Genomic DNA, 115,969 nt, shown 5'->3' on the forward strand with positions numbered 1-115,969 from the left:
TACGTGTTACCCCACACTTCTACATAGTAAATAAAGTAAGGCAGTATAAGTGAACAGTACAACATTCTCATTGTGTTACAATCTAAAACATGCTTAGCTTTGTTCAAAATAAAAATTTTCTTAGACACCTTTTTTTTAACATATGATATATGGGATTTCCATGTCAGTTTTTCATCCACTATAACTCCCAACAATCTAAACTCAGGTACTTTCTCAATGTTAACTCCATCAATAGATAAGACTTCATCCTTTCTTATATTAGCAAAAATCATGAACTTAGTTTTTTTTTAATTTAACGATAACTTATTTTCATCAAACCAAGATTTTAGTTTAACCATTTCATTTTCAATATTTTCAGATAACGTTTTTAAATTATCTCCTGAACAAAAGAAATTTGTGTCATCTGCAAATAAAACAAATAATTTACAAACAAACAATAATTTTGAAACTTCACAAATATCATTAATATATAAAATAAAAAGTTTCGGCCCCAATACCGAACCTTGTGGAACCCCACATTTTATTTTCATATAGTTTGATGTTTTACCAGCAAATTGCACATATTGTTGTCTGTTGTTTAAATAACTAGTTAACCAGTTTAGAGCAACCCCTCTCACACCATATGTATTTAACTTAGAGATTAAAATTGAATGATCTATTGTGTCACAAGTCAAAACCAAAAACAAACCCAAATGCACGACTCAGAGAACAGAGTTCACAAAAAATAGTTTCTTTACTGAAACAGTAAACAGTTTACAAGGAAAAATATCCAGGCAGGCAAACCAAGTAAGAGGGATCAGGCTGAGGCAGAGTCGGGAAACAGGCAGGGTCGATAACAGGATCAAAACAGATAATCAGGCAGGATACAAAACGCTGGAAGGTATAGGTACGAGACACTATGACAATCTGGCAGAGGGTGAGTGGGGAAGCACAAGTTAAATAGTGTAGGCAGTGATTAGGGAATGAAGAGCAGGTGAGGTGAGACTACAGGTGCAGGGACTTGTCTAGATGAGGTAGGAGTGGTTAGGAGGTGGAACTGGAGAGGAGGCGGGGTGAGTGAACTATGGGTGAGGGGAGCTGAGAGATGAGGATGACCGGGTCTGAAATGACAGGAGAATTAGTAAACAGAATATTGCAGGCAAACAGAATGAGTCTATCAATTGCTGTTGTGATTTCTTCTATTATTTTCATTATTGCTAGACCTGTAGACCGGTTTGTCCAAAAATCATATTGACTCTCACTCAATAAATTATTGTTTTCCATAAAACTATCAAATTTTTGAACAAACAATTTTTGTAGTACTTTAGAAAATTGTGATAGCATTGATACTGGTCTATAATTGTCAAAACTGTGTTTATCTCCTGCTTTAAAAAGTGGAATGACTCTAGCTATTTTCATCCTATCCGGAAAAACACCTGTTCTAAATGAAAGATTACAAACATAACTTAATGGTTTAATTATACAATCAATAGTCTTTTTTACTATGTTCATGTCAATTCCATCACTATCAGTTGATGTCCTGTTTTTTGTTTTAGCTACCACAGATAGTATTTCACTTTCACTCACCTCTCCTAGAAAGATTGACTGCAGCACCCTATTTTCCCCTTTCCAACTACTTCCTGTTTGTCCGTTTTTTTTTGTAATGTCATTTGCCAAGCTAGGCCCAATGTTTACAAAAAAAGAATTAAATTAATTAGCCACATCATTCATGTTTTTAATCACCTTATTGTCATTTAAAATGACTGGGTAGATCTGTTGATCTAATTTTGTTCCCTATTACATTATTTTGAATGTTCCATGTACCCTTAATGTTATTTTTATTTACATGTAAAATCTTATTATAATATTGCTTTTTGGCTTTTCTCAATATGTTTGGTTAACTTATTTTTGTACAATTTTTCCAGCAGTCTCTGTTCTAGATTTTATAAAGTCACTATACAGTTTGTTTTTCTTTTTACATGCATTTTGTAAACCTTTTGTTATCCAGGGTTTTTTATTATATCTACGTTTATGCTTACGTAAAACTGTTGGACACTGTTTATCATAGAGAGCCAAATAACAATTTAATAATGAATCATAAGCAGTATTTACCTCATCTGTATAAACCCCTCTCCAGTCTTGTTTTAAGAGGTCATTTCTGAAGGTATTAATTGCTTCATCAGTCCTTACCCTTATATATCTGTGACAATCTTCTGCTTTCTTTCTCTGTAATTGATAATTAAATGTTGCAAATACAGGTAAATGGTCACTTACAGTATATCATTTATTATTATTAGCCCACTAGTTATACTGTTATCCAAGACATTTGTGAATATATTGTCAATCAATGTTGCACTAGTTGTGGTTACTCTACTGGGCTTTGTAATTAGTGGGTACAGCCCTCTACTATATAATGCATCCAAAAAATCTGAATACTTTAAAGTGTGGCTTACAATTTATTCAACAGAGATGTTCAGTACATAAAATGGTGTTCATAATTACACAATGTCTGAGTAAATTCTGTGATTAGGCCGATAGATTTCACCGTCCTTCTCTGCCCATCATCTCTGAAAGAGCTTTTTTTTGGATCAGCCAATCGCAGCTTCTGAAAGAATGTGTCATACCTAGCAACGGGGTAATCAACCACGCCTCCTCACTAAGATAAAAGTTTCTTTCCCTTCCTTGCTCAGAGTTGCTCTGAGAGTGTTCCTAAATCACTCCCAGGCTAGGACTACTTGCTAGACGTTTTTAAGCAAAGTTAGGATCTCTCTGAGAGTATTCTGAGAATGTTTGTGAATATGGGCCCTGGAGTTTAACACCTTGCTACTTGGAGCATCCGGTATCCCTCTTTTTCTATACGGACGATTTATTGTCTCTGTTGCCACAAAAGGTAAAGTGGTATGCACATATTAATAAAACTATAATCTACTTATTCTGCAAAAATAGCATTCTGAATAGCACATTTGCAAAACTTACAATAGAGGGTGATATGAGACATGCATTGCTTGTGTAGGCTGCTATCACAAGTTAACCTGGGCGTATCGCCACAATTTGAACGCTTTAAACTCGGCATACATTTATACTTGAGACTCAGTGTGCTACGTATATTCTGTATGAAAGTGTTAACACATTAAAACTGCCATGGCACAAATATAAAAAGGCAACATGAACGATGTGACAGTTTATTGTAGCATTGAACAGGTATCGACACAGTCACTTACATCAGACATCGTTTTAAACGGATTTGCAGTTTGGAGTTTCCTGAGACTGTGCAGCAAGATAACCTAGAAACTGAATTCAAGAGTTTTTGACAGTTACTTGTGTTTTTTTTTTTTTTTTTTAGTATTATTTTTTTTGGCTTTTTGCCTGTATTCATAGGACAGCTGAAGAGAGACAGGAAATGTGGGGAGCAGAGAGTGGGGGATGACATGCACCAAATGGATCGGCAGACCGGGAGTCGAACCTGCGATCAATGCGACGAGGACTGTAGCCTCTATACATGGGGCGCCTGCTCTACCAACCGAGCCAAACCAGCGCCCCCTTGTGGATATCTTTTTGTCATCTCTGCACATCAGTGCTCTGGCATCATAAAAACAAGCTCTGAGATCGCCTTTGCAACCACAGCCGCACACAGCGGAACATCACAGGTTAATTCAAACTTCAGTTGACCAGTTAATGTGTTCTTTTACACCACAGATGACTCATGCTTTAGATGTATTGAGTTTGAGTTATTGTGACGCGTTCATCGATTTGACTATCCTCTCTACTTACTCGATGTTTCCGTGGCATTACGTTATTTTAAGAAAACAGAAGCAGAGACGACACGTTTGTAACGATTAGCGGTGGCGAGTGTACAGTCCACTATTGTCATGTAATGTTGTCAACAGAAAAATGAATGTTCCAGCAAAATGTGTCTAACAATTTCTCAAAAGACACCGATTAATTAGTGAAATACAGCAGCGAAGAAGTAGAGTCCTTTATTTCCTTGTTTGTGTACAGTACAACGGACTAATAAGCCACGCCGACACACATCTTCCACAGTTTCTTCCCACGCCGCTTCTCTCTCTGCAGCCGTGTTACTTTATTTGTCTTAAAACATGCTCTTATTCGCTGAATGTCCGCGCGAGGATTTCAAGCTCCACTGGTGTGACGCAGGAGGACCTCTTTTTGTGCACCGTTGCCATGGTGAATCGTGGTATCGGGGCTCCATTAATACTGGCTTTTTATAGTCAGCGTGCACGCACTTAACTCCGGCTGAACCTACTCAGAGTCGATTGAACTAACTCAGATCAGCTGTTCTGAAACCAAAAAGCCAGCGACTTTCAGCTCAGGGTAAATCAAACCACAGTCGGGAGTAAGAAGGTTTGTTGAGCCACCTGTCTGAAACGGACCCCCGGTCTTAAATCTTCATCTGACTTTTGATTTAATCTACATTGAAGGTGGAAGTATTTCCATATCCACACCCAGGCTTCGTCCCCATGATAACTGTCCATCCCCCCTACTTTAAGTACCTCCCATACATTACACTGGGGACTGTTGTGTCTGCCTTTGCCACCCTCTCAGCTTTGGACAACCTCTACCTCAAACTATGAATCAGATGCCCAGGAGAGAAAGGTGAGATGCTTCAGGAATAGTGATGGTTATATAGTGAGGAAACATTCATTAGGCCTTTACAGTACTTGTTCCACTTTTTTTCACCCAGATCATTTTTTCTTTTCCTCTAGAACAGGTTGACGTGTCTCTGCATTACTCAAAAAGAGACACCTGAACCTTTAGGGCTTTTGGAAACTCAACTGTGATTCATTAATACATGGTAACTGTGAGGCACTTTCACTTTGTGTGGATTTTGGCGACCCCTGTGGACAAAGCAGTATGTGTAACCTCTTTGTTAATACTGTCCTGTACCTGCATATTAGCATTCTCTAATGAAATATCTCATTCTACCTCCTTTTAACTGTCTAACTGTGTTTACTAATTTACTATATAAAGACAGTCTAACTTCTTCCTTATGGTCTTGTTTGCCTTTAAACCATATAGAAGTATCAGTTTTCATAAAAAATGTTGTCTGTTTCATACCCAGTAAAAACAAACTCTTCTTTGTTTTATCTCTTTGGTTCTAAATTCGAGGAATTCAAGAAGGATTAACAAACAGTGACAATAAAAACACAGGAGTTATGCCGACACTTCAGCTTTACACTGCAGTTTGATACAAAAGCCCTGAAGGTAGGTGTTGACTTTCCAGTTGAGGATCAAGTTATTATTCAAATAGACAGGTAATTATCCTCAGTTGTGTTTGTGCATAAAGACCAAACCTGTTGTGACAGATCCCTTCTAGCTCCCTCTGAAATGTCCCACTGCCTAAAAAGCCCAAGGCTGAAAGAACCTGTGTAGTAGTCCTGGTTATAAACTCTGCCATGGCTCTGCACTGCTGTCTCCAAATTATTGCACAGCTCTATTAAGAGCTCTTGGTAGCCCAGAGGTACGTATGTACGTTCTCTCCTCAGGGCACATTCAGTAACATCTTACAGCAGCAGTAAATATTCCATTATTAGAATCCTAGGGTTCAGAAATAGGCCTGTAAGAGGTTTTAATCACTGGCATTACAATTAATATAATTGATGTGAATAAGACTGTAGTGTCGTGTTTAATTACTTAAATTTTTTTACTTGCCTTTTTTTTTTTCACGTTTTGATTGATAAAAATGTTGTGATTTTAATCCTATAATATTAAAAAAACTGGAATTTCTGAAATAACTCAAATGAGTGTAGGTGTGCCCTCCACTGTTCTAACCTGTAAACAAATCTCAAATAGGAAAACATGGGTGAATGTCAGAATGGGATGTAAGAAAACAGATGTCATTTTAATAAGAGTTGTCAGGATCAGGAAGTATAACCACAAACACAGTTTTAATTTGGCACAGGGCGGTGGCTGGAGACATCTTTACATAACTACAGCTTATTGTGTAAAGAAAAGGCAACCAATCGTTCAGGTATTTGACTGTGCAAGTCACAGTTTCTGGAAGATAGAACAAAAGTCCTAGAGGAGGCTGACGATGAAGGATTACACTCACAGCATCGCTTTTCTGGGTCAGTGGGGACGTTTCCAGCAGGTCATCTTCTTCCTGCTCTGTATCAGCATTGTGCCAAATGGATTTGGTGCCTTTACGCTCGTCTTCCTAATGGACGTGCCAGACCACCACTGCCTTGTTCCTGAGGGCAACCTGACTGAAGAGTGGCGTGAAGCCATCATACCAATGAAGGTAAGACTTCGAGAGCTCCTCTAAAGTTTTTTTTATTCTTTTGCACAGAAATTATGCAGCCAGTTGAAAAAGGAATTACATTATTACTATTATTATGTAGAATAATGACATGTTTTATTAGAATAGTATATCCTACTTATTACACTTGTATTTAAAGTAATATTAGCATCTGCTTCCTTAAGTGGTTGTACAAAGTGCTATCAGTAATATTTAGATTCAAGCTTGCATTTTGTCTAGAAAATGTTCCTGCTAACACATCATGCAATCATACAGAATATAATAATAACTTTATTTGTATAGCACGTCATGCAAAGATGCAGCCCAAAGTGCTTCACAAAACAAGATCAGAATCACATCAACAATTAAAAACAGTAATATTAATACATGAGAAAAACACGTATGATTATGAATATGATTGGCTCAGTACAGTTTTAATTTTAAAGCCACATAAGTCTATGTTAAGTCCTGATCGCAATTACTCGCATATATCAATGATTTCTGCGAGAAGCACAAAACACTTCCACACTTTAATTGTACTCTCTTCTTCACCTTTTTAAGTTATAATTCGCAATCTACTTTCATTCACAATCTAATCCCCCAACACACCTGCACCTCTTCTCTCTGCACAGATCCCCCCTCCTTCTGTCTGTCTCCCTGTCTGCGTTTTTGACTGTCTTAATCAGCAGTCTGTTTAAGTCACAAAAATATTTTCTCTCACAATTCAAAACAGCACGTGAGCCGCGTGTGCACGAGGGACGTGATTTATGACTTAGCGATCAAAACGGTCGATCGTTCGTTACCGAATGACATCTGCACCTTTTAAGCTCTATAAACAGCGATCAATATATTTACAGTAGGGACATACGGAGATACACAGTATGATTGTTCACATTGCGTAACAGAACTGCATGATTGTGTCATCGGATGCTGTCTTTTTTTGCCGTGAGAACACTGTGTGAGGAGTAAACTGGTCGCGCTGTTGTTTATTTGGTTGCCACGACTTCACGTGTGATTGATGTCCTGTGAGTCCTGTCACTGTTTCAGTGCTCTCCCTCAACGATGAGAGCGGGCGAGCGACTGTTCATTCTGAGCGGACATCTCCGTCGTTTAATTGAAACTTCGGGACAAGTTATAGAAATCTGAATGGAAATACTGACTTCTTATCACACTGCTGATCGCTGACTTGTAATCACACTGCGAGCAAACAGCCGTGTTTAAAATCAACTCTTCCAACAGCAGCCAACTGAGTGACACAACAAGATTATAGTTGTGTGATGGGAAGTAGTTATCTAGCGAAATAATGGAATTTAGTTAAGTGCAACAAAGATGAAGAAAGTCATTGTGACTCTGCTTTGTGTAGCTTTATGTTCTCCCGCACGTAATACAAGGATAAAGTCCCTAAAGAAATGTCATTAATACAACTAATGCAGTTTGTGTCCTTGTTACTGTAAGATGGTGAATGGGAAACAGGAGCGGATCAGTTGCAGCAGATACAAGTTGGATGTAGTCAGAAATCTCTCTGCTCAGGGATTCTTTCCTGGCAGGGATGTCAACCTCACTGAGCTGGAGCAGGAGCGCTGTGTGGACGGGTGGAGCTACAGCAAAGACATCTACCAGTCTACCATAGTGTCTGAGGTGAGTGTGCAAGCTTACTGTCTTATTCTCTTCATATTCCCTCAATCTCCCTCCTCATCCTTCAAATTTTGCTTTATGTTTCTCTTATTGTCTCTGCATGTGCACCCCTCAGCCCCTTCCTGCCTGTGTTTGTTTTTTCTTTTCCAATCTGCACTGTTTATTTAACGTTTAGCTTTTTCTCTGCAGCTTTTGGACGCTTCTCAAACTTAAAGCAGTACTAAATGAAATGTCAAGGGAGTGGCCGATTTCCTAGAATCCAACAAGACAAAAACTGTGCCAGAGCATCAGGCACACATACTGTCTGTCATCAAAGCTCATAAATGCTAACACAACCAGTGAGTCATTTAATTAAATTGACATTTAATTAAGTTGTTGCATTTTGTATAGTAGGTCATCAAGCCTGCTACTCCAACCTCGGCTGCCAGGTGTTCTTGTCTCTGCATTTGATCATTCGTTCTGATTTCTATCGTGTGATTTGTATTTGCACGGCCTTAAAGATGGAAAGCTTTTGAATATAACCTATTTTAGGAGTCTTACATACACTATGTAAGACAACACAGAATAAGTCCAACAGATTTTTGGGTAACAAAATGATCACTATGATATTACTATCTTGAAGCAAGATGGATATTCTATCTTTCTATCTAAATTTCTCATGACTTTGTTTCATTGTTTTCTGTTTGAATCCAACACATAATATAGTGTGTGTGTGTGTGTGTGTGTGTGTGTGTTCTCCTCTTCTTTACATTGTGCCATCTTCTCATTGGCCTAAAAGATACACATCCTGAAACTCAACTTGCCAAGTTTTCTTCTGATATTTTATTGGTGGTGCTTGGATTGACTTTAGTCAGGTCATTTTAACAAGGCCCAATACCATTTCTGAAATATTGTGTTAAACAGGTTTTGCTAAGTTTCCGTCTCTTCATACTGGACATTGTAAGATCCCCTCCTAAGGTGATTCCCAAAACTGTTTTCCTTGCTGTGCTGCAGTGGTGCTATGAGGAACTGAAACTTTGGAAGAAAGCATTTCGTGTGGTCAAACTCACACTGCTGAAGCCCCATATGTGTTTTATCCTAAACTTTAGTACGCCTTTTTACGCAGTAACAGGACTGTGGATTTTTTTTTACCGTTACTTAAAATGGAAGCACATTATGAATGGATAATATGAAGAGAGTCTGCATGAGCAGACATTTAAGGACACAGTTGTACATTATAGTTTAGCAAGTCAGTAAATAATTTAATTTGGTCAGAAAGGAAATTACTTCACTGTTGGCAGGTGTAATATTTCAAAAACCTGTTTTGGCTACTCTGGGATTCTCATTAATTAACTAACTCTTTGCCGAGATTTGCACGTTTGGTTTGTAAGTAAAAGTTTGCATATGCCACAGACACTTAATGTAATCTTATTGGGTTGTGAGGTTTGCAAGTAAGAAAGATTAATCCGTTACATTGTTAGTGTCTGTCAGTTGCTGGGATTGTTCACAATATAATTAACAAAAGAATATATAAATATATATTGCCAGCATCATCCATGACAAATAAACAGACAAACCAACTAAGTTCAACATGAATAAAAAGGATTTTTAAATGTTGTATAGAACAGCAGCAGAGAACCCATAACAATCTATTAAAACATAATCAGAACATGAACATGAGTATCCTCCCGTCAAAGTATATAATTGTTTAAGTGTTTTTGTGTTGATATTCTAGTTTGACCTTGTGTGCAGCGAGCAGTGGAAGCAGCCGATCATCTCCGCCATTTTCTACTTGGGAGTTTTTTCTGGATCCTTCTTCGCAGGACAGCTCTCAGACAGGTAGTGAAAACAGTATCTCCATGTGATGTACAGCAGTATATAAAATGTATGCCGCCATTTTTTAAGACTGGTGTTACTTTAATACACGGTGTAAAGTACAACAGTAGTTATTGGCACAACACCACTGAAAAAGAGCTACATTTATCCTTCATAATAAAATGAAACATAAAGATACTTGAACTCTTGAACTCGCTTGAGGCAAAGACTCACTCCCCACCCTTAGGGGGCAATCCACCGGTTTCCGGCAGAGAACCAGACTTGGAGGTGCTGACTCTCATCCCAACCGTGTCACACTCGGCTGCAAACCGCCCCAATGCCTGCTGGAGGTCCCAGCCTGATGAAGCCAACAGGACAACATCATCTGCAAAAAGCAGGGATGAAATCCTGAGGTCCCCAAACTGGAAACCCTCCTCCCCCCGGCTGCGCCTTGAGATCCTGTCCATGAAAATCACAAACAGCATCGGTGACAAGGGACAGCCCTGGCGGAGGCCAACACGCACTTGGAACGTGTTTGACTTTGTGCCGAGGATGCGGACACAGCTCTCACTTTGGTTATACAGCGACCGGATGGCTCGTATCAACGGCCCCGGTACCCCATACTCCCGCAGTACCCCCCACAGGACCACCTGAGGGACACGATCATAAGCCGTCTCCAAGTCCACAAAGCACATGTAGACTGGATGAGCAAACTCCCATGCCCCCCTAAGCAGCCCTGCCAGGGTAAAGAGCTGGTCCACTGTTCCACGGCCAGGTTGGAATCCGCATTGTTCCTCCTGTATCCGAGGTTCGACAATCGGCCGGAGCCTCCTTTCAAGCACCCTGGAATAAACTTTACCCAGGAGGCTGAATCGTGTTATACCCCGACAGTTGGGACACACCCTCCGGTCCCGCTTTTTAAAAATGGGAACCACCACACCGGTCTGCCATTCCACAGTTACTGTCCCAGACCTCCACGCGACATTGAAGAGGCGTGCCAGCCACGACAGCCCAACAATGTCCAGAGCCTTTAGCATCTCAGGGCGAATCTCATCTACACCTGGCGCCTTGCCACTGAGGAGCTTCTTGATTACCTCAGCAACCTCTGTCACGGATATAGATAAGGCTTCCCCTGGAACTTCAGACTCTGCCTCCTCATCAGAGGACATTTTGGCTGGGTTCAGAAGCTCCTCAAAGTGTTCTTTCCACCGCTCGACAATATCCTCAGTCTGGGTCAGCAGTTCTCCACCCCTGCTAAAAACAGCTTGAGCCAATCCCTGCTTCCCCTTCCTGAGTCGTCTAATGGTTTGCCAGAAGTTCTTTGAGGCCAACCGAAAGTCCCTCTCCATAGCCTCCCCGAACTCCTCCCACACCCGGGTTTTTGCTTCCGCAACCACAGAAGCTGCAGCCCTTCTGGCCACTCGGTACCCGTCTGCTGCCTCTGGAGACCCCTGGGCTAACCAAGTCTGAAAGGCCTCCTTCTTCAGCCTGACGGCTTCCCTCACCGTCCGTGTCCACCAACGGGTTCTCAGGTTGCCGGCACAACAGGCACCGACAGCCTTCTGGCCACAACTCCTTGTAGCCGCTTCCACAATGGAGGCTTTGAATACGGCCCATTCGGATTCCATGTCCCCAACCTCCCCCAGGATGCAAGAGAAATTCTTCCGGAGGTGGGAGTTGAAGACTGCGTGGACAGGGGCCTCCACCAGACGTTCCCAGTTCACCCTCACTACACGTTTAGGTTTACCAGGCCTGTCCCGCAGCCTCCCCCGCCATCTGATCCAACTCACCACCAAGTGATGATCAGTTGACAGCTCTGCTCCTCTCTTCAACCAAGTGTCCAAAACATGCGGCCGCAGATCGGATGAAACGACCACAAAGTCGATCAGTGATCTACAGCCTAGGGTGCTCTGGTACCAGGTACACTTATGAGCAACCCTATGTTCGAACATGGTGTTTGTTATGGCCAATCCATGACGAGCACAGAAGTCCAATAACAAGACACCACTCGAGTTCAGATCGGGCAGGCCGTTCCTCCCCATCACCCCCCTCCAGGTTTCTCCATCATTGCCCACATGAGCGTTAAAGTCCCCCAGTAGAACTATGGAGTCCCCAGATGGGATCCCTTCCAGGATCCCACCTAGTGACTCCAAGAAGGCCGCGTACTCCGAACTGCTGTTCGGTGCATAGGCACAAACAACAGTCAGAGCCTTCCTCTCTGCAACTTGCAGTCGCAGAGAGGCGACCCTCTCGTTCACCAGGGAAAACTCCAACACAGCGGCGCTCAGCCGGGGTCTTGTGAGGTTCCCCACACCCGCCCGACGCCTCTCACCCTGGGAAACTATGGAAAAGGCGAGAGTCCAGCCCCTCTCCAGGATATTGGTTCCAGAGCCAGAGCTGTGCATGGAGGTGAGCCCAACTATCTCTAGTTGGTACCGCTCCTTCCCCACCAGAGAGGTGACATTCCACGTGCCAGCAACCAGTCTATTCTGCCGGGGATCAGCACGCCAAGGCCCCCGCCTTTGCTTGCTGCCCGGTTTGCATTGCACCCAAACCCCTATGCCTATCCTTGCAGGTGGTGGGCCCGCAAGGCTCACAATGTGTTGTATTTTGTATTTTGGTCATAATTAATTTTTTCTACGTGTTTCTTTCACCTTTTATCTGTAGATTTGGGAGGAAACCTGTTCTTTTTGCGACCATGACGGTTCAGACGGCCTTTACCTTTGCTCAGATCTTCTCTGTCTCCTGGCTTACGTTCACCATCCTCCTCTTCTTCAACGGTTTGGGACAGATGTCCAACTTTGTAGGTGCTTTAGTGCTGGGTACGTATGACCATTCCTTTCTATAAATAAAGCTTAAACAAATTCAAAGTTGTAAGATTTTCAATAAAAGCAGATACAGATTTTTTGCTACCTTTTACTTCACAACATGTCATTCTTTTTGCATTTCTTTATCTCTGCGTGCAGGGGCTGAGACCTTGACCGGCAATGTGCGAGTCCTTTACTCATCTCTGGGCACGTGTTTAGGCTTTGCCATTGGCTACATGATGCTGCCTTTGTTTGCTTACTTTTTAAGGGACTGGAAGTCTCTCCTGGTGGCTTTGTCTGTGTCTAGCCTGGTCTACCTCCCCTTCTGGTGGTAAGAGGCACTCACTACAAGAAAGCTTACTGTAAATTGACAAATGTGATGGAGGATGTTGTATTTATATATTTTTCCCAATAATACTGTATATACTGAATGGATGTGCTGTAAATGGTATACTGACTTGAAGTCTTTATCAAAACTTAGTGTCAGTGAAGTTAAACATGAGTTGGAGCAAGGCAAAGCTAACACTGTTTTACGAGGCTGTTGTTTAACTAGGAATCGCCCTGAAATCTCCCATTTATCAGACATTTTAAGTAATTATTATATGATTTTGAAAAAGTACACATTGTAATCATTATTGACTACATTTTCCCAAGAGAAATAACTTAAGACTCATCAGATTGAAACTCTCTCTGTCTTCCTCTCTGTTGTGTAATGAGGCAGGTTCATCCCAGAGTCTCCACGGTGGCTCCTCACTCAGGGAAGAGTGGAGGAGGCAGAGGCCATAGTGAGAAAGGCTGCTAAGTGGAACAAAGTTCAGGCTCCAAGAGTCATCTTTCAAGACTGTGATGTAAGTTGATTTTAACTTTAATCTTGCAGGTCTAAAACAATGACTCCACAAAATGAAGCCAAAATATCCTCCGAGCAACTGCTGCAATTTTGCACATTTGGAGCCAGTGTCTGCGCAGTAGGGATCGGCTGGTGGAGCTGTGGTATTGACATACCGCACCTTCTGCTAACCAAGACATATTAAACAAACAACATTTAACTTACTGACAAAGCAGCAAAGATCCCTCATCTCGTGTTGAGGCTGACTAGTGTAAGTGTTAGTTAGGAGCTGTATCAGGATTGGAATCAGAGCTGTCAATCATGACTTTACACCCCCCTTTTTATAGCATCAAATATCTAATTAAAACTAAACTTGTCAGAAAAATGAACACTTGGACATAAATCAGTATAATAAGAACTAACTATAATAACAGAGACCATGTTTTTGAAAAATGTATTTGACGTGTATTTTGATTTTATAGTTTAACCCATGTCACATGTGATAACATGTAGGAGGCGGGCTTTATGACCTATACTGCAGCCAGTCAGCGGGCGGTGTTACAGATGTTTTGTCTTCACTTTTGTGGAGCTGTCATGTCCTCATGTTGAAAATATAATGAAATTAAAGGATGATATTTTTTGTACCTTTCAGGTTGATGAGACAGAAACACAACCTAAAGAACATCACTCTGTCTTGGACCTGGTGAGGAACAGCCAACTCAGATTCATGACATTCATTCTCTGCCTGGTTTTGTAAGTAAACAGTTTGAGGATTTCCCATAAACTCATACTGACGTTTAAATGAACAAAACACAATAAAGAGAAGATTCAAATTTTACATAATGTAAAACTTGGATCAGGGCTTATCTCCCAGGGGAGGCTGTAAAACATGTACATCTCTCATTATCATTCTATGCATACCAAGTTGGTCAAAAACTTGTTGCTATACTCAAGTCAAGTAACTCATTTGCACACTTAAAACACTATGCAACAATCCCTAAGGACTCACCAGAGATATAACTTGTTCAGGATGTAAATCTTTAGGCAGTATATGACCTTATGTTTCACATTTCAACACTTGTGCATAGGATGGCTCCTCCTTTTTAACCAGTCTTATGCAGAGCTCTTCCAGGAATATAATGGCAAATAAAAGAGAGGATTGGCACATTTAGACACAGTAAAATTCATTGATAAGACTTTCTATGTGAAGAATACCTCTAGAATAAATAAGGGTCTGCTAAGCACACATTCATGGCCAAATGTATTAATGAATGCACATTTTTGTCCTTATACCAAAACTTTTTGTTCTTTTTTTAAGAGCAAAGCCGCTATTCAAGAGGTGACAAAGTATGTGTCATATGCTAATTATATGCAAATATCTTTTCAAACATCTGTGCTGTATGTCTGCATCTTCTTCTCGTCCAGGTTTACTATGATTTTTGGATACTATAGCCTATCCCTCAACACAGCCCACCTCCATGTCGACCCCTTCATCAGTTGTTTCCTCTCTGCAGCAATGGAGGTTCCAGCGTCCGTTTCCAGCTGGCTTGCTCTGGTTTACCTCCCAAGACGAGTGGCAGTCATCAGCACTTTGCTTTTTGAAGCAGTGCCACTTTACCTCATTCAACTAGTGCCTCAAAGTAAGCACCGAAAAAATGCTCAGAAAAACGTGTTCATCTGCATTTATTATTCAGAAAAGCTTCTTTGGTTAATGAGAATCAGAAATACTTTATTTATCCCCGGGCACATGTTTTGCAGCAACCTAAATATTAAGTGTTACAGGAGGAGGAAGTGGCTACATTAAAAAGACGTGTGACCTTTGTGTTATTTTTTGTGTTTGAGTTCGGTAGGAGGCTCTGTCAGTATCTGACATTTTGCCCACGTATTAAGTCGTTTTTACTGTTAAAGTTTTTAGCCTCGTTTTACCTATCTAAAACATTTTTACCGGACCAAAGCTTTCAGCAATCGCACACTTTGTTGTGAAGTTACTGGCCATACTTGCAACACGGAAGCTCTTCCGGCCCTGTGAAACGCTGGTATGTGCTGTCAGCTGCCAAGTCACTACATCCCTTTTCTTTTATTTTAAGTGATAAGTGCTTTTATGGAGTTTACCCTCTACTGCGGATTTTACAACTTTTATTGCTCTTACGGACTGCCGAGGATTGAGGATTTTATTATTTTTTACTAGCCTACATTACGGACTATGACTGCGATGGCTGCTGGTGGATCTGAGTGTGTTTCTTGCTGCCTTACCATTTCAAAGTTGAAGAAAAGCATTGCTTCAGTGAAGGCCGAGCTCAGAGAGAAAGACAAGCTCATCTTGGGGTTTTCCACTGTTGCCATGACGCAGGCGAAAAACCTTGCAGTCCTGAGCTCGTCTGGAGTTGGCTACTGGAATACGACCAGCCTTTCCCACTGCCCCACACCAACTCCAGAACTGTTGTTTGATCACACTGTCCCTTGGTCCGGCTCCACGATTACTGGTGTTCCAGAGCCCGAGGCTGCTTCAGTCCTGCAGGGGGATCCGTGGCTTCATCTGGGAGCGAAGCCCAAAGCAAAGGCTTCTACTCGCTGCCAGGTACCTGTGGAGACACAGGCATGTGTCTGCGGAGCTGGTGAGCCTGCTGTACCTACTCCTGTCACAAACCAGCCTTCTTCCCCCCGGCCACTGTTTTCACCCTTGTTATGACCCAGGCTCAGGGGACGCAACATAGAGGAGTCAGAGGCTTTAAATCCATCACAATAATCTTTATTGTACAAAAAAACTATCTTTAAACAAAGGAAAAGGTGGCTGGAGCCATTGTCTGGTCCTGGCTGCTGGTTGAGAGAGCGAGAGGGAGGAGCTTGCTCAGGCCTTTATAGACAGCTCTCAGGTGCAGGTGATCAGACGTTGATTGTATGGAGGCCAGGCAGTGCCACACAGCAACACACAGAAGTATGGTGGTCAGGGAGTGCCTCAGACAAATGAAAAAAGTGTTAGTTCGATACATAACACCTCCTCCCATAAATGGGTTGCTCTAATGCAGCCTATAAGCAAAACAAAAATTTTTAACAAAAAAACAAGTTTTTATGATCACTTACGACCTTGAGAAGGCATCTGCGATCACATTGTCCTTCACCCGAATATGTTGGATATGCAGGTTGAATCCTTGCAGGAACAGACTCCAGCGCATCAGATGATGGTTCGAATTTTTCATCCTGCTTAGGGAGACCAGGGGGTTGTGGTCTGTGTAGACCACCGGGGGTCGGCTGGACGACACATACACATCAAAGTGGCTAAGAGCCAAAATAAGAGCAAAAGCTTCTTTCTCAATAGTTGAGTAACATTTCTAATGAACATTAAACTTTTTTGAGAAGTAGCCCAATGGATGCTCAACACCAGATTCGTCATCTTGAAAAAGGGCAGCCCCAACACCAACATCACTGGCATCAACAGCCAACTTAAATGGCTGGTCAAAGTTGGGGGCAGCAAGAACGGGGGCGCTAGCTAGCAGGGCTTTCAAATTCTCAAATGCCAGCTGGCAAACATCTGTCCAAACAAACTGGACCTTGGGACTAAGAAGGTTAGTCAGAGGGGCAGCAACTGTGGCAAAGTTTCTACAGAAGCTCCGATAGTAACCTGCCATACCAAGGAAACGCTTCAACTCACGACGAGTACAGGGCACACCAAAACTCACAATAGCATCAACTTTAGCATTGATAGGGCAGACCTTTCCACAACCAACAACTTTACCAAGATAAGTCACTGTGGCCTGTCCAAATTCACATTTGGCAAGGTTCAGAGTCAAATTAGCTTCAACCAGCTTATCAAACACGTACTCAAGCTGAGCATGTTCAGACCACACAGAACTGTAAATGACAACATCGTCAAGGTAAGCCTCACAGTTTGCAACACCTCTTAACACTGTATTTACCAGACGCTGAAAGGTGGCTGGTGCATTTCGCATTCCAAACGCCATAACAGTGTACTGACAAAAATCATCTGGGGTCACAAAAGCAGATATTTCACGTGCCCTCTCAGTGAGGGGGACTTGCCAGTAACCCTTAAGTAGGTCTAACTTGGTAACAAAAGATGCTGATCCCACTCTGTCAATACAGTCCTCTAAACGAGGCAGTGGAAAACAGTCAGGCTTGGTTACTGAGTTGACCTTACGAAAATCAGTGCAAAACCTAGGTGTCTGATCAGATTTGTTAACAAGCAGGCAAGGAGAGCTCCAAGAGCTGGCACTGGGTTCAGCAATGCCATGTTTTTTTATTACCTCAATGATGTCAGATTGTTTTGAAGAATCTAGATAGGAAAGATGGGAATCTAAATTGGCCAAGATTTTAGAATTTGGCAGCCTACCCTGAGACTTCTCTTGGTTGACAATGGCAACAGCAGCATCATCATCATCATCATCATCATCATCATCATCACAAGTTGGCAGACTCAAAACAGCTACAGGTTTGACCTGGGAGGAAACATTCTTACTCCTCTCAAAGTAGGGCTTCAAAAGGTTAACATGACATAAGCGAGTTTTACGCTTCCTGTCTGGAGTCTTGACCAAGTAGTCCAGCTCTCTCACCTGACGCTCTACCACATATGGTCCTCTATATTTAGCTTGCAAAGCAGACCCTGGAAGTGGCAAAAAGACAAGCACTTTGTCACCTGGAGAAAACACCCGGTGTTTAGCCTTCTTATCATACCATCCCTTCATTCTGGTTTGGGCCTCTCCCAAGTTTTGCTTCGCTATTTCACAAGCCTTGCTAAGCTTAGACCTAAAGTTACATACAAAATCTAAGAGGTTGGTAGAAGAGGGCCGGCTGTCTATCCATTTTTCTTTCAAAAGTTTCAAAGGGCCAAGTTCTGCTGGGCTGAAACCAAGGGATTCTTGAGTCACTTCCCTAGCTGCAAAGAGGAGTAAGGGAGTTCCATCATCCCAGTCTCTCTCAAACTCCTTACAGTAGGACCGCAACATAGTCTTAAGGGTCTGATGAAATCTTTCCAAAGAAAAATGGATAGACAACCAGCCCTCTTCTACCAAGCGGGGGCCCCCTCTGTTGGAAGAGAAACCATCTCGTCGCTGCAGCAGTCCTCGGTCACGACCAGCCAGCCACAGTCAGTGAGTGTGTCCCGTACTTCGGATGCTGAGCCTGCTGTACCTACTCCTGTTACAAACCAGCCTTCTTCCCCCCGGGCACTGTTTTCACCCTCAACCCTGATAATCAGCGATTCTATAACAAGGAATGTGCGCTTCTTTAATGCAATCACACACTGCCTTCAAGGAGCCACCGTTACTGACGTTCTAAAAAAGCTCCAGGGTTTACTTCCAACACTCCCGTCCATCAGTCTGAATTGACCAAAACAGACTTTGAAAAGCAGACTCCTTGGCCTCCACACCTGGCTTCAGTCTGCCTGCAAGGCTGCCGTTGTGGGTTTTAACCTGTTCTGGAACAGATGGTCCTATTTTAAAAGAGACGGGCTGCACCCAAACAAGCTGGGCTCACGAATGTTAGCCGCTAATCCATCCACACACACACCCCGGAATTGTCACGGCCCTCTGCTTCTCCGGGGTCATCTCAGGTCATCTCAGGTTTCAGCTGCTAGCCCCCCCTACCGCCCTCCTCTGTCATTGTCACCGCCATGGGTTCACTATCCCATTGAGACTGTCATTACAAGCAGTGCCGCGCGCCGCGTGAGGCTTTCAGCCGTGTGCGGCAATTCAGTCCCGCGACACCTGCGCCCTCTGGCTCGGACCTCTGCTGCTAAATGCAGAGGGTCTGTGCCCCTCAGGATGGTTTTGATAAGTGCTCGCTCCATTGCTAACAAGTCCTTCATCTTGAACAATTTTTTCAATAACAAAGGCTTGGACTTTATGTTTCTGACCGAAACGTGGCAGAGGCCTATGGATTTCGCCCCCCTTATTGAACTATGTCCACCAGATTGCAATTTCATCAGCACCCCCAGGTCCTCAGGCCGTGGAGGGGTCTTTCTGTTGTTTTTAGGAACTGCTTTCCAAGTCGAATGGTGAACACTGGGGCTTATTCCTCTTTTGTTTTATTTCTGAATTATGTGAATTTTTATCCTCTATCATTGAGTTTGACAAAGTTATCATGGTTGGGGATTTTAATATTCATGTCGACGATTCTTCTTGCAGCTTTGTCACTGATTTTATCATCGCTACAGAGTCTTTTAATTTTATCCATGTGTCCAACCACACACGTTAGGGGTCATACCTTGGACCTTTTTCTTTTACCCTTGGTTTAAATATTGACTATTTGCTTGGAGGAGTTGCATATATCTGACCACGTTTGTATCTTGTTGTGCCTACTAAACATGTCAGTCACTCTCGCACCCTAAATCACCGCTCAGCTGAGAAATTTTCTGCAACTTTTAATACAAGTGCTGTTTTGTCTTCTCAAACTGATGTTAGTTGTCTTTTAAACTCTTTTAATACACATTGCTCCACCATTTAAGACAAAGTAGCTGCGAGGAAAACAAGACTTGTCTCCTCTGTAAACTCATCCCCCTGGCTGAATGACAGTATTGTCAGTAGTGTCGTTGTTTTCGGCGAAAATGTCGGAGGGTGGAGCGAATGTGGAAATCCACCAAACTCAATGTCCACCGTCTCTATTTCAAAGACCTTTTACCTGAGTATAACAACATGGTTAAGGATGCAAGAACATCTTACTTTGCTAACTTAATTGCAAACAGTAAACACAACCCAAAAGTCCTGTTTGACACTGTCAGCAACATTGTCACTCCAGCACCCCCTCATGCGCCGGTCTCCTCAAATAAGGACTGCAATAAATTCCTGTCCTTCTTTGTGGATGCTTGCTTTACAGAGATGTAAAGCAAGCATCACCCCTTCCTCAACTCCACTTTTGGCCTATCCATCTCAGGCATCAATTCTAGTTTTTCTCGTCTCCATTCAAGACTTAACTGACTTACTGGGCAGTATGAAACCTCCCTCTAGTCCAGTGGATATCATACCAACTTCACTACTCAAAGATGTGCTTACATCAATAGGCCATTGCCTAGTCTCCATTATAAATAGCTCACTGCAATCTGGTTGTGTCCTACCTTATTTTAAATCTGCAGTTGTACAATCTCTAACCTTGACCCATGTGTCCTTAAAAACTATAGGCCAATCTCCAAGCTACCTTTTATCTCAAAGATTTTAGAGAAAGTTGTTGCTAAAGCTCAATACTGTCCTAACTGCACACAATATCTTTGACAAATTCCAGTCAGGTATCTGTCAGAAACACTCCACGGAAACAGCTCTTCTCAGAGTCTCCAATGATATTATGATGTCCTCTGATGCAAGTGAATGCTCAGTCTTGGTACTCCTTTATCTTAGCTCGGCATTTGACACTGTAGATCACAGCATTTCGATTGACAGACTCAAGCGGTGGGTGGGTGTCTCTGGGAGCGCCCTGGACTGGTTCTCCTCCTATCTTTCAGATGGGTGTTTTTCTGTGACACTTGGTCCATACATGTCTGAGACTGCTACTCTGTCCTGTGGTGTACCTCAGGGCTCTGTCTTGGGTCCCATTTTATTTTCCTTATATATGCTCCCACTAGGCAATGTTATCAGCAGATTTCAAGGAATCTCATATCATTTTTATGCTGATGACATTCAGTTGTATGTATCCTTTAAGCCTGGTGACACTGAAAAACTCTGTTTTGCTCAGCTGTCTGTTTTCCATAAAGGACTGGATGAACGACAACTACCTTCAGATAAATACGAATAAGACGGAGGTCCTTATCATTGCCTCTCATAGCATTGCTTCCAAGGTTGCAACATGTATTGGATCCCTTTCTTCTGCTGTAAAATCCAATCAGTCATCTTTGATCAGGCAATGCTCTTTGAACAACACATTAGGTCATGAACCCGTTCATGTTTCTTCCATGTAAGAAACATTGCCAAACTAAAGTCTGTTGTGTCACAAACCGAGTTAGAGATGCTTATTCATGCTTTTGTTTCTTCCCGGCTCAACTATTGGTATTCCCTTTTCACCTGCCTCAGTAAGTTTTCCCTCGACCGTCTACAAATAGTCCAGAACACTGCAGCAAGGCTGCTGACCAGGTCCAGCAGGTCAAGTCACAAGTTATTTTCATTACATTGGCTTCCAGTTCAATTCAGAATTAATTTTAAGGTCCTTGTTTTCATTTATAAAGCTCTGCATGATCAGGCACCTTTGCACATCTCAGACCTACTCCATCCCTACATCCCCTGCAGATCCCTCAGGCACATTTGTAGTTTTTCTCTGTTCAGTTCTATTCATGGTTATTACTATTATTGTAATGTATTGTTGTTGTTGTGTTGTTTTGTGAAGATCTTTGTGACTCTGCTCTGTGAAAGGTGCTATACCAAATAAATGTATTATTATTATTATAAACTTATTATTATTATTATTTTATTCTTAAGGTCTTCCAAATCTGGCTCTTTCACTGGAGATGTTTGCTAAATATTCCATCGCCACTGGTTCCTACCTGATGTTTGCCTACATTTCGGAGCTTTACCCGACAGTGCTCAGGAACACAGGGACAGGGATATGCACCATGATTTCAAGATTGGGGAGCTGCTTTGCACCATTGTTGTTACACCTGAGTGAGTAACCTGGGTTTAAATAATAATAATAACTATTAATCTGAAATTTAGCTTATTAAGCAGCTCCAATGATAGACTAACTGACCCACACGTTCAGTCTGGGCTGTTAAATCTTAAAATACACACACATAAAGGACCCATACTTTTCTCCCATCTAACATCCCCTTGTCCTTTTTTAGGTATTTACTTCAAGTACCTTCCTTATATCATATTGGCGACTATGGCTGCTGTGTCTGCCTTTGCTGCTCTTTTCCTTCCAGAGAGTTTTGGAAAACCTCTTCCTGAAACTATTCAACAGATGCCTAAAATAGAAAGGTAGGCTGCTTAAGAAACGCACCTTTTTACTAAACTTCTCCTGTGCCAAACTGGTTTTTGTTTACTAAGTTATAACACATAGATATATCGGCTCTGGCTCAGTTGTAGAGTTAGTCATCTCTCAATCAGAAGGTAGGGGGTTCGATCCCTGACTGCTACAGTCACATGTCGAAGTGTCCTTGGGCAAGACACTGAACCCCAAATTGCTCCCAGTGGCCTAGCCATCGGGTATGAATGGGCAAAGATCTGATTGGAGATTGGCACTTAGTGAATGAGTGGGTGAATGTGACATGTAGTGTAAAAGCAGCTTTGAGTGGTTGGAAGACAAAGTACAGACCATTTACCATATAAGAATAGATATTTTATAAGTCTGGTGTATCTGTGGAGTGATAGTTATTATATATTTTGAATATATTTCTGAATTTCTATAAATTCTACATCCAAAAGTCATTGGATTGTCCACATTCTTACCATTCAGACCTCGACTGGGGATTCTTGTCACAATTTGTCATTTATAAGCTATTAGCTTTGTATTTAAACTGCTTAGACATACACTGTGCAATCACACATGTAAAGGAAAAGTAAAGTCCAATATTCACACTAGAAAAATTCATGATTAAAGACAAGAAATGGAATGTGGTCAAGGTTAAGTGTGTCCTACTAGTGACATATCTGTAAATGACAAAGAGTGAAGCTGAGAAATTTGAGAAGGTAAAAAAAATCAAGACAAAATTTTACAATTCTGTCAAAAAACTAAGAAATTTGAATTTGGAACATTTAAACCGACTGTGAGGAACTTGCACCTCCTGCAGAGTTGTCGGTAACTAGTTTGTTAGCCCCTAAAAGGACACAGGATGAGATATTTATTTAGGGAAACTACACTTGCATGTAGAGTTTAATCCCAGACCTTTCTTTGTGTAATAGCTGTTTCCTCCTACCCAAACATGTCAATAACATGATTTAAGTGGATTCAGTAATGAGACAACTGCCCTTGTAGTGAATACAGCTGCTTGTTATTAAGATGATAAAGTTTATATCAGCCAAGAAATATGTATGCATTCCATATTTATTTAGCCATATATCCTATCAGGAACAATGCAAACTAATGTTTTGTTTGTCCTTTGCTCCTGTAACAGACCGAAGTGTCCGTGCATCACTGAAAAAGCTCCAAGACTCCTGGACGATTAATGAAAACTAACGAAATAACGAAAACTATAACCAGTAACTGTCATGGCATGGCAGGCTGAAGAGGGAAAATACAAATACTTACAATGATTTAGGATGTTTTGAGTTTTTATTTCACAATACTTTTACTGGCCCTTCTGGGTCTCGCCCCTGACAAGTATTCCATATTACAAAACAACTAAAATGAACACTAAAACTAATAAAAACTAAACTAAAACTAAGCATTTTCAAAAAATAAAAACTAAACTAACAAACCAGCATTGAAAACTAATTAAAACTAAACTGAAACTGAAAACAAAAAGTCAAAACGAAATAAAAAATTAAACAAAGAAAAATTCAAAACTATAACCTTGGTACAGCCCCACCACCAATTTGCTGATTAAAAATGTTAACTTTAGCAACTCAAAGCAGACAATGATTTATCATCAATCATTTATACTCTTCACTCTTAAATGACTCAATGTTTTATAGCCTCTTCTAACATGTCAACAGTCAAAAAGCAACTTTAGGTTTATATTAAGAGCTTTAAGGATCACTGTATGAGGTTACTGTCATTACAAAGCAAAAAGGACATTTTAATCATCTGCACTGGTTCATCACAATTCTATTTTTAATTAATGTATTTTGTCCCACATCTAAACACAGGTCACTTCTGGATTTTAAGTTTTTAATTCTTCCTACAGTCAGAAGATTTAAGAATAAAGGTGAATTATTCTAAGACTAAAGCAATAACTCAAGTCATAACCAGTTAAAAACAAATGTAACAACCAAAGTGCTAAAAGAGAGTAATAAAATTATAGAAACGAGTGTGTTAGTCCCCATATAGACAGGCATTTGTGTTAGTATAGTTGTTTCAGTTGCTTCAGGAACTACAGTCATCACAGCTGAACAAACTACCCAGTCATTGTACGTAAACCACCTGTCGCTCTGGAAAACGATCATAGTACAATATGTTGTTTTCAGTGTGTCTGAGGTTTATCCCCACACAGATTAAGGTCATTTTGGTTCTTCAGGCAAAAATATCACAGGTTATTCTCATCTTCATTTATTTTGGCCTCAGCACCTGATCACGTCAATAAGAATGAAATTGGTAGAAGTGAAACATCAAATTATGTTTTGTTTCTCTCCAACAGCATAAAGTGGCCATTCATCACAAGAAAACAACACTCACAACCTCGGGTGCTTTTTGAAAGTAAACTCTGAATGTCTAAAACTTTACACACTTACTTACACACAAATTAGTTATTACTAATTATATATCATGTATTCCCTTTTTTAAAAAAGCACATTTTATAAGGCTAGAAATAGGAATGCATATACTTGAACATTTGACCATTTTTGAGAAAATTAAATTATGCTTGAATTTTGTGCATGCATAAACACTCTTAAAATATGTCAGCACATTAAATGGGAAGCCAAAGGTTCAGGTGTAATATGATACTGGCTCTCTCCCAGAAAATGCAACACTTTGTTTACATTTGAACTGTTCACAGTACTGACGCAGAGAGAACAAGTCCAAGATATTTAAGGCACTGTTACATTGCTTGAATAAATGTTAAGTTCTTGGTCAGATCATTTCACAAATCTAGTGACAGCATGGAATGACACGATTTCTGTCCTGTTAATTGTCTCAAACAGGATATCAGGGTTTCATGTGACAACCAGAGACTTTATCTCAGCCGAGTTTTCCTTTTCCTCCACGCGTGTGATTGTATGAGGTTTCTTCTGACAACATCTAGACAAAAAAAAACACAGTTAAAAGTCACAGAAGAAGAACTGTGCTCTCCAGTATGAGGGGCCGTTAGGGACATTATTCAGAATTACCATGCATACACAGAACTGAAACACTCTCACATAAACAATTGAAACATTATATGCTCACATACACAACCGAAATGCTCTCACACATACTACTGAAATGCTCTCACACACACTACTGAAATGCTCTCACACACACTACTGAAATGCTCTTGCACATACAACTGAAATGCTCTCACACGTACACATACAAGTGAAAAGCTCTCATACAGTATACTGAAAAGCGTTCACACACACTACTGAAATGCTCTCACACATACTACTGAAATGCTTTCATACATTATACTGAAATGCTTTCATATAGTATAGTGAAATTTCAGTAGTATGTGTGAGAGCACTTCAGTTTTGTATGTGAGCGAATAATGTTTCAGTTGTTTATGTGAGAGTGTTTCAGTTGTGTGTATTCATTACAGCAGCTTAAGGGAATCTTTACACACGTGCCAAATTGCCACGGGCAAATAGTTACCTCCTGTCTACTGTCTGCACGCAAATAACCAAATTGTTTGACAAGAAAAAATTGGCCTTTGACCGAGAAGTTACAAAGTTACAATTAACTGCAAAGGTGCATCTCAAAAAATCGTGGAAAAGTTAAATTTATTTTGGTAATTCAAGTCAAAAAGTGAAACTCATATATTATATAGATTTATTACACACAAGCCTTTATTTCTTTTAATATTGATGATTATGGCTTAGAGCTAATGAAAACCCCAAATTCACTTTTTGAATTGAATTACTGAAATGAATTAACTTTTTGACATGCACCTGTACATAAATGTTTTGATCTGTTCTGAAAGAAACAGTTCATAGTTTTATGAAATAGGTTTTTGCTTCCTGGTTTCAAGTTAGGTGAGAAGCTACATTCCGCTCTTATTTCTGTATGTAAAGTAACAGTATGTCACTATTCAACCTTAAATAACAGTTTTACAATCATTTTTATGGTAAACTGACCTGTAATAGAGAAACTGCACGTCTTTGAGAAGTAAAGCACGGGTTTTTGGCAGAAAGCCCTGAAGGCAAACACCTGTAACCAGTCTTAGCTCTGTTTTGAGTATTGATTTCGTGCTAGCGGTGTAAGAAGATTGACAGATCAAGAGGTTGGACAAGAGTAAACCTTGGACTGGCTTTTTCTCTTTGGCAAGAGAGTTAATTGCACAGTAGCTTTAGAGGGTGCCAAACTGCAAAAAATGAAAATACAATTCTTGCTTAAAGTTGCAACAGAAAGTAAGACCAGCACAAAGAATTGAGAAGGTAACCTGGCTTTTTCAGAAGTGTAAAAAATCTGTCTGCAAGCACCTCTTAAAATCACTAATTAATTGGGGACATAAAGTTTGTTAAATCCTCAAAAAATAAAGTTGATTATTTCAGGAGATGGGGAAAACAAATGCTGACCTCTTCCCCGTCCTATCAACAACCTGACTCTAGGCATTATGCAGCTGTTTTTTGGATGCTGGAGGACAAGGACACGATCACTGTGAACTCCTCCCAACTCTGCTTCACCTCAGGAAGATTCCTGCTCAAGCCCTGCACTGGCCAAAAACTCCTGCCAGAGACCATCACCGAGCTCCCTCTGCTGAGTGCCCTCTCCCGCATCTCGGAGGTAAACTTATTTTCATCCTCAAACAATCATGCTTACAAATATTAATACTGACTTTTATAGATATTTCTTGTGTATACATACACAATGGAAAAGCACAAGTTAAATGAGCTGCAGCCCAACTCTTGAAAAAATAAAAATTTAACCTGAAATATACAATGTGCCAGGTGACGGAAAACCTGTCTTTTTTTTAAGGGAAATTGTAGATGACACTCTGATTGGTACATTCTTACGTTTGATTCTGTCATGAGTTTCTAGTTTAGTTCCGGTTTTCTTGTATTTTGGTGTTCAGTTATTATTTCTTGTTTAACCATGTCACTTTGTCTACCTGTCTTGAGCTCTCATTGTTTAATTTTGTGTTTAATATATTGTGTTCTTGTCTTGATTTAGTCTTGTTTAGTTATGTAATTCATTTGTGTTTTATTGTCTAGAGATTTTCTGCATGAGTTCTATCACAGTCCTGAGTTTGGTTTTTAGTGTTTCCTGTTTTATTTTGTAGTTCTTGCCCTATGTATGTTTTGTCTTGTTTTACTTCCTGCCTTTGTGTGTTTTCCCGCCTGTTGGATCATGTGCCCTGCCCTTATTGTTTTCACCTGCTCCCTTGATTGTCTCACCTGTGTCTGATTAGCCTCACCTCCTAAGTTTATTTAGTCTTTGTGCTCCCTTGTCTCGTGGCCTGTTCTTTGTCATCCATCGTGCGTGAGTCTATGTCGTCTATCCTGTGTCGTCCTTCTCTGGAGTTAGTCTATGTCCCTGGATATTCTTTGTGCTTCCCCTGACCCCTCGTGTCTCTTGGATTACCTGTTCCTGGTTTTGTTGTAAGTTTTTTGCTCTGCCTTTTGATTTTCCTTTTTGTCTTTTGTTGGATTTTAGATTTTGTTTTTGCATTTTTGCCTTTTGTTTATTAAATCCATTATTTCAGTCTGCATCTGGGTCCTCACCTTTTTCTTTAACTCGTACCCGTGACAGATTCTTGTTGCCCAAAACACATCTATGAGTAATTAAGAGACTTGATACAACCTCTTGCTCTTTACTTTGCGTCCATAGATCATTTAAATGCAGCCCTATAACACTAAATAGAAAAGCTAACTATTAAACCCAGATCTTCTTTACTGACACTTAGCTAAAATCAACATGAAATAGTACAAAAATTAAACTGACCCATTCTACAATAATGCTGCTCTCTAGGAAACTCCCCGACAGGGAGGTGCAATCTTACCCAGGGAAGCGTTGCATTTGAGTGATGGTGTCAGGCAGAGGCTTTCCACAGGTGTCCGGCAGCAGGAGACTCAGCAACCCAACCAGAACCGTAAGACTTCCCATGAGGATGTAAGGCAGTGAAACAGAATAGCTTCCTATGGCAAGACATCAAAGGAGAGAGCAGTGAAAAACCAGCCTGGATACAAAGGTACAGTGGAGCAGTTAGAGAATGGTCCGACGTGGTTGCATTAGTAAGTAACCACTAAATGTTACAATGTTACAATTTCATTTTGTTGCTTTTGTCCAAAGCAACGTACACCTGAGAGTTAATACAACACAAGCAACAATCAAGACAGGAGGGAACAAAGTCAATAAGTGCCAACAAACAGCTTCAAGTGCGATCGGACACTGGTGGTTATAATAATCATCATCATCATCAGCAACATCAATAAGGTCAGTATAGTCATCATCATCGTCATGAAAATCCTAGTCAGCATAAACTACATCCTCAATGTCATCATCATCAGTAGCATCAATATCATCAAGTGCAGAGCAGTGGAGTGACATGTGCCCTTTTGGGTTGATTGTAGACCAGTGACGCTGCTGCATTCTGGATCATCTGCAGAGGTTTGAATGTGCATGCAGGAAGGCCTGCCAGTAGGGAGTTGCAGTAGTCAATGGGTGATATCACGAGAGCCTGTCCCAGCAGTTGTGTTGCATGCTCTGAAAGGCAGGGTCTGATCTTCCTGATGTTGTACAGGGCAAGCGACATGACCGAGCAATCGAGGCCACATGAACCTTAAAGGTTAGCCGGTTGTCAATGATGACGCCCAGACTGAGTGGGTACGATTTCAGTTTGTCCAAGCTGGATATTGATCTGTGGTTGCATAGAGGGACTGGCTGGGACGACAAGGAGCTCAGTCTTGGATAGGTTGAGCTAAAGTCGGCTTTTTTTCATCCACTTAGAGATGTCGGCAAGGCATCACGAGATACGTGCCAAGACTGTAGTGTCGTCTGGTGGGAATGACAGGAAGAGCTGGGTATCGTCTGCATAGCAATGGTATGAGAAACCGTGGGAGCGGATGATTGCACCAAGTGAGGTGGTATATGGAAAAGAGAAGGGAACCGAGCACTGACCCTTGAGGCAAACCTGTGGATAAGCCGTGGGGTTTGGACACTTCTCCTTTACAAGATACACTAAAAGATCTCCCTGAGAGGTAGGACATGAACCAGTTGAGGGCAGATCCTGAGATACCAAGCTCAGACAGAGTGAAGAGCAGGATTTGGTGGTTCACTGTGTCAAAGGCAGCTGAAAGATCTAGCATCTACCAACAGATTGTTCTTGAATAGGAAGTCAGAGACTTGATTAAGAACTGTGCGCTGAAGTATTTTTGACAGGAAGGGTAGAATTAAAACTGGTCTGTAGTTTTCAACCTGGTTTGGGTTGAGGGTGGGTTTTTTGAGCAGTGGGTTGACCTGAGCTTGCTTGATTACATGGGGAACATACCTGTTGACACTAAGGAGTTGAAAATGTGCGTGACTGCAGGATTAAGTGTGGGGCAAATGGTCTGTAGGAGGTTTGACTCTATTGGGTCCAGTGTACAGGTAGTGGGCCGAGAGTCTTGCAGAAGCCTGGAGACTTCGTTCTCAGTCAAGGGGGAGAATGAGGTGAGTGAGGTGCTATTAGCTGGTGGCTGCAGGCTGAGTTGGTCAGGCTTAGAGAACTGACTTCTGATGGTAGAAACTTATTTGTAAAGAATGTGGCAAGCATGTCCAGTTCCTCAACAAAGTTGTCCAGATGGTCCCCTGGTGGGCGGTATATGACAATAACATTTATTTTGATAGAGTTGTTGCTTAGTGGGGTGAGCTTACTGAATTTCCAGTTTTTGGAAATGAGGATACTTGTACCGCCTCCACGTCCAAATGAGCGGGGTGTGTGTGAGAACACTGTGTCTACAGAGAGTGCAGTTGGTGCGGCAGTGTTTTCTGGACGGATCCGGGTTTCAGTCTGGGCTAGTACCTGAATATCTGACAGTTTTATAAGTGCTTGGATATATTCTCTTTTATTTACAGCAGACTGACAGTTCCAAAGGCCAGTGAGTAGAAGAGACTTTGGGGTTGCATTGTCTGTGAAAGACTATTTTTTTTCTATACCCATGAATGACTTTGAACTTTTCAGCACATGTTGCCTTAGGTAGGTTTTTATCCCTGTGGAGAATTATATGGGGATGGCGCACTCTGGACCACTTGAGAATTTCTTTTGTACTTAAAGTTGCATTTTCGAAGATCTCAGTTTCGTTATCTTTGGTGGCACCAATGGTGATAAACGGTAATTGCCGGAACACACTTCCCAGATATCCAGACAGTGTTGCATGTGTGACGTCCACAGTTGGTTCTGATTTTCCCCGTTGACAGTTGCTTTCCGTTTTAGACTGTTTGCCTTTCTGAGCGTCAAATTTTTTTCTTTTTCTTTGGATTTTCACTTGTTATTGAAGTTGTATCTGTAGTCATCGATCTTTTCTTTGTTTGTTCAGCCATAGTAGATTACTGTTTACTCGCAACACCTGCAGAGACCGGAAAAGCAGCCGCTTAACTCCGCCTGCCCTCTCTGGCAGACCAACCACTGCTGGGTGATGGAAACGCGTCACTCACTGGGCGCCCCTTGTGATTTTTTCCGTAGCAGACACCCAGTCCGTAATTCTGCACATGCAAAGGTTTTCATCATTGGGCCATAGGCTCAATCACCATTGTGTTACCTCATTTGGTGATAGATAGTGACTTAACAGACATGCATTTAAATGAATGTCTTATATCTACTACTTATATATACTTATCCCCCAGTGTTTCACAGACAGGTCAATAAGATAAATGACAGCACATGATGAACTAACTTTACATCAGGCAGAGGGAAAGAGCATCCTTACTTAAATAAATGAAGTATGGGGCAATGATGCTGCCTACTCTGGAGGCCATGGAGCAGGTGCCCAAAGCTGTATTCCTCAGAACGGTCGGGTAGACTTCTGCTGTGTATGCGTACACAACGGCAAACGCCGTAGTCACTGCAAACTTCCCCATCATCTCCAGTGCTATGGCAAGAACAATCAGATCTAGAGGGGAAAAAGCATTAAATTGTGTTTTTGACCGCCGGGGTCAGCCCTACACATGGGTCTGTATGTGACTGTTGGAGCCATTTTTTATTGATTAGAATTAATTTGTGTGATCAAATGGTCTGGGATGTTTGAGATATTATTCATGATGATTTTGTTTTTTGCATCACCATTAATTGCTGCCCCTTTAATATGCACCTAGGCCGCAGTAAGAAGCCGCCTACCTCTATGTCCATATACAGAAGAGAGAAAGGAAGAGGAGGTAATGGCAGGTGAATGGTTAGACTGGCAGACGGAAAAGTCTTTTGAGCGCGAGCTCTTTTGTTATCTTTTGACTGAAGAAAGTTTGAGTAATCGTTATGTTTGAGCGCTGCAAGTCTGATAATAAATAAACATGATTTTGATGCCACATACCAAACTTTAGATTGTTTGAAACATCAGAGTGAGTCAGAAACCGCAGCTGCCCGACAATGAACAGTGGCTATATTTTTGTTTAAAAGTCACTACAGTGACTGACTGACTGAGTGAGTGATGGTACTTTCAGAGCCGTAGAGAGAGAGAGTTGCGACATCGCAATGGTGGATCATGGAGCATATTGGACCTCCATTGACGCGACTCTCTGTCTATACGGCTCTGGATACATTGTTTGGGAAGTAGGCGGGGCTGGTTATCCGCTGTCCTCACCAACGTCTGCAGCGTGCACCTGCTTTCAAACACGTTGTCATCGGCCTCATAAGGACAGTCCTTGTAACACATTGCCCATAAAAGCGCACATTGACCTGATGTGGTCAGCCACATACTAGGTTTTGACCTAGTCTTGTTAAATTTGATTTTATTTGGTGGATTAAAATTAGAAAATGAATGTCATACTTGCTGGTAATAGTTGTATGAGGAGCAGGAACACTCCTCCCATGAAAAGTGTTGCGGAAAGACTCAGTCGCCTTGAACACCAACGAAACATTACCCACGACAAAGTGTAGGCAGGGATCTCTACCACGGCCGACAGGAAACAGTTCATGAAGGCGTTACCGTGAAGGTTCGCCGTGTTCAGGGACAGAGCCAAGTAGCTGATGGACACTGTGTTCCTGTGGGGACAATAGTCAAGCATTATAAACTGTAAGATGTTAACAATTCTGTGTAGTTGTATGTCATGACATTATAGTGTATTATAGAGTAATAGACAGGGGTTTTCACACAAGACTGTACAAGTGAATTGGATATAGCCATTGTGACATCACTGGTTTGTTAACTATTTTGAGGCTTTGAGTCTGACATTTTTGCTGTTCTATCTTGTTTTAAGGAGCCAAAAGTGACCACATTGGATGAGAGGGTGGAGCTAGGGAGAGTACCTATTGCTACACCTCTATCCTGATGGAGTTATTTTCATGGTATGACTTATTAAAACAAGGTAGCCTCAACCTAAACATACCCTGCCTTTTCGTCTATTTTTACTCTAAATGTGACTGTAATTTACAAATGAACATCATCCTTTTGTGAAGAAGACTTGGGACGAGTGCTGGAGACCATAAACTCATTAGGACTTCTATACAATCTGACTTTATTCGCACTCAGTAGAGGTGCCCTGTGCTGGTCATTACAAAGAATGCAGGCTGGTCGCATTGACTACACTTTTAAGACCTAGAAGTTAAAGGACCAATTTCCCCTGGAAAAAAGCCACTGTGAAGTCAAAGCTGGTGTTCTCTGTAATCGATAGATAGAAGCAATAATATTTGAAATTGGCGCCGTAGCTACAAACAGCTCTAAAAAATCTTCAGGTCTGCAGTCTACATTTCAAACCTGATGATTTTGAACGAGACACGACATCGGAGGCGGGCGTCCTAGATTGAGGAAGTGTAGTTTAGCAAGTGCCCTGGCCTCCGCCAGATGAGGAGTTTTACGTAGTCTGGTGGAGGTTTTCCAGGGCCCACAAGAGAAACGGATAGCGTCCTCAAAATGCACAGAGCGAGATTGCAGTTTTTCTACCATAACGGCGTTAGCTCCCCATAATAGCATGATAGGACTGCGGTTGAAAATCGGCTAACTGGCCCTTTAAAGCTCTTTTCAATTCTACAGTCAATGCTTTCACACCTTAAAATAGTTAAATGGCATCGATCCAAAACATGTTATCTGTATTTAATCATTTAGCTTTAAAGCTATAGCTTTCATTCATTTTCATGACATAGTTTCTGGGAGAATCGGGCAGTCCAATATGGTTTGATTTCTTTCACTGACGGATTTGAGAGGGATTAAACATCGATTGTGCTTGGATTCTAGCTATGACTGGAAGTGTTGCAGCAATGGTTGCCCTCACTGATGAATGAATACACAGCTGTAAAATTACTAAAATCACAACCCTTTGACAGATGGGTCGAGGCAGCATGTTCATAAGCTTAAATATTGCATATTTTTCTTCTTACAATAAAATAACAGCAATAGATTGTCCTTGATTATAAAGCAGAAACAGGTAGTAAAAATTGAGTTTTTACCCTTCAGCTGAGTCATTTTTTCTACAGCTGAAAAAGCTTTTTTCCAGAAAAAATACAATCATACTGTGCAGTTACATAAAACCTGTTTTTGATCTTCCTTGCAGGCCTCACAGCACCTGACAGGTCATTATTTGTCGTTAGAGAAACGGGTTGGCATGTGGTCGAAGGTGATGGAGGAACAGTCTGATACTGTGTGTGCTAATGTACCGTACGTGTAACAGCGTGTGCACTGTATACGTCTGTATGTGTGCTTAGGTGTGCAGGGTCGCTGTACTGAATGCGGAGGTCAGGTTGGGACAGTGGGGACTCACCAGGCCAGCCACAGCGTGACAGTGATCCAGCGGATGTTCCGAGAGCGGAACAGGTCACAGATGTTGTGGGCCCTCCTCTGCTCAGATTGTAGTTCTATCTGTGGGGTGGAAAGAGCACGAGGAACAACAAACACTTAACAAGTGGAGCCATCAGTCTGGAAATAATTTGATTATTGAAAAGCTTGTGAATGTACGGCCACTTGCTGGGTGAACACATGCATGTGCACGTGTTCACACGTATAGGGTCAAAACGCCCGGATCAGGTTTAGTGGAGGCAAAAGTTCAGTGTGCATTGTGATACTGAAGGGGCACAAACGGAGTGAAAAATACATTCATTAGGATTACAGCTAGACAGACATCAGCTTAAGTTTACTAGCTTTAAGGTCACGACACTGCAAAACATCCTACCTTTTGTAAGTATCAAATCAAAGTGATTCATGTGTAGGTTGTTGGTTTTGAAATAATTGTTGACCGATCATCAATATTGGATTTTTCTCTTAAATATTATATCGGTATCAGCCTCAAAAATTTAGCTTTAGTCTTTATTTTGCAATCCAAGAGTCACACCTGTAGAGACATGTCCCACATCTTTAATGCAGGTTCTGCCCACCAGATTCAGTCGAACTTAAAGGAAAAACTTCTGGATTTTTTACCATTTTCATTTCCATGAGCACATTTCAATCACAACTTTGTTTTCCTTGTCATAAAAAAATATTTGATTTGACTGCAGGTTTTTCCCTCAAATGTATGTTTGTGTACAGAGTGGAAATCTTTGCTCTCAGACCTTATCTGTTTGCTTGCAAAACTAAAAAGTAACCTCATCATCAGGATGTATTTTGGAAGATCCATTTTTTTCTTTTTCCCTCCTCCTGTATATATTTTGTTTTAGTGATTTGTCAGTGATGATACTATTAGCAGTGCTACCACACCACCATTGTAAGCTGTTATATATTAGAAATTATTTCTATATAACAATTTTTTTTTTTAAATGCCTCAAAAACAAAGAGGTGTGGGACCCTTTACTAAAGTATTTTTATGGTAAGGACTAACGTGTGTCCGATGTAAACCATTCTGCTGCGTATAGCCGCCCTTCATTTTATACACAGTCTTTTATTATTAATATTGTTTTATGCCTCTTTACTCCTAGTATAAGTACGGACATGGCTCTTGATATCAGGGACTTAAGATTAGCTTGTGTGTGTTCTGTCCTGTTTTTCTTTTCTCTTGGGGTGGGGAGATTATCCTCACCATTCAAAGTGATGTTAACAAATAACCCTTTCTTTGCTTGTTTCCGAGGAGAAAAGTACAAGACTGTGCAATTCTTGTCACTCGAAAAGAGGTCAAAGGTCATGTGTCAGAGAGGACAGCTGAATGACAGATAAAATGCAAAGAGGAATGATTTTTTTAAAACAGTAATTTTAAAACCAACAGCTTATTAAATTAAGAGCAGTTCCTCCATCATTTATATTTTCTTCATAAAAAGTACAGCTCTTTATTTTGAGCAGTAACTTCCTCTAAAAACTTAAATATGTCCAAAGCAGAATTTCGTATTTTTTTCTTGGAAACTTCAGTTCCTAAATATTCAATGCTGAATAGCTCCTTACAATCATAAAAGAAAAAGATTTATCCAACATATTGATACTATAAGATGCCATTAAGATACCGTAAGTGTGCACTCGTGTGCAGGATAGTTAATGATTACATCACACTGAGCCGTGAACCGTAAAAGGGGCTTCTCTGGTTAGTAAACATGCCAGGAGAACGCTCTACAAGAAGACCTGTGTCAGTCAGAAAACATATGGACTGGTTTATGACTGAGGTATAAGGGTTATAGGGTCACAGAGGTTCATTGATTGGAAGTCCCACTACATTTAGGTCTGTTCTTTAAATGGATGATAGAATCATGTCATATTTTATTTTCTCTTTCTGTGACTTCATAAAACTCATTGTATGTAAACATTTTCCATATTTAAAGCTTTTCCTGTGCATGTATACTGACAGGTAATGGGTTTGGGTTGGCTGTCAGCTGCTGACTGATTTCTGTTAATCTATGAAGTTTTCAAAGGAAAGGAAAGCTGTACGAGCTGGAGAGCCACAAATCGTTGTCCAGAAGGTTTTCACAAAAGGCAAGTAGCTTTCAAGCTGATGTCACATTTACAAGAAACATTTGCTTGAAGAAAATATGTTAAAAGAAAAGTCCTCTCACCTGCGGAGGACTAAAGATGACTGACGGTGCTGCGACTTTATTCTTCTTTGCAGCATTTCTTATTATAGCTTCAGCCTCACTTACTCTTCCCTGAGACAGCAGCCACCGAGGAGACTCTGGGATGAACCTGCGTCGTCACACAGAGAGGACAGAGAGTGAGACAGAGAACAACACCGTCCAGCAAAGGTATTATTAAGGCTTTGTCTTTTCCTTATTTTGATTCCCTCAGGTGCCTCCAGAAAAGTAAAACTATTGTTTAAGGCTCTAAAATAGTGCAAAACAATCTATCCGGATAGGTGTTTCTGTGGGAATGATGCAGATATATTTATTTTGTCCAATTTTTTTAATGTCACTAAGACTTTTGAGAAGAATCACGAGACAAAAGAAAGTCAAGATCAACACAAAGATTCTAGATAATAACAAATAAAAGCCATTTTACCAGGCACTGTATATACCTTAGGATTTCTGGAGGGGGTCACATTATGAAATTCTATGACATCATAGATAGCCAAATATGTAATATCAACTATGTAAAAAAACACACAGACGAACATAGACACACCTACCACCACAGAGGAAAAGAGATGACAGCAGGCAGGGTGAGACAGAGCATAAGCATCCTCCAGTCTCTTATTAAGAAGGCCAACAGGGGCAGCAGCATGGCGCCCAGATTAAAGAAAAGGCTCACACCTGCCGTCGAGAAGATTGTCCGAACACGTGGGCCTAATATCTCTGTTCCTGAGCACAAGAAAGAGATGGGGGGGGATTCTAAGCAAAATGAAAAAAACTACAAGGTCTTGTATTCACCATGATTACACAGTGCCCATGTTCCTCACATCACACTGGGTTTGAAGCTCTATACTGTTATAATGCCATATTGCAGTGTTACAGGTTTAAAGTGGTACAAACGTAAAGAAGCTGACAGTTATTATTCCATGCCTTCCTGATTCAGCAAGAACTGGAAAAACAATGGATAGTGAAAATCTGGAGGGACATGGGGCTTTATTTCAAATTAAAACAACATACTTTTTAACTCATGATCTACTGTTAGATAACAGCTAACATTGGCATTCAGCCACTTCCAACAGTTAACGTTAGCTTTTGGCTAATCTCTATTTACAGAATCCACATATCAGCAGGCTGCGGCGTATACAATAAAAACAGTCCGTGAGGAGGGCAAAAGCAGGCGGAACGTAATCCGCCATAGTGACATCCCGGCTCCCATCAGCGTCATCTGACGACGATTTAGCTTCTTATTAATCTCTATAAACAGACATCTGTGGTAAGTTCAGCTAACAATCTGCTCCAGATCTAAAATTCAACTTGAGATGAATTCCCTTTACGCTGTGTTACAAAAGCCATTCAGTGTTCAGATTTCCCCACTTCCTCGAATGCATCAGATCGATCCGACCTCCGTTCAACAAACAAGCATTTAACAAAATTTCTTCTCCTCTTGATGACCTGACAAAGCTTAAATTTTAACTTCTTATAAATCTGCATCATGATGTTGAAATTTCAGCAAAGGTAAGACCCATTAATAACAAGTGAATCACAAGAAAACGGTTTCTCTTTCTGTAACAATACAGCGTTCGGAAAAGGAAATCTTGACAGGAAGTCGTTTATCGCTTACTGCCCGGCACGTTCACTGGTGATCCCAGAGGCTAAATCGTCTCAGGCTATAGCCGATGGGATCCGAGATTGGATAACAGCTAACACTGCCACTCAACCACTTCCAAAGGTTAACGTTAGCTTTTGGCTAACAGAAGCTAATGGCTAATCAAATATGTTGTTTTAACTTGAAATATTCATTATGCATTGTCTTTAAGATGCTGAAAAACATGTTACCCATTTAAGCTTCCTACCCTCACTGTGACGTCAGAGGAAAATGGCCACTGACTTAATACATCTGAGAATCAATGAGTAAAGGAGAACAAAAGTACCTAGCACAAATGCAGAAACATAATTGGAGATTGCTCCCAATCCAGTAATGTAATGGATGACGCAGAACATCACCCAGGTTTGTGAGAAGAACTGGACGAACATGGCCAATGTCTGGAGAGCTATGGCAAGAAATAACACTATTTTTCTCCCATACCTGAAATGATACAAAACACAGGTAAATGCATGCTGAATAGATAGGAAGGTAAACCAACCTTTACCTTAGATTTACTGGACAGTCTTACTTGTCTAATGACTAATGAATAATTTTTCACCAAGAGAGCTCTGATAAACCATGCCCACCACCAAACATCAGTTAGTGACCAGCTGTTTAAGAAAGCTCAAACATGTAGCAGCTAAAGAGCCAGATATATTTATACTGAGTAAGTGTAAACATAACCAGAGCTAAAAGGAGACAAATATTGGACACACATTCATCAATTTTCCACAGACATCATGCTAAGGAGTGGGATGCACCAATGCTACTATACTATAAGTTATATGAACCAAAGAAATTTGACAAATTGTTATTCTACAACTTCATAGCAACTGAAAAGATAATAGATAAAGAAAATCCAGAGGGACATTGGGACATTTTTCTAGGTATACAAGATATTGTTACATGGGGATATAGTCTGAACCCAAATGCAGAACACTGACACTGGAAGTTGCTGCATAATAATTTATTGAAAATAATACTCAGTGTGAAAAGGAGGTAGCTGAGAGCCAGAGGACGGAGCAGAGCAGGGCAGGGAGTGAGCAGGGAGCCAGGCAGAGTGAATCCAGAATCCAGAGGGGGGTTGTTGATCCAGAGTGTAACCCAGAAGACACAGGAACGGGACAGGGGCAAGAGTCGGGTGAGGACAGTGTGGAGTCTACAATCTGACAGCAGGGTGCAGGAGAAGCCCAGTATTTGAAGGGGTGCTGATTGTAGATGACGAGCAGCTGCCACCCAACTCCTACACACCAGATCCCACTCCTGTTATCAAGCACACACACAGAGGCCCAGTCCCAAACCAGCCCCTACCCACTCCCCCCTCCATTTGGATTCTCGTGGAGGTTCGCCATATTAAGGGCCGTCCCAAACCACTCAGCGCCGAGTGTAAGTGGACTGTTTAGCCCTTAAATAGCAAGTCTGCACAGGTGCAGGCTTATAACCGCCCTAGCAGGAAGTACGCGTGTAAGAGGAGAACGGAGGAAACAACGAAAAATGTGAACGTTTTTCTACTTTGTCAAATATTTTAGATCTAGCACTCGCACCTTTGTTTTTATCATGCGACCTTACATAATCACAGAATGTGTGGTGTCAGAAAGATACAAATACAAAAGATAAAACAAAAAAGAGGAGAATATAATTTTGTCTCTAAGGTTGCTTGATTTGACCCACCAATGCCTGTATGCATGCATAGCCTACATAAAAATAAATCAAAATTGGTCATATTTACCAAATATCCAATTCTCATGGTTTTAGATGTTACGTGTTTACAGGGACAGCTATCCTCACCTCGCGCAAAAGGTGGAACAGCATAATAGCCGTGCAAACAGGGCGTCTGTCCGTTTGCATGGTGATGGCTGCTTCCTTTTTCCGGAAGAGTGTGGATGGCGTCCCATAATCAGGCTATCCATTTATACCCTCCCCATTCATTAGAAATGCCCTCCACAGCTGTTAGTTTAACTTGATTTGGAGTGACACTTGATAGTGACGTGGTAGTGAGAAGGGGCTGATTTGGGATATGGCCAGAGAGAGAGAGAGAGAGAGAGAGAGAGAGAGAGAGAGAGAGAAAAAGAAAAAGACAGTCCTGCAGAGCATGAAGCAGAGGTCGTGACACATATTTGTTATGACACATATATATATGTCATAGTTGTTATTTAAATGTCTTGCTTCCTGGAACACAGCAGTCCAACATTAAGACCGCATTCAAGCTTCCCACCCTGAGCGTCTCATCATGTCTGTCTGAAGGTGTAAACAGGTGGATGTTTTCAGGGACATGCCATGTTGCCTATTTAATATATTGATTTATTTAGTACCAAGTTTTTTTAAGCATTGTTAACATGACATTTTTTGTGTTTACAAATTCCTGCATTGTTTTAAGAAGCTTAAAATGGAAGTTTGAAGACATTGCATTGTACTTCTATAGCACAGACTCAGAGTATCAAAATCAATGCAGCAGAACTAGTGGTGTCTTGTGACTCATGTGACATCACACAACCTTGTGTCATATATCCAGGAGTATGTTGCAAGTAAACAGACAGATAGTCCCGGTAATCCGGGAACATTTTATAACACTTTACACAATGAATAATAATATATTGTAAGACAATTAAATAATTCAAAGATCTATTTGTTTATAGTGCCAGTCCAAATAGGAATAGGATGATATCTGTTAAAGGTGAAAGTAGGTGATTGTTTAATGAGACATTAGCCATATTAGCTATAGATTTAATATAAGGTTACACTATGTTTAGTATTTCTGTGTCAGAGCTTTTTCTTTTTAGATCTTCTGCTCTAAAGGAGACAGAAATCAAATATTAAGCATTTACATATATTTTTTTATGATTTTTGCCGAAGCTTAAAAAGAGCAATTTGAAGACTTAGCATTAAACTTCTATCACATAGACTCAAGAGCATAAAACTCAATGCAGCAGAACCAGTGGTGTCTTAGTGGTGTCTCACTAAAAGCTTTTTTTTTTAACTGTGTCATATATCCAGGATCCTCTCAAGACCTGTAAACAGACAGTTCCTGAGAGGTACGCTTCCAACAACATGGCATGACAACAAACACAAAGGTGTAGTCCCGGTAATCTGAGAACGTTTTATAATGCGTTACACAATGAATAACAATATATTGGAGGACAATTAAATAATTCAAAGGTCAATATGTTTATAGCGCATGACACTTAATGCCACGTTGAGATTGAGGAAGAGGACATTGTGACATACTTTTTTAGGCACACATTAGCCAACCTACCAACACTGTGACTTGTGTTTTGGCAGTCAACTAAAGTAGTACCCTACGGAGACACACAGTATGTACATTTTGAAAAATACTAAATCGCATCATTTGTCCACAACCTGTCAGAGAGCTGTCCTGAAACAAGTGATCCAGTGAGAACTCCACAGAAGTAGATGGAAGTAGTCAGTGGGTACTTCCAGCTGTCATCACACACCAGGTCCCACTGGAAAAACACAGTCACTTGCAGTAATGTTAGGCTATACTTAAAGTACACAAAGAGTCTTCCTTCTATTGACACTGCCTTACCTTGCCTGACGACAAACGGTGAAACTCATGTATTATTTTATAATCATAAGTTGTATTAGTTGTAAGTTTTAGATGAAGCATTGTGAATCGACAGTGACTTAAAGGAATTATTTTTGAGGGATCTAAAAACACGTCAACAGCTGGTATTTTGTCTGCCAAGAAATGAGGGGGGACAGATTAACCGATAAAGCTTTTAAATATCAATAACAATTATATTTTCAGTTCCTGCAACCAAGCCTTAAGCTTGGCAACCTCAATAAACATTTACCTAATGACGACAAATTATTTGAAATACCTTTGCTGACACTTACAGTGAGTGATATCTGCAAATATCCAACTTTATATGCCTATATCTTAGAATTATTTGTCTGAATCTTCTTGAGTCTAAATAAAGATGAGATTTAGTTTTTGTAGTTAAAGGTTATCAGAGAGCAATAAAAGTTACCCACCTCAGTCAAATTATACCTCAACTAGCCTATGTTAAATAATCACATTTTACTATGAATCCCGTTATTTCTGTAACACCAGCATTCTTAATTCATTGGCCCTCATCATTAAAGCACCTGCAGCCTCCTCTAAACGTAATAACAGCGCAGTAAAACACACCTCAGTTACAATAGTGGACGTATACACGCTCTTGTCGTACTCCCATCCGTCCATGCAGCCTTCTGTCGACACATTAGCCAGGTTAACATCAGCGCCAGGTAGCAAGCCTCTGTCCGAGAAATTCGCCACATCTTCGAGTTTGTATCTGGCGCACTTGCTGGGCTCGAGCGCGCCGCTCTGGCTGTCCACCTCGAGCGGGATGCTGCTGTTCCTCCACGCGGCGGTGAGATTCACGTGCACTGGGATGAGGCAGCGGTGCGGTGGCGTTTTCCCGACGAAGACGATGGACAGAGCGGGGAAGCCGTTGGGGATCATGGTCAGACAGACGAGGAAGAACACCTCCTGCTGGAAACGTCCCCATTCCCCGAGGAAACCTGTTGCAGCTTCATAGTCATTCATATTGTGTGAGGTTTGCAGGACGCAGGAAGTTGGTCAGAGTTAAAGGCAGCCACGAGTGAGCGACTTTAGAGTACGTGTGTGTCAGCCACAAAACAATCAGACCCACCCTTTTTTTCTTTTGGGCTGCTGTTACCTTAGTTAACTGATTGTTTAAGGCATATACGAGAATAGGGTCCTAAAAAGATTTATTAACTATTAGGATTTCTTTTACACATTTACATGACAATAAAATACCACAAATTAAGAAACACATGTGCATGTAGCCAATATATTGATAGTAAACCAAGGCCAACTTTTAGTTTTTCAGTTTCAAAATAAAATTTGACCCCTGTTGGCGAAGGATGTAAGTCCTTAAGTCTTAAGTAAGTCTTAATTTTCCTCGCTGAGATTCGCTATCTGTTTTAGACTGTTTGTCTTCATCTGAGTATCTAATTCGTTTTCTTTGGCTTTTCACTTATTTTTGAAGTTTTAAGTGTCTGTTGTTGATCTTTTCTTTATTTGTCCAACTATAGATTACTGCTTGCTTGCAACACTTGCAAAGACTGTAAGTGTGTTTGTTGCGTTAGCTCCGCCTACCCTCTTTGGCAGACCAACCACTGCTGGCTGATGGAAAACACCTCACTAACTGGGCGCCGCTTGGGATTTTTTTCTGCGAATGGGCTGTGTCCGAAACCGCATACTAATGTACTGCCTACTACATACTCAAACAGTCTGTACTGCATACTGCCTACTAACCTGACTATTAGGATGCCGGTGGCATCATACTCAGAGCCGTCTTCTCCGTATCACGTGACTTAATCGTTTACGCATGTCCGGTCTTATCTCCGGTCCATCTCCGCCATAGTAGAAGCTGAATAGCCGCAATGCATTTTGGGGCGGTTGAGTACAACCATTGAGCTCCCGTCTCGTACTCAAATATCCGGGCCGATCTAGTATACATCCGGGCATTTCTCACATACACAAAATTGCATACTAGGAGATGGGAACGCATGACATACTCAATTTTACATCACAGTTTGCATGATTAGTAGGATAGTATGCGGTTTTGGACACACCGACTGACTGTATATATAGACGGACACACGACAGCTCCCTAAAAGTGAAGCCAAAACATTTCGAGCGCCCCCTGCTGACTGGCTGCAGTATAGGTCATAAAGCCCACCTCCTCCATGTTAACAGGTGGGACATGAGTCAAACTATAAAACTTTGTTTTTAATTAGTTATTTGATGCTGTCGAAATGATGATTGACAGCTCTGTTGACAAATTTGGCTCCTGCAGCCGATTCGTTCCGGATTAGCAGAGTGGAGGATGATCGGCGAGAGGAAGCGTAACTAAAACAATCACTACAGTCATTGAAATTTTCATACCTGTGAACGTTAACCTCAGACCAACACAAAGAAGCTGTTTTGATGTTAAACACGTCGGCGAACGGGATCCCTGCAGTTTTTTCGGTGAGTTAACTGGGCGATTTGGTAAGCGGAAGTGGCTACGGCGGCGGCGCCCGCCGATCTCTACTGCACAGACTCTGGCTCCACATGATGTTACCATTGCAAGATGGCAGCGCTTATCACAAGGGCTATTTTGGCATCACTTTTGTACAATGGGAGCAGATGGAGATGCGTCGTCCATGTATATATAGAGTCATTGGTTGCAACAGACACCCAGTCTGTAATTCTGCCATTGGCAAAGGCTTTCATCAGTGGGCCATAAGCTCAATCACCATTGTGTTACCTGATTTGGCGATAGATAGAGACTTAACATTTATTTAAATGAAAATCTTCAATATTATAACAAGCAAACATTAGCTTGTTTGCTCTCGCAGACGATTTGCCAGTTAGGCAACGTAGCAAAATACCATCAAGTGGATAACATCAGCTAACTCACGCAGACTCCTGGGGCTGATCTGGCTGGTAAATGAGTAATCTGCCACTTGGTTACGAAGCACAATGCCAGTGTTAGAGCTAGTTGGCTAACCTTAGCATGCTTGCTAACGTTATGACAACCAAAATATCATCTGAGTCGGTTAGTGCTCATTGGATATTAGACACCAAAGCTTTGTGCTATTTCGCCTGATGGTCTAAAACCAGGCTTCACGTGGCCTGTCTAATTCAGAGCTAAATCGTGGCTATACATAAACCATTGTCAAAGAAATGAAACTAAAAACCTTGTAATCACCGTTGACTTTGCTTACATGATTGCATATCATGCATCTTGCAAGCTGTGCGAGCAATAACTAACTAAAATCAGGGCTATATCGAGCACAGACGTTTAAAGTATGTCTTTTGCTTGCTGGGGTACATTTGAGGTTTAGAAAAAATGTACCTCTCAGTTGCGCGTGTGTGTGAGTGTGTGTCGGTTTCTGGAGCGCACATGATGGAGAACTTGGTGTGGGTCTCTGGCTGTTTTTGTTCCGTGCGTGGCTTTAGCAGGAATATCCCTGAGGTGAAGCAGGCATATGGGTAAGAGTATACGCATTGCGCCTCTCTTTACTAAACAATAAAATAATGTTTATACCCTGCGGGACGGGAGAAGACACAAAATGAATGGAACGCTATTGTGCAGGCGGGAATGGTCAAAATCTTTGCGGGAGAAAGATTAAGAAAACAGGGCTCTATTACAAACCATTTGGAGCACTGGTTCTATCACTGTGGTGGTTCACAATAAATAATATTGTCCCACATCTAAACACAGGTCAATTCTGGATTTTAAGTTTTAAATACTTCCTACAGTCAGAAGATTTGAGATTTGAGGTGAATTATTTTAAAACTAAAGCAGTAACTCAAGTCATAACCCTTAAAACAAATGTAACAACCATAATGCTAACTGAGAGTAATGCAATTAGATATTTGAGTGTGTTTACTTTGTGCTTCAGTCTCCATAGAGGCATTTGTGTTAGTATAGTTGTTTCAGTTGCTTCAGGAACTACAGTCACCACAGCTGAACAAACTACCCAGTCATTGTACGTAAACCACCTGTCGCTCTGGAAAACGATCACAGTACAATATGTTGTTTTCAGTGTGCCTGAGGTTTATCCCCACACAGATTAAAGTCATTTTGGTTCTTCAGGCAAAAATATCACAGATTATTCTCATCTTCATTTATTTTGAGTGTTTGTCAATGGTGGCCTCAGCACCTGATCACGTCAATAAGAATGAAATTGGTAGCAGTGAAAAAATATTACAAACATTGCAGCTCTTTTTATTTTTCTTCTTTTAGACACTGTACCAAATTATGTTTTGTTTCTCTCCAACAGCATAAGGTTGCCGTTCATCACAAGAAAACAACACTCACAACCTCGGGTGCTTTTTGAAACTCTGAATGTCTAAAACTTTACACACTTACATGAATTAGTTATAACTAATTATATATCATGTATTCCCTTTTTTTAAAAAGCACATTTTATAAGGCTAGAAATACTTGAACATTTGACCATTTTTGAGTAAATTCAATTATGTTTGAATTTTGTGCATGCATAACCTCTAAAATATTTAAGCACATTAAATGGGAAGCCAAAGGTTCAGGTGTAATATGATACTGGCTCTCTCCCAGAAAATGCAACTCTTTGTTTACATTTGAACTGTTCACAGTACTGACGCAGAGAGAACAAGTCCAATTTTGTAAAGATATTTAAGGCACTGTTATATTGCTTGAATAAATGTTAAGTTCTTGATCAGATCATTTCACAAATCTAGTGACAGCATGGAAAGATACGATTTCTGTCCTTTTAATTGTCTCAAACAGGATATCAGGGTTTCATGTGACAACCAGAGACTTTATCTCAGCCGAGTTTTCCTTTTCCTCCACGTGTGTGATTGAATGAGGTTTCTTCTGACAACATCTAGACAAAAAAAAACACAGTTAAAAGTCACAGAAGAAGAACAGTGCTCTCCAGTATGAGGGGCCGTTAGGGACATTATTCAGAATTAGAAACTGCACGTCTTTGAGAAGTAAAGCATGGGTTTTTGGCTGAAAGCCGTGAAGGCAAACAGAAGAAGAACAGTGTTCTCTAGGTCTGAAACTTGCCTGAACTAAGCGTGCAGCTAAAGCACCACCTGCTGGGCCTAGAAGAGTGTGTTAGATGCTCCTACCTCTTATATTAATAAACCCATGCTCATCCTTTGCCAACACCTTGTGCATAGTTGCTTAAACTAGAATTACAGCAGCTTTGGGGAATCTTTACACATGTGCCAAATTGCCACGGGCAAATAGTTATCTCCTGTTTACGTCTATTGTCTGCACGCAAATAACCAAAATTGACCTTTGACCGAGAAGTTACAAAGTTACAATTAACTGAACAAAGGCGTGTGTATGGTTGAGCCTACATAAATGTCTTGATCTGTTCTGAAAGGAACAGTTCATAGTTTTAGGAAATATGTTTTTGCTTCCTGGTTTCAAGTTAGGTGAGAAGATTGATACCACTCTTGTAAAGCAACAGTATATCACTATTTAACCTTAAATGTCAGTCCAACAATCACTTTGATGATAAACTGACCTGTAAAAAATTTTAATAGTAAAAAAAAAAGTCTACAAGCACCTCTTAAAGAGGGGGTATTATGCTGTTTCACATTTTAAGACGTATATATAATGTTACATCGTTGCATATCCAGACTAAACGTGGATGAAGTCTCAAATCTGTAGGTGAAAGTATGTCTGAGTAATCCCCAGGCTTCTCAGCTCAGTCTGCAGGCTGCTGTGAACGGCAGGTTTCAGACAGTTTTTTCTACACGCTGCACTTTGTGACGTCACAAAGTGCAGCCTCAGCAGGCTTCAGAGAGCTGGCCAATCAGAAGAAAGTGGGCTTGTAGGGGCTTAAAGTTTCTTAGAGTCGTTTCAGGCAGAGGCTGTATGAGTTTTTTTAAAAACTGTAATTCATGCTAAGCCACTCCACAGGTATCTCAAAGTGAAATATGAAGCTTGAAATTAGCACAATAACCCCCCAATAACAATAATCACTAATTAATGGGGAAGTTCAGGTTTGTTAAATCCTCAAATAAATACAGTTGGAAGTTAAATATCTGCATTTTCAGTCATATGGGGTTGTTGATAGGGCGGGGAAGAGGTCAGCATTTGTTTCCCTCATCTCCTGGAAGAATTATACCCCTCTCGGCATTATGTTTTTGGGATGCTGGAAGACGAGGACACGCTCACTGCAAACGCCGCTTCACCTCAGGAAGATTCCTGCTCATGCCCTGCACTGGCCAAAAACTCCTGCCAGAGACCATCACCAAGATCTTGCTGCTGAGCGCCCTCTCGCGCATCTCGAAGGTACATTTATTAATTTTAGTTTTAATTTATTATTTAAGTATTAAGACTGTCATGAATATGACTTTAATCTGAGCATCACAATATTTGTTCTGTGTGATCTGTGTGTATACAGGCACAATGGAAAAGCAGAAGTTAAATGAGCACACCTGTTCTTTTTAGGGAAATGGTATATGAAACGTATTGGTCCAGTACAAAAATTTAAACTGACTTATTCAAATGTACAATAATGCTGCTCTCTAGAAAACTCCCTGTCAGGGAGGTGCAGTCTTACCCGGGGAAGGGTTGCATGTGAGTGATGGTGTCAGGCAGAGGCATTCCACAGGTCTCCGGCAGCAGGAGACTCAGCAACCCAACCAGAGCCGTAAGACTTCCCATGAGGATGTAAGGCAGTGAAACAGAATAGCTTCCTGTGGAAAGACATCAAAGGAGAGGGCAGTGAAAAACCAGCCTGGATACAAAGGTACTGTGGAGCACTTAGAGAATGGTCCGACGTGGTTGCATCAGTAATTTAAATCCAATCCACTAAATCCTTAAAGAAACATATAAATTCTGACTGAAAGCTGCTGGACTTTCAGCCGGCTGGTCTATCCCCTCTGAGTGCTAATCAAGCTAGCCTTTTATGTTTTGCTGGTGAGTTTTGTTCTTGTTGTTTGGGCTAATAAGAAGCACCCGCTTGTTAGCCTCTTGTTTCTAACAGCTTTAGTCCGGAGACCAATGGCTTTTCTGAACACTGTATCATATTATTCTATTCTTGGCCTATTTACTGAGGTTAACCAGGCCTTTTTATTTGGCAATCCAATAATTACTAATAGCCCCTCTCAACCAAAGAAACTGTAGTACAATGGAACAAGGGAAACTTAAAGATAGAATCTCAAAGATTTTCACTAAAATAAATATCTGTTAAGTCACTATCTATTGCGAATGAGGTAACACAATGGTGATGAGTCTATGGCCAACTGATGAAAGCCTTTGCATTTGTAGTATATAGTATTTTTATGGACTGGGTGTCGCAAACGGCGCCCAGTTAGTGACATGTTTTCCATCACCCAGCAGTGGTTGGTCTGCCAGAGAGGGTAGGCGGAGCTAAGCGGCTGCAAGTGTTGCAAGTGAACAGTAATCTTCTATGGCAAACAAAGAAAAGATGGATGACTACAGATACAACTTCAAAAATAAGTGACAATCCAAAGAAAAAGAAACAAACTCGACGCTCAGATGAAGCAAACAGTCTAAAAAGGAAAGCGACCGTCAGTGAGGAAAATCAAGAGTTACAACCGGAGCCAACCGTGGACGTCTGGATAGTGTGTGCTCCCACAATTACCGTTTATTGCCAGAGGGTGATCTTTGAGATTAGACCTTTAACTAGAAAAGTCTCTTTTCAGAATCAGAATCAGAAATACTTTATTAATCCCTCGGGGGGATTTTGGGAATTTACGTGTACACGCGTTACAGTTGCTCTGACGCAGAGAAAGCATAGAGAGAGATAAATTGCATAAAATACAAGTAAGAAAAATGTCAATATTTGCATTATGTATACAATAAATAAGAGATAAAGGTTAAATGCTCAGTAGTGGCTCTATGGTGACTTAAATATGAATGCCAGAATTAAATATAATTTCCAGCGTAAAGTTAAATGCAAAAATAAAGTTAAATGCATATTATTATATTAATCCTCCTACATCTGATGAACCATGAAGACTGGGTCAGTTTCTGGAAAATAAAATCTATAAGAAATCCATTAATTGCCAACCAGATTTATATTTAATTCTGTATCATAGTTAAACCCTCAACTCATTCAGATGTCCTACAATTATAATATCAAACAAGTGTTTTTGTCCCTGTGGAGATGGAGCACTCTGGACCACTTCAGAGTTTCTTTTGTACTCAAGAGAAACCTCCAAAAACACAAGAATTATGAGTGCTACGACTTCCACTCATAACAAATATGTTTGTGCGAGTGGCTTTTGCATGAGGCCCATTGAGGATAAATCCAGGAAAATGTTAAGACCAGAAAGGAAGATTCAGACAGAGAAAAGGAAATGCAAGTGTACATAAAGTGAAAATAAATATAACAGAGCTGATAATGCAGCGAGTGAGGAGAAGAAGCTTACACTTATCCCCCAGTGTTTCACAGACAGGTCAATAAGATAAATGACAGCACATGATGAACTAACTGTACATCAGGCAGAGGGAAAGAGCATCCTTACTTAAATAAATGAAGTATGGGGCAATGATGCTGCCTACTCTGGAGGCCATGGAGCAGGTGCCCAAAGCTGTATTCCTCAGAACGGTCGGGTAGAGTTCTGCTGTGTATGCGTACACAACGGCAAACGCCGTAGTCACTGCAAACTTCCCCATCATCTCCAGTGCTATGGCAAGAACAACCAGATCTAGAGGGAATAAAGCATTGAATTGTCAGTGGCTGTATGTGAGTTTTTAAATTAGATTTTACTTGGTGGACTGAAATGAGAAAATTAATGTCATACTTGCTGGTACGAGCTGTATGAGGAGCAGGAACACTCCTCCCGAGAAGAGGGTTGAGGAAAGACTCAGTCGCCTTGAACACCAACGAAACATTACCCACGACAAAGTGTAGGCGGGGATCTCTACCAGGGCCGACAGGAAGCAGTTGAAGTAGGCGTTACCGTGAAGGTTCGCCGTGTTCAGGGACAGAGCGAAGTAGCCGATGGTCACTGTGTTCCTGAGGGGACAACAGTCAAGCATTATAAACTGTAAGATGTTAACGATCCTGTGTAGTTGTATGTCATGACATTATAGTGTATTCAGAAATAAATGAATGCATATGTGTTAGCAAAATTGCTGTGAATCAATCATTGTATAGGAAAAGACGGGGAAGACTGTATAAGAGAATTGGATATAGCCATTGTGACATCACTCATTGGTTTGTAAACTACCATTTTGAGTCTGAAATTTTTACTGTTGCTATTTTGTTTTAAAGGAGCCCAAAATGACCATATTTGGATGAGAGGGTGGAGCCATTTCTACACCTCAATCCTGATGGAGAGGTCTTTGTGGCATGACTTGAAAAAAGGTAGCCTCAACCTAAACATACCCTGCTTTATCGTCTATTTTACTCTGATTGAGACCCCAACTTACAAATGATCATCCTGTTGTGAAGAAGACTTGTGGTGGAGACCATAAACTTGTTAGGAAATGTTTACTGGGGTGATAAGTGAATAGAGAAATATGGTAATTTTGACTGACTTCTACAATCTGACTTTGTTTTGCATCATCGAGTTACCCCCAGCTGGTCATTAGAAAGAATGCAGGTTGTCCACATTGGCTTTACCTTTTAGACCTGGAAGTTTTAATCTCGAAGATTTCAGTTTAGTTCTTTGGCGGCACCTATGGTGATAAACGGTAATTGCGGGAGCACTCTTCCCAGGTATCTAGACCTTCATCTGAGCATCAAATTTGTTTCTTTTTCTTTGGATTTTCACTTATTTTTGAAGTTGTATCTGTAGTCATCCATCTTTTCTTTGTTTGTTCAGCCATAGTAGATTATTGTTTACACTTGCAGAGACGGGAAAAGCAGTCACTTAGCTCCGCCTACCCTCTCTGGCAGACCAATCACTGCTGGCTGATGGAAAACGCGTCACTAACTGGGCGCCGCTTGGGATTTTGTCCGCGAAAGTCACCACAGACACCCAGTCTGTAACACTACAAATGCGTAGGCTTTCATCAGTGGGCCATCGGCTCTATCACCATTGTGTTACCTCATTCAGCAATAGATAGTGACTTAACAGACATTTATTTAAATGAAAATCTTCAAGATTATTACTTTAAGCAATTTATTTGCTTGCAAAGTTTCGGTTCTTGACCTTTGTCAGGCAGACAGTTTGTGAACAGGGGTTGGCCAGCTTAAGTAGGGAGTGGCTGTTTATTTGCAGCCAATCAGCATGTATGGACACAATAGTTAAAATAATTAACATATCACCAACATCAGCCTCCTGACTAAGTAAAAATAACATGAGCAAACATAATGTTAAAGAAACAATCCACAATAAGTGCTTAATGCACTAGATACTGATGCACAGGACATTTTCTTTAAGAGGGTGACTAATGATTAATTAAAGAACTATACCTTTATACAAACATGCAGCCACTCCCTACTTAACTTTTTGCCTGATGAAGGTCGAGCACTGAAACATTGCAAGCAAATAAATGTTTTTTTCTGCAAGTTGGACAGTGTGCAGGAGTTTACTTCCATTTTGACAGATTATTTCCTCTCCTACGACCCGTTCTATGAAACAGTTGTGCAAAGTTTTTCTCCATTATTTATTCTCATGACAGTTTCTGGTAGAATCGGGCAGCTTTTGCTATTTGCAAAACTGAATGTGAAGAGGTTCAACATTAAACATAAAATCCCATCCAATATGGTTGGATTTCTTTAACTGATGGGTTAAAGTGATTTTTTTCCACAGCTGAAGGACTTACACAGCCAGGAAGTTTGCCCAGAAAAAACACAGGCAAACTGTGCAGTTACATAAAACCTGATTTTGATCTTCCTTGCTTCACAGCACCTGACAGGTCATTATTTGTCGTTAGAGAAACGGGTTGGCATGTGGTCGAAGGTGATGGAGGAACAGTCTGATACTGTGTGTGCTAATGTACCGTACGTGTAACAGCGTGTGCACTGTATACGTCTGCATGTGTGCTTAGGTGTGCAGGGTCGCTGTACTGAATGTTGAGGTCAGGTTGGGACAGCGGGGACTCACCAGACCAGCCACAGCGTGACAGAAAGCCAGCGGATGTTCCGAGAGCGGAACAGGTCACAGATGTTGTGGGCCCTCCTCTGCTCAGATTGTAGTTCTATCTGTGGGGTGGAAAGAGCACGAGGAACAACAAACACTGAACAAGTGGAGCCATCAGTCTGGAAATAATTTGATTATTGAAAAGCTTGTGAATGTACGGCCACTTGCTGGGTGAACACATGCATGTGCACGTGTTCACACGTATAGGGTCAAAACGCCCGGATCAGGATTAGTGGAGGCAAAAGTTCAGTGTGCATTGTGATACTGAAGGGGCACAAACGGAGTGAAAAATACATTCATTAGGATTACAGCTAGACAGGCATCAGCTGTTCATTGCAGATAAAGAGATGTCTGCCACACAGCACTGAGTACTCTGGTTAATTCCTCTACTGTAAAACATCCAACCTTTTGTAAGTGTCAAAATCAAAGGGATTCTCTCAAAACTCTCAAATATTGGTATCTGAATCAGCCTCAAAAATCTAGTGTCATAAAGAGGTCTTTATTTTGCGATCAAACAGAATAGGTTTAAGAGCAAACCTTTCACACGGCAAACAAAAAATGTTTTCCTGCAAGTAAAAGAAACTTGTGATATGAAGGCATTTATGCAAGTAAAACATTTAGTTCACAAATCCAATTTGTAATTTTAATCCAAAGTCTGCAGGACCTACGCCTCTAGGTGTCAGTCTCTAGCAGACACCTTGGCAACATACACTATTGGTATACAAGAAAGGGAATTTTAAAGTCAATGGAAAAAGATAATGTGAAGAGGACGAGAGGACGTGTCACACCTACAGAGACATGTCCCACATCTTTATTGCAGGTTCTGCCCACCAGATTCAGTCGAACTTAAAGCAAAACTTTTGGATTTCTTACCATTTTCATTTGCATGAGTACATTTTCAATCACAACTTTGTTCTCCTTGCCATAAAAAATGATTCGAATGCAGGTTTTTCCCTCAAATGTATGTTTGTGTACAGAGTGGAAAGCTTTGCTGTCAGACCTTATTTTTTGCTTGCAAAACTAAAAAGTTACCTTCTGCTGCGTACATCCGGCCTTCATTTTATACACTGTCTTTTATTATTATTATTAGCTTTTTTTTTTTTAATGCTTCTTTACTCCTAGTTTACGTATAGACGTGGCTCCTGATATCAGGGACTTAAAGTGTGCTGTTTTTGATTTGTGTGTGTTCTGTCCTGTTTTTCTTTTCTTTTGGGGTGGGGAGTAGGGATAGATCGATTATCGGCCGGGCGGCCGGGCGGCCGGGCGAATATCGGTGCCGATATGCGGCATTTTGACGCATATCGGCATCGGGCTTTTTTTGAATTTTTTTGAATTTTTTTTTATCCGACAGCCGATGAGAGATCAATTTAAAACTGGGTTATTTTGGCTCTGATGCATATGCTTAAAGGCATTTAAACAAAGTTAAGTGTTGGAGTTTGTATTATTCAAAATTTTGACGCCAATATTTTCACTGCAAATGAATATCGGCTTCAAATATCGGTATCAGCCCTGAAAAAAACCATATCGGTCTATCTCTAGTGGGGAGATTCTTGGTTGTGTTGTTTGTGTAGTCTGTATTTTTCTATATGCGAAAAACAATGAATATATTTTTTTTTTAAAAAGGTGGTTTGTTGACTGAATTGTGTGGCATTAATTTACAGCTGAGTAATGATTCATTCATCATTCAAAGTGATGTTAACGAATAACCCTTTTGACCCTTGAGGGGGCTGTTGGTTGTTTCCGAGGAGAAAAGTGTCAGACTTTTTATCTTTTGAAAAGAGGTCAAAGGTCATGTGTCAGAGAGGACAGCTGAATGACAGATATACACAGTCTTTTATTATTAATATTGTTTTATGCCTCTTTACTCCTAGTATAAGTACGGACGTGGCTCTTGATATCAGGGACTTAAGATTAGCTTGTGTGTGTTCTGTCCTGTTTTTCTTTTCTCTTGGGGTGGGGAGATTATCCTCATCATTCAAAGTGATGTTAACAAATAACCCTTTCGACCCTTAAGGGGGCTGTTGGTTGTTTCCCAGGAGAAAAGTACAAGACTTTTTATCTTTCGAAAAGAGGTCAAAGGTCATGTGTCAGAGAGGACAGCTGAATGACAGATAAAATGCAAAGAGGATATTAAATTAAGAGCAGTTCCTCCATCATTTATATTTTCTTCATAAAAAGTACAGCTCTTTATTTTGAGCAGTAACTTACTCAAAAACCTGAATATGTCCAAAGCAGATTTTCATATTTTTTTTCTGGGAAACTTCAGTTCCTAGATATTCAATGCTGAATAGCTCCTTACAACCATAAAAGAAAAAGATTTATCCAACATATTGATACTACCATTAAGATACCGTAAGTGTGCACTCGTGTGCAGGATAGTTAATGATTACATCACACTGAGCCGTGAACCGTAAAAGGGGCTTCTCTGGTTAGTAAACATGCCAGGAGAACGCTCTACAAGAAGACCTTTGTCAGTCAGAAAACATATGGACTGGTTTATGACTGAGGTATAAGGGTTATAGGGTCACAGAGGTTCATTGATTGGAAGTCCCACTACATTTAGGTCTGTTCTTTAAATGGATGATAGAATCATGTCATATTTTATTTTCTCTTTCTGTGACTTCATAAAACTCATTGTATGTGAACAGTTTTCCATATTTAAAGCTTTTCCTGTGCATGTATACTGACAGGTAATGGGTTTGGGTTGGCTGTCAGCTGCTGACTGATTTCTGTTCATCTATGAAGTTTTCAAAGGAAAGGAAAGCTGTACGAGCTGGAGAGCCACAAATCGTCGTCCAGAAGGTTTTAACAAAAGGCAAGTAGCTTTCAAGCTGATGTCACATTTACAAGAAACATTTGGCTTGAAGAAAATATGTTAAAAGAAAAGTCCTCTCACCTGCGGAGGACTAAAGATGACTGACGGTGCCGCGACTTTATTCCTCTTTGCAGCATTTCTTATTACGGCTTCAGCCTCACTTACTCTTCCCTGAGACAGCAGCCACCGAGGAGACTCTGGGATGAACCTGTGTCGTCACACAACAGAGAGGACAGAGAGTGAGACAGAGAACAACACTGTCCAGCAAAGGTATTATTAAGGCTTTGTCTTTTCCTTATTTTGATTCCCTCAGGTGCCTCCAGAAAAGTAAAACTATTGTTTAAGGCTCTAAAATAGTGCAAAACAATCTATCCTATGTCACTAAGGAAAATGGATAAGAAATACCTGACAAGAGATAGCAAAGATCAGCACACAAAGGTTCTCGATAATTACAAATTTTACAAACATTTTTACCAGGCACTCGATTTGCCTAAGAATTCCTGGGGGGAAAAGTGTTGCATTTAACTACGTAAAAACAACCACACAGACGAACACACACCCACCTACCACCAGAGAGGAATACAGAAGAAGCCAGGCAGGACGAGAGAGAGCAGAAGCATCCTCCAGTCTCTGATTAAGAAGGCCAACAGGGGCAGCAGCATGTAGCCAAAACAAAAGAAAAGGCTCACACCTGCCGTCGAGAAGATTGTCCGAACACGTGGGCCTAATATCTCTGTTCCTGAGCAAAAGAAAGGGGGGGTGGGTTTAAAGCAAAATGAAAGAACTACTATTTGTATTCATGATCACACAGTGCACATTTTCCTCACATCACACTGGGTTTGAAACTCAAATACTGCTAATTAGTCAAGTTTAAAATGCTATAAACGTAAAGAATCAATCATATAATTCCATGCCTTCCTGATTCATCAACAACTGGAAAAACAATGGATAGTGAAAATCTGGAGGGACATGGGGCTTTATTTTAAATAAAACAATATACTTTTTAACTCATGAGCTACTGTTAGATAACAGCTAACATTGGCATTCAGCCACTTCAAGGAGTTTTAATGCTAACGCTAGCCTTTGACAAACAGAGGCTAATGGCTAATCAATTATGTTGTTTACCTCACTGTGATGTCAGAGAAAAAGGGCCACTGTGTGAATATGGAGGATGATCGTGAACGATTTAGAGACTTAATACGTCTGAGAATCAATGAGTAAAGGAGAACAAAAGTACCTAGCACAAATGCAGAAACATAATTGGAGATTGCTCCCAATCCAACAATGAAATGGATGGCGCAGAACATCACCCAGGTTTGTGAGAAGACCTGGAGGAATGTGGCCATTGTCTGGAGAGCTATGGTAACAAATAACACTATTTTTCTCCCATACCTGAAATGATACAAAACACAGGTAAATGACCAAGTAAGCATGCTGAATAGATGGGAAGCAACTTTACCTTACATTTACTGTCCAGTCTCACGTTCAATGCTCTTAATTTAGTGTTTAAAAATTAAGCTAGCTCTGATAAACCCACTACATGCCCAACACAAAGCGCTGGTAAAGAAAGTTAAAACATCTAGCAGCTAAAGAGCCAGATATATTGATGAGGAGTAAGCATAAACATAACCAGAACTGAAAGGAGACAAATATTGGACACACATTCATCAGTCGTCCACAGACATCATGCTAAGGGTGGGATGCACAAATGCTTTTATAATGCTGCTATTTTCCAGTTTGCAAGTTAAATGAACCTAAGAAAATTGTTTGACAAATTGTTATTTTATAACTTCACAGCAACTGAAAAGATTATGAATAAAGAGGGACATCGGGCCATTTTTCTAGGTAAACAACATATGTGTTAACCCAATAGCTACTGTTGGACAACAGAAAAAATTAGCCTGCAGTAAATTCCTTGCTAAAATTTCCGTTAGCTAGCTAGCTTTAATTTTGTGTCATTTAACACTATCATAAGGTAATGTGAGCTAGGAATTGATTTAATGCTAACGACAAAATACAGCCAGCCTACCATTTGTAAACAATCTATTCCTAGCCAACTGTACCATCGTGTTTTACTATTAAAGAGGGATGTTAGCTAGGAATGGCTAATGCTAGCCTTGGTCCAATGGTGGCTAATCAGTGATCAATTTGTTGTACCTTTTAAATGTGACCAAATATCCCTCCATATTTTCACTATCCATTGTCTCATTGACTGCTGATTAATCTGGTGGCAGTGAAATGAAAGCAATTTGTCAGATTCCGGCATTTAAATGTCTTGCTACTTGGAGCAGAGCAGTTCGACATTATGACAGCATTTGAGCTTCCCACCCGGAGCATCTTCGCCGAGGAAAATATCCAAATAGGAATAGGATGATATCTGTTAAAGGTGAAAGTAGGTGATTGTTTAATGGGACATTAGCCATATTAGCTATAAATTTAACATAAGGTAACACTTTAGCATTTCTGCATCAGAACTTTTTCTTTTTAGATCTTCTGCTCTAAAGGAGACAGAAATCAAATATTAAGCATTTACATATATTTTTTTATGATTTTTGCCGAAGCTTAAAAAGAACAATTTGAAGACTTAGCATTAAACTTCTATCGCATAGACTCAAGAGTATCAAACTCAATGCAGCAGAACCAGTGGTGTCTTAGTGATGTCTCACTAAAAGCATTTTTTTTTAACTGTGTCATATATCCAGGATCCTCTCAAGACCTGTAAACAGACAGTTCTTGAGAGGTACGCTTCCAACAACATGGCATGACAACAAACACAAAGGTGTAGTCCCGGTAATCTGAGAACGTTTTATAATGCGTTACACAATGAATAACAATATATTGGAGGACAATTAAATAATTCAAAGGTCAATATGTTTATAGCGCATGACACTTAATGCCACGTTGAGATTGAGGAAGAGGACATTGTGACATTCTTTTTTAGGCACACATTAGCCAACCTACCAACACTGTGACTTGTGTTTTGGCCGTCAACTAAAGTAGTACCCTACGTAGACACACAGTATGTACATTTTGAAAAATACTAAATCGCATCATTTGTCCACAACCTGTCAGAGAGCTGTCCTGAAACAAGTGATCCAGTGAGAACTCCACAGAAGTAGATGGAAGAAGTCAGCGGGTACTTCCACCTGTCATCACACACCAGGTCCCACTGGAAAAACACAGTCACTTGCAGTAATGTTAGGCTATACATCAAGTACACAAAAGTCTTCCCTTGACACTGCCTTCTAATATATGTTGATTTAATTCTGTGGTATCGTTTAAGACCTAATTCACTGCTGTTGTGTAATTAAAGCGTCTTCTTTGTAATCTCCACAATAACATTTGCCAGGTTGCAACCAATTATTAACCTTTGGTTGCTTTCAGTGAAAACTACTTTTGTATGAATTCATAAAAAAGGGACAACAAACGGTGAAACTCATGTATTATTTTATAATCATAAGTTCTATTAGTTATAAGTTTTAGATGAAGCATTGTGAATCGACAGTGACTTAAAGGAATTATTTTTGAGGGATCTAAAAACACGTCAACAGCTGGTATTTTGTCTGCCAAGAAATGAGGGGGGACAGATTAACCGATAAAGCTTTTAAATATCTTTTTCTTTCACATTTTAATTCATAGGTTGACATAAAACTACACATATTGATCACTCAAAATACAAGATGAGTAAAAGGGCAATCATATTTTCAGTTCCTGCAACCAAGCATCAAGCTTGGCAACCTCACCAAACATTTACCTTATGGTAACACATTATTTGAAACACCTTTGCTGACACTTGCAAAGCTTACAGTGAGTGATATCTACAAATATCCAACTTTATATGCCTATATCGTAGAATTATATGTCTGAATCTTCTTGAGTCTAAATAAAGATGAGATGTAGTTTTTGTAGTTAAAGGTTATCAGAGAGCAATAAAAGTTACCCACCTCAGTCAAATTATACCTCAACTAGCCTATGTTAAATAATCTCATTTTACTATGAATCCCATTATTTCTGTAACACCAGCATTCTTAATTCATTGGCCCTCATCATTAAAGCACCTGCAGCCTCCTCTAAACGTAATAACAGCGCAGTAAAACACACCTCAGTTATAATAGTAGAAGTATACACGCTCTTGTCGTACTCCCATCCGTCCATGCAGCCTTCTGTCGACACATTAGCCAGGTTAACATCAACGCCAGGTAGCAAGCCTCTGTCCGAGAAATTCGCCACATCTTCGAGTTTGTATCTGGCGCACTTGCTGGGCACGAGCGCGCCGCTCTGGCTGTCCACCTCGAGCGGGATGCTGCTGTTCCTCCACGCGGCGGTGAGATTCACGTGCGCCGGAATGAGGCAGCGGTGCGGTGGCGTGTCCGCGAGGAAGACGACGGACAGAGCGGGGAAGCCGTTGGGAATGATGCTCAGACAGAGGAGGAAGAACACCTCCTGCTGGAAACGTCCCCATTCCCCGAGAAAACCTGTTGCGGCTTCATAGTCATTCATGTTGTGTGAGGTTTGCAGGACGCACGTGGCGCAGGAAGTTGGTCAGAGTTAAAGGCAGCCACGAGTGAGCGACTTTAGAGTACGCATTTTGAATGCAGAGGTTTTGTGTCAGCCACAAAACAATCTCACCCACCCACCGGCCACCCGCTGTTTTCTTTTGGGGCTGCTGTTGTCTTAGTTAACCGAGGTAACCTTAGTTCACAACTCGAGATACAAACACTTAATATAAGAGAATAGGGTCCCAAAATGATTTTTCCCCACATTTATATTAAAATAAAATACCTCACTGTAATAAAATAATAATTAATTATTAATTATTAATTAATACAATTAATGTTTTTCTTCATCAGTAACACAGTAAAACAGGCTTAGAGCTTCAATTTTGCACATGTTAAACACATTTGCATGTAGCCAATAGTTGTCAAATACAGTTGTCAAGGTAAACCAAGGCCAACCTTTTGTTGTTCAGTTTCAAAATAAAACGTCAGTTGTCGCCTTTAGAACTTATTATCATGATTATTTGAAGTTTTCCTGGATATAGTAAGAGCAAAAAAGTTGTGTTATCAGAAATGTATGTATCCCTCTGTGACAGCAAAGTGTAATAGGCTATAGCTTAATCTGCTCATGATTCATACCATTATCAGTTTCTTCACAGAAATACAAAGTTAAGTAAGTTAAGTAACACTTCATCATTAGTGTAAAGCAGTGTGGAAACAGAATTGTGGCTCAAATTCTTTGTTTGTCCAAACTGTAAATAATGGTGTAATTCTCTATTTATTTATTGTTGTACTTGTAGTGTTGTTTCAGAGCAGGACATTATGTGATTCAGAGTGTATTCCCCATTTATTCCTCTATCAGCGAGGTGCTAATCAAGGCTGTGAAGTTTCCCCTCCTGGAGGAGCCACTGTGGTTCCTTGAAGCCTTTGTTTAACCACCAATTGTAAAACAGTGCCATTAACCTGAACCGTCTGTGAGTTGGGTCTCCCACTGAGACACAGAATGGTGTCTCAGTGGGAGTTTTGTGGCCCCTGTTAATTTCAGTTAATTACCATAGCCCTTTTGTTTCGCCATTTGTTTCTTGTCGCCACTGCACACTGAGGAAAACCCTAAGTAATATTTTTCTATTTCTATATATCTATTGTACATTGAACATCCACTGTAGCATGTAGCAGAAACATTTCAGCTTCCAATGTTTCTCCCTTTTAACCCTCTGATCCAAATGATAACAACGTAAAGATCGGTTTACCGGTCAGTAAAACAATGTTCAACCAATGAGTGGCCTCCTCATGTAGATATGTTGTCAAAATGGAGCTGGAGTTTTGTTATCCAAACAGCTGTATCAAAGTGGAAGCATCAAAAGTCTAATTACTTGGGAAAGTCCATGACTGCATGTCAGGGGGAGAGAGTGAGACAGACATGGTCTCTCCCCCCCTACACTATCAGAAACTCGTGATTTTCAGCATTTCCTCGTTTGTAACTTCCCTCACAAGACTCATGCACTCTGTACCCGTTTATCTCCGCATTGATAACTGACAAAAATGATCTTTGGTCCAAGGTCAGACTAGAAACACTGTTTCTTCCTTTGTTACAACTCCATAAAGGTCTCCCATCTCCATTCCCAGAACATAGCTGAATTCCTTGTTGGGCTGTCCAGTTCATCTCTAACTCAACAGAAAAGGGCTTAACCCTGTTCTTCCTAATTTCCTTAACACACGACACAGTAAATTACACATTAAGGGGATTTTCCAACCGTTTGGGAGAATACTCAGATGCACTTTTTCACGCACAGTAGATTAGAAAGTGGACACCACTCTGAGGTCTGTGAGGCAAATCAGGTTGATGCCACAGTCAACAGTCGGTTAGCTTAGCTTAGCATGATGACTGGACACAAAAGGGGAAACAGGTTGCCCACAGCTCAGTCAAACAGTAACATATTGCACATACCAGCATCTCTAAAGCTCACTCATTAACACAACCCTAGTGTTTATCCTTAAACCAAACCAAAGGTTTAAAGCATCAACTCACTGTTTATGTATGAACTATTTCTTGGCTTTGAGCAGTTGGCCAGGCAAGCCTCCAAGAAGCTACTGCTCCCGACAAAAACGTGGTTTCTGTCAGACGAGCTAATCCCTGTTTTTAAATCTGTGAACTAAGCTTCACTGACCAACTGCTGCCGGCGGCATCGTATTTAATATACTGATATGTTATCAATCCTTTAAGACAACCTGATAATGTATTTTAGTAATTTTACTCAATTTTTCCACCGTCAGTCCAACATCCATAAAGGAATGTTGCTCTATAGAACTTTAACCGTAGTGAGTTTCTCAACATTAGGCCGTTGTGATCTCAAAATTAAAGATCAGTAATTTTCAAGAAAATTGCTTCATAGTTGTTTCTGTTAATTAGCTTCATATAGCATCACACTGTCAAATAGACTGTCATCAGACTGTATAATAGTTTTCAATAACTAATACATTCAAAGATCTTCTAATTCAAACACTTTGTCTTAGAGCAAATCTGCAAGATGGTTTGGATTAGGCTGCACGGTGGTGCAGTGGTTACTACTGCCATCTCACTGCTAGAAGGTTCCTAGTTCAAACCCCAGTTTGCATGGAGTGAGACTTTCCGTGAGGAGTTTGCATGTTTTCCCCGCGCATGCATGGGTTCCCTCTGGGTACTCCGGCTTCCTCCCACAGTCCAAAGACATATTAAGTTAATTTGTAATTGCCCGTAGGTGTGACTGTGAGCGTGAAAGGTTGTCTGTCTCTGTGTGTCAGCCCTGTGATTGACTGGGGATCAGTCCAGGGTGTACCAGACCTCTCACCAAATAACTGCTGGGATAGGATAAGCTATTCGGATTAATTATTTCTTAAGTCTCATATGTAACAGTCTTTTCAGTTTATCTCTTTAGTTGCAGTTTAATTTGATTTCATAGTGAAGAAGATAAAGTGTGCCTACAAAGAGGTTAATGACTCTTTTCTTCATCAATATCTCAAATTAAAATAAAAATGGCTTTACACGTTGAATTCACTGTAAAAGACAAAAAAAATAAAACAGTCTTAGGTACCAAACTCCTCCCACATCAAACAGAAAACAACAACCCTCCTGTGCCATGTGCTGATGGCTTTTATGTCCTCTTCTTACATGTCACATGCAGGGAAGTCACTCTGACACTCACATTGTTTGAAGCCGTTAAAAACTGCGTAAACCCGGCTCTTTTTACTGTCAGGCTGCTGATGGAGGTTTTTTTTACATGCAGTGAAAGCTAAATGTTAATGATTATACAGGCTGAGGGATGGACTGTCTCCTACATTATTTACAGAGGAAATTAAACAGGCAGTTGAGGGGAAACACACCGTCAGAGATATTACATAATGAAAATAAGGTTATATGTATACTTACTGTAAGTGTTACATAAACAGATACAGATAAAAATAGTACTCTAATACACCACCTGAGCATATAAAATATGTGTACAGAGCCTGTAAAATCAGTGTATTGGGACTGATTGATTATGAGAATCAAGTGTGTAATCCTGGTTTTTTTTCCCGGACATTACCTGCACAATTTGTAAAATGCATCTTATATGTCGTGTACAGGTTCAAATATTCTTCCTGCAATAAATTAGCATGAAGGTTTGATAAATATGTATTGACCTGCAGAGGTAGCAAATGTTTTTAATCATGAAGAAGAACAGACACTTGTTTAAAAAGACTGGTAGGCTATAAGACGAAGTACTGATTCAACTTCTTTACTGAAGTAAAAGTGAAAACGGCTCTCAAATGTACTAAACCTCACATTATATTTGGGAAACTGTTCAACTTAAATCATTCCAACGTCAAATAAATTAATAAAAAAAAATTATGAACATTAACTTTGCTCCAATGTGTACATCCGTTGGACGGGGAATGTCTTGCTTCTCTAAATCTGTTCAGCAACGTTGGCATCGTTGGCTACTTCATTCTCATCCATGTTGCTACCAGTTCTCTTTGTCACCTCTTCTCTTCTGTTAAGTTTACTTCTCTTGTATCTTTTGTCTTGATAAATCTTTTACGTCCTTTTTCGACTTGTAACGTTAGTTGTGTGTGTGATGTATACTCACCGGCCACTTCATTAGGTACACCTGTACAATCTAATACGGCTCAATACAACAGCTCTGCCGTGGATTCTGCTTTTATGAAGTTTAGTTTTTGTTGACTTTTATTGTGTTGATGATGTCGGAAGTGTGTAAATTCAATGATGTTTGTTACTGAGGCCATAGTTAAAGGTGGTGTTGCACTAAACTAAATTATATTGAGATGTGTTTCTAATTTTTTGTCCTCCCTGTTCACATACATGAGGGGGCCAGAGTATTAGAAACACCTCTAAGTATGCAGCCCCACCACCAATTATGACCTTGATGCTGAAATATCATTGAATTAACACCTCTATGACAGCTTAGAAAAAAGCCTGTACATTACAGGAAACATGAAAGCAAATCTTATGGCTGAGCCGCTGTATTGGATTACATTAGATTTTTCATGTGTAACTAATGTAATGGCCGGTGAGTGTATAGCGATGAATACACTAGAAGGCTCTTTCTATGCGTTGTTGTCGCTAGAGATAGACCGATATGGTTTTTTCAAGGCCGATACCGATACCGATACCGATTATTAGTAGTCAAGGAGGCCGATAACCGATATTTGGAGCCAATATTCATTTGCGGTAAAAGTGAAAATATTGGCGTCAAAATTTTGAATAATACAAACTCCAACACTTAACTTTGTTTAAATGCCTTTAAGCATATGTTTATTAAACAAACAAACAAAAAGCGCAGGGAGTTCCCAGGGTCAGCAGCATCTCTTATAAAGTTCACTGAAAATTTGAATAAATAAATAAATAACTTCCTGAAGTTTTATTAAGTAAATAAAACAAAGTCAAATAAAATTTGCAAAGAAATGAACTTTTTCTCCTCTCCGCCGTGTGTGTGAGCACTCTGCACTCTTATCGGCCGTCGGATAAAAAAAAAAAAAAAAAAAAAAAGGCCAATGCCGATATGCGTAAAAAATAAAGTACAGGCTCCTAAGAACTCGAGTGCTATTGAGCAAGATGCATGCTTATTTTGTGCAAGGAGAAATCCAACCTTTGCTTGGTTTAGAGGCAAACTGCTATTAGGTTTTCACCTGATTATCATAACATGGTTAGAATAAATGATTTAAGCTTATTATCCACTTAGAAGCAACCAGCTTTTATATAAAGTAACTCACTTACTCCGATATTAAATCTCCAGCAGCATGTGAGCCTCCTCAAACGGAGTTTCATGTGAAAGCAGTTAGCTGTTGTCCTCAGTGATGAAGGCCACAGAGGACTGTGGGCTGATCTTGTCATGTATTGTGTGGGGGAACAAAACACCACAGCCATGCAAATGCAGAATTCACATTTGCATCCTTTTGCTCAGATGAAACGTTCACGATTATCTCCATGAGATGTCGTTCATGTGAGTGCTGACAGTTTTTTGTGTCAGTGTTTGGCCTGAGTAGGGGCGTCTGCATTGAGCTGTAGACCAAAACCTATTCAAGAAATATGCATCAGTACATACACTAATCTTAGACTGAAAAAATTTAATCAAACAAATGTGACTCTAAAACGAATGTTTCTTTTTTGTTATTAGGCCTTTTTAGCAGTTATCTGAAAGATAATAATTATAACTTTATTTTTACAGCACCTTTTATACAGCACAATGTTACAGGCTAGAATGTGCTTTGAATATAAACACCAAAACAGGATATTAAAGCTCCTGTGAGGAGTTTTTCACTGGTTATGAAACAGACTGAAATTAATTCTGATACCTTAATATGAGCTACAAAAGCAAACCAGACCATCAGCGACAAGATTGATTATTTCTGTATAGTTATTTTAAATGCCTGAAAGTGCTGGTGGGGGGGTAGGTGTCAGAGGAAGAGATTAACTGCACGCTGCCTTTATTTACATTTTCCAGAGCAAAAATTTAAAATGAGTGATACATCTGACAGTTAAAGAAAGCAGGGTGAGATTCTTTATTAATACCACCACTTAAAGGGCCAAGTCATCAATTTTCAACCTCAGTCCTATCAAGCTATTATGGGGAGCTAATGCCATTATGGTAGGAAAAAATGCGATTTGGTTTGTGCCTTTGGAGGACACTATTCCCTTCTCCAATGGGCCCTGGAAAACCTCCGCCAGATGCCGCGTTTTACGTAGTCTGGCGGAGGTTTTCCAGTGCCCATTGGAGAAGCCAGGGAACTTGCTGAAGTACACTTGCTCAATCTAGGACGCCCGCCTCCAATGTCATGTCTCGTTCAAAATAGTCAGGTTCGAAATGTAGACTGCAGACCCGAAGATTTTTTAGACAATCCACCGAAATATTCTCGTCGTATTTCGGATTCTGTACTGCTCTGAGCCACTGCCTGCAGTGAAAACTGTAGTATTTCACTCCATCGTCTCTCGCTGGGCCGTTCCTTTCAGGCGGAGGGGAGCAATGCATGCTGGGTGTTGTAGGAATGTAGAATGGGTGAACCCATGAGCTGTTTGTACAACTTTCTCCACAGCTATGGCGCCAATTTCCAATATCATTACTCCTATTGATTACAGAGAACACCAGCTTTGACTAACAGTGGCTTTCTCCTTTAAGTGTGAACAGGACAAAATCAGCAAAGAGATGAGAGGTACGGCTTTGTCCACAGGGGTCGCCAAAATCAACACAAACCGAAAGTTCCTCACAGGACAGATGGATGATGAAAGATGAGGATGACAAGAGAGGCAAATTAAAATTAAAAAACATTTTAGAAATAAAAAAAAAAAAAGAAAATATTTATGAATATTGCTGCAAATAGTAAAGAAAATGTAAAGTAATAAAAGTAAAACGAGGGGTTAGTAGATTTACATTTAACATTTACACACAGTAGCTTAAGTTCCTGCTAATTTCTAATAAAGGCATGCTTGTCTCTGCAGTGTGGCTTTAAATAGTCCATTGGGAGTCTTAATGCCTCTTAGAAACATTTCGAGTACAGGCGCGTGCAGTTCTTTGGGGTATTTAAAAGAGAGGAATGTTGTTTAGAGAAAGTACCACACTGACCACAGCCGTGCGGGGGCTGGGAGGTCAGATTGGCCACTCTGAAGCTTTTGATCATGTTTTTCTCTGTGCAAACGAAATCAAATCAGAGAGTGAGAGTGTTTCATTCACTCATCTCAGATAAATAGTCACAAAGTAAGAGATGCTGCATGTGGTGGCCTTACTGTAAGTCTCTCTGGGAGGAGTTACCCCCCTAAACAGAGCTTTAATCGAACTGGAAAGTGAAGTTTTTCAATTGTAACTGCGTCCCACAGAGGGACCAGCTCACTCTGCCCCACAGAGAGCTCAACCCTTCCCCTCTGGTACTTTAAGACTTTAAGAGGGATCTCAAACTCTGAAGAATTTCACAGGATTTTTTCTCCCTCTTGAACAGGGAGGTATATTTTATAGAGAATGGGAGACTATGATGAAGACACTGCATTCCTCGGGCAGACCGGTCCTTACTTCTGGACCACATTCTTCCTCTTAAACACGGTTTTTGTCTCCACCGGGTTTAATGGACTCTACATTGTGTTTGTGGGGGCCGCTCCGAAACACCACTGTCTCATTCCGGACGTTAACTTGACAGAGGAGTGGAGGGATGCCATCATTCCTTTTACGATAGTGGACGGTGAGGAGGTTCAGAGCCAGTGCAGCAGATACAAGCTGGATGTGGTGAGAAATCTGTCCGCTGAAGGATTTGTTCCTGGGAGTGATGTGAACCTCACGAACCTGGAGCAGGAGGGATGTTTGAATGGATGGGAGTACAGCAAAGAGATCTACCAGTCCAACATAGTCACTGAGGTTAATATGAATGTGCATGTTTTTTCTGGTAGTTTTGGACAACTGCATTTGTTTGTTTGTTCGTTTATAATCTGTGTTTAATCTTTTAACAGTGGGACCTTGTGTGTGACAACCAGTGGAAAGTTCCCTTTGCATCCTCGACACTCTTTGTGGGATACCTGCTCGGGTCCCTGATCTCAGGCCAGCTTTCTGACAGGTATTTCATCCTTATTTTTCCCCCCTTAATCCCCCTTAAGTCATGTCGAGTCTCAATCCAACATAGACCTTAAATATTTAGTGTAGTGAGACTGTTATTGCCCTTTACTACATGCTGTAGGAGTGGTAGATTATCTAAGGGGTTTCTAATATTTGGAAAATGTTACTCAAAGTCTGCTTGCATCTTGTAAAGGATCAGTTAAGTAAGGATATCGCACAATAGTTTATGCTACTGGAGGCTTGGGCCTTATAAGTTCTCATTATAGTGACAACAGCTCCATCTACTGTTGAACTTGATGTCCTGAAAGAGAGGGTTCACTGAGATCAAAGTCTCCCTCTGTGCCTCGTCTTTATGAAAGGGTTTTGGGAGGACAGAAAGCCAGGAGAAATGTACCAAAGCAGGATCTTTAATTTACTCTTGGGGGGTTATGTAGCCTAATAATGATGGTGGGTGGTTTACAATGTCCACTCTTGGGCCCTCTTAACTTAATCATTTATGAGAAGAGACAAAGTATTACTATAAAACCACACTCATTAGTGGCTCTGTAGCTGCGCTGTTTTGTAAGTTTTTTAATTATAGCTTTATTTATTAGACAATCCACTGTTGGGTGATGTAGTTTGTTGTTTATCCTAGTAGGTATAAGAGCAATCAGAGGTTGCAACAAGGGTTTGTCTCTGACAGACATTCGCCTTCTGTACCTCTGACAGCAGAGAAGCAGGGGGCTCAGGGCACAGCAGTGTGTTTGATCTGTTCAGCTCTTCCACAGCTGTGAAAACTGAGTGAGTAAGAAGGGGTGAAGGGCTCTGAGGTCTTAGAGCCTTTTGATCATTGTGTCACAGTTATTAAAGCTGTTGATTACATTGTGCTGCATAATTAAATTGATGAAATATTGCTATTTTAAGGTAAAGCAGGTCTACAGTTGTGTTGCTGTGACCATTTAAAGGCAGGTGATAAAGAGGATAGTGGAGAGGTCAAGGGCAAAGTGTGTTGTAAATGAAACAGTGCATATAACATGTTTTATAAGGAAGTGACATAGCATCTTAATTTCAAACAATCTACATTAAAAAGATGCATTTAAGGAGCATGGTGAACATATAGACATGCTAATTGCAGGCTACAGGACATTGTGTTCTTATAGTTAGTGGATCCTTTTTTGCCTGTGCCAAGTCAACGTTACACAAAGAAACTATATAACTTACAAAGATAAATGTATAAGCTGTGTTTCAAAATGTACACTTCTACCTCATACAGCTCATGTGACATATTGTCAGCCTTTCAGTTGGCTTTTGTATTAACTTGGTTGCAAAAGAAGTTTCAAGTTAATGCAAAAAGAAAAAAGTTGCCTGCAGCTTCCAGCTCCTTGCGGGCACATGCCACAAAAATGCAACATGGTTACATACAGCATAAGTTTCCTGGAAAAAGTTACTGCTTTTGCTCTGTACTGCCAACCCCCCTGGATTAAATATTGATACAATTGGGTAAAGTGCTGACTGTCAACTTGAGTTTGAGCCTGTTCAAATCCCTTATATCTGCATGAGCAGCTCAGGAATGTACGAGTACCCCACTAAGAGACATAGCAGCTAACTTAGTTAATCTACGCTTAAATAGAGGTTAATAGACATATTTAGTGTCTAAAGTCCTTTTTCATAATGGTGCTCTGTCTGTTCTGTGCTGCCGAGCTCCTCACTGGACATTTAGCCTCCAGTCTGAGCTTCAGCAAGTGGTGGCAACACTCAGTTCAACAGGCTGCAAGTCAAGAACAGTCCTCAGTTTGGCTATAAAAACTTCTGGGTTGTATTTTACGATCGATGCCCCGCTGTGTTGTTCTCAAAATATGGATGTAATTTGAAACAGGGATCACATAAATGTTCCTCTCATCATATTTTTGAACATGCTTTGTGAGTGGATCCCTAACAATGACGTGTAATTCTTTTACCGTTCAGGTTTGGGAGGAAGAAGGTCATCTTCATCTCTCTGGCAGCACAGTGTGTCGCTGTCATACTCCAGTCCTTCTCTCACTCATGGAGGATGTTCTGCATCATGTTCCTATTTGTTGGAGCCTCCCAGATCTCCCTCTATATCTCTGCTTTTGTATTAGGTATGAATTGTAAAATACTCTGCATCCTTTGTTTGGTAGAAATTCTTGTAGCCTGCTTTAATAGATACAAAAAGAAAAATAAATTACTGAACTGAACATGTGTTTTATGTAATCCTGGACAGGGACGGAGGTGTTGAGTAAAACTATGCGAGTGATCTTCACCACCCTTGGGGCCTTTCTCTTCTATTGCATTGGGTACATGACTCTACCCTGGATTGCATACGCCATCAGAGAGTGGAGGACTCTGCTGGCCGTTCTGTCTGCAACTTCTGTGGTCTACATCCCACTGTGGTGGTACGTTTCACATTACACTCACTGATATTTAGTGTATGACTATAACACCTCAAATGGTTAAACAGATTTGGTAAATGACAATCTGTTCAGTGAGCTTTCACAGTAAGCCTTAATTGGTTGTTGAACAGGTTCATCCCAGAGTCTCCTCGCTGGCTGATCACTCAGGGACGAGTGGAGGAGGCTGAGGCCATAGTGAGAGATGCTGCAAGGAAAAATAAAGTTGAAGCCCCAGCTGTGATTTTTAAAGAGTTTGAGGTGAGTTATTTTTCATTTCATTTATTTATTTACTGAATTAGGACAGTGCACATTAACCAACCTATCAGCAATATGCTTCAAGGTAAATATGCCGGAAGTAGCACAACCACCCACTGGACGCCTCATGAGACGGCCCACTGGACGGCACGCAGACATGCTTACAAACAATCTTCCTTATAGAATGGACACACTTGTTACATGACAAATAACATACCCACATACACTAAGTTGGTTAAAAATGCAAGATGATCCCAATGCCCCCAGGAACTGGCAAACGAGGAGGAGACCAATGTTATGCATGAGTGCTTAGTTAGTTTTTAACCAATGTCAGTGTTTTTTTAAAAGGTCAAGTAGTTGTCGAAGTATCTGATACGTGCTGGGAGGACTGTGTGCCTCAAACAGATATCACCATTTGGCTACATTTTGTTCTACGCCTAGGTACATTACAGTCTCCAGTTTTTATAAACAATATATGACATTTGATTTATAAAGTCCTCTTTGGCCTTCTGGTGGAGAATTGTTTCATTCATGGAAACGCTGAAAACAGCATCTTAAAATGTGACTCTTGAAATTAAAGATCTTTTGAAATATTCAGATATTTCCTCTTATTGTTACAGCCCTCGACATTATTCCTGTTTCTTGACATCCCTCAATCAATCAGTTTTTATTAATATGGCACCAAATCTTAATAGAAGTTATCTCATAGCACTGGTCTAGACCCTACCCTTGCATGTGTGCAATTTAGCAGTTTTGTCAAAAAACGTGAAAATGGCACCATAACCTTAAGCCCTAAGTCTGCAAAGCCCAAATTCCATTTGTTCATAAAATATCTGAGATACGGGGCGCTAGTTCAGCTCAGTCAGTGGAGCAGGGGCCCCATACACAGAGGCAAAGTCCTCGCTGCATGGGCCACTGGTTCGACTCCAACCCCGACCCTTTGGTGCACGTTGTCCCCTCTCTCACTTCCCCACATTTCCTGTCTCCTTCCACTATCCTATCAATAAAGGCAAATGCAAAAAATATACAAATACATATCTGACATTTTCTGTGTAAATCAGAAAAACATAACTGAATGAATCCTCTTGTTTGCATTGGTTTCAGCTCCAGGCGATGCCTCCGAGAAAGACATACAGCATGCTTGATATTCTGAAATCCAAGAACATCAGATGCATCACACTGATGTGTCTCCTGTTGTGGTGAGTGGTTGTTTTCTTCCTCGTTCTGATAATAAATGCAGGTTAAGCATATAACCATGTGTGTTAAAACAACACTAGAACATTTGACAAATAATGCCGATGTGCCTTTAATTGTATTTTTCTATACTTTGCAGGATGGCAATAAACATTGGGTACTTTGGATTGTCCCTGAACACCTCCAACCTGAGCGGCGACCCCTTCATGAACTGTTTTCTATCAGCCGCTGCTGAGGTCCCGGCCTATGTTGTTTCTACTTTGCTGCTAAGGAAATGTCCGAGAAGAGCTCTTCTGTCGTCGTTCCTCGTCATTGGAGGAGGAGTTCTTCTTCTCATCCAGCTCATCCCTGACAGTAAGACCTCTTGTTATGTTTTTTTGTAAAATTACAGGATAAAAGATATTTTGCAGCTATAATACTTATGGACAGGACACAGACACCACAGCAATGAAGGATGAGGATTCTTACTTACATGGCAGCATTACAGATCATCTCTTAAAGCTTGTAGAGCTCCTGTGAGGAGTTTTTATCTGGTTATGAAACAGACTGAAATTAATTCTGATGACTCTATATGAGCTACAAAAGCAAACCAGACCGTCAGCGACAAGATTGATTATTTCTATATAGTTATTTTTAATGCCTGAAACTGTTAGCGGGGGGGGGGGGGGGTAAGTGTCAGCCGAAGCGATTAACTGCATGCTGCCTTTGTTTACATTTTCCACGGCAAAAATTTAAAGTGAGTGATACATATATCTGTTAAAGACAGAGTGAGATTTTTGTTAAAATCCATTTCTTTCTTTGTCTTAAGAAGAATAGATTGTTTACCATTTCAAGAGTTGATATAAATGTTACAAATCTTATTAAACGGGTCTATTGCATCAAACTCAGGCCTCTGGATTGAACTGAATGTACTGAATGAAAGTTTACTCTGCAGCAAAGTCCAGTCGTAAATCTATTTCTTCTCTCTCTTGTCATTTCTTGACTGGTCGGTCTTTTACAAGAGATGATTATGTTAGAACTAGGTGTTATTGAGACACTAAAGCTTATCACAGTGTCATAAGTTGGCTTTATTAGGTTGGCTTCACTTGTGCAAGCTGAAAAATTATGCAAAAATCCTCAGCTATGCAACCATTTATTTAAGGCTGTTTCATCACAAAAGTTTCTGCTGCTGATTCTGCATTTTTTTTTAAGACTTGAGGGTCATTCAGGTTATAACACAGTGTGAGCCACAGCAGGAGACACATGATGAATATATACTAACCCTTTCCAAGTAAAGGGACATAATATCTGTAAGAAATGACAGTGTAAGTCATGTTTCCCTCTGCAGGCAACCAAAGATATACTCTGCTATGTTAAGTCACACTTGCAATGATGGAAAGTCTTTACATCACCGAGCTACTGTATGTTTTAACACACATGCTCCTGTGCTGTGAAGCTACACATGACACTAACCCAGTGCCATGTGAGCCCAATAACTTCACCCTTTCCCCTGAATGACATCCCAATATTAATTTATAAACTAGTGACATGATGATAAAGACGACGATAAAGAAGCCATACTCTTTAATTAATACATCCAGTGATTAATGAATTTATCTGAAACGGGTTTAAGAAGGTTTATAGTAAGAAACGGTGCCATCGCTTTCATCTTCTTTTGCAGAAAGACGGCATTGTTCAGAAAGCCTTGGGCAGAAAAAGTTGTATAAAACTTCCCGCATTACTTTTTAATATTCTTATAATAGGATTTTATTTGAATTAAAACATTTGTTATTTCCTACATTTAGCATTATTTAACATTATTAAATGTATTGCTATCTATTTTCTTTTCAAATCTGAATTTTTCTTCTTGCTCGGCCGAAACGTGTCTAAATGTTTTCCTTTTTTTGACAATCTTTTCCCCTTACTTTGCGCAAGATGAGATAGAAATCATCCATAACCATCACTTTTTCTCTCCTCCTCAGCTCTGCAGATTATTGCTCTGGCGCTGGAAATGACCGGGAAGTTTGGCTTCACCATGGCCTTCAGCATCGTCTACATCTACACGGCTGAGATTTATCCCACTGTGCTCAGGAACGTCGGCATGGGAATGTGCTCCTCTGCTGCACGCATCGGCAGTATCACAGCTCCTTATGTCATCTATTTAGGTATGTAGATGTTAAGTGCAGTATCAGTACAAAGAAGAAAAAAGTTTTAGGTTCATGTAATTTTTCCTATAAAGAATTTTCTCCCTTTGCTGTTTGCAGGTACTTATAATAAGGTTCTGCCTTATATTCTCATGGGGAGCCTCACGATCGCCTCCTCTGTGGTGAATTTCTTCCTCCCCGAGACCCTCAATCAAGATCTTCCAGAAACGATGGAGCAGATGCAAGAATGTCAGGGGTAAGCACATTTCTCTCAGGTTACTGTAGGTAATAGTTCGGAGGTTATCATAACCTCAGTGTTTTAAAACACTCTGCACGATAATAAAAACACACCAACTCTGTCACATAATGATAAAGATGAGAGGCTTTTGTAATCTATATGGAAAGAGGTATAGAGGTAAGAGACATATTTACAGAGCTTTAAACCAACAAAAGATCTGAACTCTCCTTGAAAATGGTCAAAATTGTTTGACAAGCTAAAAAAAGATATATGCCTATTTTTCACCTGTCAAAATAAAAAACCTTAAGCACCATAAAAGCTAAATCTTATCTTCTTGTATCTGTGTTTCACTGTTTTGTTAATCAGCGATTTTACCGTGTGTTTTCTTTGGATTGCAGGTTGTGCAACGGACCTAAAAGAAGGAAATATGTTGAAAATGGAGGAAGGAACAACCCAGCCATACAACATGAGTCTAAATCTGATGTGCAGTTTCTTAATGCGTAGTACAGACAGACAGAAGGAACAATGTCTTGAAGTTAATAATGAGAAATCTGAAAATAAAGTCTAAAACATGCACAGCGGGATCCAAAACGTCCATTGCCAAGAACTGTTTTGGTTTTTTATCATTTTAAATAAACTATTTTTGTACTCAGTTCATGCTCGCTAATTCAAGAATTTTTGGGGGGGGGAACGCTGAGATTGTAAAAAAGTTTTTAAAAATTATTAAAAGTTAAAAAAATTAAAATGTTGTTTAATCTTTTTTATTTTTCTTAAACTTATGGAATGAAAACGAATTCCCTTTCTGATTAGTCTCTATGTGTCATTAAAATATGAACCCTCTTAAAAAGTTTTTTTTTCATCTTTAAAATGTTTTATTGTTGTTACTCTGAGTTGTATGAGGTTACTGAACCAAGCATTTTCATTCAGTGCTACTTTGACATTTTGGGAGGCATGTGACAAAGATGTACAGGAGCAAATTAACGTATTATTATTATTGCATGTTGATAAACCTTAAAAAGCATGCAATGCTGTTACGTCAGGCATCTTTAACGTCTAAGGAAGGGCAAAGACCACCCTGGACTTCATCAAAAGATTCTGAAAAGGGAAAAGTGATGCTTTTGGGGTCATATAGTTTCTTCATTTCTATGAAAAATATGTTGAATCAATGTGAGGCAGTGTGCACAATGTGGTAACATTACACCTTTTCCAGTTATACTGTTTGGAATAATATTCATTGGCCAATACAAACCATGTGACTGAACATTACTTTATTTTTTTATACTCACAAGTTATTGGTATTAAAATCAGACCTTTGTTAAATGAAAAGCATCAAAGAGTTTATACATACACAACGTTTTTAGACAGTTTTACTATATTCATCGATACTGCAAAACACAAAAACTTGCACTGTCACCTTGTGCTGATCTTTGCAGCCGTGACATTAAAACAGCAGTTGGCTCTATGCCAAAATGTCATGGCAATAAACTGTGATTATCAAACCAGATATAACTGGAGTTATTCAAAAGGGTTATTATGTACAAAATAAAAGCGTTTGTATAAATCCTGATGAATTTCAAGCCCGTTTAAGAAAAAGAATTAGATAAAAAGTTGCTCCCGGGCCGCTGTCCAACAGGACTTTAGACACCTGTGAGTGTTTATTGAGGATAAATTACCTCCTAAGCAAAAGTGTGATAACTACTTTATCTTAAACCATCTGTTTAAAGAAATGAATGATTTAGCTCTGCTTGAAAATCATTAACTGGCAGTCCAAGAATTCCAGGCATTATGTTTCTTGCTTTACGATGTTTACAATGTTAAAAATATAATTTCCTTATTAGACATGTTTGATAGAAAATATCTAAATCTAAAAAGCATACATTTGATAGCATTTTGTAGATAACAGTAATAAGTTAGGGTGGTTTTAAAAGTCCTGTATGTAACTGTGTGACCTCCCAGATCTGGTGAAGCCTATAAAACTTGAGCTCAGCTGTATCACTCACACAGATGAAATGCCAACCACAGAGCAGGAGACCACACTCTCTCTTGTGCCAGTGTATTTCCTGTATTGACAATATTGCTTGTGTTTTTCCTTCCTTTTTTAAATATCAAGGATTTTGTTGAGATAATGGACAGCTTAAAAATTCGAGACTATGACACCATCACATCATTTCTTGGATCTTGGGGAGCCTTTCAACGAAGGATTTTTTTTGCCTTGGCGATCAGCATCCTCCCGAACGGATTGGTTGGCGCCTACATAATATTTGTGGGTGATACCCCGGATCATGAGTGCTATATCCCTAAAAACTACAGCATCAGTGAGATGTGGAGAAATGTGACGATCCCGTTGGAGACTGTCAGTGGCGTCGTAAAGCGCAGATCTTGCTCAAGACTTAACCTAGAAATTGTCAGGGACTATTCTCAGAGAGAAATCATCCCAAATGTGGATGTGAATGTGAGTGAAATTCCTCTGGAGAGTTGTCTGGATGGATGGACTTACAGCAAAGAAATCTACCAGGCGACCATTGTCACAGAGGTGAGTGATAAGTCAATATACTAACAACTAAGCTGGAATTTTTTTTTTTTTTTTTTTTACAGTGTAGAGATTAAATAACTGGGCAGTACTTCAGTTGCAATAGCAGTCTGCAGGGTCAAAGAAGATGCAATACTCCTGTTTATGGCCATGAAATTAAACAGGCAGCATGTTTGTGTTATGTCATTTAAAAGATGAGTTTCAACTTGGTTAAAAAAAAAAAAAAGGTTGCAGAGTAAAAATCATACAACTAGGGATGCACGATATCTGTTATGCCGATATTTTCGATACTGATATATGAGGCACATGTTTTTTTCCACCTAATTGCAGATAACATCAAGCCTCCCCTGTGGTGTTATTGATGTCATGTCTACTCTTACTGTAGCGACCACTTTCAGATGCAGAAATAACGTAAAAGTGCTTTTTAAATTCACTAGGCAATAAGTACTGAGATATAAATATTTAGGTCCACTTGTTGCCAGGTGTAACTAATGTGGAGTTGATGGACCAACTGACAAAACTGATTGACTGTTAGCTTGCTAATATATTTCCTATTTAGAGTGATAAGTAAAAGAGGTATTAAAATGATGTGACAACAACTGAAATGCTCTTTAGTATGTAAACCAGTACTTTTAGCAGTAGAATACAGATTGTGCAGGCAGCATTCTTATCAGCTTGACTATGCTGATGTAATTTACATGCATGCAACTGCAAATACCCTTAAGCCCTTTATGCAATGTATCACAGTTCTCTCAGATTTATTACTAGAGTCCATTTTAGAACCATCATTGTATCCTTTATGGGAAGGTTGGGTGACCATCCCTCACGACTCAAAGAGAACATCATTCTGTGTAGGTGGAATAAGCTTCAGGACTCCCTTAAATTAGACACATTCTTACCTCTAGAACAGTTTAAGCTCAGGTTAAATGATGTTGTTGAAAATGAATGCTGCTGTTACTCTTGATGTGTCCTCTGTCCCTGTGAATTGTGTAGGTTTTTACTTGTTGCTGTAGGTCTTTTGTTTCTGTTGTATTTGCTGGTACAAGTATGTTTTTACACTTTTGTGGTGTAACTTGTTTCGTAGCATGTGATTTTCACACTTTTATTATGTAACCTGTTTTAAATTTGCACATGCAGGGCACCATTGCAAACGAGAGCAGTATCTATCTTTTTAGATAGCATTACAGCAACACAGTAAACCTCAAATTACAAAATGCTATGCCAATAACGTTTGACTGAATGACTAAATAGGCTAATGTTTGCAAGGTTAGCATAATGAGCTCTCTCTCATTCTAACTGCTGAACACTATATTGACTTTAAACCACACATATTTCTTTGTCAAAGCAATCTATCTATTTACAACAGACTGACACTTAAATGACCAATTTAGCCTCCTAAAATTTACATTTTTGGCAGTTCTGTTTCACCTTCAAATGCTAACATGACTGTTTACATGTCTCCGCTAGCTAAAACAACCCAAGTTTTAATGACGTAACCTGGTTACTTAAATTACTAGATTGAAAGAAGCTTATGGTTTCCAAGACTGAGGAAGGACTTTACGCCCAAACTTGTATATTTGCTAATGCAGTGTGGCTAACGAAAACTTTATTTTTTCTTTCAAAGCACTTTATCGTTTTTTTCCCTTCTGACATTAGTACAACCGCTAATGCTACTGACTACTGCTAATAGCAACTCTTGCTAGGCTAGCTTCTGTAATTTGAAAACCTGTGTGACTATTAAAGCCACTAATACTCATGATGTTACTACTTATAGGAGTGATAGTACCACAGTGACTGATTCAACTGCTAGTTATTATGCTGCTGCTGCTGCCACATGTACAGAAATAACCTTGACCTTTGACTATTTCTGACATTATGGCTAGCGCTAGCCACTGATAGCATCGCTGCTACTGCAAGTGAGGCTATAAGACTAAAAGTAAGATGATGATGATGCTGTTTCTAAAAGTTAGTAAAATACTGTTCATACCACTACTGATTTACTGATATCGAAATGGTGAGAAATGTGTTGATTTTGCAGTGGGATTTGGTATGCGACAGTGCATACAAAACTCCGCTGGCCACCTCAATACATTACGTTGGTGTACTTGTGGGAGCGTTTGTCTCAGGCTGGATGTCTGACAGGTCTGTACTGCACCCAGCAGTGTCTGAATTTGAACAGTCCAGGTTGCTGTTAGGCATTATGAAAAATCTTGCACTGTTTTTCTTCCACAGGTACGGACGGAGGCCAGCACTTTTTCTCATGATGATTCTTCAGACTGTGGCGATAACAGCGCAAATATTCTCACCGAGCTGGGAGATCTTCAGCTTCATTTTCTTCTTCGTGGGTGCCGGAGGATACTCCAACTATACCATTGCATTTGTGCTGGGTAATTTTCCGGATCATGGGTTTTAATCATGCGATATACCTCTGAATATATTTACCATCTCTCAATAGCTCATCTTACCATGTAGGCAAAACAGGGAAAACAGTAATAACTTGGTTGAATACTTCTTTTGGGGCAGCATGAAAAAAACAACTTTGTTCTGTACAAAAGTTTACAAGTATGTCAAATGTGTAATGCTAACTTTCAGATGAATGCATGTAGATTAAATCAGCTATGTAGAAGTACTAGGGAGTAGGTTGAAAATAGGCTAACATTAGCGCTTGCCTTTGACATCCTGGTTGTGCCCCATCTTATTCTAAAGTTCACCATCATCATTTTAATTGTAGAAAATTTGGAAGGCATTGCACCAAATGTTGTGTGAGGATTCAAATAGACAAAATGATCCTGATTTTTTAACATAATTGTATAGCAACGCCTCCATAATTAAAGGCATGTTCTCATGCTCTTTTGAGCTGATCTCACACACCATTTGCTTGAATGTGCTTGACTTACTATGAACCACTCAAAAAATGTAACCTCTGGTTTAATAATATCTCCTTTAATTTATGACACCTACAGGTACAGAGATTCTAAGTCCCAAAGCCCGAGTGGTCTTCTGCTCCCTTGGGGTTTTTATGGGCTCTGCTATTGGGTACATGGTAAGCCCAGTTGCGGCTTACTTCCTCCGTGATTGGCGGCTGCTGCTTATTCCCATGGCCGCCTCCGGCCTGATCTACCTCCCTCTATGGTGGTAAGAATACTAACACACAGGGTCCATTATACAGTGTATAAAAGAGTCCTAAACTGTGCTAACTGAGTTAAAACTAAAATTAGATGTTGCAAACAGCTAATATTATAGCTAGCTACATATTGCTTTTTACCTAATCCTTAAAGGTGAGCAGTTTCCAAACTGTTTGCTATAAACGGTGGTGTGACCAGGCCCCTGGTTAGGTTTGGTGCACTTTGTCCTGTGTCTTTGGAGATGTTCTATTTCTGTCTTTTTTATCTGTCCAGGATAGTCCCAGAGTCTCCTCGCTGGCTGTTCTATCAGGGAAGAGTAAAGGAGGCTGAGGCCATACTGAGAGACGCTGCCAAGAGAAATAAAGTAGAGGCCCCACAGGCCATTTTTACAGCTGCTGAGGTAAGACAATCAGCTAGTTTTTATGATTAACATGTAATAAAGATGAACTACATGTGCATCTTAAATCAGCGCACACGTGCACAGGTCAAGCTAGTTGTTGTTACTCATCCCATTTCCAGGAAAAACAGCACAGCTTAAATACAGTTTGAAGACAGCAGATTATTAACTTTTGGAGTGTAGCAGTACCCAAAACAACAAACAAATTTGCAGAGTAAGCCCCAACTTCCCTAACACAAAATCTCATATTTAAACAAATGGCAGGTCGTCTATCTGAGCTCCTAAGAAGAAGTTGCAAACAAAAAGGGCTTCTCACCACCAAACTGCTGCTATGTGGTTTATACTTATAGTGGATTATTTAAAATAAAAGTGTTTACTAACTTGCCGGACTGGAAATAAGTTTGAACACTATATTTTTACCACACGCCTACACAATTGATTCAGCTGCCTGCATCATCACCAATTCACACATACACACCAATACACTTAATGGTATTAACTTCTATATGTAGAAGTGTTTAAAAGCCATATCACACTTGAGGTTGTGCTGTTCTACTGAATATCAGCACGGCTGGGATTATGTAACTTTGTGATTATCCTGTGGCCTTGTGTCTATGAGGAATTACATTAGTGCTGATGTTCAGTATAACAGCTCTTCCTGTTGTGTGATATTGCTTTTATAAATCATTTCCATCTCCAACCAGTTGCTGTGTTTAAGTTACAAAAACATATAATTGAATGCGGTTGTAGACAGACAACGTGTCTCCATCTGCTCTCATTGTACAAAATTGATGCCAAAATAGCCCCCGTGATAGGTGCTGCCATCTTGCGATGGTGACGTCAGTTGGAGCCAGGGACTGCGCAGTAGAGATCTGCGGGTGGAGTCACCGTAGCCATTTCCACTAACCAAAACACACATTTAACTTACTGAGAATTTTTTTTTTAAAAGCAGAACAGCTTCTTGTGTTGGTCTGAAGCGGACGTTCACAGATATGTAAACTTCACTGACTGTAGTGATTGTTTAAGTTACGTCTCCTCTCACCGTTCCTCCTCCACTCTGCTAATCAGGAACAGATCAGCTGCAGGAGCTGTGTTTGTCAACAGAGCTGTCAATCATCCTTTTTACAGCATCAAATAGCAACTTTAAACTAAACTTGTCAGAAAAACGAACACTAGGATTTAAGCACGATTATAACCAACTTTAATGACAGAAACCATGTTTCAGAAACACTTATTTGGTGTGTACTTTGATTTTATAGTTTGACTCATGTCCCATCTGTTAACATGGAGGAGGCACGCTTTATGACCTATACTACTCGAAATGTTTTGGCTTCACTTTACGGGAGCAGTCATGTGTCCATCTTTTAATACAGTTATAATACATTATGGGTTAAAGTAGGAACGTCGGTAAAGCAGTCTTCAGTTGTCTCTAAACTAATGTATTTGATTCTTACAATATCTTTTATCTACAACTGTTTTATAGCCTACTGTAAAACTTTATTAAACCCCTGCAGCAGGAAATATATATTGACAAACTGTCAGAGTGCGGTGCTATTACACACTGATTTCCACTGTGACATGTACATGGACATGTTTGTTTCCTTTGGCAGGGCTCATTTTACATTTACACTGATTCAGAATTTGATTTTTCAGGTTAAATAGTTTCAATCATTCTTGTTTTTTGCAGATTGAAGATACACTGGCTATGAAAGAAAATAAAAACAACCTTTGGGTTATCCTAAGTAACTGCAATGTGTTATCTTTAGTAATACTGTGTTCAGTTCTGTGGTAAGTATACAATATCCTCACCACTTAATCAAATTAACACATCACTAAAGGTTCTTGAATGATGATAAATAAAGTTTTTAGAGTTTTTTGTATTCATCTGTTGTTTGAAACTTCTCCGCAGGAACATCATCACCGTCAGTTACTACGCTTTGACCCTCAACACTTCAAACCTGCACGGCAACCCGTTCTTAAACTGCTTCTTTTCCGCTCTGGCCGAAGTGCCAGCTTACATCATTGCTCTAATCCTGCTCAGGTTTTGCCCCAGGCGCTTCTGCCAATCTTCTACACTGTTGCTTGGAGGCATTATGATCCTCTGTGTTAACGTCATCCCGATAGGTAAGGCTCAAGTGCTTTAGCTCCTGAAGAATATGTTTGTGTTTATTTGAAGACAATGAAGTTGACATCATGGCTGACTTTCTTATCTATAGATTGACACCACTGACAAAAGGTGAATTGCTTATTTTTAAGATGTGGAAGCGCTAAAAATTGTTCTTTAGATAAGTCAGATTTTATTTTACATGTAACTTCTGACTTTTTCATTGTTCCCTGTGATTAAAGTTTTTTTTTTTTATTTCTTTAGGTTTACCAGCTGTGTCTGTGTTTCTTGAGATGTTGGGAAAGTTCGGCATGACATCTTCCTTCTGTATTGTGTACACCGTTACATCAGAGAACTTACCCACTTTTATCAGAAACACGGGGATGGGGTGTTGTTCAATGGCGTCTCGTATCGGTACCATCGTCGCCCCCTTCATCATTTATCTGGGTGAGTATATGCAGTCTTTTTGTTTCCAGCATTTAGCCGGTGTCAGAGCAAGTTTCTAACCCAAATTGAGGCAGTAAATTAATCTGCAAATGTTTTGATCATGTACAAGTTGTTTCATTGGTTTTCAAGCAAAAATGCTAAACATTATCCGGCTCCAGTTTCTAAAATATGAATTTGCTGTTGTGCTTTTTCTCAAAGACAGTAAGTCGAATATCCTTATCTAGTAAAGTTTTAGACTGTTAATCAAACAACACTAGCCAAATGAAAATAATGCGAGTGGCCATTTATTCACTTCTTTTTAAAGACCCCCCTCTAGTGAAAATACAGTGTTTAACCTTGTAAACATCTCCATGTGCTACAAGACATATCAGGGACAACATTAGCAGTCATCTCCATGGCTGGGCCTGTCTGTTTTTAAACTGCAGTGTACCAAGGACAGGCTGAACAACACATTTTCAGATTGGCAGGTTTGAGACGTCACAAATCTAAGGAGCCAATCCTGTTAATGTGCGGGGTGACGCATATCATTATGTGTAACCTATGGCAACCACTTCGTCGATACTTGAGCCAGCTGTAACCGTCATTGTAATTTTTGCAATCTCACTACTGACTGCTAACGTTAACACTACTGCTACTAATTACTACATTTCAAGCTCGCTAAGTTTCAATAAGTTGCCACTTAACGATGGCAGAGACGTGTTTTGTTTTCCCGACGGTGGGGGTGGTTAAACATTTGCATAGTGGACGGGGACTTTGCAGATTTTTACAAGGTAATTAAACGTATTTTGCAGAAAATAACATATTGTGGTGGCAATTTCTGATGACGAGACCAATAAAGTTCAGTGGGAAACAAAGATGTCTTTTGATGTCATTTAATTGAAGAATAATAGAAGATGAGTAAAAGCAGTTCACAACTCGAGTTGGGTCAGACCAGTACTACACAGAACGCAGCTGTCCAGCTGACTGACACAGAATCAAGGTTTACAGTGTATGTTATACATTACAGAAAGAATTCCTTCACACTGAGACAAAGCTAGATGTCATTGTTATGACTGTAGCTGAGGCGTCTGATTATCTAGAGTTAACCCTTCGCCTTGGAGCTCTCAGGCCACCAACTATCTCTCGAGGAAAGAAGGAGCAACAGTAAATCATGTACAAGACCCTGGAGAGGAGATAACACACATCTCTACAATGATCATATGCATGCATCATCAAGTTAACCTTAGCTGATTATGTCATGATTATTGACTCTATGATATTAAAGAAATTTACAAAACATAAAAAACATAAAAATTTCCTTCACACATATCAGACACAATTTATTATTTCAAGCAGAGCATTTTATGAGTCTTAAAATATGACTGGAGCTGGTCTTTAATGTTATAGACTAAATGATTAATGGGAAAAAATTAAGCGAAGCAAAAAATAAGTTTCTGGTTTATAGCATTTTCTTATCCTCAAGATGTATTTCCCTACAAAATGTGAAGCTGTTATTTTTATCTCCAGTATTATGGCATGTATTAGTTTGTCTTTGGATCGTAAAAGTATTTTAAACGTCTCATCTTTTTCCTTTCGTGATATTTCCGCCTTCTTTTTGCAGGACAATACTACAAGTCCCTCCCGTACATATTAATGGGAAGTTTTGCCATTATCGGTGCCTTCTTATGCCTCCTCCTTCCAGAAACGTTTAACAGGCCTTTGCCGGAGAACGTCACACAAATCAAGCAGATATGCGGGTGAGTTCACACACGATGGATATGCTGTATGTGTACACTATGTTTCATTGTCTGCACATGTCACACATGTTACTGCAAAAGTAAAAGCTTCACAAGCAGCAGTTAGAATACAAAATCAAGCCTTTCCACTTTATGATTAAAATTAGGAGTGATTGGAGGACCAGATAGCGGCTCCTGTTGTATTATTGTTGAAACCTGTAGTTGACCTCTGACCTCTGATGCTACTGCAGTAACACTGTTGTATATGTCCTCTCAATGTTTAAACAGGAGAAGAGGAAAGAAGGAAAAGGCGAGAGAGAAGACGGCTGATTCTGAGTGTAAAGAAACCAAGTTATAGTTTGTTTTTGATTTTTGTTTGTTTTTGTTTTGTTGATTTTTTTGTGTCAAATATTCTGTCATGACAGAGATTGCAACAAATCCACAAGTGATTGTAGTAGACTGAAGTATTTAAATGACCTATTTACTTATGCATATGTTTTGTTTTAAGTAAAGTAAAAAAAACCTGTATGTATATGTTGTGTATATTTCAAGCACTGAAACAGAAAATTGACCACTTGTTTTTGTCTTCTATGTGTTTATTTTTTTATACCGAGGGACTAAATATCTTTGTTAAAGCATTTGCATTCTACAAAAATGAATTAATAAATGTCCAGTGAGGACATAATAAAATCCATCTGTTATGCTACAAGGCGGTAACTCAAACGTTACACCATTTGGTGATCCAGTTCTGAATGAGGAAGAAAAGATGAAACCCCTGCCCACCTTTTCCTTTTTTGTGTGTGTTCATTGTGTGTTTATAAATCTTGTATCATACATTAAGCTCATGCTTTTATACACCATATTGTATATTCAAATGAAGGTGTCTATTTGCACCCGGGTGAAAATAGTCTCACGGCGGCTATTCAGCTATTTACACCTGGCCCTCTCAACCCCGCCCACTGGCTCCACGTATTTAGATATATATATATATATATATATAATTTTATATTAGTATTGTGACACACATAGGCCTACACACAGAGGCTGTAGCAATAAACCTGAAACTTATAGATGAATGAAGTCATTACCTTGCCCAAATTAGAGCGTGTTTACCATGTAATAGTTAAAGTAAATGTAGATGGTTGCCAATAGGATTGGGGCGTGATTAGCTTAAGAATCAGAATCAGAAATACTTCATTAATCCCCAGCCAATTTGCCTATTTACACACCTGGTGCAAATGGCATTGTTAGCTACGGACACCTGGGTTCAAATAGCATCTGTATTCATATTCAAAACGGGGGGTGGTGGAGGTTACTTTTGGGATGGGATTTTGTTAAAATATATCAAACTGAATTTCAACATATTTTTGTCTAACATCAGAAACTTAAATACTTTGTAATAATTTGTACAACTTTCTAACATATTGCACTTTACTTCTGCTCACTGGAATCTGAAGACATTTGTTTTAGCTGCAGAATAAACCCAACATCACAATGAAACTCCATGTTGATCCCTTCACAAAGTTATCCCTTTATTTTGCTTAACCCTGACTAACATCACAGTATGCCAAGTACACCACATTATTTTACGCGAGATTTGCTTCTTAACATTAATTATGGGTACTTATTCCATTAGAGGTTTTCCAAGCAACGCTTTCATTTGAGCTCAGTGAACAAACGTGCTTTTGATCCAGCAATCAGAGCCGGAGCCACGGGTGTTGTAAGAGCTATCACTGAAGCGTTGGACGCTATGGCACGGGCATGTGTGGGCACGCCTCGGTGAACAGGCTGCAAGATACTTTCACTTTACATCATTTCGAGTGGAATAAAAAGAGTAAGTATCTAGTGGCCGATGGAATAATATTAATATTATTCTGCTTTCCTATATATTAGTATTTTACAAAGGCCGATACTTTTGTTTTGAAGGGAGCGCTATAAATACGCGTCATCTGTTTCCGTGGAAATTCCATCGAGAACTTCCAGTCAGACAGGAAGCCTTCAAATCTATGTTACAAATATATCTCATTTTAAAAAGTCCTAATAATTCCTGAAGGCTATTTTTAGTTTTTTTTCTTTTAAATACAACTTCCGTCCCCTCTGTGGAGTCAAGAAACTGTTTTAATCTGACCTAAGACCTACTGACATTCAGCTGCTGGTAAGAGGGAGTTTCTGCTGAAGCTTACGTTGCTGATTTCGCCTGAAAGCTGGCCTAAAGTAAAAGTGAAAGTATGAGCAGTGAGTAGACTCTCCAACCGTCTGCTTCTTTGTTCAATGTACCCAACATTTGTCAAATCTGTGGATGTATATATTTAAGAGCAAAAACCTCCATGTGGAATAACGGGATGGCGTCTTGATTCAAGGTGAGTTTTCTCTTCAATTATTCAGACCTTTTAAATGTAGATACATCCTGTAGCCTATGACTGGGCTGGTTGGTGATATTTCACGACGCAATAGCATCGTTACATTTGATTTCTAAATGGTAATACAACGCTACATTTGAATATAATCCTGCTTTAAGGTTATATTCCTGTACAAATCATCTGCTTCTCTCTGTTTTAAATTAAATCAACATGTAGGAGTGTCTGTGTAGTTAGCAGAAATGTCTGTTCTACCATCTCATGTTTCATTTTATACTCTTTGTTCTTTAACTCTTCTTTCTCTATTTCCATACAATGTTTTTTTGACATTATTAAGACTGGTTTACTCATTTTGTTTCCAAATTATGGGCTACAGATTTTCACAGCAGTTGCCTATTTTATGAACATTTTGTCAGTGCTTTATATCTGAGTGGTTGCATTTATTCATATCTTGCATATTTGCAATAATGGCTCTAAATAACGGATTTCATGCTCGTGTGAACAATCTGAAAGTTTGATTTAGAGACGATCCATGTGTTACAGAATTGGCAGAATACCGAGATGTGATACAGTCTTCAATTTGATATGAATTCGTTGAATCGCGGTGGTTTAGTCCTGTCTCTTTAAATTTTTTCAAATGGCTGATCCTGACTCAGTCCTAATTTGTAACTGTTTGCACAGACGGTTAATCGCAGTATCTTGAGAAGCCACTAAATGTCGTCATATATGCGCGTGATTTTCTTACAGTAAAGACTTCAACAGTATTTCCAAAAATACGGTTTATCTTAAATTGATTTATGTTTTTATAAAGGGGTTAAAATATATGTATCTATTTACTAAAAAAGAAATTAAATTCTATTGGTTATTTAAACTTTCCGAGTTACTGTCTACTTATCCTCTAGGCTACATTACAGTAATTGTATCAGCTGCATTTATCTTACTGCAGTTTGCACACATAGACTGCATCCAAATCCTTGCAGGAAGTACTAAACTATACTGTATTTTTTACGACTACATTTTTTAAACGGCTATAGTTACTGGATACTTTTCATAGTTAGATTTACTATTAAAACATTTTAAAGCTGGTAATGGAGCTTTTACTTACATTGTATAGATAATACATGGTAAATGGACTGTACTCATATAGCGCTGTTAGACTTCCAACCACTCAAAGCGCTTTTACACTACATGTCACATTCACCCTTTCACACTCACATTAACACACTCATGGCAAAGGCCTAAATGCCAATCAGGAATCTATGCACATTCACAGCAATTTGGGGTTCAGTGACTTGCCCAAGGACACTTCGACATGTGACTGTAGCAGCAATCAACCTTCTGATTGAGAGATGACCAGCCGAGCCACAGCCACCCCATGTAGGGTCTGAGTACTACTTCTTACTGTTACAAAACCTAAAAACTGTGTAAAATATAGAAAAACATGTTTTGATTCCTAAAACAAAAAAACAGTGGTGGAAAATGCCAGATCCTTTAGTAAAAGTAGAAAAAGTGTTATTATTTAAATAAATATGACAATATATCACATCAAGATGCACAAGTATTACCTGCAAATGTTTTCAATATTAAAGTACTTACAATGCAATCTGTTATATTATTTTCTCGGATTTTTATAAGCTGCACAAATAAGGCTGCGGTCGGGCCTAGTACTTGTCTGAGGCGCTTAACAAAAGAATCACTTAGATCCAGAAAATGCATTTCACCTTTTATTACCGAAAGATGATTCATTCATGCGAGCGTGGACAGTGATCGGAACCGCAAATACGTTTATCTGTAAGTGACAACAATTAAATATTTGCAAATGATTAACATTAATGCCTTTCTTACTTTTGATAATTTGTTAAATAAAGCTTATCTTATCTTAAAATAAACACTGTAAGACACACTAATGCATGCTGCAACTCGGCTTTCATTTTCCTTATTAGATTTAATGGCCCATCTGGTTTCCAGGCAACGTGTGATTCCCTGATAGTGTGTCCCATTCCTAATTTTTATGCAGTTCTCAAACCCTCACAGACTCACGCACTGCTAACCTGATGCCATTAAAATCTGTGAGTGTTCAGTGCTTAGGCTTTAGGGTGGAGATTGGGAGTGGAGATTGGGAGTGGGCCTTGGACACCGATGAGATGGATTGGAGGTGAACGGGGTGGAGAAGGGTCGCAATGATCGCGCTGAAACGACAAACTGTCTGCGGAAGAGAGGAGAACAGCTTTAAAATTTGACAGCAGAGGGATGATTGGTCGACAGACGTCGAGGCTGAATCTGGTTGGTTTAGTAGCTTAAATAGTATACGCCCTTAATCAGCTGATCACCAGACAGGAAGGACCGAGAGAGGGAGAGAGATAACATGACATGGATGAATGAGTGTGAACAGTCATCCTGCTTGTACTTATGCTCAGCAACATATGACGACCCGGCACAGGGTGACTTTATCAGTTCAATATCCCCGCCCATATCCATGTGTCCTGCCATCTCCCCAGTTTATATGATCACATTGTAAATGATATCATAAGCAAAAACACACCTTTACCTTAAATGACAACAAAACATACTTTCTTAATTAATTCATGGCTCCCACATACGCATTTTTAGTGAAGGCTGAACTATTTTCAGATTTGCAGTTTAATCTTTAATAATAATAATGTAATCATGTGTTTTCATCTTTCATCTTAAATTAACCGAAGAGTTCAGGTAAATGTAGTTTAATAAAAGTCACTTTTTTTCTTACTGTATTGAGTCATGAGTTATACTGCTTTTTATATCTCACAAGGCTGTAAACGGAGGAGTCAACAGAGAAACATGATTTCATGAATGAACCCCAGATGTCGCCATTGGTCTGAGATTTAGTTGAACACTGATATTTATTTATTTATTTAAACCGATGCCACACACTACAGCATTTATAGCCTTGGCTAATTTGCAATGCCTGTCCCTACATGGGCCTTTAAAATACATGAAATCAACAACAAATACACAAGAGACAATATAAAACAGATATAACAATACAGGATACAAAATATCCTACAATAAAACCAACTGTCAAACAGGAAGTACAAAATCAAACAACAAGGCTGAGCCCTCCTCAAAAACTGTTTGAGTTTAAAATGCTCCCTGCAGAGCTCCTGCAGGAAAGTGCTTCGTCCAAGTGATAATTTACGAGAGGGCACCTTATAATCTCTGATAGATGCTCAACGTGTTACCGGGCCAGATGCTCTCAGTGATTCTAAGCTTAACCCAAAAGGCAACTGGACTTGGTTGTAGTTCTTGAAGACGTTTCACCTCTCATCCGAAAGGCTTCTTCACTTCTAACTGACTGGTGGACGGAGCTAGAAATATAAGCCTCTGTAGTAGTAACAACTCTCAGTGATAATAGGCCACACCCCTGATTACACATCTATTAATCAGGGGTGTGGCCTATTATCACTGAGAGTCGTTAGTACCCTCTGGTGTTGTTGGGTTGTTGGGCTCACATGATCGTGAGTGTGATCTCAGAAGTGGGTGATCTGTTAAGGGATGGTCCAGCTTAACATAGATGCCTTCCTTGACACCTCTTACAAACCAGTGGTCTTCTCTGACCAGGATGTGAACCTGGAGAAAGTTTTTTAATGGATAGCCCCTTGAGATGAAGCATCTCGTTTTCGAGGGGGTCCTACACAAAACATACAACACAACAGATACAGTCATACACAAAACAAAAGATACAGTCGCATACACACATACATAAAGGCTCAAGATTACCCACCCATCACCCTCCTCGACCACACCACTAGGGCTGAACAATTAAACACAGACATAAGTATCAAATACCTTTGTTTGGTACAAACCCCGGCAGAAAGCGCACCATAATCATTTTAATGTTTCTCAATGAAAATGAGAGGCTCATCAGAGGCTTGATTCTTGGAGATGCTGCTATCATGAATGACCACTAGATGGCAGCACAGCCTTTGCTATAACACATGAACTTGACTTGTGCATGTGGCGCTTACGCTCTGCTACTGGCCTGTGAAAAGGAAGTGTATGTATTTGCTTAGTTCATGACTCACTTGTCAGATACTTGCCCTGTTGTTTACTCGCCTTGAAACTTAACCTCCTTGCTGACCTGTTTACACTTGTTTTTGGATCATTTGCATAAGCGCATGTGATAATGGAGGCGAGCAGACCACGAGACTATACCTCAGAGATGTAGTCATCTCAAAACACCCTTTTTATCAAATCACCCTGGGAAACATTTCACGAATAGTCCGACAGTAAAAACAGCACATTAGACTTCTTAAACGGGCTGTACCATTTTATCTACTTTGATTTTAATCAGGCAGGAAAAGCATTTGCCGAACATAATGCTGCAGAAATATGTATGCGTCTAAATTAAACTTACTTCCTCATACCGTCACCTGACAAAGCCTTCACGCATCAACCGCTGAAAGAAGGCGATGAAAGATGACAAAGATACTTAAGTTGCATTAAATCGTCTACAAGTAGGTCCGTGTGTGTCTGTGTCACGGCAACCAAATGTTTGAGCGTTAGATATGCCTTTGTTTTGGTTCTATGGAATCTGTTTTGAAGTCAACAGCCCGCTTTATCAGCTATCATCAGTTACTGAATAGAGATATAACAACCTGGCAAGTGGATAACAGGCTGCCACAGATTCCCACAGATGGCTGCAGAGGAGACACTCTGCTCTGAAAGTCTGATGTTTCAAGTCATCAGCTGCAAGTGTTTACTCTTTTGTAGCTTGAGCTTTGAGGCAACACAAAGGTCTTAAAGGTTGCATTAAGAGGAGTTAATAATTGATTTTATTGGGACCATTCAGACATTTTTTAACTGTGAAGGTGTACAACGCTTTCTCAACTCAAAAACCAAAAATTGTTGGTTGATTTCCGACTTTTTGAACCCTTCGTGGTTAAAGTTTCGGGTCACGTCTGTCTGCAGTGCTCTTACGTCAAGCTTCCTTACGTGGTGGGACACCTGAACGTGACTCACAACATGGATGACTTGCTTAGACCTTACTTTTACATCCAAATAAGGTTACAAACTCAAGGCGGGTCTAATATCTGATTTCTAATTCTTCAATTTGAACCACTTTACAAGAAAAGAAACCACAGCCTGTTTGAATACACAGCTGCTCAGAAATGTTGCCTTTCCCCTTCATGTACCGAAACAAATCTGTGTTTTCGTGTAAGACGCTAAACCACTAGGATGGTGCAGATTATCTGATTCATCTTCGTGGTGTTTACGGGTTACGATTCCTACTGTCAAAGGTGTTTGCATAAATGAAAGGCATATTTCACATTGCATGTTGTTTTCAGTTCATTCTCTCACAGTTGATGTGTTATGCCCTAAAAGACAAGATTAGCACCATAAAATGATTACAACTCAGATTAATCTGGTAAATTTATATATTAAAAAAGACCCTGCTTGAAGAGTAAATGTTGTTGTTTGATAATTTTTTTTAGTGCTGAGCAAACAAATAACTCTTAAACTTATTGCATTCACTTTTTCTGCCTCTCCTGTAACACTTCTAGACTATTAGGATGCAGTTAACTCCAGCTGTGCAGCACACAAAAGAGACAAACACACATGAAGTAAGCCTTTATAAGAAATACACAGTGACCCTTTCAGATGGTTTTATTGTAAATGCCACTGTTACAGTTACAGCAGCTTCTGTGCCAAAGCACAGCTCAGCAGCTCTGCAGGGAGGGCGTGTGAGGTCATAAGCCCCAGATCTGGATTTCCTCACTGCAGGCCTGTTTCACAGAAATGCCTCAGCCTGGCCTGTGAGCATCCCCGCCTGCTGGTGAGACGACAGAACTGCACCTCAGTGCATTCTTTCAAGTCACGTGATTTCGAAGAAATCCTAGAGCACTTGCATGGCTCTTGACTCAGCAGTCACTTTTTTTATTGCGTCATGCGTTTGGCAGTTTTATTATTCTTATCAAAATACTGCAAAGTTCAGAACTGTCTGAGAGCAGGATATGGAGTACATGAGCCTTATCTCTCTGCTAAGTTCACACCCTGTGCTTGACCCCATTCACTTATGGGCAGGGGTGACCAGGTGGGCAGAAGTGTCAATATGGTGGGACTATTTTTAAAGTCAGGTGCATTTATTGGGTTTTTTTTTTCAAATTAAGACTGACACGTAGAGTTTCTGGTGAAAAACTTTTGCAGAAAATAGACCATTATTTTCAATAAAGACTTTATATTTTCATGAAAATCATGTTTTAATTCTCATTCTGCAAGCAAAAAGATGTCTCTTTGTACAGCGAGTAGATAAATCTGTAAATATATAGATGATGGGTATTGCATGACAGCTTAAGCGACCTTTCGTCGCGAGGGAGGCACATTGATATTAAAGCTATAGCCGTGTTTTTGCTAAAATAGAATATCTTTCTCGTCATTGCACCAGGTACAACAAACTTGAATGTGCACCTCGCCATCAGTGTAACAATAAAAAGAAGTACATAGCAGCAATAAGGCACAGTAAAAACAAAGGAACGAGGAGGAAGGTGTAAATGTGCAGGTGTGCAATTATAAAAAGGCAAGGTAATTTAGCAGCCCAAAGGTGGAGATGTACCCTGTGCACTAGCCTGGGGTTGAAATAAAACCGTCTGAAACAAAATGAATGAATGATTAAACCTGAATAAAATCTGTGGTATGTTTTTGAACAGGTCTGGAACGCCGCTCTTTGTTTGCTTCCTGTTGTCTGCTGTTGTTGTTGTCGTTGCCGTGACTTGGCAACTCACAGCGCCAACCCTGCTCATCAGTGGCCACACCTATAGCAGATAAACACAGCTGCACAGACATTTCCATTGAAATTTGATTTCAGGTAAATTGACGTCAATAAAACAGAGCCTGTCCAACACTTTCAATGCGCAGAAACACTCAGATCTTATTAGGACGGCATGATTTCTGCTGAAGTGACCTCTGCTAGAGTTGATTCAGTCCTGATAGCTTATATATTATTTGATGTCATTAACACGGATACAGACGTGGCAGACTGGATTGAACATTACACACCTGACACACCAGCAGCAGAAGGGACGTTGTGGCCTTTAGTGAGAAGTTGAAGCGACGGTTTAAGTGTTTCCTGTCTCATAGACTGTTCAATAACAAACATGCACACACTCACACACACACACCATGTTGTTAGGAAAGGCTGTAGCTCAATCCTGAAGTGCCTATTTACAGGGCCGGGGTTCTGCTTACTCAGATAACCTTTTGCACTTACATGCAGCCTATGCGTACACTCAGAAGTATATATGAAGTGTATTTATGGGGGTCAGTTGAAGGATTGTTTTATCTTCTTGGGGTACACATTCACGCCCACCCAGAATTTTCACACAGCTTTTATCAATCACTTTAACCCCTCCTACGTCTTTCGTCTTTCCGCTCCTCTACTGAAAATTCTCAGAAGGTCCTGGCCTCTGAAACTCCTCACGGCCAGAGATTATTAACCTTTAAGATTCTGGCATCTGCTGGGAATTTTGTGCAACTTAAGGTGAGGCAAATACTAAGTCAATTTTGTCTGGATGTGAGACGGTGTCAAATGTCGTGGGATGAACAAGCACTCTCCAGTGATTTAAAGAACAGATTGTCGGCTCGTGTTGCCGTGCAGAGATTTCGTGATCAGCTGTTGTCACAGTTATACTACTGTATCATGTTGGCAACTTGCATTGCTGATAATGACAATCTAAGTTAAAGCTTCTGTGATAAGCTTTTTATTTTCTGTCAATTTTGGCGAACACTGCGGTTAAAGAGGTTCGTCTTATCTCTTTGATAATCCTGTCCTGAACATGCAAGAGCCGTCTGCTGTATGTGAACTGTCGGACGTGTCAGTCACTGTGAATCATGTCTCACCTCCAATCATTGGGCCTTGTTTGACACCGACCTGGTAGCAGCGGTGACAGCCATGCAATAAAAAAAGCTTCATAAAATAATCGGTTAGTTTTTGTAGGTCACACAGAGGCATTCAGTTTCATAACCACTCTTCACAGTGTTAACAGCCACATGTAACATTATAATAGAGCAGCAAAGTCTGCAGAGGTGAGCGGTCGGGGTGGACAGATGGTTCAACAAATCATCCAACTTCAACACTGGGGAGCTGTTTCCTTCTCACAGTCTGTGGTGGCTTTTATTTTGGAACGGTTAATGGTTGTCTTGGGGTCTCCCTGAGACGACTTGCAAGAACTGTAACCATTAAAGTGATAATCTCAAAAGGTCTGTTAAGTAACTATCGCCGAATGCAAAACAACGTGACATACATCAACAAGCTGTCGTCTTGGCTGTGTCGGCCTTTCTGTGTGCAGTTTGCATGTTCCCCCTGTGCATGTGTGGGTTCTCTCCGGGTACTTCCTCCCACAGTCCACAGATATACTTGTCTGCTCTAAAAAAACCTGCATGCTCTAAAACTGTACATAGGTGTGAATGTGAGCGTGAAAGTGTGTCTGTTTCTCTGTGTCAGCCTTGTGATTAACTGGCAACCTGTCCAGGGTGTTTATGCTAAGCATGATTTATGACCCATTATACACAAATGTGACTGCACGAGATAAAGATTTCAGTGCGTGGTCCTAATGAAGGAGGAAACGCACAGCTACATGTATGTGACCCTACACTTCACTCAAGGATCATGGAACGCACTCAGGTTTCCAAATGAAGCCAGAAAACACCAAAATAGTGTAGCGTGTTTTCAGCAGAGGAGCCTCGTAGGGAGGAAGAAAAGTCATTCATAAAATATGAGATGATTAATGAGAGTCACGAGATAATTTTCGCAGTGTTTCCATTTATTTCTGATCACCTTCGTGTGGTTTGCACCTGATTAAAACTCAACTGCCGCCTGGTTTGACCGGTTTGGTTGGTTGTGCCACTTGTTGATGTGGTGTCATGGGCATTGTCCCATCCTGCCACCGTCTAACATCCACCTCCTCCTTGTGTGGGTGTGTGAGACTCAGAGGCTTCAGGGCTTTCCAGTAAATCAGCTGACTTTAGTGAACTCTCTTCTTCTTCTTTTCTTTCTGTTAGGTTTAACAGAACTACACACACACACATTACACACCAAAATAAACTATCCAACCAGTGTGCAGCCTTGTGTCACTGCAGCCAGAAACATGGCTTTGGTCTTTCCAAAAAGTCAGCTGACTTACTCTCACTCCTCCTTGCTCTCTCTCTCTCTCCCCCCCCCCCCCCCCCCCCCCCCGTCTCGCTCACACATACAGCACACTCCCCCTCCCACTTCCACACACACGCACACACAAACACACACATTGTATTTTTGGCAGAGAGGCAGCTCCTGTTTACAGAAGTTACGAGAGTCAAGCAGGATCTATTTACATTAAACATGACAGTTTGAATGAGTTCGGCCTCTGTCCAGCTGTTTGTGTGTCTAACAGTGCTGGTGTCATACTCACTATTCAGAGGCTTTAGAGAAAAGTTATGACACTGTGGAAAAGTGCATTTAAAGTGCTACTATATTTTATTTATTTAAAGTCACTTAACGAGGAAAAGCCTCATTTAGATTAAAAATGTCTTCCTGGCCAAGGAAGTCAGCACATTCCTGCTCATATGGCGGAAAGTCATTCACCAAAGCATCTGCAACCTGATGCATCTTCCCCCAACGCCTTCAATCTATGTTTAAAGAGATTAACTCTGCTTTCCCACGGGTCTAAAAACCCGCCAACACCCAGCTTTCTTGCTTAGTGGGAAAGGTTACAATCTGCATTCAGACCCGGGTCCAATGACTCTGCAGTAGACGTGGGTAATTATCGTCTCGGCTCCGATCGGCATTGATGGGAACACACGCTAATCTCCGCCCCCTTTCCGGCACGATGCTATGCTCCATCGGTAACGTCTGCGACTTCTCTCTCGTAACTTCTCTCCTTGTCGTCTCAGCTACAAATTCCGGCCATTTGGTGAAAGCAGCGCTCGAACATCGTTCCAAATTTGTCAGCGCCGAGTTTGATAACAGACTGAATGAGTAATAGATACAATAAAGACCTAACCACCGTAACATCTTCACTGTTTACTAACCCTGTTTCAGGCGCGTTTGTGATGTCAGACGGTGAAGCAGCAGAAAAGAGACTGAAAGGAGTATACTTCCCTGGCAATGGGAAAGGAGACAATCGGCATCTATATGCAGGTCTTCCTGGGAGTGAAAATCCTGCGTCAATGCGCTAATTTCGGAGGGAAAGGGGTATTAAAGAGCTCTGCTGTGTAGTGTTTGTGTGGTGTCGGAGGCTGTTTGTATTCCAAGTTGTTCTGCTGACGATGCTGATTAGTGGTTTCTGCTCCCGTTCGATTCTTTTACTGCGCATTGTTGTGACTTTGTTTAGTGGGTCGTGATGGATGTTAAATAGGGATCCAATTGCGCCAGGACACGGTGTAGACACACACAAAAGTAAAAGTGTGCTACTAGTGTAATACTATTTAATATTCTTATTTATCATTACAACTGCTTTAAGCGCTATATATAATGGATGGATGCATAACTTAGAGGATATATAGTTATAGTATGACATAATAAGGTATGATGCTATTGGATAGGATTTATTGTAATATTTTAAAGACATATAACAACCAAATAGGTGTAAATATACTAGAGATAGACCGATATGGTTTTTTCAGGGCCGATACCGATAACGATTATTAGTAGTCAAGGAGGCCGATAACCGATATTTGAAGCCAATATTAATTTGCAGTAAAAGTGAAAATATTGGCGCCAAAATTTTGAATAATACAAAATCCAACACTTAACTTTGTTTAAATGCCTTTAAGCATATGCATCAGAGCCAAAATAACCCAGTTTTAAATTGATCTCTTATCCGCCATCGGTCTATCCCTAAAATATACAGTACATATAAACACATTCAAGAATCCAGGCTGTAGTACAGAAAAGGCAGAGGGAATAGGTCGAAGGTACTTGGTCAAGTTCGGTGTCTGCAGGTTTGGCACGCGTTGGTGTTTTTACTACAACAATGTAGAATATATTGTTTGTAAAATCTGACATACTCTGACTAAAATGACCTTTAATTTGTATTCGGACATTAGTACATTTAATTCCATTTCACATCTGGTTTCCAGCTGACAATAAATAAGCACAAAATGTTGTGTTTGCATGTGTGGATTTGGTTCATCTGTTGCGTGCTCACTTTTCATACTGTAACAATAATTGCAAAAGGTTAAATCTACACTCGCTTCACTAAAATAAATAAAGCACATGAGCAGGGAACTCTTTGGCAACACATGAACAGTGTTTTCGTTCTTTTACTACCCTGATGTAATTGTTGTGTTTTTTTACTGAAGTAACTCTTAAGGTCTTAACAAGCAGCAACATGACTACAGAGCAGGACGAGGGTTCTTATCTTCCAATGGGATCGTATCCGGTTGCATTTACAGGCGGCAGACAAAAACAGAGCTGGAGGAAGATCGCAGAAAGCCTTTCAAACAGGGATCATGTCAGTATAAGAGATAAGAGGACATTAGCCTTTTTGTTGGGTATATTATTGTGCAGAAAAAGGGAGTTCTTTCTAAGGACAGACTTTCTTTAACATAGTTCTGAATTGCTTTAACAAAGGACATCAGAGACAGTGATGCTTTTTACAGAGTAAAAGTTAAACTAGATAAACATTAAATACCACACCACTATTTTGCATGTCAATTCTCATATGATACATTTTTGCGCTTAATTGTAGGCTGTGGCATTTACAAGTTTCGGGCCCTTTTCTTGGTAACACTCAGGCGACATATGTCCTTTCCAGGACATTGTTGCCTCTCCTCTCGGACACATAGATTAATAGATACCCCCTAAAAAAGGAACATACCATTGTGACATAACACATGACAGCACTCCCTCCCTTCAGTTACCCAGTGGTGTTGTTTAATGATCGTACGGTGGAGGGAACAACTCGTGCCACAGCGAGCCGTTTTACCTTGTATCTGCGACCTGATGGAGGAAGTGTGAAGGAGAAAATTAGATGATGTGGTCATGTGCAGTGGTCAGGTGCAGTTGCGATTTGAGAGGTTGTGGGTGGGGATGCGGTTTGTGTTATATGTATGTGTTTGTTCTTATTGGCGAAAGTTGACGTGTTAAAGAAACGGAGGGAGCAGTAGAGTTTCATTACCTTTATACTACTTGTGTTAAGTGTGTGTGGGAATGTAGTGAATGTTTTATTTGTTGTCGGAGATGCACATCAAATTCCCTTGTATGATGTAATACTAATAATACATTTTATTTATAAAGCACTTTTCATGATACTCAAAGGCACTTTACATTTTTAAAACAACTAAAGAAACCGAACAGAAGAAACACAATAAGAGGAAACATACTTAACGCTCTTGCCAAATCAGATGTTAAACAAGCCAAGAGTGACTTTGCACTTGTTCAACACAACATCTCCTATTCCAGCTCTTCAGATACACGTTCTGACTGTAAGGCTACACTAATTAAAAGTGACCCGTGACAATGTGCAGGTGATATACCCACTGTGAATCCAATTAGAATTTTCAGTGATACATATATATGACGCTACAGGGACAGACCGTGTGAAGAGAGAAAAACGGCCAGTTTGACTGCTTGGAATTCCCCTATGAAAATACAGTTATGGTAGAAAACGGGGAGTAAAAAGTGCTTGAAAAAGCCAATTATTTCAACCAATGTAAATGTGGGCAACGTTTTGAATAGAATGCTTGATACAAGAGGGGGGAAAATCAGCATCCGGGGTTAAAAGCAGTTCTGAAATGGTTGGTCTTGATCAGTGATTTGATGATAGGGAAGTTATGGCACCAGAAGCTACTCTGTTAGATCTGTGGCACAGGAGAACATTTTTTTATGTCCCATGTAAAACCTGTGTTCATTTGACTCATCCATCCTCCCCCAACCTCCTCCCTGTTTCGTCTTTTCAGCTCTTTATTCTCCTTCACCTGACTTTGTTTGCCCCAGTGTCATTCATGTATAGAATTAAAAGCCACCTCTGCACAGTTTGAGCCTGTTTAAAAAGCTGTAACTGACGTGGGGAAAGCAAAAAAATGCATTTTATAACATGGGAAATGATTTAGGACATAAGCATGTTACTGAGTGGGACCATTCTTGAAATTAATCTTATTTAATTATTCATGCTTTTTTTGTGCTAAATGATGAGACACATTCTGGAGGTAATGGCTGCTAATTGGGGTAATTTAGTCATTAGTGTTGTGGTTCCATTTTGGACCAATTGCTGTCGAAGTGAGTGACTTGAAGTGACGGTTAACTAGACAGAATGAAATACAGGAAAATCTCAATCTGTAATTCTTTGGCAAAATCTGAATTAAATTAAAGCTTCTCCTTAAATTCTGGGAGGTGGAATTGAATTGATTGACATGAGGCTTTTATTTCCATTGATTTTTTTTGTTTTTGTTTAGCACTGCGAAAACAAACGCTCCACCTGAAACTAACTTCTTACCTGTTCCTAATTTGACAAAGTATACAGAAGTTTTTTAAACCCAGGGGTGGTACAAAATATCAATATCGCAATATATCGTCGTCCCAACTGGTGTTACGATTATCGTACCGATATTTTAATCCATAACAAAATTCAGCTCTCTAAACAGAACCCCCTGCCATTTTGAGTCACCGCATCGTCTCAATTTGTGTCAAAATCTGTGAAACTGAAACCCGATTGTTGTGAATACATTAATTCTACACTTTCTTTGTATTCTTTACTTAATCAGATATCGTGATGCATCATTATACGATTGTCTTGCAATATTTTAATTATCGCAGAATCGCTGTATCGTGTTATTGTTGTGATCGTGGGCCAGGTACCGCGTATCATATCATATATTGTGAGTTACCCTGCGTTTCCCACCGATTCCGTAGACTGTAGACTCTTCTACACCTCTGAGTCCTTACCTTAGGCATAATCTCATGAACAGGTTACAATGAATGGTTAAAGTTGCCAGTAAAATCATTGACATAAAATTAGGCGCAAGACATCTTGCAGTGTTCTCGACATCCTACTCGTAGTCAATTTGAGCTCCCGCCCTCCGACAGGAGATTTAGGGCGGGTTCACACCAGCCTTGTTTAGTCCGATTGAACCGAGTCGTGGAGCGTTTGTCCCCTCGGTGCGGTTCGCTTAGGTCGGAGTGAACGCAGGAATGAAACTCTGGTGCAGACCGGACATCCGGACCATGGTCCGCTTGAAAAGACGGGTCTCGGTCCGTTTCCAAACGAACCACGGTCCAGTTTGATTCTGGTGAGACGTAAACAGACTTAAAACAGGAACAGATACAGGAAACAAACTATAAAACTGTGCATTGTAGTATGTTTACTGGTGCTGACATTTGCAGAGACACGCAGTGAGATGAGTAGAGGACAGACGTTGGGGTGCAATGAGGAAATAGAAATATAGGCTGACCAAACAATTTCACAAATGCTTGTGGAAACGCAAAAGAACACGGAGGTGTTCAAACTGTTCAGAGAAAAACTAAAGGAGATGGAACTGATCGATCTGTGGAACAATGTCGGTTAAAAGTAAAAGACTCCGACAACAAGACATTAAAATCCGTGATCATGTTGAGTCTGATTGATCAGTGTCCTCTCTTGCTTTGTTTACTTCAGGGAGTTTTCCCATGTAGAAATTCTGACCAATCAGAGAGCAGTTTCCCCTCGCATCAAAACCTGTGGTCTGCTGGTAAAAGCTGATGTGTGAACAAAAACCAAACTCGAGGCAAAATGCAACACTGTAACAATTTGGTCTTTGATTCGGATCAAACGGACTTTATGTGTGAACGCGCCCTTAGATAACTAAAGGTGAAGTCAAACAGGATAAGAAATTATTTTATCACTAAGGCCATAAAGTTACTACATTCTAATGATGACCCAGTAGATTAAGTGATAGTTGTCAGATCACTTACGGGAACTATTTATTGTTTTCCGGTTTTTACCTTGCTGATAAACAAAGTTGAACTTGATCCATCTATCCAAAGTAATTTAAACATCTAAACACCACTAATATTTAACGCTAATATACTTTTCTATAATGTAACTTTACATTAAAAAAGAGCTTCTGCGTCCGTTTATGCAGATTTCCACACAGGAACAGGCTCAACTTTTATCCATAACAATGAAGATGAAACAAATTCAGACATGTTGCTTTGCTAAATGAAACGCAAGATTTTATTGCAATTTTATTGCAAACAGAAAAGTGTCAATAACCCATTGACCTCTTTGAGCTTGTGTAAACCTCTCTCCTGCTCAGTGTGTGTGTCCACATGCTCTCTTTGGCTGCTCCAGAAAGCTCTGGCATTTCCCGTAAATCAGCAGCCTTATTATCGCCAGTATTTACACACACACGCTCTCCTTATCTGAGACACACACCCACACACTCTCCCTATCTGACACGCACACAAACCGGCATTAAGTAAATCAATCAAACTTTTTTCATCTTAAAACCATCATGCCCTCACATGCAGACACTCATGCATAGAAAGATGATTCATTAATCGTTCAAGGTATTGATGCATGTTGTGTTTTGCTGTGACTTGAGATGTTTCAATCTAGTGCTTATTCACTTACGCTAGAATCTAATTAAACCATGCTTAGACCCTAAAATATTCTCCAGAGGGATGACTAAAACCTGAATTACATTACCCCCGTTTTTTGGTGACGGGTGTGGAAATTACAGATGTAGGACTGAGATAACCCCTCCAATGGGCCGGGTAATTCATTCTGCTTCCTGTCTTTGTTTTCAAATATCTCAGGATGACAGTAAGTTTAATACTTTTGCATTGCTCCTGCATGAACATAGTGCTGAGGTGTGTAAATAATAAGAGAGACTAATAAGAGACTGTGGTTCCTTTGGGTCCTGGGTACGGACATCCGAATGCCGTTGATTCAGCCACGGACGATGCATGAATTCACACCTCCGACTGTCATTCAACCTCAAACCTTTAAGTCTTTAATCCTTTAAAAACTGGGCACAATTCCAGCTGTGAGTGTTCATAGTTAATGGATGTGTGGGATTATGAGGGTACGGCAGGCAATGAGCCCTTTGTTGCCGTTGAGTGAGTCAGAATGAAACTTAATACATAACTGCGGCAAATTAGATTTAGTGATTTAAATCTGTATAGAAAGGGAAAACTGGCCGTGTGTGATCTCACAAACTTGTTTATTTTTTACCATCTCAAGGTATTAGACGAGTACGAAGCTGATGAGCTTTTTTTTTCAGTCTTTGAGGGAAGGAAAAATCAGCTTTTAACGTGTAAGATTAGCAAGGCAATTTAATCCTTTCATATTAGGTAAGCACGATATTGGATTTCTTGCCGATATTGTTCAACACTTTTTATACTGATTTATTAGGTACATGTTTTTTTTCCACCTAATTGCAGAAAACATCAAGTCTCCCCTGTAGTGGAACTGATATCATACCTACTCTTATTGTAGTGGCCCAATACTGCCATACCGCAGACATCTTGCACCCTTCTTCATGCTTCACGGAAGAGGAGTGGTGCAGGAATTACGACAAGCTTTTTTGGGAATCATCGAGCATTTAGGCGTAATTAAAGCGTCGTTTTATGCTGAAAATATCAGCAGAAAAATGACATATCTGCCGGTGCCAATATGCCATTTTCAAGCCGTTATCTGCAGATACCGATAACGTGCCGATAATATCGCGCAGTCCTATTTCATACATAAATCAATTCAAAGTGCTTCACATAGAAGATTCAAAGAAATGAGACATAAAGCAAAAAATAAATCCAATAAAAAATACATTAAAATACAAGTAATTAAATATCCATTAAGCTAAAAGAATCAAGTAATAGATTAAAATATAATTAGAATTATAAAATAATTAAAATAAATATCAATTAAATTAAAAGAATGAAGTTGGATTAGATAAGAAGTAATGGGAATGCAGCGAGTTTAAAGACCGGTTTTAAATGAGCTAAGTGATGGAGAAAGCCTCGGGTAGCTTGTTCCACAGTTGATGAGCGTAGAAACTTTAAGCTGCCTCCCCCTGTTTGGTTCTGGTTCTGGGAACAATGAGTTAACCTGTCCCAGAGGACCTGAGGGGCCTGGATGCCGCGTAGCATGCCTGATAGGTATTTGGGCGCAATTCCGTTTAGTGCTTTATACCAGGAGTAGTAAAATCTATCCTTTGACTCACAGGAAATTTAGGTCAATTGCCATTTATTTACTTTATATCATTAAATAAACTAAGCATTGCCGAAGAAGAAGAGGATGTATCAGTTTTTGTAAACCTTTTTTTATCAACGACAGCCATAAAGCAGAAGCAGCAGGGAGAAATGCAAATTTTCTCACACGCCCTAAAGCTGTCCGTCCTCATGTTCCTCTACATTTTAACTCCTGCCGACATCAACAAAACCTTTATTTGTAAGCTCTACAAACACATGAGCAGTTGTTGGATCCAGCTGCATGATCTAATAAGGACACGACACTGAATTTAACTATAAATGCATGACATGTTTACTGACTCTGCACGTAAAGGGCAATTTCTACTGCTTTTTTGATGACTCCATGCATATGATGTGCCGTTAACTGAGTACGAATTTTAACTGGTTGATATTACCAGTTAAATGATTAAATAAAATTGTCTTTTTTTTTTAAGATACCTGTATATTTGGGTCACACGCTTTGCTGTCGTTAGCTGAGCTTAGCCCGAAAGGAGAGCAAAATGAAACGAGCAAAGAAAAATGTAGTGTGTGGGACTATTTCATCCAAGATGGAGGCGACAATGTTACTTGTAAAATATGTAAGGCAGTACTTGAATACAGCCATGGTACAAGCACAATGCAGAGCAAACATCCACAAGTATTACGACCGGCGGGTCCAGATCAGGTTTCTCAACTAACTACACTAATTGCTGCGGTGGAGAGCTGGGGACTCGCTGGGAAGGTGTCTGCTGGGTCCCAGACTTTTATCTAATCCAAAAAGTACATTTTAATCTTATTGGTTAACAGTTCATTAACTGTTAAGAGTGTGGGTTAAACGGTCAAAAAAAAAATAAATCTAAATGCACATCCTTTGTGTCCACGCATGTATTCTGCCACTGCATGTTGGTATCTGTATGTGCCCAGCGGCTGCCGTCTCAAACCTGATTGTCCACCTCACGGTCCATGGTAGCACGTTGTTATGTTTACTATAATCTTCTGGTTGACATCAAATGGTAATTAAATTAATTAAAGTGGTATCTTTGTGGTTAGACATGAAAGTAGTACGCCCATGATTGTTCAGACGATATGTTTTTTATTCGAGATGCAGTACAGCAGAGGATAGATTCAGATTCAGAAATACTTTATTTATCCCTGGAGGGAAATTCAGGCGTTAAAGTTGACACAGATAAAATATATGAAATATAAATAGAAGTAAGAAATATGTCAAGTATGTGCAATAAATAAGAAATAAAAATAAAATGTAAAAATGCTGAGAAATGGGCTCTATGGTGATTTAAATATGAATGTCAAAATTAAAAGTACAGAAACACAACATGTTAAATGAACAGTATAAATGCTGTATGTCAGATTATTGCACAGATGAGTTATTGCTCAGAATATTGCACAAGTTGTTATCCAGTTTATGTACAGTGTTAAGTGCACAGTTGAAAAAGGATATTAATACAATAGAATATATTAGGTAGTGGGAAGTTGCACAAACACTATTAAAATTAATAATACGGTGGCCTGGAAGGTCAAAACACAACAACACTTCAGAAAATAAAATGACATTTCACAAACCTGACATCAAACAAAACAAAACATTTAAAAAACCTGATAATAGTTAAAAATTGAGATGTGTTTTGACCTTCTGGGCCACCGTAAAATACTGCATTACAACTAAGACCTACAGTCACTTAACTACTCCTTAACTAGAATACTTTTAGTTTTTTCTGAATCTACTATACGTTTCAAAGAAAAACTTCTCCTCTGAGTGACTCTTAAACTTATTATTATTCTGTTAATACTACTGATTCATGGTTATATAAGCGTCCTATCATTGCAGGTTAAAGGTCAAAGGAAACTAATTTTAACAACTTAATAAACTTTGGACCATTTCTGATCATCCATCATATTTTACGAGCTGATCGTGTGTTTTATATCAAAAAAGGTAAATGGAGTCAATGCAGACGAGGAAAAGGTACAAGCTGTGCTCAGTATTTGCTGTTAAATTATTACATTGAGTGCATCTCTCAATGTTCACCTCTTAACTGTCAAATCCAACTGTCATTACCAGACTAATCCTCTCTGGTGTTTGAAAATTATGCTCGAGGGGAAACAAACGAGCAGCGTTTAAGTGCTTTAAGCTGGACTTCCTTATTAGCTACACTTACACATTTTTAGCCCGAAAAGATAAAGACAAAGAAGCTTTTAGGATGTTATTAACAATCATGAGAATTGTTTAAGTATCAGACTTTGGCTTTGAGGTCCACCCTGTAGAGAAAACTGTTATTCAGTGGTCGATGATCTCACTTCCTGTTTGATTGCGACAAACAAAGGGCAAACTGTTTTTAGAAACACTGGCGGGAGAGTGATTGAGGTGAAGGCTATCAAATGACTTGACACATACTAAACGGAGCATCAACAGCACTTAAACAACTGTTGTTTTATCATTAATATAATCATCTACAACTGAACTTTTCTCATTTTGACACCTTTGTTAATCCTTTTGCCAACATTTAACTTTGACAGTTTCTTATTAACATTTACAACCCCAAACCCCAAAGAGCTTCAGGAAGGGAAATGTAGTCCATAAAAAGACATGAGAAACTAACCAAGAGTGATAACAGCAACGTAAAATATATAAAAGATGTGAAGCAGTGCGGTGAAAAAACTGTTAATTTGAGCCTCGTTGTTGTGAATGTAAGTCTTCTGACAGTATCTCACGCTCGACAGAAAGAAAAGAAGCGTCACACTTCTGTCAAAATGGCTGCAAAGCAAAGACTTCAGAGTGGCATTAATAAGTAAATCTTAAATAATTTTATTTAAATAGTACTTTTCAAAAACAAGTTACAAAGTGCTTTACAATTAAAATAAGGTAAATAGTAAAAGCAAACAAAGATAAAAAATAAAAGATCTCATACATCAATAAAATCATGTTAAAAAACTAAACAAAGCCAAAGGTTAAGAAAAAGCCAGACGATAAAACTGAGTTTTAAGAAGAACTGCGAAGGCTGGGTCACCTTTACCACCAGCAGAGATTTAGGAACCACTAGTCGCGCCCTGCCAGAAGAACTCAGGCAGCGGAAAATCTTGAAATAAATTCTAAAACTCACAGGGAGCCGGTGAAGGACTGGTGTGATGTGGTCGCTCCTCTTGGTGTTTGTCAAAAGCCTGGAAGCAGCGTTTTGAATTAATTGTAGTCTTTGGATGTTACACTTGCAGGTACAGGAATAAAGTGCATTACATTAGTCGAGTCTGGTGGAAATGAATGCATGGATGACCTTTTCTAAGTCAGCATGGGAAAGGACTGACCGGATTTTGGATAATTGTCTGATTGGACAAAGCAGGACTGCACAACTTAAATGAGCTACACCTTCTATATCTGGCTTCATTGATTTGCAAACTGCTACAAAAATGGCACACAATGGTAGTTCAGGTTGTTAACTTGGTTTGACTACAAGGCAGGGATAACTACCAACTTTAATATGTTGAATTAAGCAGGTTTTTCCATTGAGGTTTTCTTTTTGCGTGAATACAAAGTTGCATAATGATAAAAAAGCTACGACGGAGTATTAGAGCCACATTAAAGGGAAAAAAACGTTATATTACGAGAATAAAATCATAATTTTCAGAGAAAAAAAACATAAAAAAATAACGTAATTTTAGGTTAGCCTGTATCTTATTTTGAAGGGTAATATCAGAAGAGCAGCCTGCGTTAAAATGACTAAAATCATGAGTCATTATCAGATAAAATCACTTCTCAGAGTCCTGATAGTTATGACAATTATTCTTGATTTTATGACCTTTTTTTCTTATTACAACTTTCTTCTCTTATGACTTTATTTAAAATTATGATTTTATTTTCGAAGTATTACGACTTTTTTATTGTAATCTCTGATTTTTTTTCCCCCTTCAATGTGGCCTTCATACTCTGTCTTAAAAAACAACAGACATGCAACATATTTGAAAAACATAGAGCATATTTTCAAACTTCTACGGATGATTGGTGCAGCTTTTTCTTAAAGTTTAAATTTGCATTCTTTTAAAGATGATATGTTGAGAGTGATTAAGAAGATCTAAAGAGCAAACTTCTTTAAAAGTCTCATTGGTGAAGCTATGGGATAACACAAACAAATGTGGGGGCAATAAAAAGACCATGTTAACTCATGCACATGAGACCATCTCTATGTTGCCCAGTGGAATCTAATATAAAACACACTGTATGTAGAAATGTGTTTGATTAATGTCCATTTAAACCGAGCAGAACAAAATGGTCTGTCATCCTAGTTTGGAGTGATGTACTAAAACACTAAAGGTTTTCCTGCCTTTAGTTGATTCATGTAAAAACCACACATCTTAACATGGCTGACACCTGATATGTCAAAAGCTGGAATCCGTCCAGTAGAAGTGCCGCTCATTTAGAGAAAAAAAGTGAACAAAGATCCGAACAGGAAAATGCGTTTAATGTGTTTTTACAGCAACAGTTTGCAAACCATGCAGAAAATCAAGGTTTAACACATTTTAGATAACTCATAATCTGATATTTGTTTAGTCTTAGTTTTTAAACACACAACACATTTACACATTACTAGAAACAGATGAAAGTGTGATGATTCTGAAAGTCTCAGATGCCAAAACAAACACGCTGAGATTTGCCAACAAAGAAAGAAACTTACAGACGCCCCGGATTTGGTTTGGTGCTGGAGGAATTGTGGTTTTGTTTAAACATAACACTGGAGACTCTTCTTTTCTAAACCAAACCACAATATCTACCCAACCATAGCCCGGTGCAGCGAGAGCCTAATCTTAACCATTTAAACACTTAACACAAGAGACACTGCAGGTGTATTAGATTGCATGATGGGATATTTTACATTCAGAAGCAACTTTTATGTGACCTCCTGGATACTGTAATTTAGAACATTTCCTCATTATGTGAATTAAAGTGTAGTTATCAGCGTAATCATGTCATTAAAAACGTGCGCTCTGTTACAAATGAGCTTTCAATTATATAAAGTGTTATATTGTATTCATATTGTCTCCCAAGACACGTTGGACTTACAGTTTAACATTTAAACAGATTTTGTGTTGAATCAGTGCTTTCTGCAAGGTTGCAGTGCAGATGGTGTGAAGACAACTCTCGCTCTCTCTCTCTCTCTCTTTCTTTCTCTCTCTCTCTCTCCCTCTCTCTCTCTTTCTTTCTCTCTTTCTTTCTCTCTTTCTTTCTCTCTCTCTCTCTCTCTCTCTCTCTCTCTCTCTCTCTCTCTCTCTCTCTCTCTCAGTAGCAGCCCCAGCTAGAGCAATGATCTTACCCTCTTTGACTGCTGCTTTGTGAAACGTATTTTCCGTTTGGCGGCAGGTAAGCAAAAACCCTAATAAAAACCCTAAATAAAAGCCACAAAAACCATGTAACAAATAATAGAAATTAGAAAACATTAAACTAGGGATCGACCAATTATCGGCCGGGCCGATATTCGGCATTTTGACGCATATCGGCATCGGCCTTTTTGTATTTTTTTTAAATCTTTTTTTTTATCCGACGCCCGATTAGAGTGCAGCAGAGAGGAGAAAAAGTTCATTTCTTTGCACATTTTATTTAACTTTGTTTTATTAACTTAATAAAACTTCAGGAAGTCATTTATTTATTCATTAAAATGTTCAGTTAACTTTATAAGAGATGCTGCTGACCCTGGGAACTCCCTGCGCTTTTTGTTTGTTTGTTTAATAAACATATGCTTAAAGGCATTTAAACAAAGTTAAGTGTTGGACTGCAAATGAATATCGGCTCCAAATATCGGTTATCGGCCTCCTTGACTACTAATAATCGGTATCGGTATCGGCCCTGAAAAAACCATATCGGTCTATCTCTACATTAAACCTTACCAGGTGAAAATCTACAATTATAGATAACCATTACATTTTGACAGTCACCTATTTTGTCCCTTCTAAGGGTCCGTTACACTCTCTTCTCTCTCTCACCTCACACACACACACTTCTTGCCGTTTCCTACTCAATCAAACTCACAGGACTCTCTTAAGACTCAAGTTAGTCCTTCATGCAGATGTTCCCTAAATAACTATTTAGTGCATTTTGTAACTTATTATTTTTAACACAACACTCCTGATTGCACTATGGGTGTTGTGCAATCTAAGTATAATGCAACAGTTTCATTTTGAGTGATATGAGTCAGGGTCACGAGATGAGAAACTCAGGGAAATACCAATGTGCTTGATTTTACTCTGCTGCTTCTTGTGGTGTGTGAATGTGTCTGTGTGAAAGCTTCAGGGAAGTTACCTCGCATGTTCATCTCTGTTGTTCCGCAACTAAAAAGAAACGGCGTGAAGAGTATTTAGAACGAGAGCTCGTCAAGAGAAATGTTTACACTCGCCAGGCGGAAAGCACTGGAGATATGTCTCTATAGTTCCCCTGCCCCTCTGATGCACACACACACACACACACACACACACACACACACACACACACACACACACACACACACACACACACACACACACACACACACACACACACACACACCTCGCCCCTGTCTCCGTCTGCAATCCTCTCTTGTGGTTCTAACATTTTAGGTGCTTTTGCTGTCGTCTCATCTCTGTAGGGCAGGGACCAGCAGCAGTGCATTGTGGGTAGGGTTTCTGCCGCACCTCTTCCTGAGTTAACTGACTATCAGGGCTCTTTAGGTGCTTCTGTCAGAGTACACCACAAAGTGTTTTCAGCTATGATGGATAGCTTAAAGGTTAATTGCCTGCTGCTTTCCATCCGTAATTTGATAAATGCTTTGCGAAATGTAACAAGCCGTCTCATTAAGACTCATTTAGGGCAACATACATTTTTAATCATTCTGCAACACATTGGATGTTTCTGTCTCTGTGGATGTTTCTGACGATGACGTCACTTGTTTTTCTTAATCCATTGACGCACTTTGAGCCACAAATGATTATATTACAGCTGCAGCGTCATCACTTTCCACCTGCACTTGGATCAAGCATTGATCCTAACTTATATGATACCATTAATAAAGGGTATGAAAGCCATAAAGTCTAATCCAAAATATCCTATCAGTTAGTCATAGACATCTTGAGAGTTCAATTTAGGGTGATATTTTATAACACAGTCCACAATGTACTGTGTAATTCTGTATTTATCAGGTACTATACATTGACTGGTCCTGATACTTGCGTGTAAGCACAGCTGCAGAAACAAAGGCCGGGTGGGAAGTTCTGGGAAACTAAACTTTAATTTGTGCAAAGCGAGGAAAACAACCTTGATGTTTTGAGGAACCTAAAAAGTATGTTACAACCTATTTCACTAAAATTAACAGCAGGAGGGTAAAAACGTAACAGGCAGAGGCTTTATTTAGTTTTATAGAGTGCATTATTATGTGCAATACCGCCACTTATTTATGTGCAAATTACTTAACTTTTACTATCCTGTGCAATGTAACTTTTTTAAAATGACCATTTAAATGACTCAATTTATTATGACAGTGTAGATTTGGGGTCAAAGGTTTGAAGTTGAAGTACAAATCTTGAAATAAAGACGAACTTGTCACAGGAAATAAAAACTACCAGAAGTAAAAGCCTGATTAAAAAAGCATGTTTTATGAGAGAATCAAAAGCAAAGGCAGATTTAGCACAGCCACTCTCAGCAGGAAGGTCGACCCGAGTTTGGGAGGCCAGACTGTAAAAGCCTGATTGCCCTTCGACTTAAATCGGGCTCTAGATACAAACAGCAAAGCCCTATCAGCTGATCTGAGAGGGTGTCCAGGCTCATAGGGGGTTTGAAAGTCAGTGATATACCCAGAGCCCTGGTCATGTAGAGCTTTAGTTCAATATGAAAGTAGACCGGAAGCCAATGCAGGGAGTGCAGCATCGGAGTAATGTGATCATGTTTTCTTGAACCAGTGATAAGTGTAGCCGCATCATTTTAGACCAACTGAAGGATGTTAAAGGAAGCCCGAGATATACCTGTGTAGAGAGCGATAACGGGACAAGATAAAAGCATGAACAACCCGGTGCTGAAAACACTCATTCACGGACTATTGCAACAGCATTCTTTATCGCACATCCTCCAAAACTCTGGAACTCTCTCCCCCGACACCTCAGGTCAAAGCAAAGTTCAAAATCAAAAACAGCACCTTGCAGTTAGCTTCACCTTTTACAAAAGGGATCCAAGAGTACCAATTACGTTGTTTCTGGCTGTTCTCTCCCTCCATCCCACTTTCTCGGCTGTTCTCGTTTCTGCTCACCAATGAGTCTGGTTCTGCTCGAGGAATCAGCCTGTGCTTACTCATGGTGCACTAATGTTTGGTCTAATTTCACAATCTCGACCTGCTCTTAATGTAACCTGTCCCAGTGTAACTTTTGTTGTATTGGCGCTATGTAAATAAAATACTGATCGATTGATGTATAAGGGTCAAATATAAAAAACACTTTCTCACTATTCTCATGCTTGTTTCAAGGTAAAGTAGCAGTGACAGAAAATCATGTGACCATCTTTGGGAGCACAAACTGTTGTCCAAACTTCCAGGGATTTTTTTTACTTCCTTGTAACTTTCCTACGGGGATTTTTCTCTTCCTCTACTTGTCAGATACACTGAAGGTGCTATCAAATCTGCTGCACGGTTCAGAATAACTCATTATCCATTTGTATTGTGTAAAGTATTACAAATTAAAAAACAGGAATAATTCTTTAGTTCAACTTAAGTTTCTTTTTAGCTGCTGCTAAAAAAAACAAAAAAACCTAAATGAAAATATTTAAATACATATTTTAAATGCTCCGTCCTTAGGGCTGAGCTGTGCACCACAAATATTTTCTTCAGTAAGGTAAAAATGTGCTAATCATAACCTGATTTTTCTGTTTTCAGCTATTAACTTGCAAGATGTCAGAAGTCCTGCTTCCCTCCGCATCTGCGTCTGCAGCAGAAGAAGCAGGAAGACTGCGGGATGAAAGAAAGGAACTATGTCTGAAACCAAGAAGAAGACAGACTGTGGGAATCGTGCAAATTTATAGTCGGCATCAAAAATCTGGACAATGTAGTCTGCATTAACACAGTTTCACTTCTGTTTTATTCCAGTTTTTGCACTCTAAACCTGACCTCATAAAGTGTCAAAACCTGATATTTCTACAGTTCTTTGTTGCCCTGATGTTTTAACAGGATGTGATTGTGATAGGATAAAAACATAAACAGGGCCAGAAGGTAAGTAAGACATCATAAACAGAACAAAAGAAGTGATTCATGTATCAAATGTTTAACGTACAGGAGCACGGCATCAACGTGAGCACGGCATCAACGTGACCTCAGTTTGGTTACTTAATCATTCACTTGTTATGTAGCCTGTTATATTAGTTTGATACTCAGACACATGATGATAAAGTTGATGTATGTTTATGCAGGGACACGCAACAAAGCAAACATCTCGCCACCGTGTGTAGAAATGTTGTTTTTATAAGGATAAAGTATTGATTCATGCAAGAAAGTATGGTTTAATGATACAGTTGCACTAAATTACAGAAGGTGTTTCATTCATTAAAGTGTTTTGTATTCATATGTTCAATAAAGTTATGCACAATTCTTTAAAGCTGTTTCAATTAGATATTTTTTTTTGCCTCAGATATGTCTTCAAATGTCTTTTTAAACCCTGTTTTTAACTATTGATCTCTGATTGACAAGCCATTTTTACCAAAACCAAACAAAAACAACCTTTATTTAGCAGTTTAATGCCTGTGCTCATGACTGCATCACTCCTTCAAACTGGTCAGACAGTTGACTCTCTCTGTAAAGCATATCTTTTATGGCAGGAGCAGCTGCAGGCGATTCATTCAGACGTTAAACCACAACGGAACAAGGAGAGACTATTCAGTGCATAGTTGAGGCGCTTGGCCTTGTTTCCATGTCAGAGGTATGGCTTTTTGGCTGCAACTCTTCCATAAAGACCACTTCTAGCCAGACTTCTTCAAACAGTAGATGGGTGTACCTGGGTCCCACTGGTTTCTGCCAGTTCTCAGCTGATGGCACTGCTGGACATCTTCCAATTTGGAAGGGAAATGAGCTTAATGTGTTTTTCACTAAGTTTCCTTGGCTGACCACTGCATCTACGATCCTCAGCGCTGCCGGTTTCTTTGTGCTTCTTCAAAAGAGCTTGAACAGCACATCTTGAAACCCCAATCTGCTTGAAAACTTTGTCCTGGAGAGACCTTGCTGATGCAGTATAACTACCTTGTGTCTTGTTGCTGTGCTCAGTCTTGCCATGGTGTCTGACCTGTGACATGAAACTGTCGTCCACAACCTCACCTTGGTAGCAGAGTTTGGCTGTTCCTCACCCAGTTTTAAGCCTCCTACACAGCTGTTTCTGTTTCAGTTAATGACTGTGTTTCAACCCAAATGTGAAATTGATGCTTATTAGCACCTGTTTGGTATAATTGGTTGATCATACACCTGAGTATAATCCTACAAAATCCCTGATTGTCTGCAAGTGTGCCTACAAGAATTGATGCTGGTTTGAAAGCAAAGGGTAGTAACACCAAATAATGATTTTATTTTTCTTTTCTTTGCTCATTTATCATTTTGTAAATTGATAAAATAAACAATTATTTATATTTTTGAAAGCATTCTTAGTTTACAGCATTTTTTCACACCTGCCCAAAACTTTTGCACAGTACTGTATATGATGGGGCTTTTTATTTAAAGCACACCTGTTGAGTTTTATTGTAAACAAACAATATTTTTGTTTACATTCAGGCACCAAAAGACATTGTGAATATCCGATATGTGTAACAAATGTATTGAATGCATCTCCTTCAACTACACATGATATTCAGATGTTTCCACCCCAGCCACAAAATAGCAGAGCTCACCTTTAATTGTTCTCATCCTAATGAGAACGCATGTGCAGTAAGTACAGTGAAATAATGGATTTACCATACATACAACCGTATCAGAAACAATCGCAGGTATTTTTTTTTTTGGCTGTGTTTGGAAATACACACGATTTCCCGTCATGTGCACACACCTGGTCAAACCTGAAAAGAGTCATGTGATGAATGAAAAGAATCTCGTCGCTGCTTGGTGTTTTATAATATAGGAGAAAGGCTGCTGCTGAAGAATGCAAACATCTTTAACAACTCAAACAAAATCCTGGCTCGATTCCTCTCACGCTTGTGTCCAGCTACGACACTATGTTATTTGACTGTTTGGAAAATGGGTGTAAGTATATATGTAGTTTTGCTTCGGTTTTGTTAGGCAATATTATCTAACCTAAATTAAACAAGGTTGTATTATGATTGCTTTTGTTCACCTGTTTGAAGGATAATGTGGAGATGAGGATAAGACTACTTGTATGATCGGTCCAGACGCATGGACTTGGAGATAACAGATGCAGACTCACTCTCTGGTTTTTATATGGATATAAATTACAGTATCGTCTTTGCACATCTTAGTTAAACATCTTATGCAGACTGATGGTAAATCATTTACCAATTTCTCAACAGAAGACGCCCAAGGTCACATCATTTCTCAGGACTGGGATGATTTGCTAACTGTCAAATAACACACCAAATCCTGCCTGCAAAACAGAACTTTTTAAAATTCTGCATCAAAATTTGCCGGTCTAGAAAGTAATGGTAACAGTATCAAATACCTTCCTCAAATGTCAAGTATAAATACCGTCTTTTTCCACTTTTATTTTTATGTAATTCAAGAAGAAGCAGGTTGTTGTCAATGCACTTACATAAGACACAGTGAGTTAGAGCTGCTGCTGAGAACAAACGGTAAATGGACTGCACTTATACACTGCTTTTCTAGCCTTTCGATCACTCAAAACACTTTCACACTACATGTCACTTTCACACACTGGAGATTGGAACTTTGCATAGCATCCTCTGCCATCAATCAGGATCCAGCTTACCGTTCTACGGAAGCCCTTAGCGGACATGCATCCATACACTTTATTTACTTTATTTTCTGTGATGAGTTCTTTTTGGTCGTTTTCTCGAGATCTCAATTTATCTATCATGTTAGGTTAGGTTTGTGTTAAGGACTGACTGTGATTGGCGGGTTAGCCTATATAGCCGAGGAACCTTTGTGTCTCGTCAGGTGTTTCCAACCGGAACAGGAGAGTTTTTGACCGCTGTGCTGCATCACGTTATGTTCCGTGCTGATGTGTCGTGTGAGAATGT

General features: G+C 39.9%; 5 protein-coding genes across 6 annotated transcripts; 3 read left to right on the forward strand and 2 right to left on the reverse strand.

Moving 5' to 3' along the window:
* Nucleotides 1-6,031: 6,031 nt before the first annotated feature.
* LOC138595155 (organic cation/carnitine transporter 2-like) lies at nt 6,032-23,413 on the forward strand. The gene is made up of 11 exons (XM_069666503.1): nt 6,032-6,238; nt 7,691-7,873; nt 9,585-9,688; nt 12,332-12,486; nt 12,631-12,802; nt 13,193-13,319; nt 13,950-14,050; nt 14,723-14,937; nt 21,709-21,891; nt 22,071-22,206; nt 23,343-23,413. Exons 1-11 carry the CDS (start codon nt 6,032-6,034, stop codon nt 23,392-23,394), a joined length of 1,635 nt encoding a protein of 544 aa, XP_069522604.1. The 3' UTR covers nt 23,395-23,413.
* Nucleotides 23,414-25,041: 1,628 nt separating this feature from the next.
* On the reverse strand, nt 25,042-42,319 carry LOC138601128 (organic cation/carnitine transporter 2-like). The gene is made up of 10 exons (XM_069672713.1): nt 41,918-42,319; nt 41,125-41,228; nt 38,054-38,208; nt 36,680-36,851; nt 36,114-36,240; nt 33,908-34,005; nt 31,981-32,195; nt 30,928-31,110; nt 28,023-28,158; nt 25,042-25,126 (listed from the first exon to the last, which is right to left on the reverse strand). The coding sequence occupies exons 1-10, from the start codon at nt 42,314-42,316 to the stop codon at nt 25,042-25,044; spliced, it is 1,674 nt and encodes a 557-aa protein (XP_069528814.1). The 5' UTR covers nt 42,317-42,319.
* A 3,149-nt stretch (nt 42,320-45,468) lies between these two features.
* LOC138598135 (organic cation/carnitine transporter 2-like) lies at nt 45,469-59,669 on the reverse strand. Of its 2 annotated transcripts, XM_069669848.1 has the most exons (11): nt 59,271-59,669; nt 58,235-58,338; nt 56,407-56,561; nt 55,737-55,908; nt 55,251-55,377; nt 53,261-53,272; nt 52,319-52,416; nt 50,066-50,280; nt 49,787-49,969; nt 47,854-47,989; nt 45,469-46,155 (listed from the first exon to the last, which is right to left on the reverse strand). In XM_069669848.1, exons 1-11 carry the CDS (start codon nt 59,667-59,669, stop codon nt 46,071-46,073), a joined length of 1,686 nt encoding a protein of 561 aa, XP_069525949.1. In that variant the 3' UTR covers nt 45,469-46,070. The 2 variants fall into 2 exon arrangements, with proteins under 2 accessions (XP_069525949.1, XP_069525940.1); XM_069669839.1 differs by lacking the exon at nt 53,261-53,272.
* A 7,483-nt stretch (nt 59,670-67,152) lies between these two features.
* Nucleotides 67,153-74,449, forward strand: slc22a5 (solute carrier family 22 member 5). The gene is made up of 10 exons (XM_069670667.1): nt 67,153-67,542; nt 67,635-67,738; nt 69,682-69,836; nt 69,959-70,130; nt 70,259-70,385; nt 71,487-71,581; nt 71,716-71,930; nt 73,538-73,720; nt 73,820-73,955; nt 74,336-74,449. Exons 1-10 carry the CDS (start codon nt 67,153-67,155, stop codon nt 74,439-74,441), a joined length of 1,683 nt encoding a protein of 560 aa, XP_069526768.1. The 3' UTR covers nt 74,442-74,449.
* A 1,613-nt stretch (nt 74,450-76,062) lies between these two features.
* Nucleotides 76,063-84,613, forward strand: slc22a4 (solute carrier family 22 member 4). Its single transcript, XM_069674082.1, has 10 exons — nt 76,063-76,470; nt 78,506-78,609; nt 78,700-78,854; nt 79,431-79,602; nt 79,866-79,992; nt 81,677-81,777; nt 81,899-82,113; nt 82,358-82,540; nt 84,141-84,276; nt 84,544-84,613. Exons 1-10 carry the CDS (start codon nt 76,063-76,065, stop codon nt 84,611-84,613), a joined length of 1,671 nt encoding a protein of 556 aa, XP_069530183.1.
* Nucleotides 84,614-115,969: the final 31,356 nt, after the last annotated feature.

This window comes from Semicossyphus pulcher, unplaced genomic scaffold (assembly GCF_022749685.1).
Source record: "Semicossyphus pulcher isolate SPU_LCO1_2020_fin unplaced genomic scaffold, fSemPul1.0.p SCAF_10, whole genome shotgun sequence".
Lineage (NCBI taxonomy): Eukaryota > Metazoa > Chordata > Actinopteri > Labriformes > Labridae > Semicossyphus > Semicossyphus pulcher.

Excerpts from the sequence above, each read along its gene's own strand:
- LOC138595155 (XM_069666503.1), top strand. The coding sequence starts at position 6,032 with ATGAAGGATTACACTCACAGCATCGCTTTTCTGGGTCAGTGGGGACGT. Across the intron at positions 12,487-12,630 it reads TGTAGGTGCTTTAGTGCTGG|GGGCTGAGACCTTGACCGGC; the intron begins GTACGTATGACC and ends CTCTGCGTGCAG. Across the intron at positions 12,803-13,192 it reads GTCTACCTCCCCTTCTGGTG|GTTCATCCCAGAGTCTCCAC; the intron begins GTAAGAGGCACT and ends GTAATGAGGCAG.
- LOC138601128 (XM_069672713.1), bottom strand. The coding sequence starts at position 42,316 with ATGAATGACTATGAAGCTGCAACAGGTTTCCTCGGGGAATGGGGACGT. Across the intron at positions 41,229-41,917 it reads CGTCCACTATTGTAACTGAG|TGGGACCTGGTGTGTGATGA; the intron begins GTGTGTTTTACT and ends GTGTTTTTCCAG. Across the intron at positions 25,127-28,022 it reads CAAATGCAACGCTTCCCTGG|ATGTTGTCAGAAGAAACCTC; the intron begins GTAAGATTGCAC and ends TTTTTTGTCTAG.
- LOC138598135 (XM_069669848.1), bottom strand. The coding sequence starts at position 59,669 with ATGAATGACTATGAAGCCGCAACAGGTTTTCTCGGGGAATGGGGACGT. Across the intron at positions 55,909-56,406 it reads TGTTTCTGCATTTGTGCTAG|GAACAGAGATATTAGGCCCA; the intron begins GTACTTTTGTTC and ends TCTTTTGCTCAG. Across the intron at positions 49,970-50,065 it reads CATACAGCTCGTACCAGCAA|ATCTGGTTGTTCTTGCCATA; the intron begins GTATGACATTAA and ends TATTCCCTCTAG.
- slc22a5 (XM_069670667.1), top strand. The coding sequence starts at position 67,153 with ATGGGAGACTATGATGAAGACACTGCATTCCTCGGGCAGACCGGTCCT. Across the intron at positions 67,543-67,634 it reads AGTCCAACATAGTCACTGAG|TGGGACCTTGTGTGTGACAA; the intron begins GTTAATATGAAT and ends ATCTTTTAACAG. Across the intron at positions 71,931-73,537 it reads CATCCAGCTCATCCCTGACA|CTCTGCAGATTATTGCTCTG; the intron begins GTAAGACCTCTT and ends TCTCCTCCTCAG.
- slc22a4 (XM_069674082.1), top strand. The coding sequence starts at position 76,063 with ATGGACAGCTTAAAAATTCGAGACTATGACACCATCACATCATTTCTT. Across the intron at positions 82,114-82,357 it reads TGTTAACGTCATCCCGATAG|GTTTACCAGCTGTGTCTGTG; the intron begins GTAAGGCTCAAG and ends TTATTTCTTTAG. Across the intron at positions 84,277-84,543 it reads CAAATCAAGCAGATATGCGG|GAGAAGAGGAAAGAAGGAAA; the intron begins GTGAGTTCACAC and ends ATGTTTAAACAG.